Consider the following 123,922-nt stretch of genomic DNA (forward strand, 5'->3'; position numbering starts at 1 on the left):
TTCACCTCCCACAGGCAAGCGAAGGTGGGGTGCTGTGTAACGGGCACACGCAGGAAGGGAAACTGAGTCACAGTGAGGGGCTCAGGATCATCCCTCTGCTTTGCTGAAGAGAGGGCAATGACTGAGCCTGGCTCAACCAGGGCTACATGGTCCAAGGATCCCACTTGGAACCGGGATTCTGGTGGAGTGGGTGCCTCTGTGCAGCAGACCTTGTTGCCATGGTGGGGAATAAACCTGCCTGGAATGAAAGAGAGGAGAACTATGTAAACAGACATCGCATCCCTGGGAAGGCTCGTGCTGTGAGGTGGGAGCATCAGATGGAAAAATACACGGCTGGGAACTGGGGGGGAAGCATTTTGAGTCAAACAGAGGGACTAAAAAGCCTGGCTACAGGGTCAGAGAAGGAAATGATTAAAGCTCTTGCGGTTTGATGGTGAAATGAAAGCAGCAGTTACAATGGGAAAATGTATATATAGCCATGGAAAACTAGATAGCACTCGTTATGTTATGGAAGATGTGAAATGTTAAGAATGCAAAATAACCCAAGATGAATATACCAGGGGAAAACCATGCCTGGAAGGGCTATAGGCAATAAGAAAGGAGTTTTTAAAATTGTATTTGTATTATTACAGACAAATGCTTAATAGAGAGAGTAAAATTGCAAATGATGATACATAACAGGCAGAAACAAGCAGCAAATATTTGTTTGGTATTTGGAAAGGAGCAGGCAGCCAGATTTGTCTCACGTCAGGCTGCTGAGGCACTTTCTAGTTTATTAATTATTTGTCCTTATTAAATATCATCTGCCAGGAATAAACGCTGGAGAAGCAGTGGGCCAGGGTGCCTTGGCCCTGTGCCCTGCCTGAGCCAGGTCCTGAAGCAAAGCCTGGAGCTGGGAATGCTGCAGGAAGTGAAAGGAGTAGTAAAGGTGTGTCAGCTCCTGGAGAAGGGATGAGGGATGACCCAAATCAGTGCTGCCTGCTCAGCCTGGCTTTAATCCTAGGCAAAGTAAAAGATAAGCTCATGTAAGATTCAATTAATAAAGAATTAAGGGATAGAGATCTAATTAATGCCAGTCCATGTGGTTCATGGAAAACAATGTCATGTCAAACAAAGCTGGTTCATTCCGTGATGGGATGATGAGTTGGGTGTGCTTGCACCAGCATATGCATTGCAGGGCCCTGACTCTGAACTGGAGGGTGTCCTGGTCCCCCAGAACTGATGTGATGCCTGTTAGTATAGGGCATGTGGCTGGGATGAAAAGCGGGCTATGAGCAGCTCATGGCATGGCAGGGGCACTGAAGAGGAGCACTGCCTCTCTGCATGTGGAGCTGGGATGCAAATGGATGCTGTCTGCAGGGATGAGGGCTGTGATGCTGGCAGCAGAGGATGTCTGTCCACAAGCAGTGATTGGTTCCTCCTCTCCTCCTGTCCCACCAGCACACCAACAGCCAAACAGATGAGGCACGGGCAAGGGGACAGGCATCTGTGTCATGTCCATTAGTGTCATGCACATCTGATAATTGGCACAGAATATCAACCCTCTACTTGAGCTGCTCCCTCACCAGTGTGAAGGCACGTGGCATGCTCATGGATACTGGATGGGCATCACTCACACCTCTCCTTTGTAAGCAGGGGGTTTACTGCGTATTTCTGGCATGCTACACAACACATTGCTTTCACTCTGGAGGAGCAATTATCCTTAGAGGAAAATACAAAGGTGGTCCCAGGGCAGCTGGAGCATCATCCTGAGGGATGCAGAACCGCAGGGGGAGTGCAAGCGCTGTTTGCAGGACAGTGCAGGCTAGTGAAGCCCTATATCAATGGGAAGCGAAAAGGAAGCTTCTGTTCAAAGCTAGTGAGCAAGGGGAAGAGGGAGATACCACGGGGGTCCCAGTTCACATGTGAGCATCCTACTGCCATGAGCCCAGCCAGCACCATAAGGTCCCATCCCTGGTTCCTGTGCGGCTGTCCGCTCCCCGGGGACCGTGTCCCCAAGGTGAGGAGCACGGGGTACATCTGCATCTGTTTGATCTGCGCTCCGATGCTCAGCCTGTTCCAGCCTCATTGCGATTCTACATCATCGGGGCATCTCCTGACACTGGATCATTTACAAAGCCCAGGAGGCAAATACAATGAGTCATTATTATTAGTTAATGAAGCATCCAAGCACTAAACCCACAGTCTGCCGAACGGATAAAGAGCTCAGGCTGAATCCGATTTACCATGCATCTTGCTGGCTCCTCCAGCAGCGATAGAGCTGCTGCCCAGTGCAGCCCCCTTCCCTGCTGCTGCGGATGCAGGGAGCAGGTCCAGGAGCTTCCACCCCAGTGCTGGACCTGAGATCAGTGCTGTCTGATCCTGCTGTCACATCACAGGCCAGAGACCACCGGTAAGGCAACAGCATCTCCCCTCCTGCAGTGTCATGGGCTTGCAGGGGAAAAGCCAGGACAGCACTGGCTTCATCAGCCCCGGGGGACAAGGGACTCCAGGGAACAAGGAACGTTGCTCTGCATCTTAAGCCTGCACCAAGGGCACTGGGGAGACATAGGTACAGGGGGAGGCAAGAAGGACATGGCACATCCTTGGCTGGCAGCACAGATAACACAGGATCTCTGAAGCTGCAGCACCCTTCCCAGAAGGATAAATATTTGATAACGAATTACTCTGAAGATAATCCACATAATCCTTCACCATGTCTCCAGGTTTCACTGTAATTAAAGTGCGATTAATTTTCTAAAGAAAAGCTAAACCCCCCATGCCTATCCTCAACCTCTCTCCCCAGGGTGCAAGAGATGGGCTCGGCCCTATGACAGGGACGATGGGGTCCTGCCGAGCCCACTGCTGGTGGCTGAGCAAAACCCAAAATTGGACTCGCACACATCCTGTACGTTCAAGCCACCAAGCTTGGAGCAAGGGCATGAAAGTCAGATGTGTTTCTGGCACTGGGAAGGGCTGACACAGGCATTCATGGACTGGGAATGGGCTTTTGACCCCATGTTAGCTCCCTGCGACATCTTGCCCCAGCCCCTCATCTCTCTTAGCCCTTGTCCCCTTCCCAGAGCAGCTGATGTTTCACTGGTGTCCCAGTTTTAAGGTTGGGGTAGGATGCCCACCTTATGCTCTTCTGCATCTCCCAAAGGCTGGTGCAGCTCCATATCAGGGGTTTCAGATCTCAGCTCTTTAACCCTCACCTTCACAGAGGCAAAACTGTACTATAGTGGGTGTGCTCATGGCATGGAGCTGCTGGTTCAGAGGGAGTGGTGGGCCAGGGAGCAGTGGGATGGGTTGTGTCCCACTGATCACAAGGATGTGATCAAGAAGTGTGTCCCACTCCCGCAAGAAGCAGCATCACCTTTCCTCTCCTTGAGCACTAAGCCCAGGGCTGACTCAGATGATCAAAAATAGAGAGTGAAGGGAGGTGTGAAAGCAGCAAAACAAAAAGGAAAAAGTGAGAAAAAGAAAGAAAACCCAACCAACCTGACTAAGGCAATCTGCATCCTTCTCCCCAAGGTCCTGCAGCCTGGAGAGGGGGCCATGGCTCATGATGGGGCATTTCAGAGCTGAGCAATAGCTCCAGGGAGCTGTGCTGACACCTCCCTGGTGCTCCCATACGTGGCAGCTCTGGCCGCCGTAGAGCTGGTGGCAGCTCTGACTTGGTGTCACACCTCACAAGAGGGAGCCAAGGGGTGGGGATGGGGATGCTGTTAGGGGCAGTGATGCTGTTGGAAATGGAGGGCAAGAACTTCTCTCTGCTTCTCACTTCCAACCGTGTGCACTCAGACACCCAAAGACACCATTAGGTGCATCCTTTGTTCCCAGGTCTGTCCCTTGTCCTGGAGCTTGTTGCAGTAAAACCAGATTGGATGTTTTGGCTTTTTATTGGTTGCTGTTGACTGGAGTGATGCAGGAAATCCCAGCTTCCCTATGGACCATCTCTGTCTCACATTCAAGCATTGTCCCTGAGCCAGCACAGGCTGAGCTTCCCCAGCCCCACCCGTGCCCTGTGGTCCCACCAGGGTGGAGCAGAGGAGAGGATGGAAAGATGCCTTGCTCCATGTAACTTGGACTCTAGGTTCTGCATGACCAGTATCATTCATCATAGAGTAACGCTCTCAGGGATCTTGGGAGATCAGCGAAGAGCCATTCTTATCAGATAGTCCAGGCCAGCACAGGCTCTAAGGATGCAGATGAAGCTGCTTTATTCAAAATATCAGGTTTTGCTATTGAATCCCAATAGCTGGCCAGTGCTTTTGAAGCAGAAAACAGAGTGGGCACCTCACTGCAAGTTGGGATGCTGCCCTGGAGCTGCTCCCGCAGCAGGCACACATGCACGGACATGAAAACCTGATGAAGAGAAAGAGCCAGTTGGCAAAGGCTGCCAAATTGTCAATGGAAAAAGAGTTACGTTGCTGAAGGATCAGTAATTCAACAGAGATGGCAGCTTCATTGCTGGGATGAATCAAAGAGCTGTGCAGCCCATGGTGGGGACCCTGCCCACTCGGCTGGCAGAGGCAGCCATTGGGATACGTGAAGCTGGAAGCTGTTGATATGATGCTGTGCTCTAAGAGAGCGGAGTTTTTCCTAATAAAACACCACTGGCTTTTACATCATGAGGCCCTGGCTTTTCATTAAATTATAATGACAAGGAATAAAACTCAGCAGCAGTTTTTCCCTCGCAGGGATTCAGCACAGCACAGTCTGCGAGGTAAGTGAGCTGTGCTCTGCGCTCTTTGCTTTTGCTGCACCTCAGGGTAGCCCTGAGGAAGGGAAGAAACAGTTGCTTTCATAAGCGTTCCCCACTTCCTCTTTCCTCCTCCTCTCCCCCCCCCCCCATTGAATTCAGATTCCCAAACAAAGCCAGGCCAGGAAACTCCTGTAACAATCACTGACAGAGCCCTCTCTCTTCACCTGGCTGCAGCAGGCAGCTTCCTTTAGGAGCATCCCACTGGGCTTTCTGCATTTCTCTCCCCACTTACAGCACTTGGATGAGCCACGCAGGAAAAGACCGGGGGAGAAGGGGTTGAAATCACCATCTGCCTCCACCAGCACCTCCAGAAACCTCTTGGCAGTGCAAGACCCCCAAGCCCCTTTCCCTGTCCCTGTGCAGGCTGAGCATCTCCATTGTCCCCTGAGCCCCGAGATGCCCCAAGGGCTGTGCCCACATTGAAGCACATAGGCGTCCATGCAGCAGGCAAGTTTTGTATTTATTTCCCTTGAAAATATCTCCTTAATGTAAAGTCCTTAACGGGCACTTAACATCATGCTTAAGTGACAACGAATTACGCATTTTATTTAAGAGTAGGCACAAGGAACAGCGCAATTCCCCACAGACTAATGGTGCATTTCTCCTCACAGACAGCCAATTAAATATTTAATCAACACAATAGTCAGTTAAGTATTGTGTATGGGCATAAATACAACCCAATACATTTCCACGCCGCATTAAACTGGAGCCTGTAAACACTTGTCTCCCCAGCTCAGGCACAACAGCTCAGTCAATGAGTCCTTCGAAAGCAAATTCTGTTATTGTCTGTAGTATTAAGCAGGCATCGTTTCTATCCTGTCCCAGCCAGGTATACCAACAGTATGAATAATCTGCATCAAATGGTGGATTAAGGGAAGATTGCTGCCTTCCTGCTCAGCTGCTGTCTGTGAGCTGACTGCAATTTCTCTTTGGGTCGCATCCTGGAGCTGCAGCAGGGGCTGAAGGACCATTGTTCTCCATGTTCCTCAGATGCTTTAGAAGGGAGAGAAGATACAGCAATTAAAGGCACAAACTCAAGAAAAAGGGGAAAGAATCCTGCTTCTCCTCATATAATGGAGTGGGAAGAGGTTAAAAAGACACTAAAAAAGTATGTTTTCAAATAGGGAATTGCCACAGGGAAGGAGAGAAGAAAGGAATGAGGGAGGGATAGGGTTTATGGCACACTCCAGGGCACTCAGCATGGGCTCATGGTGAAGGCACAGCATGGGCTGGGGCTGTGGGCAACAGTGAGGTTTCCTATGGGCAAGAGGATCTGGCCCCAAAGGACAACAGTGCTGGGTTCACGTGTCCAGGGCTATGGCCAGTGCCATGTACAGAGAGAGACACATACATCCCATTTTCCCACCATCTAAGAGATCTGTTCATTCCATGAGAGTTTTCTTTTGGTCCTGATTTCTATTCAGTTTTCTTTCCACTTCCCAAGCTCTCATCGGCTCAATTATAACTGTAAGAATACATCTATTTACAGTGCATTGTTGTAAAAATGAATCAATAAACCTGAAGCAAACACAAGGGCAAACCCTTTGTGTCTGCTGCAGCAGATGCTGCTTCCCACTTCTCCTCTGCATTTCTCAGGTGCTTTCTGCAGACAGGAGGGTCATTCCTAGTACAGAAAGCCAAGCACAATGGATAATTGACAGCTAATTTACTTTTCTGGCTTCTAAGTAACTTCATGTAGGAGCCAAACCCCTCTTCTTAGTTCTACAAGCCATGACGATCAGTGCTGATAAAGTAACAAGAGGAGTAAGAGCCCCTGCTTGCAGATGAGGTACTCTTGGAAAAGAGGTCTTTGACTGACTTCAGGACAAGCATGTAACACTGGGCATGTTGTAATACAGCATCTAAACATGGCAGAGAATGAGCAAAACCAGGATGTAGCATTTTAATTACATTTAACTAGAGGGGCACCAGGGAAATCCAGCAAAATGTCACTGTAAAGAGGCTTTTTAAGGTTTGTGAGCAACCCTTTGGTGAACCAGCGTCTGTGATAGAGTGGTGTGAAGAGAAAGGTCAACCTATGGGAGGGGCAGTGGGTTTTGGTTATTTTTATCTATCTTAGAATAGTTTCTACGTGAATCTGTTACGTTACATGAAGGTTTTGGGAAAGCAAAGGCCGTGTAACTTGCTGGAGACCAATGAACAGACTGGGCTCCCCAGCACCATCACTGCCCCATGACCAGTGCTGATGGGCTTGGCTGGGCTGAGCAGGTTCACACCTTCCCATGTGAACCTTCACCTTCACACAGCTTCACACCTGAGCCGTGGTGTCCAGCCAGGGCCAGGATAACCGGCTTCCTGGCCTCATGGTGCTTTAATCTGACTCATTATTCCACCCTTGGCCAGGCTATGAGCATGCTTGTGCTGATTACATCACCTCAGCTTCAGCACAGTAAGGCTTTAAGCCACATGAATGCTCTTGGTTCTGTGCCTATTACCTTAATTACAGCCTGAACTTCATCAAAGGTTAATTTGATCCTAGACAATGGAGAGCAATGGAGCTGGGAATCTGCCCCAGCAACCCCCATTGGTTTCCTACTAATAAATCTCCTTCCATCAGGAAACAACAGACAAGTGCTAAGGGTGGTTTCCACTTTTCTATCTGTGTTGCTCTTAGTTCAACCTCTGCAACGGCTGCCAGGAGCCATAAATCACAGAGCACAATCCTGGAGCTGGGAATCACTGTCTTGTAAAACAAATATCTTCCAGATTTTGTAGTGCCTGATGCTGGTTACAAACTGTTGGCTGTCGGGTTCTTCCTTTTCCATTTATTTCCCAGCCCCGCATGTCTGCTACTCCTTGTCTGCTATATATCTCCTGTTTATTGTTATTTCCTTGCCCCCTTTGTTTTAATAACTCTTTTACTGTAGATTCTTGTAAAAACAGCTGCTCTAGACCGTAAAAAAAGAGAAAAGAATATCTGGAAACAGATGCCCTGGCATTGCTTCAGCTGTAATCTCCTAGATTTATAATTCCTCTTCAGTTCAATATTGATTCAGAATAAAGCAACTCAAAACACACTGGCAGCTCAAAGCTTTTTGTAGTCTTCTTCTATCTTTCTTCTTCTCTGCCATGACATTTATTTTCTCTTCATCCAAACAACTAAAACATACAGAGGAATGAACCAATGCAAGCTGATGAGAGACATCCAGGTGCCTGTAGAGCAGAGGGTTTATGTCTGCAGAAGCTCAAAGGAATGTTGTCAGCTCATTTTTTATTGTTGTAATTTCTTCCCTCTTGCCCAGCATTACCTATCTCCTCTCAGCATCCTCCCTTAAGTCACTCCCCTGTGTTTCAGGGGCTTACAGAGTCCCGGAGGTTCACTCTGAGGCGGTTGCAGCTCGGCATCCCCAAGCTAGGGCATGGTACCTGCCCTAGGACACAGTTGTGGCTGTCCCCTTGGTTCTGGATGCAGGAGCCCAGGGACCGGGCACTGGGGTTCCTTCTCAGCCTGTCTGATGCTGAATGGCTGCCCAGGCATTGGCGAGTCCCTTGACACCACAGTGAAATCAAAACACTAGCATTTCCTTCCCATAAAGTGCCTCGAGAGCCCTCAGAGGAGGGCAGGAGCAAGCTATTAGCAGACTTCGGTCAGGTCTATAACAAAAGGCCCATTTAGGATGAATGTATTAAATATACTGCTTATATCCCCACCAGCAAGCACAAGCACCAGGAGTCCCTGAAGCCTGCCTATAAGCAGCTTGAGGGCCACACCATCCATCCACCAGCATGCTGCTTTCTCCTGACTTACCCCACATCAATGAGACCTACCTAAGTACAGAGCAGAAGAGTTGTTCAGAGCGTAAGAGAGGAATCTGCTCCTTTGCACATTTCCCACACATCAGACAGTGCCATTTCTCTCTTACATCTCAGATTATGTCAGGGCTATTTGGTTTGAGTTGTTGGCACTATTTATGGCTGGTCTTCCCTTCCAAGCCCAGTCCCTCCTTGCTCCCTCCTGAGAAAGCTCTGCCAGCCCTGTGGCTATGTTTTCCCAGGAGAGCTCTCGTTTGGGTACCATAAATTAGCCTATTTATGTCTTCTTCAGCAGAAGAGGTAACCTGGGCTCTCTTTAGCTTGTACAATCCCAAGAGTTCTCCAGCTATCTCACCCAGATAAGCTACCACCTGCACTCTCTAAGCCCAGAGCACCCAGGTTCTTGCCTGGTTTCCGCAGCCCCTCCAGCTGCCTTTGCCTGTGAGTACAGCACTTGCAGCCACCCTTCTCTATGCTTACCTAAAGCTGGGCACTAGGAGGCATAAATTTAGGAAGTGGAAGTAAAGGATCAGTCCTATGATAAAGCAAGAAACATCACATCTAGCAGAACCACGCTGCTGCAGGGCATTTGACTTGGGGAAACAAACTCCAGCCCCTCCAGACAACAGCCAGGCTGGCTGGCTCCACTAGCTGGGCAAGAGGTCCATTGATTCCCCTGCCACATGTGAAAGTGGGGCTGGGAAACCCTCAGGAGATCATTGCCTGGATTTCAGACATGCTCCTAGAGATGCCCCCAGAGCCTCTACATCAGCACAAGAGCTGCTCTTCGTGCTGTCTGTCTGTGGACTGGGGTGTCCTTTCTCCAGCAGGCAGGAAGGACGGGGAGGTGCATGGTTTTATCAAGATCAAAAGCCATCTTCAGCACATTGGCCCAACCTGGAACATGTGTTAGCTGGGGAGAATGTCACAGGCAGGGGTGGATTTCTGTGCCGAGTGTCCCCGTGGTCCCCAGGCGACATCTGACACAGGCTGCTGTAACCAGTCAATGATTCCCACTCTGCCCCGTTTGCAGCACACGGGTGATCCTGGAAAGCCATCAGAGAAGGGTAAAGTGAAGTAACTCAGTGCTTCAGAAAAGCATCTCGGGGGCAGAGGTTGTTGTGGGTCTGGGGGTGCATGGGTGCATCTGCACATCTTGAAGATGTCAGCTGTGTGACTCCCTGGATCTGTGCTCAGCTCTCAACACAACAGTGTATTGCATATTCTATTCTGCTCCCTCTTTCCCACACGAACAGCTCCAGGATTGAGCCCTTACGTGAGGTCTACCAGGCTCTGAGCAAGACGTGCCCATGGGTTTGTGGCAAATTCATTAGGCTTATTGCATACCCCGTTAGACACAGTTACAAGAGCAAGTGGCCCTGACACAGCTTTCTAGCAAGATTTGCAGTCATGTTGCTCTTTCTCAGCCTGTCTTTATTTCTGGGATGGAAGGGGGAGCTGGACGTGATGGTGGCTGGAGAAACAGCCTGTTTAAGTCCGTAAGACCTGTGTAAGGAACAAGGAAATGTGATTTACCAGCTGAGAGCATCTCTTCTCCAGCACTGGACATTTACTGTGTGTTGTGAGGTCCTGCTTCATCAGCAGTAGGTAAAACACACTCCAGAGGAAGGAAGGGCAGCTCCCTCCAGCTCTGTGTCAATGGGAGTGAGCAGTGCTGAGGCTCTGCCAGGAGCTGGCAGGGGCCCAGGGTGGCTCTCAAACCCTAATAAATCACAGCAACTCTTCTGCCTCCTTGGACAGCCCAGCAGCAAAACAAGACGCTGCTCTCTGAACTCTGGTTCACTCTGCTCCTCCCTCTCCCTGGCAAACCCACGTGTCAGCCCCAGGCCGGAACCCAGGACTCCCAAAACTGACTTCTTATTTTTTCCCAGCTTCCAACAAATTAAGCAAGCAAACACCAGATTTGCAGCTGGACGTGCTGGGGCACAGCAGACCATGAACATCTCCTATATGCCTCTTCCTTGGTAATAGCAGGACACCAAAACCACCCCTTTGTCACTGGCCCACTGTGATGTTGACCACACATGTGGCTCAGCCAAGGGGCTGTTATTTCCCCTCTGCTGCTCCTCCCATGATATAGACAGGGCTCAGCCTCAGCTTCCCCTGGGAGGATTAATTTTCCTAACTCCTCTGAGGCTTTTAGGTGTGTTTTCCCAGGAGGGAAGGTCTGGATGATCCTCATGGGAAGTGCTTTGCCTTGCAGTGCTGTGTACTGCAAGATGATGGTTATTAGCACACTTGAAGAAGCTGCCAGTTATCCTCCATCCTGCTGTATCTACTGGGAATAAGGCAGACAGCTCTGAACAACACCTTGCTCAATAAGCTCAAGTGTTAACCATAGGACTGCTGAATTATGAATCCTCAGCAATAGTAATAGCAATTTCAGACTGCAGGGGAGGAGAACGAAGAATCTGGGATTTCAGGATGAAGGCAGCACTCTGTGTGCTGAACTTCAGCTCTCCAAGTCCAAGCAAGCATTTTATGTAGTAAAAGAGAGTAAAAACACCTCCAAAAGAGCTGTTAGAAACGTCTGTTGGAACAGGGCCTTCCAGAGAGACGAGTGCCTCTTCATTGACCTCCAGACTGTCTATGTGTACTTTCTTATACTAAAGAACGATGAGATTTTGGTCAAACTACAAGGTTCAGCTGATGGGAGAGGGGCTGTATAATTCCTTACACAATGTCTTTGTGCGTCTCAGAGGCCAGAAGCATCAGCAGACTCTGAAGCAATAGAAAGAATAAGAGCAACCCTGGGGACCCTGGGCAGTAGAAAGGAAAAAAGAGGGTATCCAAACCTCTGGCTTTGTGATCTGAGTTCATCTCAAAAGACAGAAAACAGAAAATACACCAAGCAGCTGAGCAGCTCCATCTTCGACTGATGATTACCTGGAGCCACAAGGCAGCCTCGAGATGAGAAGCTCCTTGAAGGAGGACAATGTCTTTGAGACACAGCAGAAGTGCTGACCTGACCCGGCATAACCCATGCTGCAATTATAACCAAGTACATAACTTGCAAGTGACCAAGTATAACCCAAGGCCCGAGTAACAAGTTCCCAGTGGCACAAAGCTCTCAGCATTCCTGGCCACAGGTCAGCATTGCAATGTTGGTAGGCACCCGCCCATCTCATCTCATCTCATCTCATCTCATCTCATCTCATCTCATCTCATCTCATCTCATCTCATCTCATCTCATCCTCTCCTCCCATCCCACACCACTTCTTCCTTGCTTTTCTACTTCTCAAACACTGTTATTCAGCCTTTCTTTTTAGCGATGGAAAACGAAGGACAAAGGACCTGGTTTCCTTCTGACTCTTGAATACAAAAGCCGTTAGAAAGGACCTATTTTAAGAAAGGAGAGCATTCCCCCCCTGCTGGAAAACCTGCTCAGTAAGGGCAGGCTCAGCGCCGTGCCCTCCAGTTGGGCACTTGAGACACCTTCTAGCAGCCACTTCAGCCACCAAATGCTCCTCCAGCAGTGGCAGAAATCAGTGTCTGCAAGGGATGCTCCAGCAGGATTCATGGGGAAGGTGAGGAGATGCGTGTCCTGGGGAGAGGTCCTCAGCACACACCGCTTGCACTGACTCCCATGCAATGCTACCTTCTCCCTGGTGATGGGTAAGGGCACTTGCTGTGTGGCTCAGACCTTTCCAAGTCTGAGCATCTCACGTTCTCAGTACACAGGGCAGAAGAAGCAGGATGCTCCCATGAGAAGGGCAGCCCAGGCTCCCATCACAGATGGCAGTCGCTGTTTTTCAGGATGAAAATTCCTCAAGCTGATTTTATGTCAGATGCAGAAGGCAGGACAGGATCCCACTGAGGCCATTTGGCACATCTCACTCTGTGCTTAGCCCCAGGCTAGTGCTCCAGGGACACATCTCACTTTGGAAAGCCGCAGTGAGCAGTGTGCCCAATCCAGCCTTACGTGGCAGGTCAGTCCCTGCCTTTTTGATTCTCCACTTGGGATGGTGCTTCTTGACATCTGTTCTGAATTTGATTCTCCTCTATTTATGTTTTATAGTCCTTGTTCCTCTCCCCTTCATGGGGCTGATCACAGTAACTCGAGAGGATATTATCCGTATCGCTCAAATTTTTATGCTCTTCACTTAAATTTTCTCATAACCAGCTTTATTTTTCCCTTTCTCCTGGCTACCTTCAGCACTAGAATTTTCAGTGCTGGATTAAGCATCTTTATTCTTCTTTCCTCTTTCCATAAGGTTATTTTTTAATGGTGTAAGCAGAGTTCATCACACTTAGCAAATAACCTTTAAATGAGATCTTGAGCACTTAAGTGCTCTTGATCCACCCTGAAGAACACCTCAGACCCAAGTGATGCTACTCTCATCTCAGGGCACACCCAGTGAATCGGAAGAAGAGCAGACCTCTCCTCCAGGCTCAGCACAGTGAGGCACAAACTACTCACGTTCATAGGAAAGCTGCAAGGCTCCCTTAAAATAAGCTCTATGTTGCCCTCATGTATGTATTAGAGAATCTCTTTAAGTTCCTCTTGCTAAAACCATGCAAGCCCATGGCAAGCACATTGTAAAAGCCAGTACGTGTGCCAAGCACTAACGGCTGCTACGGGGAACAGTCAGAAAAGTGCAGCTGAAGGCTAAGATGCTCAAAGCTGCCTTAATTATTAGAGCGTGAGCTTCCAAATCCCTCGAGAAGCACAGAAAACATTGGCCTTGGAATTTACGGTGTGCTCAGAGAAGCAGGAGCCAGGGAGTTCTGGGGACATCTTGACTGCAGTCTGCCTGGCTGGCTCTGCTGGACTTGGAATCAGTCCGATTCATTGCAGCAGCTCGGAATTCAGAGCAGAGGGAGCAGACAAGGCTCATTGCCTATTCCAGCCAGAAAGACTGCAACAACAGTTGTGGTTTTCTTTTTTCCCCTTTAAATAAGGTTACTTGAATGGACAGCCAGGAACAGACTCTCTGTCTGCTCATCCCCAGACTGAGCCCCACTGATAATTACGCACAAGCTAAGGCTTTGACTGAAGAAGCAGGGTCCCCATTAGCTACTAAAGCTCAGAGGGGAGAGCAGGGACCGTTCAGACCCTGCAAAGCACAGCTTTGGGATTTTTCTCCTCAATCACTAATGGTCCTGTTGGTTGGGCATCCGGGCCCAGAAGTGGGCAACAGATTCAGGTCCCTCCTGGGGAAAAGTACATTCCCATGCGAAGCAAATCCCTAGGTATATTGGTGCATCTGTTTGCAATGTGGAGTGCATCCCGCCTTGTTTCATGCTCTGCTCAAGGATTTATCCTCCCAGCAAGCCATCTCTGCCTTGTCCTCCAGGACTGTGTTTCAGCTTAAACATCAGCAATTTTCCCTGCCACAGGCGATCAGTGAAATTACCTGCCTGATTTCAGGCCAGGGGAGATAAGAGTGTGTTACGCTCTGTGAAACAACTCCAACAACTTGGTTGGTTTTGCACCTCTCAAGACTGAAGATGGACACTTCAGTGTGTCAGTGTGTGGAAGGAGACAGCCACTCCTTCCACTTTGCATCAGGCTGGAGGAGTGACTACTGGCAATGGCACTGACACTGAGTGTCCTCCATCAGCATCCAGCTCCAGTCACCTTCTCCTACCCCACGCTGCTGGGCTCTGTTTATTCGAAGTAATTGCAGGCAGATTTCCCTGTTGATCATAGGGATTTTGTTTGCTCAGGTGGATCCACTTGGAATATCAGTGTTTTTTACTGCTAAAAGCTGTGCATAGGTCTGTCCTGTGCAGATAAACCCCCAGGTCAGCCATGCCAGATAACTCTCTCTTGCTTCCCAGCTAAGGGACAAGGACTTACGGATGTCGGTGCTGTCTCTCCACCCCTGGGAGAGATGGGGACAGGGTTGGATGTTCTCCCACAGTGCCAGGGCTAGCAACTTTCTTCTAGAAGCCTGTAATCATCCTCATTTCTCTGAGCTATTGAAGCATTTGCACTGTTTCACAGCATCTTGAGTGGCAGCTGGAGGCAGCTCCAGGTTTGGGGAAGTCTGCAGGATCACTGCGGGATGTGATACCGGCAGGCACACCCCTGCCGAGCAGCAGAGGAGGGTTGTGCTCCTGCCTGCAGGTGGGCCAGTTCCTGGACATTGCCTTTCATTGGGAAAGAAACCCACAACAAATCAATTCTGTTCACATAAGACTTGAGCTGAACTTCAACCAACATCGAAGGATAAAGAAAAGCCAAGGGAAACAAAACCCTGTTGTGGCCCAGCCGTGGTTGAAGTTCATTCATTTTTTAAAGATTGTTTTTGCTTTTCTCTCTCTGGTTAAAAATGAGATTTGCAGAAAAGAGGAAGCATTATCAGCACACAAATATCTACCAGAAAAACTGCCCAAAGGAGAAGTGAAGGAGTTGACTTTCCCTATGGTGCACCCAACACAGGGCACAGTGTGGACATGGAGACCTGGACTGGAGTTTCATACTCCACCCCTGTAGTGGCAACATGTATCTGCAGCATCCATAAACTGAAGAAAAAACAGGCTCTTGGGTGGTATTTTGGTCCCTATGTCCCCCCTTGCAGATATGCCATCCCTCCAGCAGTATTTTCTCCCCCTAGCTTGTGATGGCACAGTAGCTGGAGCCATGGAAAACAAAGTCTGTCTCACTCACAATCACTTAGCAGGAGAGGGAATCCCATAATGGTTCAGCTCTCTTGCAGGGATGCAAAGGACCCACTGCTTTTCATTATCCACCCCTGCAGGAGTCCCAGGGTCAGAATACAGCCTTTCACATGAATCAGTCCTTGCCCGAAGGAGCTGCAGCCAGAGGAGACCAGAAGAGAGGAGAGTACTGATTCCCCGTCTCTGCCATCTCATTTCCATGCTGTCATGCCATCTGTGGGCTTTATTCCGGGAACTCCTCTCACATCCACGCCCATTATCAATTCTCTCTTGCCCATTCCCAGCACCCCAAGTCCTTCTGGTCACCCCTGGTCCTCGTCCTTCACCCGGCTTTATGATGCCTCTACCCACTTTTGCCGCACTCTGCCCGGCAGCATCTCAACACAAGAGCTGCAACCCAGGCAGCACAAGCCTGCTAGCAAAGAGAGCTTCCAAATGGGGATTGAGCTGCTATTAATTGATCCTATATTTGCTTTGAAAAGATGCCTGGGGATGGTACACCATTTCCCTTTCCAGTTAGACGCTTAAAAGCCACAGGCTTTCTTCTTTCTCAGAAACGTAAATCTGTGTTTATTTTGCATGTACCAAATTAATCCCCAAGGCATTGCATCCAACAGGATAAAATGAGAGCTCTGTCTTCACCAAAACACTTCAGGAGAAAGAGGACAGGGAGAAATACTGGACCTTTAGTTGAAGAAACACACCTATTTAGGAGCTTCATGGCTTATAAATGACTTGGTAACCTCAACAGTATTTACTTTGTCTTAAAGTGGGAAGGAAAGACCTAGAGCATCCATATTCATTTTAATTCCTATGAGTCTCTTTATAGGGTCTCATCATTCAGGTTGCTCTTATATACAAAATACTGATCTACCTGCAGCATGGGGCCACATTCTGTTCCCAGTTACAACTTGTGCAACTCTGCTGAAGTCAATTTACAAGGCAAACATTTAATTAGCAAGCAGGCTCACAATCCTAAATTTAAACATATGTCAAGCCAGCGAGTAGCTTTGTTTTAATTAACTCTCAAACTTTGTGGCTGTCATTTCTTTATATAAATGAGGATGCTCTGCCAAGGGCAGGCTGTAATCCTATGTGCATACCTACAAAACCGCCTGCTATTTCACAACCACTTTTCAAAGACCTCTTGCAGAGGCAAGGGGATGGGGATGTTATTATAAGGGTCCATATGGCAGCACACTGGCACTGCAGTATTAAATCAGAGCATTGTAGCTTTCCAGCCTTCATTCTCACAGTACCAGGTAACGTATATGTAGCCTCATTGTTGTACAATTTTAGGAGCTATGCATTATTCAACAGCAGCCAAAGTCTCTGCTCTGCCGGAGGTGATTCAGTGATGATAAAAGGAATACATTTTGCTCTAAAGGCAGAAGCAAAGGGATTTCATGGGTCAGTATCTTCTCCACCCACGAAGGAACAATGGAGGCATTAACATCTCTAGTAAAGAAATCAGCTGGCAGCAAAACCTCACTGATAATTAAAATAAAAGTACAAGCTGCCTCAACATGTAGTTAGTCTTGGGAACTGTAACCTGCTCTCAAATGCTTTCCTTGACAATTTGGCTCTAGCAGCAGGCACTGAAATCTGCTGGAAGATGCCATCTAGTGGGTTATGGAAGTTTATTTAAGTTTAAATCCACTTGGTGTGGGGCGAAGGTGGCAAGGGCTGCAGGTGTGGGGTGTGTAGAAATTTTTGTAAATTTCTATTGCTGTTATTCACATTTCCCTGCAGGAGTTTACACTGGAAGAGATAATATTTATTTCACTGGTCCCCCAGCAGGGCTCGGAGTTGTCACAGCTTTGCTGTTGACATTAGCCGAGCAGCACGGCCGTCCCCTGGCAGAGCATCTTCCCATCGCCAGAGCTGTTTGCTCTCCAGTTAAAGAATTCATCTGCTCCCTGGTTTTGAAAAAGCTGTACCAGTGTTGTTTCCTTCTTAAAACAGCCCCCACCATCCAGCGCATATACATTACCTAGTTTATGATACAGTAGAAACCACTTAATTGGGACTCCAGTGAACAGTGTTTCTTTATAATGGGAACCACTGCTGGGGAACTGATTGCAGCGATCCCGTCTGTCGGAAGGCCAGGCAATGAGATCTTCATCCATGGAGCACTGTGGACAGTAGCCTTGTTCCCCAGTGTGCCCATGGGGCGAGCTGCATCCCTTTGGGAAGCCCCTGCATCCCCTCCGCAGAACCAGGCTAGGTGCTGCTGCAATACATCGCTAATTGCTATGGGCATCGCTAATTGCTACGGGCATCGCTAATTGCATACCCTTTCAGGAGCAATTACCCACCTCGGTTACCCCCGCCCTCTCCCGCGGCGCCCACCCAGGCCCCCCGCGGGTGCCCCGGCATCATTCGAGAGCCGTAATTAATTAAAGACTCATTAAGGGAAACTCATTAGCGACGGGAATGCACGGGGTGAGAGAATGGGCGGAGCCTCCCTGCGGCGGTGGGCGGGGCTAAGGAGGCCACGCCTCCCCGCGAGCGCGGAGCGGAAGTGCCGGAGTTGCCGCCCGCTGCCGCCACCGTGCGCGGGGCAAAGTTGGGCTCCATCAGGGCGGCGGGGCCGGTCCGGGCCGCGCTCCCTCCTCCAGCTCCCGGCTCCAGCCTCCTCCGGCCGCTCCGATGCGGCGGAAGCAGAAGCGGTTGCTGCAGGCGGTGGGGCTGGCGCTGGCCGCCCTCGTCTTCTTACCCAACGTGGGGCTCTGGTCCCTCTACCGAGAGCGGCAGCTGGAGGGCGGCGGGGCAGCCGGCGGGGAAGGGGCTGCTGCTGCCGCCGCCGCCGCCTTCGCTGCGGGGCCGCCGGGGGTAGCGGCGGGCGAAGCGCCGGTGAGTGTCGGCGGTCGCGGGGTGTGGGTATGTGTGTATAGGGGGAGGTGGGTGCGGTGGGGGGCTGGGGGTGTCCCTCTGCCTTGTCACACGGAGGGAGGCTCAGCTTGTGCGTGGAGGAGAAGCAGCAGCCGCTCCCTAGAGAGGAGGGGATAAAGAAGAGGGGTGCGGGGGTGGGCTCCTGTGCCCCTGAGCAAGGAGCCCCTTTCCCGTAGCGATGTCTGGGTTGGAAGGGGAGCGCGAGCGCTTTCTCGGCAGTTCATAGGTGCGCGGACTGGAGGGTCTGCTCGCGTTTTAGGGCTGAGTTTGATACGCGAGTAACACGAGGGTTTTGGCTTCTTGCTCTAAGGGGTAAGGAAGAGGCGCCTGCTCCATCCTTGCATAGAAGAGCACGGTGATTCTGCCTCCCAAAGGTGTGCCTCGCTACGTGCCACGTCCCTTTGCCTTGGGAAGGGGCAGAGAGCAAACATTACCTGTTACCTCCGGGTCCCCGCAACGCTTAAGGCAAGGGCTAGCAGAAAGTGCCAGGTGGAGCTTGAAGATTACGTCTGTGTGCTGAGCCTCCTTTAGGGAGAGAGGAGTGGATAACTCTTCCTGAGAGGCAGAAGATGCCTGCTGGATACGCGGCCTGACGATATTGCAGCACATGACTGCATTCCTTTCTTGTCCCACTGGAGTAGTAGTAAATTTAACAGCCAAATCTTTCTGCTTAGTGTGTGAGACAGGGAGGCTGGATCACCCAAATTAGACATTTAGAAGCTCAGCTTAGCTGCGTTTACTCTTAGCTATGCAATTGCCTTGTCTTCTCGGTTTGGCTTACCATTAGGAATGATTGGGACTTGAAAGCTTGAAATGTCAGTGTGTAACTATTAGTTCGGCTGCTACTTTACAAAGCTCTGCTTGTTCATAACCATTTAAAACTCTTTAGTTGCCTAATTCTTTTCCTCCTTGGAGGCTTGCCACTATGACTGTAGCATAAAGGTTGAGAAACCTACTATGGGAATTTATGCTCCAAGGGAGAGAAGGCTCTTGGGAAGCTCTGTAGTCAAACTGAGTCTAAGCTCTTCCTTTCCAGAAGAAATGTGTTCTGAAAGTGAAGCAATTGGTGCATCTAGGTAAAACCATTATATCCCTGTAATGCCAGGAGGGAAAGGGATCAGCTGTTACCTGCCATAAAGCATCAATTTGTAGTGGATCCCAAAGCCCGCCCAGAAATCCTTTTAACCTACACAGTGATCATTACATACCTGGAGTTCTTGATGGTACTGCCTTATGCTTGTATTTCTGTTCAATGCAGGGAATCTATTTTGCATGACTAATAAAAATCAAGCCCTGCAGTCCACTGCTCCATAGCTTCCCATGGTGAAATGAAGACTATAAAATCATGTGTCTTCCAGAGGTTGTGAGGAGAAAAATGGTAATGGTTCCTAGGAGCCTTCAGAGTTCCTTATTGGAAATAGCAGCTAATTCTGGTCAAATCTATAAGGGTGAAAAAATAGTGAAACTGACTTTGTTGCTCTTCAAACATTGTCCTCGTACTGTGAGCTTTGGGTAGCTGTAAGCTAAGTAGTTCGTACAATGCAGTTCCTCATTGCTGATTTCTGTGTTGAGAGTTCTCAGTATTTTAGATAGCCCATATTGCCCATGTTGTACAGAATGTTGACTCTGGTTTTCTTTATGTCTGCTTAAAGTATGGCAGCTGCCAGTAAATTGAGATCTGCTTTTGTTTTGATGGCGTGTTGAGCTGGGCAGGAAATGGCTGTGCAGTTTATAGGAGAATTCGCAATAAAACCTCTCTGCGCTTGTGTAAATCAGAGTTACTGAGGTGCAGGCTGAAGTTTTCATCTTCCAGTCTAATTAAGGTGGAGTTAGAGGCTGCAGTGGGTCTGTGAGTGAAGAAATGCTCGTATCATATGCCTATTTTCTTGAGGGATTTGGCCCTGAAATGATGGTTCCTGTTACACTGAGGAAGGGAAATCACGTCCTAAAGGACAACTGCCTCTCTTGGTAAAAATAACTTCAGATGAAGAAGTATAAAGACAAGCCAGATGGGTTTGGTTTGTTGTGTTGTTTTTTTTTTTTTATTGTTGTCATAGAGGTATCTGCTAGCTGACTGCAGAGGGGTTTTTGGGCATCCTCAGGTTCAATAGTTCCAGCCTCTCTTCCTTGGTTCTGACAGGCGTTCATGGGTTTTGTACTTGCTAATCGACTTCCAGCTTGTAAATGAATATGCTGTTTGTCTGCTTGTTCGTGAAGCCATTCTGAAAAGCTGAGTTCTTAATCCTAAACCCCTAGATGATAGGAGGCTATCTTATAAAGAATGATACTTACAGCAGTCAGAAAGATTTTTCTTCTGTTTCTGGCTTTAATTTTCCTTTTTGTGCAGGCTAATTTTGAATTGAGGACATTTCGGATGTGGTACAGAATTGAGCGTTTCAATGAAATCTCTGTCCAGGCTCATTCTTCTTCTTTAAATGGTGTCTGCTGTTTCAGTCAGTGTTTTTTATCTTTCAGAGTAACAGTGAAAGGTGGGGGGTTGGAGGGGAAGGTTTTAAGAAGCAGCAGAATTAAAGCTAGAACATAGAATTGTGATGCTAAAATCTGAAGTTTAAAAGCTGCAAGGAGTTTTTGTACTGCTCGTTACCTTCAAAACGGTGATGTATCAGTGTAGGCGATTTTTGCCTTATTTAATCTTTAGAGTGCTTGAAACAAATGTGTCAGAAAATTAAGCAATCAGAAGGCATGTAAATATATTCTAGGAGAGATGCTAAAGGCTTTCTGCAGAAGTTCCTGGGTACCTAGTTGTTCCTGTATTTACATGTTCAGGGGAAACATTATGGTGGTGGAAAATAACGTATTGCTTTAATAAAGTGGATTAGGTCTGTGTTCTTTGGCCTTTGGGTTTGCTCTTCTGGAGCACTGTTGGGTGTTTCTGGCTCCGCAGCAAAGGGATGGCCATTAAGTCATCAAGGTCTTGTCCTCAAGGTCATGCTGTGAATCTCTTTAGAAAAGCTGATGTGTTGAGTTATTCTTCACTATGGCTGCACACTCGGAAGTGTCCTTTATCAGTGTATGTACCGCTCTGCAGATGATATGAATAGGAGGTCCTTTTTCCACAGGGTGTGTAACAGATTTGGCTAGCATCATGGCTTTAAATGGGGATGATAGTATCAAGGTACTGAAATGTTTCTGTTGGCAGCAAGAGTATTAGCTTAGGAGCTTTTTATCCTTCATGGTTGTATGTTTTTGCTCACTAGTATGTGTGTATCAGTGTGCTCATGTAATACAGATTCACTTTTGTGTAGTTTCATATTTTTTTTTCAACAAGTAAAAACATACATAGGAATAGCAAAAAGCTAGAGAAATACAGGTATTCTTTTTGTCTCTTGAATCTCTGCTGTCTGCTTCAGAGGCTGCTGTGCATCCTCAGCCAAAATGTTTAATGATGTATCCTGCAGCATGTAAACCACAGATGAGTTAGTTCGTGGGGTAGTGGTTTATGTCTGGGCTAATGTGAGTATTTATGTGATTCAACAGAGATACTACTTTGTATCTGTGTAGTGAGGCTGGAGATCCTCACTCTACATGACGCCTGCTGTTATGGGAATGTTGCATTTAAACTTGAAGAGATGCTAAGCTTGAGCATCTCTTTGGATTGCTGGCTAAAAGCATTGTAGCAAATCAGCTGCCTTTCATTGCATGTGTTTTCATGTAATATGATGCATGCTTTATGGAGTCACCCTGTAGCTTGTTGTAGTAGTAATTTGTGCTCTATAAATTAACCCGTGAGCATGATGGAAGTGTATAAATCACATAGGTGATTGTGTGGTGCCCTCTGCTGCCAGACGGCTGGAGTGAAGTAGGATGTACCTGATCGCTGGTATGTTCTGAATGAGAAACCAACTGCAAGCATGTGATGGAAAAATGGTTTGTCAGAATGCCTCTTTTGGAAAGTTTTGGGTTGTAAAATGACTTTAGTGTAATTAAGCTTAAAGTTTCCAGCTGGTCTTGCTGAAAACAACAGCCGAAATGATGAGCTGAGCGGGGAGCGATGCCGTGCTGCGGTCCAGGCTGCTGCTGCCGCGTCCTCCTCAGCAGAGGAGGATGATTGGCTTTGCCATTCTGACCTGGGGGCAGCTATGAAGCTGTCAAGGATTGTCAGCTTCATGTTGTGGTTGGCAAAAGCTAATAAGGAAGAGGGTGGTTTAGCAGACTCTGCGCTGCCAACGCTGGGGAGGGAAGAGAAAGGCTCGGGAAAGTGAGAGGAAAAGCTCGCAGCTCTCTGCCAGCCAGAAGTAAATAGAACAACAGCCAATTTGCCATACTTGATAGGCAGATTTCTTTAGTAGTGAGGCTGGTTGTGCCCTGAACCTTGCAGCTGCCATAGGACTCTGGGGCCTGCCTCCTTGCAGACCTATTGGAGCAGCTGTGTAGAAAAGCAAACTTTGAAAAGCTTGTTTTGGTAAGCATGGTGTAAAACAATGGGTACCTGAGGACTAGAAGTGCAAGTGCTAGAGCTGAATGAGCTTGTTCTGAATAAAGAGTGACTGATTTCCAGTATGGGCTACTCTGAAGTTGATCACTTCAGTGCTCTTGTGAAATGAGCAGGTTTTCCTTGGCAAGATAAGCATGGACTCACTTCTGATTAGCAAAGTGAGCTGAAGTGAATGTGAAGTGGCCAAAATCATCTCACAGCTGTGAAGTGCAAAGGAGAACTTGGAAAATATGTTTCTAATAAACTGGAGCTTTCAGTGGTCTTCACTCAGTGTCTTGTTATTCCTTCTGGTGATTTTCACTGTGATGGCAACACAGTGAACAAATGGTCTGTGTTCTGAGTCTCCAGTGCTGTGTGAAAGTAAAAGGTTTATTATACTTGTTGTTCTTTAGGGGAGGTTAACTCTATCATGAAGCAGGTGGCTCTGATGTTCAAACCTGCTCCATATGCAGCTCTTAATAGCTGCAATGGTTCCCTTTCTTTCTGGAATGAAGATTGGAGCAGCAAAACTTTTGGCTTCTGGTGACTGGACTACTTTTTAGGTCATCAATGAAAGCCATAATCATGCAATGATCTCCAGAGCTGTATCCTTTTCGTGTCTAAATACGGAACAAATCCAGAAAGAAAGTGAGATTTAAGAGCAACTATAGTTACAAACTTTGTGAGAGCCAACTGCCATGTATTTGACTAAATGGACTGATAAACTAATGAAAAGTTTCTTACCACCAGTGTTGGTGAAATTAGGCAGGAAAATGCTATGGAGCAAACTTTCAGTTATATCATATCACCTTCCACTCCCTGTTTAAATACAGTTACAGGCATCACTATAAAAAGATAAAGAATTGCAGTTTACCTTCCTGTCACTCTGTTTCCTTATGGAGCCAACTGTAATCTTACCTACATGGCATGAAAATAGATCCTGTCTACCTTAGTCATTGAGGAGATTGTTCTCCCTGTGTAACAGCAATCTGGCTCCTGTTCCTTTGCAGCCTTCTCCTATACCAGGCGATGCAGGGAGGTTGCCTTCAGCTTCTTTCTGGAAAGTAAAGAGTTGGTAGGGTACCATAAGGAGTTTGTAGGAGGTATTCTGCTGTGTGCTTGAAGTATCACTGAAATTCATTTAGATCCTCTCTGAAAGCAGGCATTTCAACCTGCTGCCTTGGTGTCCTGTTGACTTTAGCAGAGCTGTTGTTCCAGTGGAGTGCACCTTAACTGGGGTGAGGTTCATGGCACTTCAGGATTGTGTAAATGTTTATGTAGACAAAGCTGCTGTGGTATTTACCATCAGAGAACACACTTTCCCTAGTGTCCATCGAGCTTCATGTTTTCCCTCCTGTTAGCTCTGTAGTTAACAGGTACTCTGTAGAGTAACCTTTAATTTATGCTGCTTTAAGTTGTTTGATAGTAGCATGAATAATACATGATACTGCGTAGGCATAGGGAGAGAGGTGGCTTCAGTGACTTTGTGCATGTGAGATCTTTTAATAGTAACAGATACTTTCAGGTTAAGTGACCTGAGTGTATGTGTAGATTTTCTTCTGCATCACCTGTATTTGAAAACCGAAAAGGACTTTTTCCATGGCTGATTGGGTTAAAAATCAGGAATTCTGATGGGATATACTGCAATAGAACGCAGGCATTAATGATTATTTAAATAATCATTCATTTAAATCTTACTGAAATGTTAATTCCATCAGACTGAGGTAGATTGAGTTAAAGCTGAGTAGCTACTTTTTGTTAATTTTGTATCTGTTCCTGTTTGGAATCCCGTTGGGAATGGCCTTGCTGTGCTACACATGCACTTTGTCTTAACCTGAGCTGATGTCCCGGGACAGAACGGTTTTGGTCAGTCCTGCTGTGGTTTGGCCGCTCTTATTCTTTCTAGGTGCAGCTTGGCTGGGATTCCTCTGCTTCCAGAAGAATGTATTCTAATAACTTTAGGTCCCAGACTGTTGCAAAGCCAGTAGCTGTTGGTGGGGATTTTTAGCAGTTAACAGCAAGTGTGAATGTGTTCATCAGATTTCACAGGCTCCTGAAGAAATCCTGATGCTCTGTCACTTTCAGGAGTAAAACAGCGCAATGCTTTAATTCCAAATCCAGGGATAGTAGCCTCTCCATCCCCCTTCCTAATTTTAAATCTTTATGTTCTGCTTTTGGATTGCCTTTTGCCTTGTTTGTGATGAATAAACTTCTAATTCTCTATCTCTTTACAAGTTAACTTGTGGTTTTACCTTCAGATCTGGCATGCTGCTCATGACTTCTTATAACTTGGGGAGCTAGGAAGTGTTACTGGTCCTGCTTTATTCGACATGAAGCCTAATAATCTCTAAGTGGTAATGGTATCTCTTCTATCAGTGTAACCAACACTTGTGGTAGTATTTCCTGCATTGTGTGTTACCCTGGCTGGATGATGAAAAGGTAACAAGGAAGGGGGTGTTTATCTAAGCAGCTTTGTTAAGAATATAAGTAGTACTGGATATCAAATTATGGCTGGCTTGTCAGACTGTGCCTCTTTTGTTAGGTATAAAGGGTCTGGCAGACAACTGGGGAAGGCTACAGATAAGTAAATCAATATGTAGCGCAAGAAGTTGCCAGACAGATCTCCTTTTCAAATGCCTGCGTGGAAGAGTAACTTCTGCTGTGTATGAGATTTGCTGGCAGCTCTGCATCCAAAGTCCTGTGCGCTTCCTAAAAGACAAGAAATATGTCATTTGACATGTCTCTTTCTGTTCATAGACTTGATAAAGCTTTAAATCACGGCTTCAAAGAAGGAAGGTCTGCCATTTCCTGGTCCTTAAATTTGCTTTTCTTTCTAGATAATTAGGACTTTTTTCTCTGCCCTTCTGCGGTTCCTCCATTTTCTCTAATCTTAGCTCCAGGGTTAAAAGAGAGCTCTCTGGACCATATATCTATAATTAGGGCTTTCTAACCACAATTACAGTGGAGTACAAGCGCTGCTGTGGTATTGCTAATACCCAGGGAAGAAACTTGCTTCAGTAGGAAAGCTGTTGATTTTATTACAACTGAACTCTACTATCCCAGCCATGGAGATCCTTCTGCTGAGGATTCATGCCTTCCCACTTGGTAAGTTATCTTTCTATGGTTGATGACCACTAATGGCACATCTTCTGTAGCTGTTGAGAAGGGAAATATTTACTGCTTGTCATTTTCTTGGAAATGCAATCTGCCAGCTATTGCAATGAGTGTTTCTTATGAGAAAGCTTGAGGAAATGCCATCCAGCTCATTTCTAAGGTCTGGCTTCTTTGGGTCTTACTGCAGCTCTGGGCATCTGAACTAAAGCACAGCATTCATTAACTGTACCAACGGTCAGTAATGTTTAGTAGCCTTTCTTCTCTTGCAGGTCATGATATAGGCACATGAACCTGTTGCCACCAAGGTGAGGCAGGGGTGAAATTCCTCGCTTAATCTAGGTCCTCTTGAAGGTCTTGCTACTGCAGTGGATAGGAGCACACTTGAAGGCAATTGTTGAACAGCAGCTGACGGCTTAAAATTTGCACCCTACAAAACTTGGTTTATATTGCAATGTCCTTTGCTTTTCTGTACTCCTGAGTCAAACAGAAATAAGCAATTTGAATATATTCAAGGGTTTAAAGTGGAAACCCGATTTTAAGCGAGATGCTGTAACTCCTGTGGGTATTGTGATTCTTTCCTTAGCCAGAAGTAGAAAGCAAAGGAAGGGGAGGAGCATAAAGTCAGTGAGGGCTTGACTGCATAGCACTACCCAGTCTGGTGGAGAAGTTCACTCTTAATTTTGCAACTGTGTCTTCCAGTCTCTCCACTCCTTGGTCATTTGTCAGCTGTAATACTTTTTGTATTACAAGTAGCATAAGTAGCAGAAAGCAACTTCTAAAACCCATCCTTCAGAATGGTGAATGATGGCTGAGCATCGCCTCTGCAGTGAGGTAACCAATTTGTGTTCAAAGTATCTCCCCTCAACCCTAATGTATTTCTCACATGTATGTTCTGTGTAGATGATGTAGCAGTGACCTGACACGTTTCCCTGATGTAGCTTTCAAATAAGGAACTTGGCCCATTCTGTGTGGTTGTGTGACTGCTGAAGTCAGACTTCCAAAAGGCATTTCAGAGTATTAAGTGCACAGAAACTGCAGATATTTACTGAAATACTGACCAACCAAGGGGTTAAATTGCAAACAAGACACTGAAGGATGGTTTTCCAGGTACAAATATTTGAACTTGTGTGTTTAACTTGGATGTCTGTAATTGTCTTCCTGCTGTAGAGCTGTTTGGTCATAAAAATAAAGCATTTGCAGAATAACAGTAATTCAGTCTGTGTCCTGCAAGAACTTTCCTTCTTGTTTGACTACTACCCCTTTCCAAAAATCTGATTAGAATGGCACTTTGTTAGGCTTGTGATGTTTGGAGCTTTGTCAGATCTTATCTGGAAATGCTGTGAGCTGTCCCTCCTACATTCAGAGCTGCTTTGCTTCTACCCTCTTGAACAACTGTTTTTACAAGATTAAGTTGTTACAAGAAGTTCTGCTCTGTTTGATCTCTAAAGCCGGAAATCCTTTGCTTGCAGTTACATGTGCATGCTAAGGTGACTTTTCAAAGGGAAGTCATCCTCTTCTCCATCCTTGATTATTATTATTTGGAAGATCTAAGATTTAAAGCCTGTAGTAGCCAGTTTTGTTGGAAGATCATACAGGCTTGTCTTTGCATAAATTATCTTTGCTTGTGTTCAAATTCATTTGGGAAGTTACTTTTACCTAGTTCATGATGCTAGCAAGAAAACTTATTTTCTCCCTGATGGAAAAGAGGTTGTTTTTTTCTTTCTTGAGCCTGCCTAGCATTTCTGATCCTTCAGATGAACTCCAAAGAAGAAATGTTCACAGGGACTAGTAAGTATGAGCTGTTGCTTAATAAATAAAACAGGTGAAACAGAGTTTGAGTGTTCTTAATGTTTATACCAAAGTTTTCAAAGGTGCCTTGGAGTGTGATGTTCCTTTGAAAAGTAAGAGTCTTCGTGACTTTGATCTGGGGTATGATACAAAAATAACCATGTAACCAGGTCTGGCATCCCATAATGGTTTTTTTTCTTGGTTTTCTCTTTTTTATATTATTATTTTTAAAAGAGTGAGCCACTCTTTTACTTCTGCTCAGACTGACTTTAATCTTAACTCTGCTTCCTTGGAAGGGGTTCTCTTTAGGGACTACTTTCAGCTTAGACATGTAAAAGCAAGATATATTCCCTCATTAAAGAAAACCAGAACCCCCAAAACTAGAGAAATATAAACACAACTGTGTTGTAAAGGGCTTTAGTTAGGAAAATAAGTTATTTCTTATAACAGTATAGAAGGTTACTTAAATTTATCCCAGCTGTCAGTTCATGTTAGCCACTGTGTAACAGGCTTATTCTGGATCTTGGAAATAAGTGAACCCTGTGATTATCTTCTGTCTTCTCATTTATCTTCCAGGTGGCCTGTTCCCAGGGTTTAGTCTATGATAAACTATGTCTATGATAGCCAATAACCCTTTCTCTCCACTGCATATGTTAGTTTTGCTGATCCACCAAATAGACTATGGACTCCCCCTTCTCTTTGATTTTTCAGGCTGTAGCTGGTAGTGTTAGAAATATCTAAAGCTGCTATTGATGTTTCACTGTTGCCTGCTGCCTCATTTTTTGTGGCTGTTTTGGAATCTGATTCTAGGTACTAATTTAGCCTGGGGGGGGAAAAGAAGAGTCTCCCTTCAGAAACCGAGCATCTGTTCACAGGTCGTGTTCACAGCAGCCAGGATGTTAAGATTGGTCCAATTAAAGTGTTTGGAATGAGACTTCTCAATTATTTTGCTTGCCTGATTCTGAGGGCATGGAAGTAAGGATGCAGAAGGCTGGAAAAGTGTTACCTGCAGTGTGTGAAGGTCCTGCTTGTGTTGTCCTTGCTTCTGATTGCTGCAAACTACCTGTGTATAGAACATAATAGGTTTTCTTTCAGTATAGTTGCATACTTTCTGCAAATAGGAACCGGGGCCAGCTGATTACAGTAAGAGAGTCCTTGGGAAAGCAATTACAAAGTGTCTCAAACCTCAGTCTGTGCCAAAGCCCTTTTCTTTGCCTTTTGGCCAAAGCTGTTATCAGCCTAAACCAATAAGGGTTACCACGGGTGGAATGCCTAAGCTTTGGAAACAAGTGCTGTCTTGTGCCTTCCCAAGTGCTGATATCTTTACCATGAGAGGCTGCTTATAGTAGAAATACATCTGAGAAGCTGCAAATTGATGCACGTGAGCAGAGAACACTGGCATTGTTGATAAATTAGCTGTCAGTGGTGTAGAAGAACTCAAATATTGGTTTAACCGGAACATGTTAAATGAAATCTAAACCTACAGATTTTTCTCTCTGGATATTTGAAAACAATAACAAGGCATCTGAAAATGTGTATTTTAAAATTATTTCTAGAGGGTATGAGTTTTCAAGCCTAATGCAGTGAAGTCTATTTTTATAGTCCTAGAAAACAAAATCTGACAGACCATATTTGCCAGCACTGATATTGCTCTGGTGACAGTGCTTCTTTTTAAAGCATGCCAGAGGAAATGCTCTGTGCTGGAGCATATGTCAGTGATTAGTGGGACCAGTGCTGCAGGATGAAGCAGACGAAATATGGTTGTGTGTAAGAAAAAAGCTGAATGGACAGAACATGAGAAATGTAGTGGTTCATGGATTGGTTTTACAGTAGGAATGGAAAATGGTTATTTTTAGGGTTATCTGTATGTGGATGATGTGCTTTCTTCCAAATCAGCCGAGGTTTAACGAAGAGGACAATGGGTGCCTGTCTCTGTGTGTTTCCCGTAATTTCCTTTTCATTTAGAAAACTGTTTGCCCTTTAAATCTATCACTCTATATAATGCAGGTGTTTGCATGCCTTGTTTATGCCAGAGTGAACTGAAAGCCCTAGGAAGTGAGAGAATTTGGTACCCAGCTCTTTTTGTGGATGTAAGGGCTCAGGCAGAGACTGATCTGCATACGGGAATGAGTGATTCTTATGTGATGTAGAGGCCACCTTGTGTGTAAGAGCCACGTGTCTTAGACCTGGAGAAATTGGAAGTTAAAAGCCTGTCTTACTCAGTTGTTCTGAATTTGATCCTGTAGGTACCTGCAGATCTCACTCGAGCACATAGACCCCATTGTGGGAATCACAAAGCTGGAAGTTGAGCTGTGAGATGCACAGCTTTGCAGCATCAGTTTCTTGTCGATTTAGCCCTCAACATCATAGATACAGCCATCACTCAAGTGCAATAAAAGATGCTCTTATGCCTTACCCTGTTCTTCATATCTTGTTACGTTAGAGTACAGCAAAATCTTTCTGTTCAATATAAATGGGAGCAAAATGAAAGCGTCCTGTTCCCTTTGTCACAATTGATGGCTGTATTTGAACTTAGCCAGTATTTGTTTATAAAAACTGTTTTTCCCTTCTGAAATCTTTGTCAGAGCAGCTTAATGCAACTTGGATTAAGGGAAGCCACAAGAGGTTAGAGAATCCCTGGAAACTAGAAAAACAATGTATTAGACTGCTACATTTTGTGGAGTAGGCATTTGGCTATTAATGCCCAAAGAAATCTTGCAAGAAGCCAAATTATTTCCAATTAAATCCAAGTTATGAAATAATTGTCTTGAGCTTAATACAGCTGTGACTTTAGCCATCTTATGCTTTTTTGTGTAGAATTTCTCCTCTCGCTTAAGAGATTTTAAAGCTATTTTAGGTCTGGCTTTTTTGCTCGTCTGTAAAGTTCTTGCTTTTATGCACCTCTTGAGATAATTAACATAACAGAATGATATTCTTTGGGCCCTTTAGGGAGTGATGGCTTCGTAAGGATTGATTTGTATTTCTATAGCACACAGGAGGCCCAGTCGGAAACCTGCAAGGAGAAAATAAAACACGCAAAGGAAGACTGCTTCCCATAAAGCAGCATCCCCTGAAAGTATATTTATTTTCCTTCCCTAAAATTGCTCTATAGAAAATGCCTTAAAAATTAGATTGTTTCCTGGTACTTGCACCAAAAAAAAAAGCAGCTTCTCGGCAGTGCAATAACTTGATTTTATACTGTCACAAATACTGCACAGCTTTCTGAAAGGGACAGCTGGATTTTCACTGGTGACTGAATCCAGTATGTAAAGATCTTTGGTGTTTTCAGTCTTGTGATGTGTGGAGTCTCTAGGCTTTGTATTTGATTTATACTAGAACCTGCTGGGTCAGGCATGAGCTTTCTGAATGTAGATTCTTTTTTCTTAGCTTTGTCAGAGCTGTGAAAGGCTCTGACTTTGTAATCTTGATTTATTTTTAATCTCTTTAATTCCTCACAACTGTTAAAGGTCCAGACATTTAGGAAGCGCACCAGTTTACTTCACTTGTGAGTCTCGCCTTCACATTAACAGGACGTCTTTAGCAAAGAAAGCTTTCTCAAGCTTGTCAAAGTTAGATCCATTAGTAATAGAATCATAGAATGGTTAGGGTTGAAAAGGGCTTTAAGATCATCCAGTTCCAACCCTCCTGCCGTGGGCAGGGACACCTCACCCTAAACTATGTCACCCAAGACTCCATCCAACCTGGCCTTGAACACTTCCTTGGTCAGCCTATTCCAGCACCTCACCACCCTCACAGTAAAGAACTTCTTCCTTATCGCTAGCCTAAATTTCCCTTGATTAAGTTTGAACTCATTACCCCTTGTCCTGTCAGTACAGTCCCTGATAAAGAGTCCCTCTCCAGCATCCCTGTAGGCTCCCTTCCAATACTGGAAGGTTTGTGTGGGTTTTATCTGTAGATAAATCTGGGGGGGTTTAGCAGAAATATGTATACGAGTGGTGTTTAAAAGTTCCTGGGTAGCAAAGGAAAGGCAATGCCTTTGACTGGAAGATGAGTGGGGCACAATGTTCATCCCTCCCCTTCTGATGGAAAACCATCTTGCTCGTGAAGTGTTGCGATGTGCTGTTAGGGTAGACTTGTGCATTGACTCTGACAATCTGCTCTGTTCAGGAGGTGGAAGAGAATACCAGAGAAAATTCTCTTCCATCCTATTTATAAACTTTGTCAGCTTAACACAAATAAGTTTGGACACATGTTCAGTGCTGCTGGATTATGCAGTTAAGATCTGTTCTGGCTTCCTAAAGCAGAACAGTGTGCAACACATCACCGTTCCGTGTGTGTAACCTGTTCTTGCATCTGTGTTGTGTGCGGTGAGCAAGAAGGGTCAGGAATTAAAACAGAGAACATCAGTCCATGCACCTGGATCTTGTCAGAAATCACAGGGTGAAAAGCTTATAAAGCCGCTAAAAATTCTCAGTGGCTCCTCAAAAGGGGAACCTGGTTGGCAAAGACCCTGAAAGGACTCTTAAACTTTAATGAAATGTAATCCAACAATTTAATTGCATGTCTGGGCTTATGTGTTTTGTGTTGGCTTTAGCAGCTCTGCTTAGTAACTACCAGGGCTAAACTCTTTGAAACAATGACTCTCCTCTGAATGATCTTAATCTTAAAAAGCACTAATACTTGAACAAGTGGGGAGGGAGAGGTAGCAGTTGCAAAGATATCACCTGGTTTCTTGAAGCTCCTCAAGTTCTGTGTCTTTGTGGTTTAAAGCAATCTTGGCTTTAGCTTATGCTATGAAAAATCCTCCTTACTAGTGTGCAGAATGGCTTGGACAACCTATGGCGAGTATGTGAGAGATTACTGTGATCTGCAGCCAAAATGATGGGAGCATCAAACAATGCTCTTTAGCAAAAGAACTGCAGAACAGCTTTCCAGAGGGATTTATTGTAGCTCAGCCAGTAGCCACAAATGCTGGCTTGTGTCCCTGGAACGCTGCATGTTTGGGAAATGACAGCAGGAATTAGACAAGAATTAGTGTAGGTGCGTCCCTGCCCTGTAGTGTTGTAGCATCACTTCAGCCATATTACAGGGTTTTGTTTCTTTGCTGTTGACTTCTGCTTACCAACTCTGCTGGGAAGTGACAATAAGAGAACACAAGGAATGCTGCTGGACCTTTTGTCATCCGACTGCTGCACATGAGATCTTCATAATTCACTTGTTTGGGGCTGAAAGGGCAGGCAGGGAAGGCTGTGTTATTCCTTGGATAGTCAAACTATTAGAACTTTTCCTCTTATACCTTTGGTGTGTAGCTGTGTGCCCAGTATGAAACTGGATGCTGATTCATGGTAGTTTACATTCTTGCTCTTCATGGTGGTTTACATTTAAGCCCAACATAGGGCAGTCACTAACTGTGCTTCTTTCCAACTGCATAGACTGATGTGGGAGTGAGACTGTGTTTGCTTCTCTGGGGCAATGGACTTCAAGGAGAAGATGAAGTAAACATCCATTTCTTCATCTAGTTCTCAGACAGCATCCTATCCCAAACCCAGCTGGCAGAATGGGCTGCACTGGGCAAAACACTTGGCACCATCTTTACAAAGGCTGGCGGGTTTGTACTAGACAGCTGGCATCCCATGGATCTGACAGTGCTTGACAGAACTATTAATCTGTGTTAATGGCATTGCCTGAGTGGCCTTCATTTTTCATTGTGGATGATCAAGTCCATGGAACTGAATCTGTGCTCCCAAAGCATCCATGCAGCTCAAAGGTGGGAACTGCATTCTGGAGCAGCAGCTAATGTACAGCAGGCTCAGGAAGGGCTTGTGCTAAAGCAGCTGTCTCGGAGGTGATGGGTTGTGTCCTGTCTTGCTCTTGTGTGTCAGAATAGCTCTGGTTTCTCTGGTGGTCTATGGCTTGAGATTGAAAGAAAAATGTCTGTCATGGAAACCTTTTGCATATATAACAAACTGAATGTTTTGGTGTCTTGCAGTGTCCTGTACCATTTAGAAACTGAGTGGCATCAGTTGGATGGGCAGCTTCCAGAAAGAAAGTTATGTCTGCATTTGCAGTAGCTTTTGCTGCTCCATATTTGAGTTTGTATTGCTAGAAAGAGACCTGCTGTACTTTAGAAAAGTTTTTGCAGCACTCCGACAGGGTTTAATCTCCTCAAAGTAATCTCTTTGGGAACTGCATGTATTTGATAGGCCTTTTCAAGGCATAAGCCTTCTCTAAAGAGTAAAGAAAAGTTCATTGATATCCAGACAACGGCCCTTTGGCCATCTGAACCTGACTTAGATGTCTGCTCCTTGCTTGTGGATGAGGAAGTTGCTGTCTGAACTGTGGATATAGGGCCCTAAACAACATATTTTAGTAGTTCTTAAGGCCCCTTGACCTAATTCCCTTGCGTTTTTTTTATTGGCGTGTGGATTAGCAGTGGCTTGCTAGTGTGAAAGTAAGCAGCAGTAAGTCAAGTCCTGTGTGACTGTTATTTGGGTAGTGCCATAGTTTTGGGGGGAAAATGGACCAAACTCGTCAAATGAACATGATAAAGGACAGGCAGGGATGATCCTGGTGCCAAATACAGGCAAACAGGCAAATTGCATGTTAACGCTTGGGTGATGCTGGCTACTTCTGGCTGCTGCTTCCCTTCTCTGCATCATGCCTGATCTCAGTTCTTGGCCAGAGCAGGCTTTCCTGGAGGCCTTAACACATTCCACAGGATTCCAGATTGTTCTGAAAATACTTTCTAAATGCTGTCTTAATTAAAGATTTCTTTAAGTCAGAGTTAAGTTATTAAAATGTTCCAGGCATTTTCTAGAAGTCTTTGAAAGCTGCCCGTACATTCCTTTCAGAGTTAATCTGCTGTCTGCTATGGGTTACAAAGCAAGATTGTGCTGCTTGTGGGTTACAGATAAGTTCAAATAAATGTATGATTATCTCTTTTCCCTTGCAGGAGATTTTGTGTGAGCTGCCATTGAGTCATTCTTTAGGATTTTGCAATTGGGTACTTCTGGTCCTTTAGCAGCAATGGACAAAAATGTCTAGTGTTCCTGGGAGGGCATTTCCAGAATCCCTGAGTATGTCAGACTAGAGAGTGCTGCATAAGACAATCGACTTAACTGCTGTCTAAAATGCTTTTGTTTTGCTTTGCAGAACCTGTGGCTGCTTCTCTAACACTGGCTGATCATACATGATGGGGTTTGTACTTCACAGGAGAATTGCATGGTGTAGAGCTCTTGGCAGCTCACGCAGCTGTGGTGCTGCAAATATTTAATACGCTGCTAATGTGATTTGAAGATGACAAGTGCTTGAGATGTGCCTTTAATGACAAGTTGCACTGTTCTGGGTCTGCCCCTAACAAAATCTGAGAGAAGAGGTGGTTCTCTGCTGTTAAAACAGTGATTAGATCCTCAAACACAAACCCTGTCATGACTTTTAGATACGTGTACTGACATGGATTGAGTGCTGCTGTTTGGGGGTTTTAAGCAGGATTTGAGAATTTTAAAGGCACACTGCACACTGTATTCTGTGTCTCTGAGTAGGCTGTGTATTGGAGGGAAGTGAATTTCTGTGATTGTAAAGCAGAGTTCTTAGCTTAAAAGATGCGTTGGTAAGAGAGCGCTGGGTCTGCTCTCTCTCCAAATCCATGTTATGCATAGGTTATGTTATTCTTTGCATTGTGCAGGTGGTTTGGAGGAGCCAGTGGCTTCAATAGAGTTGTCATCTTTTCCTGGTTCATCCAGCTGCCTTCTGCAGGACATTATATTCAATCTCCCCTTTACTCAACCAGCGTTAGGAAAGCTTGGATGCTGGTTTGATGATGAAGTCAATGCAGAGGTGTCCTCCTGAGCTTGCAGGTGGCCTTCAACATTTTGCTTTGTTCTATAAAGTTGCAAAAGGTGTAAAAAAAGCCCTAAACTCTGAACCTTGGCAGTTTATATTGCTTTTGCTGGGGTCCATAAGCAGCCATGAAAGTGCTTATCAAGTTGATGTTAAGATGCTGACTGGAAATTGCTAGAGTATGTCATAGAATCACAGTTGGAAAGGACCATCATTCAGTTCCAACCCCCCTGGCATGGGCAGGGACACCTCGCACTAAACCATGTTACCCAAGGCTCTGTCCAACCTGGCCTTGAAAATGTCAGACTAGTACTCAGCCCCAAAACAAATGTGCGGTTATAGAGAGCACTGTTGTCATGTAAACCAGCCCAAAATTCTTTACAAGAAGTGAAATGTTAATGGCTTTGCATCACAACCTTCTGATGTATCAAAAGCCATGTAATTATCTATCCTTATTAAAGGTTCTTCAGTGGGAATGAGTGGTTGTCTCGGTATTTGCTGTGTAATTAGTGTTAAGTAACAGGAAAGCCTGCTAAATGGTCAGTCAGCAAAAGCATTACTGGGAAACTATGTAGCTGTTGAGCACTTAAAAGCTGAAGACAAATTCTGAAGTGTCTTTTGTGTTCTGAAAGAAGGATGGGAGGCAATTCTTACCAACTTTGCACTGAGATCAGAGATTAAGCAGTGAAGGCAATAAATGAGTACATTAATCTATGGGGTTAAGGAAAACATCTCTTTCTTAAGAGAACAAAGTATGACAGGGCCGTTTATCTTCCTTAAGTTTCCCAGGAGATATGAACCCAAAATACATTGCATTCAGCCTCTTCTATCACCGTACTAGATAACTTCTTTGTTAAAACCTCTTACCCGGAGAGGTCAGTTCCTGTGGCACAAGCTTTGCTCCTCTGTTCCTGCTCTGTGTTTGAAAGCATTCTGCAGATTTGTGTTGTCTGTGAGAGGCAATTTCTTCAGAGCAAAGGAGGTTTTAGTGCTGCTTGCATTTAAAAGACAAGGCAATAACACAGTAGTGTGACACTTGTTTCTCTCTGACCCACAAAACCACGTTTTGGGACAGAGCAGTTGGGGAAGGTTTGCACGGCTTTTGGACCACTTCAGTCTGAGCCCAAGTGATGCATTCATTCCACAGTGGAGGATTTCCACTTGCAGTGTATGTATCATTCTCATACTGTTCTCACCCTGGGTCTGTTCATTGGACCGTCCTTGTGTTGTGGGGCTCTTTACTCACAGACCACAAAGTTGTGCTGAGCATTTGCTGTTTGTTTGAGTTGGACATGATTGTCTGCTTGTTGGGCAAGTTGTTTTGCTTGGCTTCAGCCACTCCATACAGAAATGCCTGTGTGGGCCATAGCAACAGCTGAAATAGCTGGTTTTCCAGAGTGTGTTGCTTGAGTTGTCTCTAAAGCCAAAGCCATGGAAGACTTTTAAATACACTAATTTGGCATGAGCAAATGCAAAGTTGGGAAAAGCATGTTGAGCTGGTGGCATTTGGAGGCTTGTGTAGAAGTGCTCCCTGAAGGAAGGCAGAGGCTTTCCAGAGCATCCTGGTTCCATGCACAGTGGTGAAACTTTGTCCCTGTTGTGTTGCTGGGAGGGAGTCCACAGCCCTGTAAGTCTCAGCTATACCAGAGATGTACGTTGCTGTGCTTTTCCAGTATCAGTGTTTGTGTCCCTTAGATCTGTGCTGATTTATATAGCTCAAGAACCTTTGAAGCAGGAAAGCACTGTCACCTTCTTTGAATGGCTTTTGTTCAGGGAAAATAGAAGACCGGGCTCACGACAGTTTCTGAGTGGATTAAAATCCCTGTTCTTACTCATAATCCACTATTTATCTGAGATGGAGTTTAAACTTAAAAATCACAGTGTAAATTCCTAGGGAAAGGATGTCATTGTGTGCACTGGTGATGGGATAGCCTGGATAAAACAATCAGAGGAAACTTATTTCTGGGGAGAAGTGAAGGGAGCTATTCTGGGATTGGCACTTTTATGATAACTTCTGGAGTTTACGCCCCTTACCAGAAAGCTTTTGGATGTTTGGTACAATCAAAACCACCTGGATTATGGGAAATGCAAGATTTATTTTAAAAAGCATTTTTTAAAAAAGACCAAAATGTCCAATTAGTAGAATTCAGTTCATGGGAGTTTAAAAATTAATGGTAAGTTACCTTATAAAATATAGATCACTTGGGACTAAACTAAGAGCAGGCATATGGGTTTGATTTTTCTTTTCCCCTTCAAGCACTGGCATGGTGCTGAGGCCAGACAACTTTATTTTCCTGATGCATTATAACCAGCTGCAGATGTTTTAGGCATTATCGCTTCTAAATGGGCTTTGACAAATGTCTCCTGGAAGCCAGCAGCTCTAAATATTACATGCAGTATATTCTGAGGAAATGTTGGAAATAAAGTTTTAGGAATTAAATGTTCAGTGTCTGAACTGAGGAAAATTTACCTTCTTCCCTTGTCGGGGGATTTGCTCTCTGAAAGCATTCCTTCATGAGACATGCCCAGATGTTAGCTGGGACACATATAGAGACTGGAACAAATACTGCCACAGATGGGCTTTCACACTGTTATTTACTGGCCCTCTATTGCTAATACTGGATGGTGGACCCTTGTTTGAAAGGGTACTTCAGCTTATATCTAAACACTGAACTGAAATTTGGAACAGGCATACAACTTTTCAGCATTAAGGCAGAAAAAGTGGAAGCACGTATTCGAACATATGGAAACATTGTGGCTTGTGCATCGCTGACAATAGCATGGCCCTGTACTACAGAAATGTATGTGATATTTCAATTACTTTGTTCAGGATTAAAGTCAGGAACGTAAAGTAAAGAAGTTTCTGTGCTTTTTGTCCTTTCTCCATAGCTTTGAATTGGACACCTGGCCAGAGGAGCATTTCATATATATATAGATACATATCTGTGGAGTACAGAATGTTGCTTGCATGTTCAGATGTATGGTTTTGGGGTGGAAAAGGGACTATATGGTTATTGACATGGGAATTGCATCAGATGTCTTTTCACTTCCAAAATTAAGACAGCTTGATTCATGGCTACATAAACCATTCACTCATTTTTCCATACCGCGAGAGGCTGGGAAATACTTGTGCTTTGCTGACACCTCATTAAATTGTGACTCAGTACAGAGCACCCTGAGTCCTCCATCTGGTCAGTGCAGGAGTAGAAAGAGGATGTCCTGAGAGCACAGGCTGCTTCCAGGCTTGATGCTCAAAACTAGGTAATGGAAATGCCCCCTTATGCAGGGATGTGCCAAAGAGGCAATATATCTGATTCTTTAGATGTCAGCAGTTCATCAAGTAATGGTGGTCCTAAATGTCTGACATTGTCAGGGATTTTGCCAAAAATCTTTATAGAATTTTGAAGGGAAATGGGGATGGCTTCAGTGTTATCAGTAGCTTTTTGTGCAAGATTTCTTTTTTAATTATAACCAGGTATTTCAGAACAAGGTGTGTATCTTTACATATCTACAATATTAACGACGCATATCATTTGAACCACACAGAGTAACCAATGAGAATCTTTTTGCCAGTCTGTGTTACCCTTAAAGAGCCTTGGAGCAGTTTAGATACAAGCCAGCTTATGCTCATTGAAACCCCTAGAGACTGCCTGGCACTGGGGAACAATTCCAAGAGATTAGAGGTGGCAAGCATCAATGGGTAGCTACTTGAGCAGGGACCTGCATGCTTTCCTTGAAGGGGCATGGCACTCTGCCCTGCAGCAGGGAGCCAAATCAAGCAAACTCAAGTCTAATGATTTGGATTTTTTACTATTTCACATTAGTGCTTAGAACTGCTTAGTAGATACAATCCTCCTCGCAAATCCCTCCCTGCTTTGTGATGGTGAACATTCACTGCTGCCTGCTGTTTTCCTGCGTATGAACTGTTATACTGAATTCTTGTGCAGCTGAACAAAAGCTCTCACTGATGCCTGGCAAAGAGAAGAAGTTTTCATGTTCAGTTCTATTTGTACAGGAGCATTAAATGGTTGTGTTGATGTGTTATAAGAAATGAAACATCCAGACAAAGGTTTGGGTTTGATACTTGCCAATTGTATAGTGACTCTAGATAATGCACATATCAAATACCTGGGGAGAGGGAGTTCTGTCAAGTTGCTATAGAACTATTTATGTGTTTGGTTGAACATCTTTTCTTGTCTTACAAAGTATTAAGGCAGTTTACATTGAAGGTTGGCTGTTATCTTTTCTTAGTGGTTTCTTACCTGAGCAATGAAGCTGTTTTTTCCCCACTCATCCAGGCTGTCTTCTAGACACCTGCTGTCTCTAGACTTTGCTCTGGTTTCTTGCCATAACTTCTTCAGGAAAAAGAAATCTCAAAGATAGTATGTGCCCCTCAGCTGCAGCTATTTTAATGTACTTAGGCATAGAAGTCCCTTCTCTGAACTGGGTATGGAGCCTGAAGTCCTCACGTTTCTGATTAAGAGACAAGCCACAGTTCATTTTCTGAAGCATCAATCAAAAGTATGCAGTACTTTTCTGCAGCACTTGCAAGATTGATCTGAATACTTTAAAATCCATAGTAGCTATGAACTTTGACTTGTCTTCTTGTAAGGGAAAGAAAATGATCCTGCTTTTAGTGGGAACTAACAGAAAGTTGGCTTCTATTGAACTTGAAGGAATTTGGGGTGGTTTCTCATCCCTGTGGTCTAAGTGGAATATCTTGGCTTGTCTGTAACTGCTGCTTTTTGAAAATGCATTTAAAGGAATGTTGGAGGTTAAAGTATTGAATTTTCCCAAATCACCACCATGTGCTTTAGTTTCCTCATACTTTCCCTTCTTGGAAATGAAATGTTTAGCTTATTGTAGTGAGAGCTGCTATGTGAATTGTTCCAGAGTAGTTCTTATTGAAGATGGAGGATTAAGTGGTGAAGGCTTTTAACTGCGTGAGCATTGGCAGGTTTCTTTTGCACGCAATGATCCTTCTGAAGCTTGCAAAGAAGATTACTTAAATAGAGCGGTGTTGCTGTGATGGTGTTGTTTAATTGGGATCTTCTTTGGCTGTCACTGAGATTAAAACGTTAGCGTGGGCTTGATGCCGTTCTGAAAATTAAAGGAAGTGCCTGCTTAAAGTTTTTTATAGGGAAGGTGGTTTAATGTGCAGGAACCAATTGGATTCGGCTGTTTGGAGGTGTTAAACATAGGTGTACTCAAGCAGCCAAAAATGTGTTGAATTTCCCACTGACTAGTAAGCATTGATTCTTTTAAGGCTGGCACTGAGATTTCCCTTCTGTTTTTACAGAAGCAGCTTTTGGCTTTAGAAAGTTTTTATCCTCTTAGTTTCCATAAGCCTGAAAGTTTGGGGAAAGTGGAGATTGATACGTGTTCCTGTATGAGGGAGTATGAAGGTGTGAATTTGAGTTTGAGTGGTAGAGATAGCAGGAAGAATAGTAAATTGCCTGGATATGCTTCCCTGCCTGACAAATAATGATCCAGTAACCAAATGGTGTGTGTTAAGGAGGACTTTGACACAAGTTGTCTCGGTGATGGAGGCAATTTGATGTTGCTCTCACTTTGAAGCTTGCTTTCTCCTCCATTGGGCTTGTATGGCTCTGGATGGGGACCTCCTGTAAAGTAGATAGAGGAGAGAAGCTGGATTTGAAACAAGAAAAAAGCCTTTCAACTGAGCTTTGCTACTAAAAATGGTGAGTGTAGAACAGTAGTCTAACTTGGCAAACTGGTTTTGCTGTGGTGTGTAGAGGAAAAAGACTGGTCTCACCTGCTCAAAGAATTTGCAAGGATTTACTTCAGGCCATGGACAGCAGTGTCAGGATTTATCAATCTAAGGTTAGTATTACTGGAAAGTACGTAATAGCCTTGATTTTTTTTTTTTTTTGCTTGATTTTATTATACAAATTGGAAAGTAATTTCACCAAATTGCATTTATTAAGGTTCTTATTTTTCACTTTTGACAAGATTGCCATCTCCTCATTCCAGTAAGTGTTAAGGTCCTTCTTCTTCCTCATGTAATTTGTGAAGATCCAGTCCTGTGGAGGCTGCCTTTGAGCAGCTGTCCTGAATGGGGTTACTGAAATTTTGACATTTATCTGAGCTTTTTGCTTGTATAATTCATAATAGCCAGCTGCTCTGGCTTATGCTTTTGGGCATGGTGAACTTGTCTTGCCTCTTTGCACGGTGTTAAGTTTATGGAAATACATAAATATTTCCTAATCTGGGAGCAATCTTATGGAGACTTAAATGTTGAAGTCTCTTTGCCTGTTACTGCAAGTTTCAGGAGATGTTCTTAGAAGTAAAAAAGACAAGGTCATTTAATGTGTGGCCCTAGGGTATTTTATAACATGGAGCATGGGAAAATAGGTCTAGCTGAAGGCATCTGTGAAGCTATAGTGAGAGAGAAGTAGAAACTTGAGGAGGGGTGAAAGTATTTCATTGCGCTGTACGCATGCCAAAGTGAATTTAGATGCATCTGAAAGACCACTGTGGATGGCAACTTGCTATGCAGTCTGAGGCTGACTTTTAGTATGTGTTAGATATGAATTATGAAGTGATCTGAGTCCATATTCAGTGTGCATCTCTTAATAGCATAAAATTATTCAAAGCTGAGTTGTTTCCTAGCATCAAATGCCTGGCATATTTATGATTCTCTTGCCTTTCTAGCAAAGGTGGTAACTTTCACATGTAGCACTTTACTTGCATTTTCAGAAGGCAGTTGCTTTTTTATATTGCCTTAAAATACGTACCTTGTCTCCCAGCGGTCTTGCATGTGCTGACATCCAAAACTAGAACTGTATGTATTTAATGGATTAAGTTTGGGATTCAGGCTGACATTCTTGGGCAGAAAAAAAGCTTGTCTTGTAGCATCATGTCCATGATCTCATGGAGAGAGATTGCTCACAGGTTTAGGTGTGGCTAACTTCGGTTTGGGCTAAATAATCTGCCTATTTGTTAGTACTAGTTCTGGTAAAGAGTGTGATGCTTTTCTTCCTGGAGCTTGACAACCATCTTTTGTCTTAAAAAGCTGTCTTTCTTACCATACCCTTTATCTTCCATGCATCCTTTCCCTAAGAGTAGCACTGCAGAAATGATGTTTTCCACAACATGGAATGCCATGACAAATTATTACAGCCACTTGAAAGCAATTGCTGTTGTCTTTAATTTTACAGTGCTAAGTGACTCTGGTTTAAGTAAGTGGCAAAACTCTCCAGCTCCCTTTGTATGGCTCACCCACAGACATGTCATCCCCTTACGTCCTCTCCTTTACTGAGGGGAGACCAGATGTTTCTACCTACCAAAACACACTGCAGGAGATGGTCACCAGGCTGTCAAAGTAATCTTTATGGGCCAGCTGGTCTTTCACAAGGAGGTGTGTTTACAGAGCATGAAATTAAGATTTTTGCACAGAGGCAAATAATTGCTTACAACAGAGACTTTAGCAGCAGACTTGAAGCTTGAATGATTATTGGTAAGGTCAGATGGAGCACACAGTGGTGTCCACCTCCTGAGCAAAGTCATTCAGAACTTTTTAGGCATTCATTTTATGCTGAAAGGTTTTAAGATGTTGTAGTGTTCACACCTTGAGCATGTCTATCAAACTTGTAATAGACTGTGTTTCTATATCTGTGTTTGTGGCTTGGTTCCTTCAAATCATTCTGAAATGGAAAACTCTTTCCTCACTTGCAGAGAGAGGAGAGAACCACCTTCCTATTATCTTTGTCTTGAATTGTTATCTGTCACAGAGGTTTTAAGAGACTTTGCAGCAAGTGTCTATGAAACAGGCTGTTGTCATGAGCAAAAGGGATCTCTCTGAAAGCTTCCCATGGTCAGGAGATGGGTCTAAAGGGCTGACAGGTCTTGGGTAGTGTTGGCTGCTCTAAGCTGCTCTTTTCTCATCAGGTCAGGGCTTTTTCTTTGAGCAGTGTTGAAAAACTCTGTCCGAAGAATGGATATTGGCAAAATTAATCAGATTGATTCTTCACTTACGACACAGATCAAGTCTTGAACTTCAGTCCTGTATGATAATAAGGCCAGTTCATCATCATTAATTGCATCTTTTCCTTCCTGGTTTCCTGGGCCTTCTTACTCCTTCAAGGTGACTTCCACACTCAGCAGATGTGTGTGTCTGACAGAACGTTTAAAAAACAGAGCTTGAAGTGGATGAACTCTTTGTAAAAGAAATTCTATTCAATTGCAATTAAAGAAGTCCCAGAATTTAGTCAATGTTAAATGTCAGCGTCCGGTCAAACTTCAAAGTGGAGGTGGATTTTCCTCTCTGCATACCATGGTTGTCAATTGTGATTAAGGCTTGGTGAACTCCATTTCAAAATATCTGTGCTTCTTCCAAGAGGAGGGGAAGAAGTGACCAACATCAGCATCAGAGGCTAATGAAAACCTTTATTGAATGCTGCATGTTACACCCGTGATCTTTCATTACTTTTCTGTAAGACATCATTTCAGAGGCTGTGGGACTTCATACTTTGTTCACATTGTGCTGGACAGCCTTAACCGTAACCCCTTTCAGCAGAGTTATTCTTCTCTGTAATGAAAGCCAGTGAACATGGCTCTTAAAAGGGACATCCATATGTCATCTGAATACTCCCCAGAACAACTGTGCTTCTTTTCTGGAAACACCCAAAACGTAGGGTACAGATTATGGCTTATTCTGCTCCCATTAAAAGAAGGCTTGAAGATAGTTCAAGCTACTTCTATACCAGACTGAACAGAGACTCACCTTCAGAATTCCTCCAACTAGGTGAACTGGAGCTCAGTGTTTCTGCACAGTTTGTGTAGGCACTGTTTTCCCAACACTGTTTCTGCCATGAGGTGTTACACCATAAATTGTCAGAGGACATGAGAGAGATTATGCATACAGTGAATTACTCAGATGCTCTGCAACAGGACCTTTAATAACCCACCCTCTTTGAAATAGTCCTAGCAGCTGTTGTTTTTTTTTTTCCTGTTTAATAAAATTTGGCAGAAAACCCACCTAAGCGAATCTGAGGAGTTTGTGTTGGTCATTCTCTGCTTTATCTCATGGACAACCATTATTTCTTTGAGTTTTCTTTTTGTTTAATGCTTAGGCAATATTCTTTCCATATGAAATGAGACTCATAAAAACACTAGATATAACATGTTCAAATCGGATTGGGTACTTTATTCTGGTATCACAAGCTACCACATCTCTGTTTCAGAGAATGTCGTGCTATATAGCAATTTTTACTCAGTCCCATGGAGCCTCATTATACCAAGGTCAGGCTATGTGCCATAGATAAGAGTATTTGTATTTTATCATAGGGCTAACTGCTATGCTCTTGTAATGACCCCGAAGGACAGTAAATGCTCCAAATAATTCACTTTCTTTGGACTATCGTTCTACTGTGCTATAGGAACTAGAGTCAATCTAGGAAAATAGAAAGCAGCGTGTATATCTTATGTGATTCCAACTGGGTGCTTATGAGACTGTTCGGCTGCTGTAGCCATGTACAGGAAGCAGACTGTGAATGTTTCTGCAATGTGACGTTGTCAGTGTGCTCTCAAGGGAGAGACCCTTGTGGTAAAATGAGACTCCTCAAAGTCTACCTCTTGGCCCAAGATGAAATATATGAATTTCTCATGTAGTTGTAAATTGTCTTCCATAATTTCATGTGTTGTGCTTTTAACTTTGTCTTTCAACTTTCTTCTTGACAGCAGTGTGGAAAAGTGTGAGGACTATGGTAATACTTGCCCTTCCTTTCTGCCCTAGTCAGCATCCATTACTTTCCACTTTTTTCTATGATATTCCTGTAAATATCTCAGGATGAAACTTGCTTCTTTCCCAACAGTGGGACGCAGATTCCCACAGTCTGTGATCTGTCATCACACAGAAATGCTGGTAAAACAGCTGCTGAACACCTGCATGAGAAGTCATTCCAGTCTTGTGTTTGTGCAGTTAATGCCGCCTTTACTCACCCTTTAAGTTGTATCCCAAGTTCTTTGATGCGTTGTTCTGTTGCCAAGACCACTTTTGATTTTTAATCCTGTTCTCCACACAACTGGCAACATCAGCAGATTTAACAAGTGTGCTTTTTGTTCCGGTATTGAAATCGATAGCTCATTTTCTAGGGTCTACAAAGATTGTTCTGACACATGACCTGAATATTTGCATCAAAACATGTAAGTTTTTATTAGATTTGAGTGAAATCCGATCTGGATGTTAACACTAACAAGACTGTTTGCTCAGTTTTGCGTTACTGAGTGATGTATCCCTCTTCTTGCCTGTCAGCCCAGTTGCTACGTGTCCCAGAAAGAAGCTACTTGATTCTTAGTTTTTAATCCTGACACTGCTGCAGTTAGGAGCTCTTTGTCACTTTCACGGTGACACCCAAAAGTGATGTTACCTTTTAGGCATGTGCAGGTTTTCAGTATCTGCGTCCCCAGCCCTGCTCTTCCTTATTCCCCAGATGTTTATCTTTCAGCTATTGAAAACTTCATCTGTCTTCTGCAGATGCCCTGAGACTTTCAACCAGTTTATTCCCAGGCCCAACCACTCTACTTCATCAGTTTCTACTGTGCCTAACCAGGCATATCATGCCGTCTTGCTACATTGGCACTGTGAGCAATAGGGTAGCTTCTTGCCAACTGCAAGTGGTGATCATTACTAGAAAGCAGAGCATCTCTAGGAGTAACCAATGTACCCACATAGGATCTAGATTAAACACTTCAGTGTGGATTACTTGATCCTTTCCTGGCCTTGGGTCAGCCCAGGGTGGAGACATGGACAATTAAAAGCCCTGGGATGGCATAAAGATGCCTGATATTCCCAGTTTCATGCTGTGTTTCAAAGGGGTGGAGCCAGACTTCTTGAGCAGCTTGCTTAGGAGAGAGGTATTAAACTTGGGAAGTGTGATCAGATGGCACATATACACACACGTACTGCAGGGAGTCTGCCAATGCTTTTCTTGTGGAGGGAGGAGTGCAGAAAGGGTGGCAGACGCGCTCTTGCTGGGTACATGTACTTGGCACTTCAGCTTTTAACTGATGAGAAGCCTCCATCTCTTATCATAGACACCATTTGTTTTTAAGGTGCCCAGAACTTTGTATCATAGAACCTTCCCCATATGGTTCATGGTGGGATTTTATTACTTAATAGTGTGATGTGCACGTTCTGCAAGTCACCTTTGTAAACCATCACTGGTGGCTTGTTTTCTTAGCAGAGATTGAAGACTGAAGTTGGGATTTTTGTGCTTGGCTTTTTATTCCCATTGGAATAATGCAGCTGTGCCTGATTTCAAAGAGCAGCTCATGGTTCCTGATGAGAAGGACTGCTTATGGGAACACTGTAATGGTAAAAGAGTCTCCAACAGCCCAACTGCTCTGCACTGCTGTGTACAGCAGGACTTCTTACCATCAAGGGCAGTAATTCTGTGTGCTGCCTGCTGTATAAGGAGAATATGGAGATGCAAACAAAGCATGAGGACATCAAATGAACTGACAACATTAATGAGGGGAAACCACTGGTAACATGGCTTAGAGTAACTGGGCTGATAGCATAAGTCTGACTCTGAGTATGATAAATCCTGGTGCAGATCTGTGCATTTGTTATTGCTGGGTGCAATGTACTGCTTGTCTGAGCAGCCGTTAAATAACTGCTTGGGAAGAAGAGGCGTGTTAAATGTTGCTTTTTAGTGCTGATGTTTTCAGTTTAACATAACACTGTCAAGAAGCATCAAGTCTGCCAGGTGGCTGGTAGAGAATTTACTTTAAAATCCTTAAAATAGCTAAAAGGAAAATAGTGGTATTCCATTGCTTGAAAACCAGGAAAATGCTGTTTTGCTGATCAAAAAAGCTGTGCTGAGACCAATGCTAAACAGTGTGAAGCAGGAAACAAACTGGGTTTGGAGCACCACCTGAAGGAATAGTAAATATTTAATTGAAAACAGTGGGTTTAATTATTTTCCCTAAACTAAAGCCGTTGCAGTGATTGTTCCAGGTACTGTTGGTTCCACAGTGCCTGTAAGGCAATTGAGCAATGTTGGCACTGAAGGTACTGCATGTAGAGTGCGGAAAATAAAGTGTTCGTGATTCTCTTTGCTTTACTGGAGTTAGCAGGAACTATCTTGTTCAAGTCATATTGTCCTGTCCTCGCTTCAAAGAGTGGTGGAACATTAGCACCCATCTCTTTAATACCAGTTTATACCAGGAGTTACACCAGTTTTTCTCAAGGCCCTGATGCTCATGCAGGTAGATTCCATTTTATGGACGGCACAAATTGGCGTAGCTCTTCCATCATTCAAATAGTTGCAAATGCTGTAATTTTGTAATAAACTGAATGAAGTCCAGTTTGCAGTCCCACTTGCCAGGTCCACGTATGTGCAGTGCCAAGCCTGGTTGTAATCCTGTATTAGTCTCAGAGCTGTGAATTTCACTTCTGTGTAGTATTTCTATGTTGAGGATGCTCATTGGGGTGTATCTTTAGTGAGATTTCTGCTAGTATGATACATGGTTTGATCCTGTGCTAGTATTCAAATTGTTTGCAAGTTGTGTTGATACAAGCTGTCCTTGATTGAATTGGTTTAACATTCCTATAATCTGATCAGGAGTTTATAACTCCAGTACAGGGAATTCATGGAGGTGATGGAATTAATAGGTTTTGTATCCTGCATTTTTGTTAAATCTTAATGTAGGTTATTCACCATTTGCAGCATAATCTGAAAATCTAATTGGTAAATCAGATTTCAGAAATGCTACTCCAAAGTGTGTCCCTATAGGAAACCACTACAGCCTGTGTGCCATTTCCTCGTGTTCAATGGAGCATGGATATATGCAGACATCTGAGAGGTTCTGCCTCAAACGTCCATTTCTCAAATTGATCTCCCAAACCAGCTTGTTCAGTCTTCTTCCTATGAATATAAGGCTTGTTGCATTTAAGACAGCTTCAGATAGCACTAAATGCTGTGGAAAACAAATTGCATCGCCGGGTTTTATACTCATAGATTCTGCCAGGAGTTGTGGTTAAAACCCAACTCTATTGGACACGCGATAATCTACGTTGGTTCCTTGGGAGAGCTCGCTTGGTTTCCAGTTTCTGGGAATCATGTGAAGCAGAAAGGGAAGGTGGGAGGGGTGGGAAGTCTTTAATCCCATTTAGAATGGCAGTTCAGAAAGTACTTTTGTCTACATCTTCATACTTCATGCATTTGCTGTTGGAGCCCCTCCTGGCTCTTTATGCCTCAGGCAGGGTCAGTAACAGGTTGCCTCCCATCTTGACTGGAGGCAAACCCAGGGAGTAATGTCTTGTTTGGGAATTTCACAATGTGTTGCTGTATCTTAAAGCAAGGTCAAAGAAATGTGCTTATTGCTTGAGGGGGGAAGTGAGGAGGTTTCTGATACAACTAAATGCCTGCAGGAGCGTATTCCACAGTTTTGAGTGGATTCCTGAGGCATGCTACTACATGGGAAATGGAGCACTTCTGTAGATGGGAAGGGCTGTAAATGTTTTACTGAACAGAAAAGATAAGGCTGCTGTGGAGCAAATGAAAGCAACAAATCCTGTTCTGAAGCCCAAAACTAGGCCAGCTGGGGTTTAACTGCTGAAATGAAAGTCTAAGACTGAAATTGCTGTGCTGTCACAAGGTGGGCTGAAACCCGGGGAAGAAGTCACCAACTTGGTGCTCTGCACTCAGTGGAAAGGCACGTTGAAGGCCAGGATTGAATTAGTCCAACATCAAGTTTACAGCAGCACACATTGCAAAACTGTAATATTATTTCTAAAGGCAGGTGAAGAACAGAGTGTAAGGTGTTTGATAGAGATGATGCTGGATGTCAAATTGCTGTCCTTAGCTGGTGTCTTTAGGCTTGCATCAGCTGATGTACCAGGGCCTTCTGCTAAAGTCTCGTTTGTGCTAAGGGATTCATAGCAGTTATGGTTAAATTCTTTCAGTTAATAAGTTTTAATCAAAAGGGGGGGGGGGAGTTTCAGTTCAATTAAGTACTGTTGTAGCACTTGATACAAAAAACTTTCTGTATTAAATGTACCATCTTAGCTAAAATTGGCTGATTCTTAAGTAGTGGGCTGTCCTGTCCACCAAGGAGCTGTATGCCTGGTGTTCTGCAAGGAACATACTACTTTAACAGCTCTGCAAGCAGCTACCAAGTGTCTGTCTCTAAGCATTCTGCTTCGTGCCTCTGTGCACTGATCAGTTCGACTGGTTGTGGTCCAGCTTTATGTAACTGACACAGGGTAAGGGCTGACACAGGGTAAGGACTGACCCAGGAGTGCTCACAGTGCTTGTGGCTCTGTGTTCTGAAGGAAGCAGGCAGGTTATTTCCATCCTCCAAAGTACAGCTTTCTCAAGGAAAAGCACAAATCCATCCATGGGGGTTTCAATGTCATTGGTGCTTCAGGCAGGAGAGGGGAGCATCACAGCCAAATGGTAGCATCGTACAGGAAACATTCAGGTTTGGTTTGAACCTGTTGCTTCAATCCGAGTCACAACACGGCTATAAGATACACTGGGCTTTTTGTCTTTGAAAGCATTTAATTATTCCACATGATGTGATCCCATTTAGTCCTGCGTTACCTTTTAGTAGGTCTTGAAATATTGAAGGTATGGATTATGTTAATGTAGCTTTTAAATTTTTGATGGACTGAAATAGCTTCGAAAGTTAACCTTTAGAAAACATTTGGGTAGATTGCACAACAGGCTTTTAGCACTTGCTTTTTCTAGTGGTGTGCTGTCTCCTGTTCTAGTAAATGAAGAGCTTTGACCAGGGCTATGAGCAGCTTCCTGACCCAGGACAAATGCCTCCAGCTGATGCTAGGGATATTTTTGGTTTGCGTTAGATCATTTGAAAGTCTCAGCTGTTTCCATGCCAGTACAGGGGATGGATGGAAGTTGGTTGTGCTGCGCGGGTGTTGCACCAGTTTGTTGTTCAACACATGCTAATAGATCTGACAGACCAAAAAGGAATTTCATTTCTTAATGGTGCAATAAGACTTGAGATCCCTTTATTTATGAAAGGGTTACCTACATTTAGCGTGGATGCTCCAGTGATCAAAAAACCCTGGGTTTCTTGCTGATGAGAGAGGGAGGATTCTTCCATGTTTCCTACCTTCTGAAACCCCTTGAGTACTTTAGAAGATGCTTCTTCTTTCTGTTTTGCCATGACACAGATCGCAACAACTCGGTTGTACCCAAGGTTCACACTCTTGAGTCTTTACTGAGTCTCCCTCAGGTTACAACTTCCTTTAATAGAGGAATGGTTTGTATTTGCTCTCCCTTTAACTGTTGTTTTTCTGGACTGTTTTATCATCTTCATCATTTTGTAGGACATAAAAGCAAGATACACTTGCTGAGGTGCTGGGGTAAATGAGGAGACCTGGGATGGAATGGATGCCCCTTTAACACTGTCTCCAAAGATCATAGCTCCTTGGCTTTAAAGAATCGGCAAAACGTTTGAATGGGGTTTGAGATCTGTGCAGTGTTATGATAAGTGAATACACTTGAAGTGGTTTTCCCCTTGTGTGTAGAAAACTTGTGGCTCATGTCTCCATCCTCCCTGCTTTTACTCTGGCAGGAGCCAGGCACACTGAATAGTGATTAAACAGAAAAATTAAAACTCCATTTTTGTGCATTTGGCATTTGAACGCTGATCCATTGCTTTGGCGGCGTGTTAACAGCGTGGTAGACAACAGAAGGGGCTTGTTTACAGCAATCTGTCTAAATCCAGTCTCAATGTATTGCTTAATGTGCCTTTCTGCTTTAAGTCATTTCCAGTTTTTAAAAAATGAAGGATGGAAGCAGGCAGATTAGCTTAAGATATTGCTGGAGAAGTAATCGCTCCTTAGAGGTAAACAACTTCCTATTCTCAAGGAAAAGAAAATGTGCTTGAGCTGAAATAGAAATTACGAGCCTGCTGTAGGAGTTGATGGATAAAATTCAATGGCTTGTGCACTTACATAGCTTGACTACATGATCATAATGAACCCTTCATGCTTTGAAATCCGCTTTTAGCGTTGCTGTTTACTCCTGACCTTTTCAACAACCTTTTTCAACCTTTTCTTGCAAAATGTGAAGCTGAGGTAGAGCAGAACAGGTAATTGCCAAGGCGGTAGCCTTGCTGAACTGTTTTATAGGGACAGAAATCCAAATCCATAATGCCAATTTACCCTAATCAAGCAGCATTGATAACTTCAATGTTCAAACAATGGTCACTGTGTTCCACTGTTAAAAATCAAATGGGGAGGGATGTGCTGGTGGCTTTGGACAAAAATGTTATGCTTCCTCCTATGCAATTGGAATTAATGAGAGACAAAGATAAAACTGAAAACTGATAAGAGATAAAGCACTACAGAGGATGCAGCTCCCTGCAAATGAGATGCTTGTTTAATAGTTAGAGCAAAAGTCAGTCCTAGGAAACTTGCTGTGTTTTGCAGATTGCTTAGATATCACAGTCTAGAGCGTCTGTTGAAGGGTATCATCAAATTTTGTAATTTGCATAATTGAGTCAAATCCCATGCAGCATCCCTGAAGGAAACCACTAAAAAAAGCAACGTTCTAGTCCCTGTTTGCTGTGTCTGGATTTCTGGAGCTCAGACATCTTCTACAAAGAGGAAAAAAAGGAAAAAGGAGGGGGCAATAGAGCTTCCAAAATAACATCAATGTCAATAACCTGCCCATTTTCACAACGAGCAAGACTTCTGAGCCCATAGATGAGCCCATGGTGGTGCGTTGCCCACAACTTTGCACGCTGCTCCTCTTATGGTGATACCATGAGCATAAAGATTGCAGTCAGGAGTGGGGAAGACAATGTTTTATCATTCATGCTGGCTGGTTTTGGTAACCTGCTGAAACTAAGTTGGTCTTGAAAGTGTGATTTTTAACAAGAAATAGGATGCTAATCAGGCTGCAGCAGCTGTGCCTTCCCTTTGGGGCTATGTGAATAGTAGGTTCTGGCAAGGTCACTGAAGCAGAGACACTGATACTCTTTTCTGGCCCTGAAAGTCAATCTAATGTTGAGGCATTGTTGACAGAACTTGTCAGTGACTCACAGCAGACGTTTCAGATACCGTGTTTTAATAGCGACCTGCAAAGCCAATGTAAGTGTTATGTGTTTGCTTGCAAGGGATACAGTCAGAAATCCTCCAACCCCTTAACATTTGCTTAAGTTGAATTAAATGTAACGAAGCATTTCTGAATTGGATTGACAAATATAACTTGTCTGCCCGAGACTAAAAAAGCTCCACAATGCAGCACGTCTGTTGTGACCATCTGTAGCTATGTCTACCTTCAAGATTTTAAAAGCCACTTGGAGAGGTATCTTGATCCAATAGAGATTAACATGTTTATCTTGTGTGGATCTTGTTTGGCTTTAGTTGTACAGGGCAGTAGCATCATCATGGGCACTGCAGGCAGAGGAACCCTACCCAGTGAGTCACCCTATACAGTCCTTACATTGCTGGTGCCCACATAAAGAAAACTTGGTCCTTGTAAGTCTCCAAGACCTTGGGATTTAAGGATTAATAACTCTTATTCCATATGTCTCCAAACACTACAGTTGGGAATGATTTGGATAACTGATGCGTGCACTCCATAGTTTCCACTCTTGCTTAAAGCTTGCTGAAGTTTTTCTCTTGACATGTATAACCTTTACAGGGTTTAGCTTAGCTCAGCCCAAAGATGGTTTTGTGTGTAAATTCATTTGGGACTGAGAGAAGTAATATGACTATCTACTAGACTTTCTGCTCTCTGCCTGTGTCATTTGGGCTCAGTACATAATACAGTGGCAGTCTGTGATTTCTTCTTTTCGAGCAGCAGTGGAGGATGGTGTGCTATTCTTTCAGTATTGCGGTGGTTAGATTGCTTGTGTGTGGTTGTTGCTTGCTCTGGAGGTATTTAAATACATGTTGCTGACATGTGCAGCAAAAGCCTCGCCTGTTTCTATCATGCAGGAGGTTACAAGTCACCTGTGATTCGATTTAACCCCTGGCTTCATGGGGCTTGGCACAGGATGCTGGGTTACCATGTGCACAGTAGGTATTGCAAGGCTCAGTCACACTGTGTGTTTCTCCTTTTAGATCTGTTCTTAGACACTCTTACAACGTTTTCCTCTTCAGTGGTGGGTGGGATTTCTGGAGTAACTGCCAGTAATGGGTTTGCATATGTTGAATCGCAGCAAGCGGCAGAAGGGATAACAACACTGTAAACTCTTCCTGGTGTGCTCTTTCACTTGGGAGTGCTGTAAATAGGAGACACACTTAAAATACTGAGGATTCGGATCTGCCAGCTGTTCCCATGCCCAGTATGACACTTGTGCACAAGCCTAGTGCTCAAAGTTGGCAAACCTCTCCTGGCAAGGAGGTGCTCTGGTCTGCAGGAGTTTTCCAGGACTTTTCCTGGCACGGGAGTATCCTGGAGAGGAAGCTGGATGGTGAAACAGGCCTGAAAAGCAGGGATGTTGCAAAAGAGAGGCAAAAATCTCATGGAAAGGTTTTGTGCTCTGTGGGTTATTCAGTGGGGATGATGGGGAGGTTGGAATGTTGTCAGGAAAACTAGAAACCGCTGTGGTGGCCAGACCAGTTGATGTGTGGACTGTTGTAGCACAGGCGCCTGCTTCCTGGTGCTGAAAGTTTGATCTATTTTACACAAAAAATAACCAAGCTGCTGCAGCTTCTGCTGCCTGTGACGCAGCTCTCTTCCAGACCTGCTCACATCAGCTAGCAGAAGTCACATGTATTTCGCATGAATTCACTCGTCTGAGCATTAGGTCAGACAGAGCCATGGGTGGATGCTGGAGTTGGGTTTCCTGCCCTTTGCCCTCGCTGTGCCCTGTCACCACACCCCAAGGAAGCATCTCAAACACTTCTGCTTGCACCCGCTATGTCAAAGCAGCAGCAGCCTCCTGCAGTGAGCAAACACCAGGTTTCTGGCTGGTTTTGGCATATAACCATGGCTGGTTTTCAAGGTGCTCTGCGAGCGTGTTGCTGACATCAGCCTCAGATTGACCCAAGGACTAAGCAAAATGCTTAGTTTTTCTCCTAAGTGCTGTTGTCTGTGGTATTCAGTTTGCCCTCCCATTTGGTTCCTGTCCTCGCACATTCATGACGATGCTTAGCAGTACTCTTACATTATGAGCAGGTAGAAATTCACATAAGACCACTGGTGTTTAATGAGATGGTTACAAAACCACAAGGCAGGCTAAGCATTTTAGTTTGATGTTTATATATGGTCAATTCAAGTGAACCCTTCCAGAAAGAGATGGTTTTCATCACAGCACTGCTGCTCTGGAGCTGCACTTATCTTCTCCTGCATAATGGGAATCAGTGAGGCTTTTGTAGTGCCTCTCATGAAGCCTCTTTATCTTGCCAAATGCAAGTCCTTCAGCACATGCAGTCAGAGGTGAACTGAAGACACTGGGTTGCCGGTGGTGATCTTCATTTTATGTCCTGACAGAGGTGCAGAATGACATTCGGGAAGGTATACTGCCATTCTGTGCTGTAACAGAAATACAGATTTAGAAGAATAGAGTTCATGTACTAAAAGGGCAGTAATTAACAGCATAGAAATGAGCTATTGCTTTTGATTCATCTAATCTCATCAGAGGAAAATAAAAGAAAAGCTAATGAAGAAAATTAAGGAGTCATGGGGTAAATAATTAGAAATTGAGAACACAATCTAAATCTACCTCTACTGGGATTTCTCTTAAAGTGGTCGCTTTTCTTCTGGCCTTTCCTGTTAACCACCCTTTGTGGCAGTTGTCTGGTTTTTGCCACTGTTAACCACATCCCATAGTATAGTCCTGCTCTTCCTGTGCTGCCCCAAGAGTTCCTTTACTCCTGTCTCCCTGCATCATAATATCCTTGTTAGCTCCACATGGCACAAGTGGAAGCTCCTAAATACTTGTTCACATCATGTGCTAGCCATAACCATTCTGTGATTCTATGTAACTGACTTCTTGTCCATCCTGAGTGCCTGTCAGCTCTCCTTCAGTGAAAATAAAATGGAATAGCAGGGAGCAGGAAGGGGAATGCTCTGAGTATTGGTGTTACTTAACTGATGTGTGTAACTGGGTGTCTGGTTTCATGGATGAAACTTGATTTCTGCCAGGTATGTCACCATCTGCAAAATGTCAAGAAGCCAAGTGTAAATCATAGTGTGAGCTGTGATTGAAAGCATCTAATTGGGTTTTTTCCCCATGTAAGAGATTATAAATCGAATATAAATTCTAATAGTTCACAAGCCAGATTGAGCTCTCTTACTGTTAGACCACTGCCTTATTACCCTTAGGCATGGTAATACAACCAGCACAGCTCAAGGGTTTCATGCAGCTCTTTTGCTAAGGAGCTAGACGGAGCAGAACGTGTACCTGTGTTCTGCCGCTGTAGTTCACTTTGACATTTTAGCTGAAACCTGTCTGCGGTGATAATTTCATAAGATCAAACACAGGGCTTCCTTCCCACTGGTTGTTGTAGAACAGGGGTGATGCGCTGGGGATAATCTGCAAAGCCTTTGCAGCAAGGTTCACCAGAGCTTGTCTGTCAGAGTGCGGTGAGGTAAGCTGGTGCCTTGGAATAACAAGTGAAATGTCCAAATCTCCTATTTTTCCAAGTCAAATCTAGGCATGAAAATGAAGAGTTTGTAATTTAACTAGTCAGGCAAATAACGGCTGTGTCCCAGATGCTGAGATGCCTGATAGCCCCGCAAAGGTTACTATGCCAACCGTTGCTTTTTGGTGGTGGTTTGGTTTGATTGAGCCATTAATGAGACTCTAAACCTCTTGCCCTCCAAGGAAGAAAGCTGCTTTTTCTTTCTAGGAAGTTCTAGCCTATGGAGTTCTCTCTGCAGGTCACAAGGAATTAAAAGGGGAGAACCTCAACGTTCTTTGTGTAGCTACATCTGCAGTAATGATACTACAAATGACTTCTGTTTGTACTCTGCCAGCATATTACAACATAATTGAAAACTCCTTTTTGGAGGTGTTCTTTTCTTGACTCTAAAACCTACTTAGACACACTATATGTGTGTATATATATATATATATGCCCTTGGATTTTGGGGATGTCTGTATTTGAAATGTATCATGGGTTTTGTTCCACACTAGTCTCTTTGATCCTGAATTTACTCCCCCTTTCATTTGCTAACATGTTTCCAAAGCACACCCATTGCCTTTGAATTCCAGGAACAACATCACAAAAAGAAGAGCTTTAATGGTGTTCAGTGGAGGCTGAGGCCTTCTGTAGAATTTGCTTTCAAGTTGAGCAGCCAGAGTCTTAATAAATGACCTTCTAAATCTTATTTTGATTTTATTCAGGTATAGGAGTGTGCTCATTAATAATGATTTCAGCAGTAGGTCTCCCATTACAGCTTTTTTGTTAATTAAATAGGATGTAAGATGTATTGGATGTTTCCAAAATGAAAATGGGAGGTTTTAATAGATTCACTGATTAAGAATACTGGTCTGCATACATGATGGTGCTGTGAAAAAAAAAGCATCACTTGACAGCTATAGATAAAGTACTGTTCTATGGCAAGAAAACTTGCTTCCTTCCTCACGCCTTTCAGGTTAAAAACTACTTCTTTGTGATGGTTTTACCCTAAGGAAGATGTTTAATATCCTCTTACAGGAAGGGGAGGCTGTTAAGGAAAGGTTTCACATGTTGTGTATTTAAGACATCCAATCTTTTGTTTAAAAGGTATCATACGTGAGGCAAAAGAAAGACCCTTACTTTGGTGATGGGCAAAGGAAAAAGGACTGGCATAACAAAGAAGCCATAAGGAGGGACTCTGAGCGTGTAGGTAAGACTCCTATAATAATGTTTTAATACATGCTGTTAATTAGTTTGGTTTTATTTGGTAGGTTGAGTGCAGAAGAGCATGTTCAACCTCAGGGTCAAGATGTTCTTGACCCGATGCAACAATTATTGTGTGTTAATCCCAGTTAAAGCCTGTTCCCCTAACTCCACAATAACCATTTTGAGTGAAAATATCTTGGTAATGTTTTGGTATTTTTAGCATAGGTGCAACATGATTTTTTAAAAACCTTTCAAAAAATGTGAGTCCGCACCTCTCCCAAGTATGGGAGATGCAGAAAGGAAGAAGAGGGGTAAGAAAAATGTTCGAAATTATAACTTCTGCAAGTTTTAGTCTGTATTTTTGGGTTTTGTCTCACATTGCGTAAAAGACCTATTTTGAATGTCACAGCATTACACTGGTGCGTCTGCAAGGGCTTTACCTCCCCTGTGCAGGAGCTCAGGTTGTTAAATATACATACCCATCTGTGCTGAAGAAAGCAATAGTGATGAGGTATTTAAACCATATGCATTCTTTCTGCAGTGAAGCAAAAAGCGTTCTATAGATCCTCCACAGTGTTGCCATAGCCCCTTCATCTGTTTCTGATGTTAGAGGGAAGACTTTAGCTTCCATGATTTGCACAGCTGAGTGGTTTGTAGGAAAACTGCTTATCAAACAAAATGGTTAGGTTGGCACGGTTGCCCCAGTGCTAAGTATGACACAGAGCTCAAAACTAATTGAGGAATTCTCAAAGGGCTATGACTGCTTTTCTTCTGATATATGGATTAATTTCTGGCCAGTTAAGCACCAATTAGTAGTAATGATGCCTGTTTCTTTTCTGTCTATAGGAAATGGAGAACAGGGAAAACCTTATCCAATGACTGATGCAGAGCAAGTGGACCAGGCATACAGGGAAAATGGCTTTAATATCTTTGTGAGTGATAAAATTTCTCTAAATCGTTCCCTTCCAGACATCAGACATCCAAAGTGAGTATATAGTTCACATGTCTATGGATGAAAGTTTACAAGCTCTAAACTGCCATATCTGCAGAAGTGCTCTTTTTTTATGATGGACTCTTGTACCTTTGTTCATCAAATACAGTCCTTTCACAGCTGGGTCCTGCTGTCTCCTTAATAAAGGGCAGTGTAGAGTAGTTGCAATGGGAAATAAAGGAGACTCAAGATTTGAGTACTCGGTTATATATGAAGAGTTTTATCAGAAATCCTTCTGAGTTGTGGGTCAGTTTCTTAGACATCTTCCTCATAAAAACCTCATCAGGGTTTACAAGTAGAAACTGGTTCCAGTTGAGTGCTACCTTTTGAGTTCATCTATTTTGGGATGTTATCTATTTGGATGGTGTCAAACTGGATTTTGTGCAAGCCAGAGGGAGTTTTTCATTATCAAAAGTGCTTCAGATGGGATTTAACCCTTGTTCATACAAAGCTGAGAGACTTTTAAATACTCTTTGTGCAGTTGTTAATCTCAAAGCATTGTTAGACATTTGAATGGGGGCTTGTTTTGTGTGAAGCCCCTTTTGTCGCAGCTTAGTGAATCTGAATTCAACATCTCCTTTATTCGTGAGATATGATTTCCAGAAGTCAGGTTTTATAATTTATTAACTGCACATTTGAGATATTACCTCTTCAGCTGTCACAGCAAACTAATCAAATACACTGGCTTGACACCCTTTCTCAATATATACTCATAAACCAGAGTAGTGAGTATAGCTCCATAAATATTTTAGGCATGCAGCTGAAATATTCAAACATAGAGATAAATCAGGTAACTGAAGATGCTTGTTGATCAGCCCATGCTCAAGCTCTAGGAAATACGGTTTGAGTTTGCTAACCTAACTTATACCTGGCCTCCATTTATAGGAGCTGAGAATTTAAGCATCAGACGGTGCCAGTATTTCCTCATCTGAGGATGTAATATATTGCCTCACACATATTCCCCATTGTTTCCCAAAGTTGCTGACTCCTCTTTGCTAATTCTGCTATTTAAACTCTTTTAAAACATGAAACTTCTGTCTCCAGTCCCCAGTTAAAATTAATAAGTAAAGTGTCTGGGGCACCAAAGACTTAAACTGTGATTAATGATGCTGCTGCAGCTGGTTTGCTTGCTGCTTGACACATTCTTTCCCCCAGCGTAGCGAGTTATAATTGTGGAAGTCTCAAGGAGAGGATAAACAGCGTGTGTACAACGGACGCTGGGATTAGCTGGGCAGGGAGTAGAGCTATGTGTAATGGAGATTTGCAGTAAAGGAATTCATGACTGAAAAGGTCTGCTGTGCATTCCCCGGGCCCATTAAATAAGATATACTTAAAATGGTGTGGTTTGTGTTATTTGGGAGGTTGATGAGAGCAATTTATAATGAAGTTAGGCTGAGACAAAGTCCATAAGGAGCATTCTAGAAGGAAGAGAGCTGTGTTTTAGAGCACTTGCTTTACCTAGACTTTTATATATGGTAAGAGATAATACACTTTCTCTTTTGGGGATGTGCCTGCAGACAGCAGGGTGTATAAGGAGAAGGTGATGTCAGGGAAACTGCAGCATCTGTCCTGTCCTATGCTTTGGGACCACAGTTGGGATTCTCCCCGGCAGCTGACATGGATGGCGGAGAACAAAAAGGAAGTTAGTGTGTTTGCTCTCATCATAGATGGTTAGTGTGGACCCTTTATATGCCAAATAGTGCCACCTCTGCTTTCTGCTAATCATGGGAATCGAGCATGGGGAAGGGCATGTACTGGATCTACCTGGTACACACATACGATGTTTGTTTCAACAGACATGTCTGCTAACATTTTCTTTAAGTGCTTCTGGGTTTTTTAATATTAAATACTAATTTTGCAGGTCTTGTAAAGCAATTGTAGATGTAGCTGGAGGGAAACAATTTCTCTTCATGCTTAATGAATAAACTTCATAGCTGAACTTTCCCAGTTGTTAAAGTTGGTCAGAAAATGAGAATTCCAGTTCAAGAAGAGTTAGAAGATATTTGAGGGCTCTTGTTTCATATTGGAACAGAATTAGAGGTAGCAGCTCTCTTGGAAAAAGGGCTAAGATTGCCATGCCAAGGGCTGGATGAAAGCACTCCATGCAGCTTTATTTTGCGTCTTGCATCTGTGCATTGCAGCCATAGTCTGCAAGCGCTTGGCAGCACCCCAAAGCAATTCATTAGACACAGAATAAGCTACTGTCCTTTCACACAGACACCAGAGTAACTTCCTGTAAGCACAGATTTATTTGTCTAACATAGGTGCATCCTTCCCCATTCCCTGGGAAAAGTACCTGGGAAAAGCTGCACTGCCAGAGCTGCTTTCCTTCCCATCTGCCCTTCAAGGAAGCAGGGAGGGAATCACTGTGTGCATGCTGTGCTATGCTGTGCTTTCGCTACTGCTGTGCACGTAGTGAAAGCCTCACTGAGTGCCTGGCATGGGAAAGCCTGCAAATCAGTGCTGCTACCGTGCTAATGCAAGAGGTCCAGTGTTGGGCAGGGCAGGGAGAGCAGTATGTTTGCTCTATGGCTTTAGATGTTACCTGTTTAACAAGGTTCAAACTCCACTTAGGGCCGTACGTGTAGGGAAAATAAACACTGCACTTCCTGTGCAGTTTGAGCTTTCTTCACGAAGCTGCCTCGAAAACACCCCATAAAGCAAGGGAACATTATTTCAAAATTAAGATTAATGCTGTGGGGAAATACCCCCAAATTCAAGGGTTTCATATGGGCTCTCTGCAGACAACTCTCCAGCTTTATCGAAGTTCTACTTTGCTATGTGTCCAAAGTCCGCCTTCTCCACTTCTATCTGTAGACCTGATCCCGTGTGTCAGACAAGACATGCTGAAAAATGGGAAGGCAAGATTGATTGCTTAGGAAAATTGAACTGAATAATTGTCCCTCATGACAAAGGAAGCCTTTGGTAGAGGTTGGAGGTAGATCTATTATTACTGAGTGAGGTGGTTTCCTGTATTGAGCAGTTCTTAGAGTCTTTACTTCCTGCAGATTTTGTTTAAAAAAGACTATTAAAATTGGATGGCAGTTACATATGTGATAAGAGGATTTTGCTTCCCAAAAAGATGGGAATAAACAAGCTTAACCAATGTACTGATAATGCCTTCATGGGATGCATTCAACTTCTGAAACAACTTTGTAGAAATTCCTCTTCCTAGTGATCTTTGAGGCATACGGGCAGTGAAACATATATTTTAGAGACTCCTGTATCCTAAGCTATAACTGGAGCTTCTTTTAAAAGCAGCTTCAGCACCTAATAGATCACTGTAACTTTCTGTGTTGCTAAGCATCACTGGCTGTTAACAGTCCCTGCTCCTTATGGAAGTCTCTATTTTCTTTCCTGGTAGACGAGATCACGGCACTACTGGCTTGAAAGTTGGTGGTTTGTTTTTTTTTCCAAGCACTTTGCTTCAATTTGGGGAGTAAAGAATGCGCTAAGTTACTTGATGGTAATTCATATGCAAGTGTTGGTGGTTATTGGCACTGCCTTTTGACTTCCTCTCTTTATGTCCAGCTGCAAGAATAAGCTGTACCTGGAGAAGCTCCCGAACACCAGTGTGATAATACCATTCCACAATGAAGGATGGTCTTCCCTCCTCCGGACAGTGCACAGTGTCCTAAACCGCTCCCCGCCTGAGCTGATAGCAGAGATAGTGCTGGTGGATGACTTCAGCGACAGAGGTATGACCATTTGTACGTAACTTCACCATGCTTACCTAGCTATGCTTACCTAGCTGAGAAATCAATTCCCCTGGAAATATGTGTATAATAATTTAAGCTTTTTACTTGCCAACAGCACAGCTCAGGTAGAACTCAAGGTCCATATTCAGCTTATGCCAATTTAGCTGCTGATGGCATAGGCTATCCTGCATTTTGGACAATGTGAATGAACAGGGAAGCTGGTTTTAATATTCTGCTAAGGACCTGTATAGCCCTTAACCTCAGGATTAAGCACTTGAAGCTTGGAGTAAAATACAAAGTGGGGAACAGCTCACTCCTCACATTCTGCATTATTTTTCTAGACACAGAAAATGGTAAAAGAAGCCTCGATAATAAAAGGTTTCTGCCTTGACTGCCTATGATTTGGCTTTTCACCTGAATTTTGTGCTCCTGAAAAGTAAATCTGCAACATCCAAAGCTTTGACTGCTCTCACTTGCTGACTTGCTTGCAACTACACTCTTTATTTTGTACTGCATTGCCAGGAGTAGTCACTTTGGATTGGGTTTAAGTGCTATGTGCAAAGACGTGTAGTCAGTGTCATAACACATCACCACAAATGAAACAACCACTTATAATTGCAGCAGCAGTGTGTAGATGTAGTTGCTGAATTTACTTGTTCTGTAGCAGAAAGGCAAGGGATTTTTTTTCTCAGACATTTAAATGCTATGTGATATAATTAAGCTAGACATTGTCTTGTAGTTTGTGCCCTTGCTATGGTGAAAAAGGCAATCGAGTGAAGGAGGAATGAATGCCTCAATCATGTAGACACTGCATAGCTAGAAAGATCACATGGGAAGTCCTCTGAAGTTAGCTGGTGATCTCCTGTGCTGAGGAGGGTGCAGTGACTTCAAGGGCTTATGACTGAATCCAGCAACTCTAGTTTCTCCTTTAAAATTAGTAAGACTATTTAGCTTCATGAGCTTCAGAGTTCAAGAGTTGTGCCACTGACATTACTCAACTGGGGGAAAGAGCTCTCTACACAAATGCTGAAGGATACACCTCCAAAAATCTGGCATGTAGGAAGCTCCTAAAATGAGCTTGAAAACATTGTGCTTGAATACTTGTGAGTATTCAGTGTTCTGACCTTCCAAATAAGCACCACACAACGGCTATAGTATTTGTTCTAAAGTACATCTCTAACTAGTTTCAAGCAAGGCATGCTGGTTTGCACAAATCAGTGTTACATGAAATAAGTATGTTTTTCGAGGATTTTCAGACTAAGCTGGGGGGGAAATCCAACCCAAACACCCTGCTAGCAAGGTATCTTTAGTGCTATTCAGTCTAGAAGCAAACTAGACAAGCTCATGCTGTAATCCCATCTGAATTGTACAAGCAGGTTTCTTTTGAGAGAAGTGGGAGTAATGAAATCTGGTTTCCTGTGGATCTGTTTTCCTTGTTCTCTAAATGTGCTCTTCTGACCAGGCAAAAGAGAGCACTCCTGGCTCCCCACCCCTGTTCCTCATCAGTCTGTACACGTGCTGTTCATCCAGCTTGCTTTTGCTGTGTTCCACCTGCCTCTGATAAGATGCAAGCTCTTTTCCGTCAGTCATCCATCTTTCATCAGGAAGTAGCTGAGATTAATTTGTGTGCAGCATCTATTTATAGATGGTTATAAAAGACTACCGGTGTTGGACAGTGAGCTAAATTGTCAAGGGAAGAGAATGACACACAGGCAAAGAGAGTGCTCATAGAACTTCTTGGTTTAAACAAGTGTTTTTCCTGCTTGCTCAGTTGATCTCTGCTTGTTGGGACAATTACTGGTTAGGATGAACACTTTTCCTTTGCTGTCAGTTCTGTATTTGCACTGTAGCGTTTCCTGCTGGCTGCTGCTCCTTTACCAGTAGTCAGTGTTCTTCCTTAACCACCCTGGGGTTGGCTTCCATATCCCTCTTTAGGTTTAAATAGATCCATAGTCTTTTAGCGGTGGTCTTGGCAGTCCTGGGGTAATGATTGGACTGGGTGATCTTAAAGGTCTTTTCCAACCTGGTTGATTCTATGATTCAGGAGGCTGTTAGGTTCTAAACACATGGTCTTGACTTGAAAGGCTGCTGGTTATGAATCTCTGGGTTTAATTTACCCATTGTATTAATTAAAAAATAAAACCCCCAAACCTAACGCTTCAGTCCAATAGCTGAGAATTGATAATTCATCAAACTGAGCTGCATAAAGGAGCAGAGACTCCAGGAAAACTTTTGAAAAGGGCACATTCTTGGATTTGGACTGCTGTGGTTGTTTCTCATGAATAATTTGGGTAAGGGATAAAAACGCTGTGTCCAAGCTGATGATCATCACTGCTGTGCCACAGAACTGGTGAGCAGCAACAAGAATGAGGACACACTGCAAGGTGCAATGCTGTGCTTCTGTTTCGAATGCTAGACCCACAGATCTGTTAACAGCATCTGTCTTCTAAAATTATAGAATCACTGTTGGTCCTAGACATAGTAGAGGCCACATTTGAGATCAGAGAGGCATAGTATGAACAGTAAATGTCAGCTTCTTCCCCAAAGGCATCAGTAAATAGTCATCATAAAATCCAGTGAAGAGCAAAAGATGAAAAGGATAATCGCTCAATAAAAATCTGTTATTAATTCTTCTATCGAGAGGTTACCCTGACAAGATAAAGTAGCAGATACACTCTGCTGTATCTCATGATGGCCTTTCACTTGAGGGTTGTCTAAACCTCTGTCTTAAAGGCCAGACCTCCAGCACTTTAATAACTCTTCAGGAACCTGGCTTTCCCTGGCAAGAAGACTGCATTCTTCCTGCTAGCATTTCTTGTGTACTGACCTGCACTGGGGTTAAATGTACTGGGCTTTGCTGAGCTGCCCTTGAGGTTCTGTTAGGGTTGTGCTCTTGTTCTGCACTGGTCTCTGTAGGTGGAGATGTTAGTGCCAATCCATCAGCCTCTTTCATCTGTGCATCTCATACGTGGAAAATCTTTGCTTCACATAAAGGAGACTGCTAATGATAGAGTAAGTATGGAAACCTGGCTGCTGCATGCACTGGTGTGTTTTTGACAGATGTTACTTTCGTATGGTTTTCATCTGTTTTTAAGCTTGAGAGTAAGGAATTTTGGGTGTGATGACAAAGAAGGTAGAGGAGTTGGCTAACAAAGTGATAGGAGAGTGAAGATAGATGTATGTGGTCTGCAGCATACCTGAGAGGCAGCTGGGTTGCTTCGCATTATTGCAGCTCTTGGACAGATGAATCATCATCTGGAAGTGTCAACAGCCATTTATTTCTTAATTTGTTTGAGAGAAACAATAGTGTGACCTTTAGCGATAAACATTTTTCAACCAGAAAAGGCTGTCCTGATGACAGCAAATCTTAACAGCTGGCAGCAAAAGCTTTGCGAGCTGTGTTTTGGAATTGCTTTGTATTTGAAAAATCACATTGTGCTGGAACAGCTTGCCCTCTGGAATTCTTTTTTGCATGCCTGTAGTATAATACAAATGATCAAAATCCAGCCTTCAGACAAATTTAGGGTTGGATTCCACAGAGGCCACAGTGGTCTGGGAATGGCTGCCTGTCGGTGGGGTGGGTGATACAGTACCGCGGAGGCATCCAGTTTGCTTTGAGGTGCTGACCATGTCACCTCCAGCAATTGTATTTGCTGACACTTGGTTCTTTCTTATGGTGATTCCCTTCTTAGGTTGGATTAAAAGTTCCTTAAAAGAAGCTGCTTTCCAGCATGTGCCATTGGTCACAACAGAGTACATATTGTGGGGCTGTTTTCTACTTTCTCTGATGGTCGATATTACCAACATAGCATTCCTATGAAGACTGCTATAATAGTGTATGCTTTTTTCCTCACTAACTTAGTTGGAATGTCTGTGATAGAAGAACTTTATTCTCCTGGCCACAAGCATTTGAAAACAACTGCAGGGATTTAATGTGCAGAAGAATATAGGTTGTATTGAAGAAGGAGGCACCAATTCAGCAGACTGTTGTTGGACAGTAAGAATGAACCTGCCTGGCATTGCCTGCCTCTTCCTGTATGCTGCTGGGAACTGCTGAAAGACCCACAGACTGACCTCCAGGGATTAACTTGAGCTGTTTGAGAGTGGTCCAGAAGAGTACCTACCCGTCTGGATAGGAAGAAATCAGAATGCAATACGTGTGAAGTACCATGTTAGAATTCTTGATCATAAAAGATGCTTAGCTGTGGCAGTCCTGTGTGGATTTGTGGCTTCACTTTTCATTTCTATAGCTATTCTTTAGTTCCTATCTCAGTTAAATTAAGCTTTTTCATAATGCTGGCTTGCAGAGTACTAATTATATCCCTCTGAGCTTGCTGTTACCAGAATGGCTTTAAGTAAACTGAAATGTGTTTTTCATGTGTATCGGTTTTCTCCTGGGGACTGTCAGATGTGAAATTTGTTTGCTTTTTGATTATTTAATTACCATGCAGCAGAGTGGTTAAGTGGGTTCTATTATATCATAGAAATAGGGGGAGGGGAAGAGAAGTTGAAATGCAGGTCAGTTTGTAAAACTGCAGGTTTCTGTACTGGCTCTAAAGGCATTTTATTACTGATAGCAGGCAACAGACAAAGCAGTTCCTGATTCTTCAGGGTCTGCATCAGTCCATAGACCTACAGTCTGAATCCAGCTGTGAGAAACTGAGCTGTCCTCCTCTAATCTCTGTCTTGTATGAAATAGCTTGTTGGTCTCCATGTAGTTCTTGTGGTCTATGGACACCTCTGTTGTATAAGCTCTCTTTGTGTTTGCATGAATAAACATGCTGTCCTCTGTCTCTTGCTAGATAAATGAATAGCCTTAAGCTAAAGGAACTGAGGGCAGGGGATGGCATGCTTTCTCTTTGCAGGGTGCTTGTCTAAATGTTCTTTGCTTTTCACCTGATATACATAACTGGTAGCTCTGTACAGCAGTGGAACATCTGTATATACTGCTGCTGGGTGAGAGGCAGAAGTCAAACCCTCCTCTCTTGTCTGTTTTGGAGAAGAGATCTCTTTCAGGTGGAGGCTGGACTGGTACACATACAGAATCACAAATACCTGAGGTTGGAAAGGGTGTCCAGGGATCATCCACCCCAACCTCTCTGCTCAGCTACAGCAGATTTCTCCATTTTATTCACTCAAGTCTTGAAAATCCCTAAGGATGGAGACCCCATAATGAATCTGGGTAACCTGTTCTGTTCAGTCACTGTTAGTGACTTAGCTTAAACAAAAGGAAATGTTTAAACAGCATTTCCTCTACTTCCAATTGTGCCCAAGGACACCTGGGTCCTATTCTGCAAAGCTCCATGCACCAGTCAATACGGGTGCATGGGGTTGCTCATCCCCAGGCACAGGAATATGTATTTCCCTTTGTAGAATTTAATGAGCTCCTTCTGGCCCATTTCTCTTGCCTGTCCAAGTCCCTGTGAGTGGCACATCAGCCGTGCCTCCAGGCTTGTATCATCTGCAGACCTGCTGAGAGACCTAAGCTCAGTCCTGTCATCCAGGTCTTGAATGAAGATGTGCAGTGATATTAGCCCTGATATTGGCCCCTGGGGTGCACAGTGATGGTCCAGACTTCCATCTCAGCTTGGTGCTGCTGATTGCAACCCTTAGAGCTCACTTTTCCATCTACCTCACTGTTTATCTAGCTCAGATTTCATCACTTTGTCTGTAAGGATGTTATGGGAGGCAGTGATTAAAGTCAGGATGCTTTTTATAGGTAAGAAAACAAGAGTGAAGGAATCCAAACATATTGGAATAGTAGACCTAGTAAGATTGGCTGCATGAGCATCCTGCATGCCCCAATGCCATAATTCCTTTGTCAAGTGACCAAAAGGCATAACTGCCTAGGGAGCACTGATACCTATAAAACTTACACTAATTGTTTGGATTTGTATTTATCTGGAGCAAACACATGTATTTTTCAGCCCTCTCTTTAATGTAAAGCATGGCAGGGTTTTTACTTTTCATCCTTGCAGCGATCGAATGTACTAAATTATTCAAGATGTTGTAAACTTCTTGTGTGCTGGGAGGCTGTGACTTAATTGCTGAATGTTATTTAAAAGAATCATCCTGCCACATACCTGGGTTAGCTGTGTGCAGAGAGGAGAATGTACACACCACACAAGTGGTTCAGAACTGCTTTGGGATTATCCTATGGCTTAGTTTGGCAGAAGGCAGTGGCTGTGCTTGTATTTCATATAGAAGTCAAGTTTCAGCATTCAGTTATTTGCATATTGACTGACAGCCTGTTCTTATTCATCTATAAGACTACTTCTGTTTAAATGACTGTATTTTAGAACAACTGTTCTAAAGTGTACTGCAGCATCGGTAGTCACCTCTAAAGCACAATGTTACATGCAAAGCACTATGTTGATGTAGCAATGAACTTGAATGTGGCAGCACTGAAAATGCTTCAGTCTCCAACCATAAGGATCATTCTGGAAGTGTGAACCCAGCTGGGCCATCTGCCTTACAGCACTGTGTGGCCGTACAGTGCAGTATGTGGGGATTTGCCATCCTTCTTATGGTAACCAGTCAAAATCTGTGACTGGGAGGCAGGAACAGTTTCAGCTGAATGACTTGAATATGTTTAACCCAATATAACAGTGACATTTGCAAAGCCAACCTTCTGGCTTTTAGGTTAAACACGGTATATTTTAGGGTGTTAGAAGCATTGCAAACTTGGGTATAGTTGGCTTTGAGGAGAAAATTCTGTCATAAGCGAGGTTATGGGATCTCATTTTCCCTTGGTGGGGCTGTTAGGGAGGTTCTGGTTTTCAGCTTCATCTTTCTTCCAGGATGGCCATTTCTTTGGGCCTTATTTTAATTCTTGAAAATTATGCTTATTTAGGAGTCCTGAAGATATTTGTTCAGCCATTTAAAAATCTTTCCTATTCTTTCCTTATTTTTACTCACTTTTTTCCTTAGCTGTGTGTTTTCAGCAGGACTTTGTGCAATAAAATTAAAGCAGCTCTTTGACGTTTGGGAGACAGCAGAGCATTATGAGCTCACACTCTGGCACATGGCCACTGCTCATCTTTGAAAGGCAGCAAGAGGCTTTTAGGCCTTTTAATAAAGGAGTCCGGGGGTGTTTTCCCTAAGCAGTGTCATCTCAGCCCTTGGTTTTGACCAGCGTTTCCCTCTGCCCTCACATAGAGCTGGTCCTTTGCTTTGCACCATTGTGCTGTCTTACAGCATCCTGTAGCTTGTTTGGACAGTTACTGGCAGGGGAGTCTCAGAGCCCAGCTGTTCACTGAGCATCAGAGGGAGCCACAGCCAAATCCCCCTTTTCCCCTTGTAAGATAAATCCCCAATGACTTTTAAAATCTCTTTATATTACAGCAGAAGTAATTCTGGGATAATCTGAATGGAAAAACTAATGTGGGTAAGGCTACTTGGCTGAACCACATGCAGCATAATTCGGCCTGAAGGGCAGAAGTCACTAAGTAGCATACTGAAGGGGGAAGGCGAAGGGTGAATAATGTGTCATTTGGTGCAGCATCAGGTACATAGCAAATACAACGTGGTTCCATTAACCACATCTGCCAGACCTTAATTGAAAGAAATCATGCTCTTAGTATCTGAAATAGAGAAAGGTTTAATACTTGAGTTCTTTTTGATCTTTAAATGGAACAGAAAAGGATTTCTGCAGCTAAAGAGATTATCTTTTCATCTTTAGGCACATGCATTGTAGAAGTAGGGTTTTTTTCTCTCAAATGTGCTGAAGTACATCTGATTATTAGTACATCTCTGAATATGTGGAGTGACTGTGCTTAGAACCAAGTGGTGACAGTCTTTCTTACAGAAGTTTGAATATGGTTCTTTGAAAGCTTTTTACCCTAACATAATAAAAAAAGAAAAAGCTTTTTTGGCAACTCTGCTTTTCCACAGCCTTTCCTTTAATGTAGCTTTCAAGGTCTGTTGTAGAAGTTGTGGTCACTGTTGTCTCAAACAACTGTTGAAAAGATTATTTTTGTAAACTAAGTGACACAATATCTTTTTCCCTTGCTGTTGGAACACACTGCAGGCTATCTCTGATTAGACTCTCATAACAGCTTTGGATTAACTGTCAACAAGATCCCCCCTTGGGTAAGTGGGAAAAGGTTTGCTCTAGGGGAGAGAGACTTGGAAGGAAATAAACATACTCTTTACTTTCATTAGAATGAAATTCTGTCATGAAACATACTCATTTTGATATCGGCATCTCATTAAATCTCAGGCTTTTGATAATGCTCAGTTTGTGGACCTGGTTGTTTGTCTGGTGCTTTAACATCATGACATTCCTGTAAGCAATTCTTAGGCTGCAGTCAGGTTCTAAGAATCTCACTATCAAAATGCTTCTGATGGAAGGCAATACCAGTGTCTCTTTTCCATGTAGCACGGGACTTGGCTTTGGTGAATATCACTGGTTCTGGTAGTGGCACAAACATTACAAAGTGAAACAGGCTTCAGAGTAGCTTAAGGGGTTGTGACCCATAGCCTGGATGTGATGTTTGTTACCCACACTCCAGTGTGACTGCAGGTAGCACAGCAGAGCTGTACCTTCTGGTGTGGGAGGGAATTTGTGAGCTTACCAATACTCTGTTCTCTAGTGAGCACCAAATAGAGCACTAAATAAAACCTGATGCAGATGTCCAATTTTTGTTTATGAAATGAGAATCTTGTGTTATTCTCCATTTCTGGCAGTGTCTTGTGGGCATGGGATACTTCAGACAATTGTTAGAGCTTGCTTTGGATCCATAGTGAAATGTGGACAGGATTCACTTTTAAGTTTTCCTTTTCAGAGTCTTCATTTCTAATGTTTCCAAACACCATTTCTGTACTTGTGTATACCCTTCATAACAGAATATCTAAACCCTGCATTGTTCATTAGGCACTGGCTGGAGAGTATTAAATACATTCTCTAGTGTTTTAAGGGACCTGAGGGCTCATTGTAGTTGTTTACTTCAGCTTTTTGGTGGCTGCCTTAAATTAACTAACCGGTTTACTTTTCATCATCTTGTATTTATTACTATAAGATGAGTTGCTGTGGCTAAAGATCCTTCTAGAAAGGAGATGAGGTGGCTTTAAAAGGTCTGCTTTACTATGACCTCTTAGCTAATTATTGTGTAGTGAAGGATGTCCAGCAAACTAAGGTTTAAATAAAGAATTGAGGAGCAGAGTTTCCATTACAGCTCATTAAATAAATCTGGCTGCATTGCTTGCTGCTAACAAACCCTGTGTTTTTTAGTGGAATTTCTTGGGAAAACAGCTTTAATTTTATTCTCCTCACCTTGAAGTATATGTCCTCATCTGCTAGGAGTCAAAAATGGAGATATCTGCCAGCTGCAGTGCAAATCAGCATTTTAATGCTTTACAGCTGCTTCTCTATAGATGTTAATTAGAAATGTGATTCAGATACCCTCTGTTAGTGCTCGTATGTGATGTCTATTATTGGTAATCATAGTTTCTGCTGTTTGAGCATGCATTTTGGGTGGTATTGACAAAGCAGCTGTTTCTACATAGGGACATTGATAAAGGTGAAAACTTCCTCACTATGAGAAAATTGGAAGGTGATGCTGCTGCAATTTAACAATAAAAGTGGATAATCTAAAACACATTCCTTTTCCATGTAGTTTTAATAGCGGTGGTATCTATTCATAAATGTCATAAGGACTGCTGTTGCCTACTTCCCACAGGCAAAGTATGCATTAATGTCTCCAGTGGAACACAGTTTACCTTGCTGAAAGGTGCAAGCCAAGGCTCAAGATCTAAAAGCAGGGTGCCTTCAGCTATAGGGTACTACCCTCTCCCATCCAGCTAAAGTGAGTGTGTCAGCTGAGAACAATATTGTCCATGAGATGGTTTAGTTTCAGTATCAGTACAGCAGGGAATAGTCCTGGGTTTGTGCTTCAGGATTTAATAGATTTATTGACCTTTCTGGCAGATGTCACTAACTTATTGTGATAGTTGTGTTTCTTGCCAATGAAGTAAACAAGAGCTTTGGGAACTGATGACAAAGAGGTCTAGGAGAGAAAAATGTGAGTTTGTAAAATGTATTTCTCACATGCCAGAGTTTGTTTCTACAGATCAAGTGTTGTATTTTTCCTTCTCTATTGGTAATCTTTTAATTTGCCAAATGTGTTGTTCTCTGACACACAGACTACAAGACAAATGTGCTTTTGCTTTATCATTCATGGTTATTAATGTATGAGCATTATTGTAGGAATGAGGGATTATCAGTTAGTTTTCCAGTATTCCGTGCGGCTGCAGTGCCAAAGCAGAGATTTTGTAGGGCTGTGCTATTAATTTTAGGCTTCGTAGTTGTTCTTCCTCACTTAGCCATTTGAGATAAAAGTCTTTGGACTCCAAAGGGATGCATTCCTACCAAATCAAAGCAACTTTCAAGTGGGTTACATCATGGACCTAATGGAGTAGTCCCTAAGAAGACAAAATTCTGGAGTAGTTAATTCTTGTGCTCCTTCTGGAATATTTCTTCTCCTGTTGGTTTGCACAGAGCAAATACTTTCAGGCCAAGAAATTCTTTGTACATGAATGCTGCTGCTAAAGGCAAAGCTGAATCTCCGAGGACTGCTTTGGGTTGGTTTTTCATGTATTTTTTTGCTTTTTTCCCCAGAAAAACTCAGTGACTTTTAAGGCTTTAATCTTGCAGCTTTGATATGTTCCATGATGTTCCAGTATGAAATGTCTTAACGCTTCATCTGCCTGCATCTCCCTAAATGATGGCAAGCTTTGTCTTGCTGTCAGCTGTAGGCTTTGGGTTCATGTCATGATATACAGCCCAGTAAATAGCTATCAACAGTGAATGTATACTCACATGCTGGAAAGAAGCAAACACCCCTCAATCACAGCAGCTTACTCTGACTCTGTTATGAAGCCCATGGGTAGCAGAGGAGTAGTTTTCAATTGGGTTTATTCTGTCCTGTGAGCGAACTTCTGAAACACTTTTGCACCCCTGCTTGTCTCTCCAGTGCTCAGAAAGCACTTAGTGATGTAGATTAAAGGCAATTAAAGACTGATGTGATCTCTCATGATTTGTAACTCTACTATGGAAAGGAGAATATAAATTCACAGGATCCTGAACCAGTGTGTGGTGTGTTAGCCTCACACTGCTGAAGTGGTGATGCTATTGATATGGTGGGTTGTCTTAATGTTTTTCGTCTGCCCATACAGTGTTCATCAATTTAGTAGAAGTGTGGTAGCATTAAGCAGGAGCACAGGCGTTCCGTTGGTTAAACAACTGCATAATCAAAACCACTTACTTGGTCTTAAGATGAGGGCACAGATACTGCGGGTTGAAGGCGCAGTATTTGGGACAGCAATGCCCTTCTTGCTAGTCACCATGGCTACATTAAGCTTGAGTTGAATATTAAGTGTGCTGCAAGGAGCTCACTCCTGTTTCAGCAGCTGCAGAGGCTACATAGGCCAAAACCTGCAGAGTTTGGATGTCAGCAGAGCAGTCTCTGTGATGTTAAAAGCAATCAACAAGGAAAATCACTGAGAGTCACAAAATCACCTCTTTAGATCACATGTAGTCGACAGAAGAGGAAAAACCTAAGTGGATGCTTTAATCTTGATACATATTTAATGAAATGGGAAGGGAGAAGAGTAAACCGATGAGAATGATTCCCCTGGGAAATATGGCTTATAGCACAGGAGGAAAAACTGGTGCTGTGGGTTGGCTGGGGAGTCAGTGTGCAGGATTTAAGAACTGTGATGCATAACACCACAGGTTGGCTTCACTGCTCCTAATGAGCAAAAGGTGTTTAAACCTTACAGCCTGAAGGAAGGATGAGTAAATGGATTTTTCTGTATTCCCTCAGGAAGAAACAATTGGAATAGACTTCCTTTACAAGGAGAACTTTCCTGAGAGTTTAAGAGGTGATGCCATAGCTGAGATTATTATTCCCCATGTATTTTCCTGCTTGGAAATGCAGCCTACTAAACTTTCCCTAAGGTCTGGGAGTACGTTTATGCAAATGCTAGCAAATGTATATTTTTCTTGTTTAAGATTACACCTTTGACACTGCATTCAGTACTTAGTATCTCCTGAAGCCATAACTGAGCAGGGTTCAGATATGTGCTGCAGGGTGCAGGAAGTGGTGAGGAAGTTCTGTTTGCAAATCCAGGATGTGATTGATGACACAGACAAGACAGCGGGAGTTAAGGCACTTGAGTTTATCGAAGCACACAGCACAGCCTCACACCAGTGGTCTCTGCCTCAGTAACTTGTAATCTGGCTTATTTCTTATGCCCCATGCTTCCACTTTTGTGCATTCATTGTTCCTAAAGTGGAAGCTTGTCTTTAAAACATTCAGAAAGAGAACAAAGGAAGATTTCGAGGAACCCAACTCTTGGTCTTTGTTACAATCTAAAGACTGCTGTATGGGTTGTACTCTTTCAGCTATTGTCCCATGCACAGAAACCCTTTTTCCTCCACCCAGTTTTTGTTTGTGAGGCTGTGCTGGGCCCCAAGACTGATACAGAATGGGCAGTGAGAACATGGACCTCCTTCCCTTTAAGAGCTTACTACAGAGCTGTAATCAGTGAAGCAACAGATATTAATTCTCTCATTTCCAACTTCTTTTCTTCTTTCTTTGCAAGAAGATTCAGCTTGGAAAGCTGTCACTTGCTTAATCAGTTTGCTATTATTGGGACTGGTGTTCATAGTAGGATTTATTAAATCAGTTTATTATCCCCCAACCAACTTCAGTGATCAGCTCATGAAAGCATTGGAAGAAATTTAAAACTGGTGTAAGTGCTGCCTGTTTGGATAACAGCACATTCTGCTATTTAAAGGATTGCTCATCTGCACCAAAACAGGGAGAGAAGTTAATTTCAGTGATGCAGAGCTTTCTATTTCAGGGAGGCTTGGCTTGCACATTGTGATGGATTCGGGAAGAAGTCTAATTCATTCTTAAATTGTTAAACAGCACATTAGGGCTGAGTATCTAAGTAAAGATGAATGGATTCATTTGTAATCTTAAACAAGCATGTCTGCATGTGGGAGGGTAAGGATGGGGAGCTGGGATAACCTGTGAACAGGTGAACAATTGCACTTCAGGTTTTGGTGGATGGAAAACAGTAAAATAACCTGCAGGGAAGGGAAACCATCCCTGTCTGCTTGAAAGGGAATTCTGCAGGTGCTCCTGTCTTTCTGCCTGTGCCATGTGCCCTTCAGCAGGAGGGGGAAGGTTCCCTGTATTTCCAGAGTGCAATGGCTCTCCTGTCTTCATATCCTCAGCCTTTTGAGTGTGTACACTGAAGCAAAGCATGTCAGGAGAAGGCAGGATACTGCAGGGCAGAGGAAACTGATTTCGTTGGTTGCATCCAATCTGCTGGCAGGTGGCCATGGATGATGCCGCCAGAAGGATGAAATACAGTAAAACCACCATAGGAATTTCATATAGGGGGGAAAAAGTCTTATTTTGACAGCTTTGGGACCACTTATGTTAGGCTGTTGAAGCTTCTCTGCTATCTTCACACAGTTTTATTTACAGCTCAAAATAAAGCAGTAGTTCTTGACTGGTACTGTTAATATAGATGCTGTATATCAAGTTTATTGCGAAGTCTGTTAGCAAGCTACCAGCCTAGCTTTTAATCTGCAGATAATCTTACTCTCATTTATATGCTTGGGCTCTCTTACTTTGCCCAGGGTAGGCACAGCCATTGGAATCCATCCAGTTCACCTAACAACTTTCGTTAGAGAAAATTGCCCTTGTAATAAAAATTACTCAGTGTGACAAGATTCCATAATATATTTTTTAAAGCCTCATAAAATTTTGTAGCAGTTAATGCCATTTGTTTGTTTTCCTGAGATATTCTTTTAAAAGCAGAAATTGACTTAATTGTGACAGTATTTGTAATAGAATGAAGTAACTGTTTTCTAAGTGTTTGGAGGCCAGGTTGGATGCAGGAATAGCACAGGGATAAGGAGATAAGAAAGCCTTGTCTTTGAAAAGTATGTTTTATTGTGTTTTATGTGTTGGTGAGGTTGCTTCACAGTCTGTGACTCTTTAGTAAGGGGAAGTAGATACAATAAATTCCGCTCACTTGCGGTTCATGGTACATCAGTCTTAACCTTATAAAATGCAACGATCAAGCATGGATTTTTCTGCAGTGATTGGGAGCAGCTCATCTGAGCATCATCGCTTTTGGCTTCAAGGACTTGGTACATGTGTCCCCTGCATCACACATGGATGCTGATGGAGTAAGTACTTAAGCTTTTCCTCGCTTCTTCCAGCCATCGGAGGCATAAGAAGATTCTTAGTGTGTGAGATATTTCTTAACAGTGCAACACAGAGCAGGCTGTGTGCTGCAAGTGTGAAATGCTTTGGTATTTTTTTTTTACTATGGAAACATAGTAAATAAGTGCTAAAGAAGCAAAACGAGCATTTGGGAATGGAATGGGAAGTCAGTGGGTTAGACTTCTTGGTGCCTCTTTGCAGAGTACTCACCTGAGAACTCTATGGTTCCTATGCCTTCTTTTCTCTTATCATGCTATGAAGATGGGGAATTCTCTCAGTTCTTAACTGCTTGTTCATTAATAGATACAAATCAGCGTGTCTTCAGTTGGTGTGTAGCAGAGCAGCCATCATCATCACTACAAATACGGCCAAGTCCAGTGACTTTTGTCCACTTGCTGGTGTGCCTTCCTGTGTGAGACCAGAACCGAAGCTGTGCTTGTGTTTCCTGGCAGCAGGCTCAGGTGGGCTATGCTCATACCCTTGGAGGAATTGGTTAGGCTGCCTTCAGGTGTCACCCCACGTGAAAAAGCACACCAAACCAGGATAGTTTAGAAAGGTGCATGATGCCAAAACCTAAAACAACCACTGTACAGGTAGAAGACAGACTTCTGGAATCTTTCACAGTCTCATTTTCTTGTTTCTAGCAAAATAAGAGTTGCAGAAAATACACACAGATTTTCCGTTCCTTTGGAGCTTTGGATATTACAGGACTTGCTAAGACTCTTTTTTAAGATTTTGTAGGTCTGGTTTAGATAATTTAAATATTGTGGGGTCTGATCTTGCAAGTGCTACAATAGCTATATACATATGTGTGTGTATATGTGTATATATACATACATATATAATACAAGTGGCTATGTGTGTATATGCTACAATAGCTATATACATATGTGTGTATATATATGTATATATATACATATATAATACAAGTGGCTATTGTTAGGGGAATCAGACCCAGCGTCTGCGTGATGGTTACCTCCTTCCTATACCTACCTATGAGCACTAGCAGCCACTCTCATGTTTCTCTTGGGTAGATTCACTAAGGTGTACCTTCTGTCTTGGGCTTAGCTGATTTGTGCTTGAAGTGAGGGTTGTTTTTGTTCTCTTTTCTGTTGAACTAACCCTTTGTGATAAACTAACAATGCTGAGGGATGAGCTGTGATGTTTAACAATGGTGGTGGCTTTTCTGTTTGTTCTTGTTGAGTCTACCCGCTGTTTCAGGATGAAGGCAGCTGCAGTAATAACATATCTAGTTTCTATGGAAGGCCCTTATTTAAAAAACCTATAATTGAGTGGACAAAATTTCTAGTTGCTTGAGAGGATCTATTCAAAAGAGACTTGAAAAGGATGATGGAAAAGCGTGCTAGACAGCGAGAAGCACTAAGGGCTCTATTGAGCAGGGAAGCCTACATAGATACTGTGGGACAATTAGACTTGTCAGGCAAAACACTGAAATGCATTTGTGAGCAAAAAAATCCTGGGGGATGTTAAATAAAGCTTTGAAAAGGGCAAAGAGCTTGCTAGGAATACCTCAAAAGCAAAGTTGATTTGGGTGATCTTTGAAGGAAGGTAGGTGATGGCTGCTTCAAAGGGGAGGTACAGGCTGTGTGTTAGTCATAGGGATTCTGCCCATTTTTTTCCTCCGGTAGCTAAAACTCTGAAGCACAATTGCTGGGTCAGCGCCATCAGGGAGAATTTAGAACTCAGTGAAGTTTATTTGCCCCTTTGCTCTTTTTAGAGACTTACTCCAATACCTGGCTTCCCTGGTGCCCTGTTCAGGGTGTTCTCACACTGGCTGCCTTTTCAGCCCCTGCCTTTCATAGCTGCTTTGGAAGCCAAGGAAGACTCTGCTATACAGAATGGAGTGGATGTGTTCCCTGTAGTCAAGGCAAATAAGCCTGTGAGGTTATTTGTATTTGAATGATTGCCTCCATTCAAGTTCTGTTGTGTGAGATTTTAAGATTAGTTAATTGCTTAGATTTGACAAAGTAGCTTTTGCCTAGCAAGGCTCATTTCCTTGATTGGTTGCTGATGGCTGTGGATAGGATGGTGCATTAATGAACAGTCCCTGGCACGCTGTGAATGGGGTTTGCTGTCAAGTCAGTCAAAACTTCAGATGCCTACAGATCAACCCATTAGCCATTAGGCCAGTATCAGCTTTTAGCCTATTTTTAGGTTTTTCTTTGGTGCTTCAGTCTTTGATGTAAAGACAGCTGTGTGCCCCTCACTCTTTATGTAGACCAAGCTTTTTCTTTCCCCTTCTAAACAAGCTGTCTATTGTTTTGATCGCTCAGTAATCTTCTGCAGCTCCCCTGTTTGAATTCTTGTTAATTGTGGTGACTACAAATGTCTGTGCTAATTCAGATGTGGCTCCAGTCCATATTCAGTAGTGTAAATATTTCCGTATTTAAATGCAAATATCTCCTCTGATAAGCATTTAATGAAGCCATCCAGACACATGCAGTGGCTATGCCTGCCGTGCTGGCTTGGGGGGACGGCTGAGTAGGCTTTTTGCTGTTTGCTTATGCATGAGTAAATGGTCATGTTGTATGATTTGAGGAAACCCAAAGCAACTTAAATCTGCTGAGTGTTTACTTCTGAAAGTAAATTGTCCTGCGTCTCTTCTAAGCTACCTTGGTTTTCCACAGAAGTGTCATAGACTCTGTGCTCTGATAAAGTTCTCCCAGAGTTTTGCTGTGTGGTTTCTTATTCCTCTTTCTCTGCTGCTTTCTTTCTCATCCTTCACTCTTCAGTCTTCTCCTAGTTCTTCTTTTTGTTGTTTACTGCTTCTAAGGTTTTGGGACATCTTCAGGAGTCTTGGGTAAGCAGTTATGTTTAAAGCCTGGATTTAAAGGAAATCATTCTTTCTTCCTTTTTCCTGTTATTGCATCGGTTAACTGCTCAGGCCATACTTCCAAAGACATCTCTTTCTGGTAAAGAGGGAACAGCATTTTTAAGAAATTGATTGTTACAGTGTTTGAATTTCTCATTTCCATGCAGAACACCTGAAGAAACGCCTGGAGGATTACATGGCCCAGTTCCCAAATGTAAGAATCCTCCGAACCAAAAAGAGAGAAGGGCTGATAAGGACTCGGATGCTGGGGGCCTCTGTGGCCATAGGGGATGTCATCACCTTCTTGGATTCCCATTGCGAGGCCAATGTGAACTGGCTGCCGCCTCTGCTAGGTAAGCCTGTGGTGCTGTACATGGCTGAAGACTGAGCTGTTAAAGAGCTGGCACCTTCTGCTTTTCCCTCATGCTGTAAGTGGACAAAAGGAAGATGAAATGTCTTAAAAGCAAAACCAAACCAACCACAACGCTTGGGTGAATTGCTGGAAACTTGTAGCCTTTAATTTTTTCCATACTAGAGTCCTGCACTGTACAACAACCCTATCAAATGCTTTGCTTAATTAAAAAGCAGAGATTATATTCTTCTATTTCCTTGCTAAATGAAATCTTAAGTAATTTATATCTTGCTAGAAGGCTAAGCTCTTGCATGGTCATTCAGCAGCTTGCAGAGAGGAATGGCTTTATGAAACGGAAAAGATCTTTACATACAGTTTTTAAGTAGATTTTAGGTATTATTTTTTCTCCTACATAACTATATTTAACTTCATAGTCTGCAAGCCTGTGGAAAATACTTCTTGTGAATGACAGCTGCTGGTATGTCTTTGTAGAACATATGCTGTCCTTTCCAAGGCAGTGCTTCATCTTTAAGGAGGCATCAGTTTTACAATGTCTGTTGTTTTCAGGGATGACTAATTGAGAGGACAGTGCCTTCTGTTTCTGATACCTGCATGCCTCTGGCCACTGCCAAGCTCCTTCACAACCTTATTGCAAGTGATCTGTCAAAGCTCTCCGAGGTCTGACTTTGTCAAATAAACTGTGGCACCCATAGTCAAGGGGAGGTTCAAGAGAAACTAGTTACACTTGTCAGCAGGATTGCTGGATGGTAATATATGGTTGCTTTCACTATAGTTTGTATCTGACAATGGTATAAAACATTTGCTGCTTCATGAGCCCCGGGGAAGGAGGACAGAATTAGCTCAAATGCCATTTAAATGAGAACACGTAGAGTATGCATTAATTTTAAAGCATAGAAAGGATTTGTTAGACGTGCATTGGAAGCCAAAACATCATTTGTCGCCTCTGCTCTGAAAGTTAACTTCCAACTAGAGACCATCTCAGTAATAAAGTATTTAAGAAGTTCCAGATGTTTACACAGGAATTAATCCTGTGTTGTATTATTTGGTTGGAAGAAAAGGTTGAGGGGAGGAGGTACACTTGCATTTCTTGAGCCTGCTGAGAGTAGTTATGCCATTAGTCTGGATTGTTTCCTGCCAGATTCTGGCACAGCAGTTTAAAGGTAGGTGCTATGATGGGTTATTGCCCTGGCTTTGAATCAGTGCAGAAGGGGTTCACATCCCAGTTCCTCATTAAAATGAGGACTGTTCACTAAGTACAGGATGTCTGTTTTCAGCCTGGCAGTTTAGGTATCTGTGGTAGTGTGCCTGTATCTTTCTATTCTGCTCCTGGATGGTAATAGAATCACAAAATGGTTTGGGCTGGAAGGGACCTTAAGCTCATCCACAGGCAGGGACACCTTCCACTAGAGCAGGTTGCTCCAAGCCCTGTCCAGCCTGGCCTTTTACACTGCCAGGGATGGAGCATTCACTGCTTCCCTGGGCAGCCTGTTCCACTGCCTCACCACTCTCACAGTAATGGCCACTGTAGCATGGGTACCTAGTGTTTTTATCTCAATAGTTCAAGCTTGAATGCTTCAGTGCAGAAATACCAGATGAATTGATATAAATTGGAGCATCTTCCTAAAAGAATGAATGGCAAGAACAGGAGCGATGTCATTCTTGGACAACTTTGTGTTTTGATGCTCTCTTCTGTAATTTCATGGTCAAAGGAACCAGCTGGTGCAGGTTTTCTAACATGTTTCTCCAATCTTCAGATCGCATTGCCCGAAACCGCAAGACTATCGTTTGCCCAATGATTGATGTTATTGATCATGACCACTTTGGATATGAGACTCAGGCTGGAGACGCAATGCGAGGTGCATTTGACTGGGAGATGTATTACAAGAGGATCCCTATTCCTCCTGAGTTACAGAAACTTGATCCCAGTGATCCCTTTGAGTAAGTTACTGAAATGAAGTGTGCTAAGAGCTGGCTAACAAAAGAACACCCTGTTACAGGGTTGGGTTACACTTCAGTGTAGTAAAAGTCAGAAGCTGGTGTTAAGCTACTTGCTTTTTGGCAGCTGTTTCTTTAGTTGGTCCAAAAGAAATGCATTGTGTAGTAGCTGTGAACACTGTCCTTTTCACTGCTGTTTTTTGCCACCTTAATTCCCACAGAAGTTAACATTTCATTTAAAACTGTAATGTGTAGCGTTTAATGTGGTCATTTATTACTGAAATCTTTCAAACATAACTTAGCATCCCTAATGCTCTGCCAAAAACAACAAACCAATGGCAGCTTATATGTCATTCCCAGGTGGGGGAAGAAGAAAAACTAGCAGTATAATTACAGCAATTTTGATGATTGCAGTGCATTGCAGAAGTAAATCTGTGCTCAAGTTATGTTCTGCTGTTGCTGTGCTTGCCAACATTGAGACAGTTCTGCTGTCCCTTATAGTTATGCAGTGCTCAAAAAAAACCCCAGCAACACTTTTTGAGGTCAAGCTCAATGACTTGCTCGTGCTGCTGAGACAGAGTATCCCATGTACACCATATGGGCCCCAATGGGAGAGCTTATATCCTGTCACTTAATGGTGAACTCTTGACTGTTGGAGGAGAGGCATTGACTGGTTCTGGAGGGAGCCTGGTCCGGTCCTCCTCACCTGCAAGTGGGAAGTGGTAGATAATGCAAAACCAACTGTTTGATGCTCTGATAGGGCTGCAAAGGCACCGGAACACTGGGTGGTGAAAAGAATATTTGTCAAATCTTGCTTTGTTTTTTAAATGTTTAGCCAGAGATCTGTATCTTTGAATGTGTTGTAATATGGAGTCTGGTTTTTCCTTAAGGTCTCCTGTAATGGCTGGAGGACTGTTTGCAGTCGATAGAAAGTGGTTCTGGGAGCTGGGAGGGTATGATGCAGGTCTGGAGATATGGGGAGGAGAGCAATATGAAATATCCTTTAAGGTGAGCTATGTTCTCTGGAAATTACATCTGTTTTGAAAAGTAAAAATTGTTCTGAGGCGCAGAATGTGAATGATCTATTTTGTCCTTGCTTTTGCGTGGTGAAAGAGCTGGGAGTAGTAAGATAGTACACAGAAGAAACGGCAATGATGTGAGCAGTCATTTGTGAGGGTCAATTTTGGAGCATGATTAGCGGGGTGTCCCCTGTTCTGTGGTCAGAGCTTCAGATGCACGCACTCCTCACAGCAAGGGTAAATCAGCTTGTGTGAAGCTCTCTGGCTTTAGGCTTCTTACTACTCACCCAGGCAAGATGATAAATACCCTCCTTCTTGAGGGGAGGAGGATTCTGGCAGCTCAGTGTTTGTCCAACCGTGTACCTCAGTCCTAAGCCTGAGTTCCCAGAGATGAGAATAATGTACTGTCTATAGTCAGTCCATCTGACTCCTGGCTGCAAAGAACTGAGACTATTAATTACCCTGTAAGAAATACTCAACAATTGGAATAACAACACTGTTGCTGGCAATGACTTCAGATCATTAACTGCCTGGCTTAGGGACAGTTCTGTCACTTACTGATTGACCAAGCTGTTCAGTTGAGGGCTTTAAAAAAAGAGTTAGACAGCCAAAACTGCATACCAATAGTAATGAGTCACTGTGACCCATGAAGACCTCTGGTACCTGTGTTACCTTGGAATGTGGCACTCTGAAATCCATTCTAGGAAACTCACTGGGATGTCCCAGACCACTGAAGGCAGATGGCTAGTTTTCTCTTTACTGATGAGAATCCTTTCCATAGTCTAGAGGAAGCTGAGTAAAGACTTCTGCATTAAACTGTTTGGTCTGCTATGTGGTTTCTCTTTCACAGGTTAAATATATAACCTTACAGGTGTCTGGATGCTACTGACCTAAGCTAGTTGACCTCTGCATGGGGCCAGAAGATGGTAGCAGATAGGGCACAGTTTAGCTTCAGCAGCTAAAATTCCTCATATCTCCCCTGACAAACAAGTCATGGCTGATCTCTTACAAAACAGATTGCTAAATCCCAATGCCTCCGTGCAATTCAGAGGCATATCCAGCTATATTCAGCCAGCCATGTTACCATGTATACCCACTGTGTGCTGCTTACTGTACAGCAAATGATAGGGGAAAAGAGACACTCTTTTGAAGACAAAATCTTCTCTGCCATTGTTTGCTCACAAGCAAACCCAAAGTAATAAAGTCACATCAGAGGTCCCTTCTCTGTAGTGGCAGCAGGAAGAGAGGACTGAGGGCACCCTATTTGGAGGTGTCGTTGCAGTTAGAGCCAGTTCTTTGTATTGCATGTGATGAAATTGTGTAACACTGTCATTCTCTGCAGGGGAGGCAATGGCAATATTCAGCCTCTTTCCCTTGGCCCTTTTAGGAAATGCTGGTTTCTAAGGGTGATGACAGTGGCTGGGGAAGCCCTTTGTCTCTAATGCCATAGCAGGCAGTCACACTGTTCGATCTGCAGGAAATAAGACTACTTCATTCATCTGTTTGCTTATCCTCTCTGAAACACAGTGGTTTATTTCAGTCCAGAGATGGTAATTTATGGAGGGATAAATTGGCTTTAATTAATCTCTGCAAAGACCCCCTTTTTCTTTCATTGTGCAATAAGGAAAAAATGAAGTTTTAACTGAAAGAAGCTCAGTGTATTTTCGGAAATTAAGATAAATTGATACATTCATCTGTGGCTGATAGATGTAATAATTCTGCTGGAACTGCAAGAATAGAAGGTTTGTTCGCAGAATTTATGAAGCTATGACATTTCCTGGTGAGCTCAGAGCCACGTTTTTACCTTTAGAAGCAGACTGAGATTTTGTACTTGGAGGCACTGTCAAATAATGTAGAGCTCTGGCTTTAGATGTGGGGTACCTGCTTTCACATTATTTATTATCTAATGGGAATTCAGATTCTAAGGGTGCCAGACTGACAGCAGACCTTTAACAAAGAACCCATTCCTGGCTTGGGAGTTGTGGGTGCAGGTATTCTTTTGTACTGCTGGTTTTTGATCCATTGCATCAGATGCAGCCATCTCAAGCCTCACCACGAGTAGGGATTGTTTTCCTTAAGCATATTCTTTTTGGCCATGTACGGAGAAACCTGTTCTTTACAGGTTTTCTGCCTTTATTTTAAAACCTGGGGCTCTGTTGCTGAGAGACTGGAAATAAAGAAGTTTATTTAGGAGCCTCTTGCCTTTCTGTTTTGAGATCATACGTATTCCTGTCATCGCCTGGCTCTGCTTCCTTCTCAGAAGAAACTTTCCATCTGAAGGCAAGCTGACAAAGAAACCATCAGTGTTTAGCACCTCAGCTAATATATTTAGCTGGAGGATGCATCAAACTATTGATAGAAGCCTTGTTCCTTGTATGAAATGCATACCCCAGACATCACTAGAAAACGTAGCATGCTGGAGGGACCAAAAAATGTAGGCTAACTTTAAATTAGAAACAAGCCTTCCAACCATAACTGCTGGTTTGTAGTTTTCTGGGTCTTCTCAATCCCTTAAAACAGCAATTTCTAAATTAGAAATTGAATCAATGCATCCATTCCATATTTAAGAAGAAAGCATGTGCTGCTTCCTCCTCTTGACTTGTGTATATCCAAAATAGCTCAGTGCCCATAACCAACTACTTCTACAAGTCAGGGGGTTTCCTGCCTCAGGTCATCACCAGATGCAACAGGAAGATTTCAGTCTTGCATTTTAGTTGCAGGCATTGCCCTTGTTCAAAGGAGCCTCATTTTTCCCTGAACCCTGCTTGTGGGATGCTCCAGGCAAACGGGTCTGCAGAGCTGCCTGCTGTAAGCACCATTCATATCAGTGCTGTAAGCACCATCCATCTCAGTGGATTGCCAGATGCTGACCTTTGAATACATGCTTGTATTTTGGAGAAAGGGTAAACAAGTGTGTACAGCTATTTCTGTGTGGCACTTGGTACCTTTCCTCTCCACTGCTCCTCGCCCTACAGCTGTAGTTTCTCTGTTCGGTGGACTCTGTTGAGGGGTATTTTTGCTTTTGGGAGTCACTCCCATACCTCTGCTCTCTTACAGTTTTTCCTGGTCTTTTTGTATCTTTCTGCAATGATGTGAGCAAAACTGAATGCCCCAAGTGACAATGTGTCTTTCCTCTTCTAAACACAGCTTAATAGCTCTGATTTTTCTCGATGTTCCTGCATAATCCTACATTCTGCTGCCTTCATAACCACTTCATTTTCTTTGAGATTATTGCTTTTGATTTGGAGCGGTATCTATGAAGCAGTTAAACTCTTCCTTACTGCAAATGCTACCCTGTACAGCACTTATCTACGCTGTTTTACTTGTGATCATGTTGCCTCTCTTCCAGTATTTTTGTAGCTTCTATTCTGTTTGGCTTACTCAATCTTCACTAAACTGCTTTATGCCTCTCTTCCTTAAATATGGATTTTTTGGGGTATGGGGAAACAGAAGAGGAAAAAGTGATGTTTCTGACTTGTACAGGCATAAATATAGATACTTTGTACCTCAGATCATGAGTGGTTCTGAGTCCTTTATTTGTACATTGTACTTCAGGAACAGAGAATGAGAGTCTGGACATCCCTCGCTGGGCGATCGATCATTTCAGTTTGAGAAATGTTTGTCTTGTAATCTAGAGATTGTAAAGCCTTCATAAAATGCGGAGGGCTTGGTGCAAACAAGCTGTATTGACAGTTGGCCTGAGAAGAGCAGATAAGGGGAAGGCATAAGAGATGGACAATATTCCTGGGCATCACTCTGTGCTTCAGCAATAGTAAATATCCACTGCACTTACTCTGGTGATTGTAGATCATTGCATTTTTTCCAGATCCTTTTCCCAAAGCACCAGCATGGTTTGTATAAAACATGTCACTTGTTTTCCAAAAGATCCAAGTGCTCTGTAGCTTCTGTTCGCATATGCATCTTCTTTGCCCCATGCCAGCAGCACATTTCTGATGCATGTTTTGCCGCTGGTAGGTATGTGGTCAGGGTGCGGGTGCCAAGGGATCACTTCTGACAGCGTTTCTAGTTGTATATTAAGTTAGTGCTGATTGTGAGCTTCCAATGCTTATTCCAGGCACATCCTTACACCACTTTCCAGCAGCTCACGTTTGTCCAAACTGAAACAGGCCGGGCATCCTGCTGCTTTTTTTGTGGTTGTTTTAAGCCAGCACATGCTGCTCATTTCTAAGGCTCTCGGCTGTAGTACGGGGTGTCTTCCTTCTCCCTCCCTAACTGGTGATGCAGCTATCAGTTTCAGACTGTTGACTTGAGTTTTTGGCCTCTGTTCACACCGTGTGCTTGGTTCAGGCTCCAGAGTAGCCTTCTGCCAAGCAGCAGCAGGAAAGCGGACCCCTCCACTCCCTGGAAGGTGATTACTGGAAACTGCTATCATTACTCTCAGATACTCCAGACGGTGAGGAGGGGCCATGCTGGTGTACATTGTGTGAGAGCAGGCATTGTGCAAACACATAGATCCCAGTGCCTTTGGAGCTGCCTTAATCTCTTATAGAGCAGAAAGTCCCAGCTGCAAGAATAGCTGATGCTTACAGTGCTGAGGATTATGATCTTCCTGCATTATTGGTTGCCCTTGCTTTCATCCTGTCATCTACCTTGTTATGCAGAGAACCCCCTTGACTTATCCGCTGTGCCCTTTTCTTCCCACCTTCCAGTATGTGTTCCGACAAGCCAGTTTCTCTCCATTGCTCCATCCCGTGGTCTTTATTTCTGTTGTGGCTTGCAGAAGCAGCTTTCTTTTCAAGGCTTGACTTGTATGACTTTGTATGTTTTCCCTCTCTTGGGAAGCATTACCTCATCACGGAAACCATAAACCTTGTATACCCAGATAATTGCGTTCACACACCAACTGCAGTATTGTATTGGGTGCTTGAGAGGAGAGGTTCAGCTGTCTTACATGATATTGTTTTCTGACATAGCAGGAAGGGAACTGGATCAGCGTAACATTCCCATGTAGAGAATAGGTGGCATATTATCTTGTGCTTTCATAGCATGCTAGTTGAGCCAAAGGCTCTTGAGTTGTTTTATGAATATGGAGTTGCTCTCCAGGACACTAAGAAGATGGGAGTAATATCACTGCTATTGTTATTTTACTTCCCTTATATGTTTATTTTATTAGGCTGAGATTGTGCCCTAAGAAAAACCTGTTGCAGTGTGCACATTGACGTCAGTGTAGGCAGGCTTTCCCTTAATTCTAGCAGATCTGTCAGCTCTGAGATTCCTAGCTCGACATGTAGATTGGTAGAATTGGTGCTTGAGGAGGAAGGGAAGTTTCCTGTTCTCTCTTAATGAGATCTGATTAGATCATTGTATAAAGCACTGTCTGCCTGACCAGCTTTAATTCCTGTTCTTACGGCCTTCTAGTAAAGGGCTGATTGAAATTAACGGTGTGAAGTTCAGGCTCTGATGTTTGCAGTGTGTCAGCTGGGGAGATGAGGCACCATCTCACCCTGCTGTAAAGCAACACAAAACTGGCTCCCTTGGCCTAAGGAGAGCACAGTACGTGTCAGTCAGTGTTACCACGAAGGCACAAGGTGCTGCCCCACAGGCCAGTGTTGTTTCAGCTGTTTGACAAAGCTGTGTTTTTAGCAGTGTAAGTTCTGGTGTGAGCTGCACCCTTGTTTGAAATCAACCAAATATCACTGAGTGGAAGCATCCACTCAGCTATTTTGGGTTTGCTTCACCAGCAGTTACTCTTTGACAGACCTCTGGATGTGATTCACCTGACCTTTAACTTTCTAATGCTCTTGTTAGCTCTGTTTTACCAATGCATGTCACGCTCTTTCCCTCTCCCCCCTTCTTCCAGTTTTATAGATAAGGACTGGTAATTGTCTTTATGGAGGTTGTAATGAGTTCTGTCACCACACAAAGAAGCTCACTAATAAAATAAATCAAAGCAGCAATGAATGAATGGAAAGCATGCATTTAAAATTAGATTTGTACTGCAAGTGCTAGACTGTCACTTGCAGCATGAGACAATGGTAAAAAGGCACTGAGTTGGCAAAATACCTTGAAAGGGTCACTGAGCTCCGCTAGGGGGAATTAGGAAGCTTCCTGTTGCCTCCATGCAGCACTGGTAATCACAGCATCATTTGGGAGTAAATATTTTAAAGCAAGATTAGAAAAGGAGTGTGTAAAACTGGTCTTGGATTGTACTTGTTCAGTAACTCGGTTAAGAAGTTTTTCTTATCATATCTTTGCATTTGTTCATGTAATGTTGTCTTCTGTGCCTGGACTCTTGTACCTGCTTGGAGCTCCTGGCCCAGCATAAGGTCAGTTGTATCTAGCTTCCCATAGCCAGTGCCTCTCCAGTGTACTGCTCAGCTGGTAAGTGCTGCCTGTAGTGTTGCTTCACAAGATCTGCAGTGCAAGGACAGTGTTCTCTCTAGCTGCACACTGACTGCAGGGGCCTGTTTCTCACAGGAGGGAAGTCGTGTTTTCAGAAATGTGTATTCAATGTGGCCCGCTGAAAGCCTTTCCTTAGAGATCAGGGGCAGGTGAGGCAGCAAGGATCACACGCTGCTGTTTGCATACCCTTCTGTTGCACTAAAATGCAGCTGCATGTGCACAGATAGGGCTTTCTTGATGCAGGGTGCAGTGCACAGGCTCAGAATACAGGTTGTTGGGTGTGTGTGTCTGTGCAGCTGAGCTCTAGGGTCCTTCAGCTATTCCTGCAGTCTTTTATAGCTCCCAGATCTGCTGCAGCTCTTGTGCCAACCATTTCTGTCACAGGAAACATCCCCAAACTCTTCTTTTCTCGGTCTATCTGTTAATTCCCTAGCAGAGAAATCACACTGTGGCCCTCTGCAGCAAAAAGCACAGCATAAGCAGCATTTCTAATTCCACTGGAAACTTCAGAACCGCCGGGTGCTAGTTTCTTTTTTTGTCTTCATCTCTTCTGTACCAGCTTTTCGAGACACAGCAGGGACAAAAGGAATGAAATTCTGTAGAAGGAGTGTTTGTCAACTTCCTTCTTGTCTCTCTCACTATAACTGTTTGTAATTAAGTACCTTGAACTTTAGAAGTTGCCTGTGAAAAATATCCCCCTAACTGAGAGCAACCAACCTCCATTAAGTTATACGCAGTCAGCAAATGACTATAATTATTAGGGCCAGTAGACAGAGCTGAAACTCCAGAGGACTTTAGTGTCAGAGCAAATAATTATGCAGCAGCCTTGGCCAAATATTTCTCTTCTGAGCTAAGTATTTAATATTGTCACTGTCGAATATTAATGGAATTGCCTGCTATGTGTGAAGCTGTTGACTAAGCTCATTGTACAATGAACTGCGGTGGCTCAAATTAGCCACAGTGAATGGAGGGATCGGGAACGCTGCATCAAGCCTGCAGCACCAGCAGACCTCCTTAAATAGTCCTGCTTTCGGGGCATTAACATAAGATCTGGGGACAAATTGAAGGGCAAGACAGTGTCATGCTTCAAGAATTCAGTAAGTCAGTTGTTTTGCATACTGAAGGATACCTTCTAAGTATTCATTAGATATCTCTGGGAAGTGTGTATGAATGTAATTCTTAGATCTAATGAAGTAGATTGGCTGATTCATGAAACATCTCCTTTGGTTTCATTTGGACAAAACTATTACATCCATGACATAAATAAGGAATAAAAGAAGGTTGTTGCAGTGTGATGGCAAAGAATTAAATTTTCCCAGACGGGAAAAGAAATTTCTGGGCCCAAATCTAGACATTAACCAAGTATCAGGGTAGTCTTTCTTAACTAGCAGTGTGCTGCAGTGACTTTCTGAGGGCTTTCTTAAAGCTAATTGCGTTTTCACCAGGCAGTGATTTCCACTTAATTGTAAGGCTGCAAAGCAGTGAGTGCATGTCAGCATTGAAACCACCTGAAAGCAGTGATAACCACAGGAAAATGTTTCTTCTGCTTTCTGGCACTTGAACAGGCTTCTGAATTCCCTGGAGTGTCTTGCATAACATAGGACCAGTACTATAGAGATGGCCACCCTTTTACACAGCCTGCACCCAGGTCTTGTATGGCAGTCCAGTTTAACTACAGTGGTTACTATTGCTGTAATAACATATATCAATTTAAAGTGTGCTGTGTGCTATTTTCTGGGTGGTTTTTTGTTTTTGTTCCTTTCACTAAAGAATGCAAAATTGGACTGTTTGACTATTGGGCTTGATAGCACTTGTGCTAAATCAAGGCTTGCTGCATGGCTCTAAGCAGATAGTTATAGGATTTGAGACTAAAGCAAGAAGGGGAGGTTCTTTGGGAGAGGGTGTACTTTAAAGTAAAAAGTCTGGGTTAAGCTTTTTCGTGACTTGAAAGTCTCTTTTTGTTCTTCATTTTTCTCCATATAATCAAGACTGAAACTGTATCTCTGCTGTTCCACAGGTATGGATGTGTGGAGGTCGCATGGAGGACATCCCTTGCTCTAGAGTTGGTCATATCTACAGAAAATATGTTCCATACAAGGTTCCAACAGGAGTCAGCCTGGCCAGAGTAAGTGGCAATGGCATTACCCGTGACAGATGTCTGACTGCAATCGACCGTGCTGTTGTCTGCTCTCACCCCACAATGGGAGGCAAATGTAGACTTTATAGTCTATAAATTGTGTTTGTATGGTGGTCAAATTGAGCAGTATTGCAGTGGAGGATGTGTATCACAAAAGGAAGAGTGCCAAGGAGCTGCAGACTCATGTGCAGGCAGCTCTATGCTCTAGACATCAGCCATTGCTGGGTGTTGGGAATGGACTTTTGCAATCAGGCACTGGCTATGGAATTACCAATACAAACGAGATACGGCTTTATCTGCATAATACTTCAGTCATTTTATAGCTGTGCTCCCCCAGAGCAGCAGGCTTCAGTGTGGTGATTGTGTTTTGGAGCTTGAAAGACCTCTCAGCTTCAAGCATCACAGACCACTGAATGGGCAAGCTGTAATTTTCCACAATAGAATGTTTTGTGCTGTCCTATTTCTTACTCTAGTGTAGTCCAAAGAGGACAGAGCTGTTGCCTACCTGCGTTAGATCTCTCCCGTTAATTTCCAAATTAGGAAGGGATTGCATTGCCCTCTGGTGGGAGCAAAAAATCATAGGAGCAGAAAGGCTGCATGAGTAAAAACCGCAAGATGTGCCCTGCTGTTCCGCAGGCTTGTGGCTTGCACAGTGTTAAAATGCTTCCCTGTTTAATGGTATCACCCTAGTTATGGATATATTACTCAGCCCAGCAATGACCTGTCAGAGCGATAGAGTGCTCTCCTCTCTGTGCCATCCCTTCAGGAAGGAGCTATATTTCTTTTGATTCAGTATTCGGCTCTTGCATACTCACAGTGCTGGAAGGGGATGGCAGATGGGTGTAGGAGAGGCTGTCTCTTGGCATCTAAGATCATAGAGTCACCTTAAGTTGTATGTAGGCTGCGTTTGGGGCAGGGTCAGCACCTGCTCATTCTCAATGTCCTCAGTTTTTGGTAGTAAATGGCCATTGCTGGACTGACTGTATTCATGCAAGGTGGGCAGTGCTGCTGGGTCACCAACAGTGGTGACCAACTATGTGCCTGTTGTTGCCAGAGAACAGACCAAGGTCCAACAATCTCTTGAGTGTGTTGTGACGAGCAGTAGGGTGGGTATCTCCACAGGGTGGTGTTTGCCGCTGGGTTGGAATTGCACAGTGGGTTAAGTTTTACAGCGATACGTGAAATACACTGCTGCTACGAGGTAAAGCCCTTTGCTTCTGTTCTGAAGGGTCATCACCTGAAAGCTCTGTACTGCTGTGGTATCTCAGGGTTTCTCTTAAACAGCTTTTTACTCAAGAAAACTGAAAAATAGTGGTAAGAAAGAGTATTGAGAACTGAAGCTTTCCAGAAGGGAGTACAGCAAATCCCATTCCTAGATGGGTTAGAAGATGCAATAAAAAGGATTTAAGAAAGCAGCTTTCTGTCAGGGACCTTTGAATGTCCAGCGGTATTTAACCAGCGTCATTTTGTGAGTAGCTTCTTCACAGAAAGAAAAAAAGGGAAGAAAAAGAAAAGCCTTTGATTAATGTTGTTTTTCTTAGCCACAAGGCACTAGGTATAATGGCCAAGTGCCAGGATTCTGGTTTCACCTCAACTCCAAATGTTTCAAAAAGTCCCTTGGAACTAGAGAATAATAAAAATAATCTTCATCCTGAAGCTGGGCAGAAAGAGTGGATGTGCATGAAAATCCTTTCCGAGCGCAAGCAGCAGAGCTGTTCTGAATGCTAATGTCAGTAGCTTGTGCAGAGCATTCTCAGGTGCTTTTCCCTCTGGTTTTTCACACGTGGCTCTTACCCACACAGAACTTGAAGCGGGTGGCAGAGGTGTGGATGGACGAGTACGCAGAGTACATCTACCAGCGCAGACCGGAGTACCGGCACCTCTCTGCAGGGGACGTGGCGGCTCAGAAGGAGCTCCGCAACAACCTCAACTGCAAAAGCTTCAAGTGGTTCATGAACGAGGTCGCGTGGGACTTGCCAAAGTTCTACCCGCCAGTGGAGCCTCCAGCAGCCGCCTGGGGAGAGGCAAGTCTGTGCTGTGCAGCCTGCAGTGGGCAAGCAGGCTGCAGGTTGGTTTAAGGTTGTTGTACCCCTGGGCTCCAGTAAGCAGTTTGCTGTGAGGTGGCAAGTGAGTGTTCAAAGATCCTGCTTGATGTGTTTCAAAGACCAGAACTCCCCTACCGTTACGCTGGTCTTGATCAAAGAAGGCAGTTAGGCAGCCGTTTCTATCAGTGCACAGCTACAGAGAGAATAGAGATTTGGCTTGTTCTGCATGTTGTGTGCTTTGTAGAAGGCAGAACATGCCAACAGGGAGGGCTAGAGAGAGGCAGCAGCTGAGCAGTACTATTTCCAAAGGCTACACAACTGTGTTAAGCTGCTCTGCTCCTTAGCTTTCCCATCTGAAAGCCAGGAAAAACATCCCTGTTCTTGGAAGTCTGCTGTGTTCTGGGAAAAGAATTGCCCCAGGAGTGAAGTCGTAGATTATTACACACAACACCACAGTGGGCTCTGCAGTCCTGTAGTTAATGGGTTTTGCTGTGTCCTGGAGGTTTCTGTACCTCCATTTTTTGAATTGCTGTGCTTTCTTCTAGCTGTCATCTGCCAGCTCAGATACATGGTGAAGTGAGGAATCTTAAAGCTGTCTTCATACAAATACTGCCACTATTTAAAGCAATTTAAGCCTTCTTTCCTATCACTTGGTAAGGGAAGGAGATTCAATGCCCAACTTACCATTTCAGATACGCAATGTAGGAACTGGACTGTGTGTGGATACTAAGCATGGAGCCCTGGGATCCCCACTGAGGCTAGAAAACTGTGTGAAGGACAGAGGAGAGGCAGCATGGAACAACGTGCAGGTAATGGTCCCTTTGATAAATCATCAGCCCCTAAATAAATTTGGGGAGGGAGAAGTTATAAGAACAAATGATGAATGTTTGAGAAGAAACGTCATTGCAGAACACTGTCAGGTGAAGGGAGGGTGTTGTACACCCCAAGGCTCATGTGCTAATTATACTTGGTGGGCTTGTAGCAGGATGTGGTTTGTGCTTGTGGCAGGGTCTGGAGCCTGGTAGGCTTTGTGCAGCGCTTTCACCTCCACTTTGAGGTTCTGGGAGCGAACAAAAGGGAGCACAAGAAAACAATATGCCAAAATAATAAACCAGTAACAAGGCAGCTGTAATATGTAACAAAGTGAATATTAACTTCAAAGGTTGTGCTGGGAGAAGTGATGGAGGAGCATCATGCATATTAATGAACCTGCAGGAGCATTCAGTAACTGCTTACTATCATCCTTCTGACAGGAGGCAAATGCATTATAAACGCCCAACCATTGCTGGAGAGATATGAAACCGGCCAGGCTATAGATTCACCCTCTCAACATATAAGGTGCCAGAAACGACAGCTTTATTGTAAGAAAAGGGAGGGAAATATTAGTTTGTCTAAACTGTGGTATCTGAGCTGAGAAAAGCTCAAGAAAACAATGCCTCTATTACAGAGCCGTGCATAACTCTTCAGGGGAATGGCCTCAGTGGTAGGAGACAAAGGGTTGTTGCATATCAGTTCTGATGCATGAACTCTTGAAACGAAAACAATTTACTCAGGCAGTCCAAAACTAAGCCTCTGTTCCGTGAGGAGGATCTTGAACAATTAGTGTTTAGGAGCATAATGTGATTGAACTTCTGCGTAGCATGGAGCCTAAACGGTTGTGGTAATTTCTTTTGCAAGAGGTTTAAAAGAGAAATGGGAACAAGAACTGTGGCAAAAGTTCTTGCCCTTGCTGCTTCAAGTAGGAGCACCCTATTCATTAGAGGTCTGTCCTACTGCCCTATGAGATATCTCTGAAGAGAGGACCATTCTTCCACATTGCTCCAAAAGGAGCCCACAGAATAGCCCTTCCCCTCAGGCACTGATAGGGAGGCGTGCTGGCTAGAACCACGTTGGCTGGTGCTGGTCACAAGAGGGCACTTGCACCCTTGCCAGAGATGCTGTTCTTGTCAAGGCATGAAGCAAAAGGTTGACACCAGTGCCTGCCTTTAAACAAGTTGTGGAATTTAGTCCTGTGATGCTTAAAACATGTCTTCAGCCAAGCCACGCTTGTCAGACTGAGGGTTCAGTTAAACCACTCTGCTGTGTCAAACCATGGCCAAAAGCTAATGTCACAGGGGGAGGGCAAGGAGCAGAGCCATGTTGTGTGGTAGTGCTTCACCACCTCTTTGCCTGTGGTTCAACCCCATGGTTCAGGGATTTCCAAGCCACGTGTGCTGACATCTGGCAGTTTTCATCAAGGCCATAGCACTGCCAAGCATGGGTTATGCCTTATTACTAGAGCTAAAAACCTTTCTCTTCTGTAGTATCCCTGCTTTAATTTCACCTGAAAAAGATCATTGCAGGGCCAGTGGAAGAGAGCACCAGGAAGCACTGCCCTAATGTTTGCCCTTCTGGGGTGGGCTGGGGAGCTGTGGGCTCCTGGTTTCTTGTCCCAGAAGACGTCGGACAGACTCTTCTCAAGGTGACTGCAGGCTGTCTGTGCAGACGTAGGTGTTTACTGCCACTGTTAACTCTGAGCTCTTGTAGCTCTCTGCCTTTTTTGCTCACTGTGAAAGGCTGTAATTGGTCAGCTGCTCACTTAATCCATGATGTATGTCTGCATTGCAGAGACATTCAGGGCTGCTATTAGTACCCAAGCTAACTAGCATGGCTGTTTGCAGCAGCACAGTCTCATTTAGCATGCTGTGTGGCAGTCCACGAGGTAGCTCTTAGCCTCTCCTAGTCAGCACTCCCTGTCCCCAGAGGTGGAAGTGTTTTTTCTCTCTCAGATACTGTCATTCTGCAGGTGAAAGCACTATGCCCAGCACCAGCCACCCTGAGGGTCCTGTTTGTCCCAGCAGGTATTCACCTTCAGCTGGAGGGAAGACATCCGTCCTGGGGATCCTCAGCACACCAAGAAGTTCTGCTTTGATGCCATTTCCCACAGCAGCCCTGTGACCCTCTATGATTGTCATGGAATGAAGGGGAACCAGCTCTGGAGATACCGAAAAGTGAGTGTGTTCTCATTTAAAGTGTCATCTTCAGTGCCTACAGGCAATTTTCCTTAAAATATCACCATTCCTGTTCTATTCCTTCCCTTCATGCAGCTGCAGTAAGAGACAACCTGTTGTCTTTGTGCCCTTAATTATCCTTGCTTAGAAAGAGGTGACTCCCCTGTTCCACTGGTTAGAAATGGTGAGGACTGCTTCTCCAGGGCTTGCTAAGCAGAAGGATACTCTCCTTGCAGTCCTGCCCACAGCTGGCAATGAGGTGATGCAATACCCTTGCAAAACCTGTTTGCCAAGAGGTGTGCTGTGTTTATTGGGTTATTCTCAACATTAAAGGTCATACCAAAAGTAGATAATTCATCCCCCTATTAAGAAGCGCTTTTGTGGGCAACAGGTAAAGAAGTCCTTGACTACATGCTTTGTCCTAGTAATTTATATGCATAGTGTCAGGAGCAACTGCAGCAGCCACTGCACTGTAGGCTGGAGAACCTAGTTTCAGACAGCTTTAGACCATCCCAGTGGAGGTGTGAGATGGGCTGGATGCTGTTGCAAGGGGTGGGACTGCACTTTGACAGTTGCTAACTAATTCAGTGTGGAACAACTTGTTCAGGTACATCTAAGTGACAAAATACCTTGGTTTTCTTGTGTTGATTTTAAGTCAGCTTTGCTTCTCTGCTCAGCAACCTCACATCACATTTCTCTTTCCCAGGACAAGACCCTCTACCATCCAGTAAGCAGCAGCTGTATGGACTGCAGTGAGAGTGACCGAAAGATCTTTATGAATAGCTGCAATCCCTCATCTCCAACGCAGCAGTGGATATTTGAACATACAAACTCAACCATCTTGGAAAAATTTAACAGAAATCTTGATCTTTAAGAGACTGAGGAAATACATCCATATATATATATTTTACAATTCTAGTTTTTACTGGGGAGGGTTACAAAAACTTTTTTTAAGAGTACTTTTTTTTAAACAGTGAATGAAGGTAAAAGGGAGACTCTCAGGAGAAGGTTAACTAGCAGGCCAGGCTTTATTGTGAAGATGCTGCATCCTTCTTTTCTGGGGATGGTGGAATGTTAAAGGCTTTGCGAGAGCCACTTCTGTGCTGAGACTGAACTGAAACTCTGATTTTAGAGGAGTCTGAATGCGATTCAGGCTGCTTTTTGTTTGCTTTATTTCCTGCCTGGGTCTGGCGTTAAAGGATTTTGTTATCCAGGGCTTTCTATAACTGCTAAAAAGGTGGCCGTGAGGGAAGATTGTGAGGGGAAGGAAGGGGTGGCCATAAGGAGGGATTGTGAGGAGAGAGCAAGGGCAGCCATGGGGTGTGAGGGGTGGCTATTAGGGGTTAGGGGCAGTCATGAGGGGAGAGCAGGGACAGCCATGGGGTGTGAGGGGCATCCATGGGGGTAGGGGCAGCAGCTATACAGTGTGGGCCACTATGGGGGGTATATGAGGGGTGGCTGCTTGTGGAGATCATGAGGGGCAGCCATCAGGGGAGATCTTGAGGGGAGATCAGTTTGCCCTAAGTGACATGGTTTAGTGGTGGCCTTGGCAGTCCTGAGTTAATGGTTGTAGTTGATGATCTTAAAGGTCTTTTTCAACCTGGTTGGTTCTATGATTCTATACCACCTGCTGAAGCATTCCCACAGAGGTGCTTTATCTTCCAAAAGTAAAATCTTGAAGATTTAATCCTCCCATCAAAAAAAAAGCCATCAAAATATTAAATGATTTTTTTTTCTTGCCCTAAACCAAAATATATTTCAATCAGTTGAGTATTATCACTTTCCAAATCACAGCTCTGATAAAGGAATGAGCTCTAGTGTTTTGGGAACAGCGCTGTAGTTATTAGTGATGAGAAATCTGCCTTTCTGGTCCATTTGCTTTGCAGTCAGTTTGTCACTCACTGTTGGATCTTCAAGGTGAAAGATGAGCAGGGGGGTATGAAGTAAGCACAGTTCTTACAGGTGAAGATTCTTGCTAAGAGCCTTTGAGTATCGGGTTCCAAATTTGCCTCTTACTCAGAATCTTTCTGGCATGGGCACCTCTGGAGTTTTTCAGAGTTTAATTGATTACATGAAGGCAACTTCCATTTTTCCTTTAGAGGTTTGAAAGCTAACTTAATTCACAGTTGGTGTGAGCAGATTAGTTCAGGATAATTAAGTCAGGGCTGAAATCAGCTGTTGGTCTTTATCCATTTGTTCATCAGTGTGCTTGTCACAGTGGTGAGTCCTGTGGTCACTAGTGTTCTAGGCTTGTGCTATTTATCCCTCCTCTTTTCCCAGCATCTGCAGCACCGTAGAGTTTCCTGTGACTGGAAATCTGTTTGTTTAAGCAGAGATGTGGGATTGATGGGCCTGTTTCACTGGTACCCTAACCTCCAGTTAGCTGTGCAAGGTGTTACCCTTCTGGTTTGGCTGCAGGATGTGCCAGATACTGAACCAGAATAACCTCATCCCAGAAGAGGTGTCTTTCTCATGTGAAGGCAAAGAGATTCCTGCCTAGTGTCAAGAAACAAGCAGGCTGTCTCCCTCTGCAGAGCTCCAGAAGAAGGGAGCCCTTTCTGATGTTGCCAGTTGTAGGACCATTGCCCACGTTTCAGATGTCTTTGAGGCCATGTAGTGCTGTGTCTGTCAACTGGGAGCAAACTAGGACACAACTATCTGCCTCTCAAGCCTGATATGTTGACTGTAAGGCTCAAATTCATTCCCACCTCTCTCATCCTCACAGCTGAGGCCACACGCTGACTTACCCAGTACATGCATTCATGAAGCAAGGGGAACATGGGTACTGCATTACAGCTGGGACCAGGCTTGCCAAATGCATTGGTATTTAACATTTTGGGAGTGAAAAAAGGCTCTAGGCTTCCCTTGTGACAGTTGTACAGCAGTATTGCTATGGAAGTGAGGCCAGCATCAGAGTTGACGTCTTATGTTCTCAGTAACTACAGTGTTTGTCATTAGGATCCCTTTTCATTTCTGTGGGAGACAGAACCACCTCCCAGTGCTTTGTGTCTGTTGCTTTCCTTAAGTTGTTAATGCTCTCATTAGTCTAGTAGTGCTGACTATGGATCACTAGATGGTCTGACTAGATGTCTTTAGGAATGTTTTTATACCTGTGGAACAAGAAGCTGTCCATGCACAGGGCTAGTTTAAAAGTGGGACACAATCAGCAGATTATAGGAATGGACTGTCGGTCATTCTGCTTGCAGCTTGCAGTTGTGTGTGTCTTAGTTTCCTAATGAGAGGATTAGCTTCTGTTTGGGAAATGCATGGCTTGCTTTGTACTTGGGCTCACCTGGTGAAGAGTCCTTGGCTTGCTGGGCGTTTGCTTCTGAGGGAGCTGCGGTAAGGAGCAGGTCTTTTACCACTTAGTGATCTTAATTTGGAGGGAAAGGAAAGCTCTTAGCAGTCTGCACTGAAAGATTAGATAATTGTTGAACCAATTCCTGTTGTCAAAACCAACCACCAGTACAGGGAAACAGGAGCTTCAGTGAGAGTGGTCCTCCTGGGTCCTTCTCAGTACGGTTCATCTGATCTGTTCTCTGATGGTTTGGGATCTGAGTGTGATCAGTGCCTCACCAATTCAGACTGGCTCACTGAGCTTTGAGCTATTAATTTATTTACATTAATTATACTTTTCAGTACCCTAGAGGCTTTGCTGACTAATAAGAAGACTTAATATAACCAGACATCCACTGATTGAGAAACAGAGGCTGTATTTCATCATCTACATCTTTAATTGAGCCTTTACTGGTTAATTATTCCAATTACTTTTGGTTATTTGTAAGCCAGATTGCTAAAGCATGAACACATAAGTGAATCTTCACATCTGCATGCAAGTCAAGACTGGAGATTGAATATGCAAAATAAATGTTTTCATATCTTTCCCCCCAAAAGCATTCAAATGCCCCTCTCTCCATGGCTGCATAAATTCTGCTGCTTTTAAGTATCAGGATCCCAGACAACAGGGGATCCCTGGATGTGTGTTATGTTGCATGATAATACTTCGATTTGTTCTTGAAGCTGTTGTTGATTTATACTGGTGCTAATCTCTCGGGCCTACAGACAGAGTAATAGGTTTGAGGCTCTGGTGTGTGCAAGGTGGCTTTTTACATGCCTGGGAAATTAACTTTCTTTTCCACATCGTAACAGAAGAATGCGTGAGCCTTACTGAAAGGGGAATTCAGCATCATTAAAATAAAGATGTGCCTTTTAAAATGTAAATGTACAGCAAATGCTTAAACTTGAACCATTTCCTAGTGCCTTGCTGGACAAGAGAAGAGAGGGAAAGGGGTTGGGAGGTAAGGATGTCAGAGAAAGCTTGACTCTTGCTGTGTTTGTGTTTGTGTGTGTTTTCTAATATGTCCAACTTGTAAGTGCAAAATCTGTGTGAACGACAGTAATTCTGAAGCTCTGGGGTTTCCTTTGTTAAATCAATACCAGTAATGACTCGGGGAAGGGGGATGTCACTCCTAGTAGGAAGACTTGGAAAGGATGGCAGCTTCTTCTCGGTACGCTGTAACAACCAAAGCTAGATCAGGGAGTGTCCCGGTTAGCTGTTGGATGTTCCACCTCATGGTGAAGGCTCATGCATTTCACCAGCATGCAAGATCCTGCATTTTACTTTCTGAGTATCCAAATCAGAAATCACAAACAGTCCCAAAGGCCATTATAAAGCCACTGGATCTATGTGGTCTCAAATCTACTAGTCCAACTCTAAAGTCCTAATCCCGATTACTAAGCAAGCAAATGTGAACTTCGACCACAAAACAAGATAAAACTGATAGAACTAATAGACTAAAACATTTGATAACAATAACAAATAGCTGTAGCCTCTAGGGTGGAGAAAGGAATTGGTTTCAAAATGCATTCTCCAGGATCTCGGTGATAGGTTTGTCTATTCCTTGTACTGCATGCGTTTTATCTGTAAAACTGGATGGTGCCTCTTGAATCAGTGTATATTTATTTTGTGCATATTAGGACAAACAGCCTAATATCTGGGGGTGGTAAAGGACTTGTAGCACTTTAATGTAGTAGCTTTCATAAACTGGGAATCATGGATAGAATGCCTAGTGTTTTTAAAGCTGAATGGACTTCCTTTTATAATATATTTAAAATAAATTTTTAATGTGTTTTCTGAAAACTGTGTATGCCAAAATGACTGTCCCTGCCTGGTTTGCTCCCTTCTCTCTGCTTCTTAGGACAGTAAGCTCAGTTACCCTGGTCTGGTGTTTCCCCAGCACAGGCTTCCTGCCACATAAAAGACTGCTCTCCTTTGTCCCCCTGGGAAGCATCCTTCCTGGCTGCCCTTTGCATGAGGCATAACTGCAGGGTTTACTGTGGTCATGCCCAAGGCAGACACAGGCAGCTGGGGCTGCAGAGATGCCTGTGGGCACCTCTGTGTCTGTCCTTCACAGGTGCTTCCTGGGCCACTGGGATCAATGTGTTGTGCCCCAAAGCTCCAGCCCATCGCAGGACCCTGCAGAACTTCAACTCAGACAAGTTTAAAGAACCACAGCCATGTGTGGAGGAGACACGTGAGGAGAAATTTAAGATGTGGATAAGGCTGGAGGAGATTTGGAGAGAGATAGGTTGTGGAAGGAAGTGTTCCATGCCCAACGGTGCAGTCCCAAAGGGACTATGGCCATGGTGGGTGACTTGTGTTGAGGTAGGACCCCCCTGAGAGATAGTGGCCATGGACAGTCCTTGCTGATAGGATGCAGAGGAGCAGAGTAAACTTAGCCAAAAGAAGAAGGAAAGGTGTTTACTTCAGTATACATGTTCTTTTTTTCTCAGTAATTAAACTATTGATTATCAGTTTGTGTTAATTAGCAACTAAGTAAGTAAAAATCCCCGAGGTTGAAGCAGTCCCAGAAGACACAGTGCTGGAGCATCATCTGCTACGGTGTGTGCCTCATGGTCAAAGCTACAGCTGGTTTTCCATAGGGAGCAGCTTTGAGTGTAGTTGGCGGCTGCTCCCTGTGTGTGAGTACTCCAGGCAAGGGACCCAGGCAGCCTTGTCCTCCAACCAAGCACTGCCATGCCTGGCTGGTGACCTTTGCTGTCCTCAGAGCAATGGCCCTGCTGTCCTCTCCAGAGCCTCACCTTGCCAGGGACATTCCCTCCCAAGCCTGCCATCAGCCATGTATGCCAAGCAGCACAGGAAGCTTTTCTCAAAGGCAGTTTGTGTGTTTACTGCTGAGATACACAGCCAGGAGCACAAGATGTTAAAATGACCTCAGCTTATACGTGTGTTTTGTCTGACCTACCCATTCCTGTGGTCTAGGGGTGAAGCTGTCGTCCTTCTTTCTGATGGTATCTGCCTCAGAGCAACTGCTGAAGATCCATCCTACCCCTCGGTTTGTAGGCAAGGGGTTTTAACCATTCACTGTCCTCTTTGTGTTCTGATCTTCCATGCAGAGAGAGCTGTTGTTCAAGGAAGTTTATGGGCTGCTCATGGCCCTACCGTGCTCCCATTGGGACCCTCAGCACTTTCTGCTGTCACCATTTCTGCTGTGGCCTTCCTGGTGCTCCCCACTTAACTCCATGGGGTGAAAAACTGTGGAATACAAGAACAAACATGGAAAAATGTGCATGTGGGAAAGTCAACAGTTGGAAAGGAAGGGAAGGAAAAGCTCACTCTGGGGGGAGCAGCAGTCAGCTGCAAGGTTGGAATTTATGGTCTTAAAGGTCTTTTCCAACCTGGTTGATTCTATGATAGAAGTGTGATCCCAAGGGAAGATACTGCTGTGATTCTTGGCCACAGCACCATTTCCCAAGGGGAGGATGTGCCAAAAGCTGGAACAGTGCAAGTGTTTTAGCAAGTTCAGTACGTGCCACCCTAGAAAGACACTGCAGAGTGTGTGAGGTTGGGGGATGGTGCTGGGGCAGTGTTTGGCATTGGTCCTCAAGGGACAGACACTGAAAATGGTCTGATTACAGACTGGAGGTATAAAAACAATACAAAAGGCTTCTTCCCAGGACATCTTTGGCAGCAAAGACCTTCTGGGAGGTGGCATTTCTGTCCCAGGAACCCAAACAGCTCCATTAAACCAGTAAGTTCCAGGTGACAGCTACATTGCAGGCCTGTCTTTAGAGGGTAGTGCTGTTCCAGCTAAGGTTTAAAGACCTGTGCAAGTTCCCCTCATTTGCTTAGGGGGCTGCCTCAGCTGAGCAGGACATAACTGCTTTCAGGGCACTAAAGCTGCCTGGGTGATGATGGGTTTATGAAACACTGTTTCTCACTTCATTGCAGCTCCCACCAGGAATTATTGGATTGGGTTAGTGATAGATACCTAATAAAGATTGCCTCTATGAGGCCGTTTATTTCACAGCAAGCTAGTTCTGGACTAGCAGACTGTGAAATCTTGAGGTTCCCATGAGGATAAATGTGCTGAAATAAAGTGCAATTACACAAACACCTCCATGCACCTTTCTTTCCCTTTTTGAAAGGCTGAACGAGGTGTCATTGTGTTTGCCAGAGCTGGGGGTTCTCAGCACTGAATTAGCAAACACTGACAAAACCAGGGACTTGCCTTTGAGTGGGCATTGCAAAGCAACTTAAAGTCCTCCTGTTTGCATAGGCTCAGAGGTTGTAGCCCAAGATGAAATAGTGATACTGCCAGTGTCTCCAGCCAGCTTCCAGATGAATAGTCCAGGGAGCACCTCCAGAATCTCCTCTCAGGGACAGGAGCAACTCCTGCATGTTTTGAGCATGTTCCTTTTATCTACTGGCTGCTGTTAGCATTTGTCCCTGCAGTCTGTGCTTTCAGCTTCCCGAATGGCAGGAGACTCCTTCTGTAAAATGTCCTGAGCCTCCTGGTTGATTAGAGATAAGACTGTGGTGGGTTAACCCTGGCTGGACACCAGGTGCCCACTAAAGCTGCTCCATCTCATCACCTGGACAGGGGAGAGAAAATATAACAAAAGGCTCATGGGTTGAGATAAAAACGGGGAGAGTTCACTCACCCGCTTCCATCACAGACTTGACTTGGGGAAATCAGCTTAATTTATTATCAAACCAGTGGGAAAACAAGAAACAAACCCAAATCTTAAAACACCTTCCTCCTACCCCTCCCTTCTTCCTAGGTTTAACTTTGCTCCTGATTTTCTCCACCACCTTCCCCCAATGGTGCAGGGAGATGTGGAATGTGGGTTGTGGTCAGTTCATCACACGTTGTTTCTACCCAATCCAAAGCTAAGCCTCGAAAGCTTGTGAGTGGGAGCCCTGAGATCACTGTCAGACTTTTCCCAAAGCCAAGGGACTGTGTGAGTATTGCCAGGAGTGTGTGGAGGCATGCACATCCCAGGTAACATGGCCAGGGGCTGGTACAAGCATTGTCATCTTGATTTTTTCAGGGTCTTTGCTGGTTGCTGTTTCTTGGTCTGTGGGTAACTTGTTTCCACCTTCCCACTGAAGCAGCTGGCTCCTGGCACTGGTGTTCCCAGGACAGTGCACTGTGGTTCTTTGCATGTCCCAAGGTAAAAAAGAAAGTAATTGCCTGAGGGCACCAGCAGTAACTGTGAGACATGAGGCAGAACTGCCCTTGGGCCCCCAGGTTTGTTCTGTGTTTGGTATTGCAAGGACTGCCTTGACATCAGGGATTTTAATGTTTCAATCTGTTTCAGCAGAGCACGTTATGAGATGTCTCCTATGTGGAGCAGGATCATCCAATGGCCGAGAGCTGGCGGAGTCTCTTCCAAAGCTATTTTGTGTGTGTGATTTAGCACAGTTCATTCCATGCAGAACACGCTGTTCTGCATCCAGGCTTCCACGCTTTGAAGTGATTTTAGTCTATAGAACCTTTTTTCCTGTTTGTACATAAATTCCTCTATTCGGGAAGATGAAATCCTTCTCCACTTACAGCTGCTCATGCAGCTCTGACAGCAGCATCTGCTGTCTGCATTACAGAGGTCACAGTGCTTCCAGAACCAACATCTTACCCCACAGATCAGTAAGAATTTCTTTCCCCCGCACTTCTTGCCCCTTTTATAGGGTTGGTTTGGGTTGGTTTTTCTTTTCTCTGACAATGACAGAAAAGTTCACCTCTGGGACTGCTTTTCCAGCTCCAACTTTTCCCTTTCCCTACCTTATACCTCGGAAACACAGATTTGGTTTGTCAGCCAGGGGCTCTCCTACCTACGTGCCACCGGGGAGGTTTATGTGGAGACTGCAGTCGAGAACCGGCGCTTACGGAACACGCCGGTACGAGGCGGCGGGGCCGAGCCGCTGCTCGGGCGGGGCGCTCCGGCTGTGCGGCGGGAGGAGGCCGGCGGAGCCCAGGGAGCCGGTGCCGCTGCCCGGGCCGCGCCGAGGTGAACCGGGGCCAGGGAGGTGTCACTGCGGTGCCTGGCAACGCCGCTTCCCCCCGCTCTCCCGCCGACCTTCCGGCTGCCGGGCTACAGGGGAGGCGGGCCGGCGCCGCTCTGTGGCTGTGAGACAGGCGCTGCCTGCCACCAATAGGAGCGCGGAGCGGCGGTGTACGCCCCGCCCCTCGAGCAGCATCGCCCAACCAGCACCCCGCCTGCAGGAGCGGGGGGCGGGACTTCCGCTGCCGGGGAGGCGGTTTTGTGTGTGTGTGTGTGTGAGTGAGTGCGAGCTGTGCGTGCGGGGTCCCCGCGGGCCGCGGCGCTTGGGGGGCCCGGCGCGGCCTGTCCTGCCCTGCCCTGCCGGCGCTCAGGGGGGGTCCCCCTTGAGGGGGCCCCGGCAAGAGTGGGGGGCCCCCTGCGGGGGTGCCGGGGTCCCCCCCGGAGGGTGCGGGGTGACGGTGGCAGCGAGTGTTTCCCCGGTTGTCGGCTCCCCGGGCGGGGTGAGGGGCGGGCAGGTGGGCGATGAATGGTTTCAGCACCGAGGAGGACAGCCGGGATGGGCCTCCCGCCGCCCCCTTTTACGGCCAGAGCTGCTGCCTCATCGACGACGGGGACCGCTGTGTGCGCCCCGCCGGCAACGCGTCCTTCAGCAAGAGGATCCAGAAGAGCATCTCGCAGAAGAAGCTGAAGCTGGACATCGACAAAAGTGTGAGTTGTGGGCACCGATGGGACCCCAAGGACACCCCCTCTACGGCCCGGCCCCGCATTGCGGGGAGGCCGCCGGCGGGAAGTTGCTGCCCTGCCAGGCGCGCTGAGCCCTCCCGTGGCCTCAAGGGGGGTCACTGTACCCCAGGAGCCGTGGGGACACGGGTGCGATGCTCTGCGGGGTGAAGGCGGTTCGTCTGTACCGCGTTTTCCCATCGGCAGCGTTACCACGCTGGGGCTCGGGAAGAACGTGCCGGGGCGAAGTCACGGCTGTTCTCCTTGGTTGTCTCCTGAGGGTTAATGAAGCAGCGCTGAAAACGGTGTTTGAGGGGAAGCTTTCATGCGGTGGGGAGCACATAATGATCGGGGGAGCGAAGGGACCTTTGCTTCGGAGGTAATAGCTCGGGTTTAATTTCGGTTTCATATCGAAAGCCGCTGCTGCAGCTAGGTGGAATCAGCGGAATGGGTTGCTGTTGGAGTTCGGGCTCACTGGCGGTTTTCTTTTAGTTGCTAAGAATTCCTGTTCCCCTAAGGCAGGTTATTACTGCGTCTGATGGCAAAGTGAGGTGTGCTGCCTCCTCACCAGGGCACCTGCACGCTTGTTGGCTGGTCGGCACTGAGCAGCTCGATTTGCTGCTGACCCCTTAGTGACATTAAGTGACAGCTGTCAGCTCAAGATAGAAACAGGTCGCTTGCCAAGTAGAGAAATAGGTAGAGCAAAGCAGCCTGTCAAAGAGTACAGAAGGAATTTCTCCGAAGCAGCTCAGTTAATGGAGTTCTGCTTTTCTTATCTGATCTTTGAAGATTAAAACCATTAAAATAAGAAACAAAAAGGTGAAGTTTTGTCTTGGACTGTTTGGCAGGTTCCCTGCTTGGCTGGTTCTGTTTCTGACAGCCTGAATGCATCACATCATGGGAAGAGAGTGACTCAATTTGAAATAAAATCTTATTAAAACCCAGATTATTTCTCCTGGTTGTAGTCCTCAGCAGATTTGTCTAGTGGAATAGTAATTTCTTTCACTCTAGGAATGATTCGTTATTGACAGATGTAGGCTTTAGAAATAAAGAGGAAATCAGACTAGTAACTCAAAATGAGGGGAACATGTGAAGCTGTCTGCATAAAGTGATTTTAAATATCAGGTGTCTGTGGCTTTTGCCTGACAGGTACCAAGTAATACTGGTCATTTGTGGTTCTTGTTTTTCTATATGCTAAGTTTAGTGAGATGTTTGTTAAACAGGGGGTTCTGTGGCAGGCAGGATAAGCTGTAGGAGACGTTTTCTTTTGGTTTGTTTGTTTGAATTGAGGTAATTACCTAACTTCTATGTGGTCTAGATTTTAAAACACTTGCATTAATAATCTTCTGTACTGTTCAAACCAGAATGTTCAGAAGTGTAGCTCAGAATAATGTTTTTCTTGGTAGTTACCTGCTAGTAAGTTCTGAAGCAAATGCTCTTCCTCCACACAATTACCTGGGGTTTTTTTTCCTGACATACAGTTGCAACCATAAAAAAAAGAAATATATTATCTGCAGAGATTGAGCTGAAGCTCTCCAGTCCTTCATTTTCCTTGCTTTTCATGTTTGTAATGTAAATTATCTCTAACTCAAGAGGGCAATATCAGGCCTGGGCTTTAAGATGAGAAATTCCTTACCGTCATGAGGCAGGCAGTCATACCAGTCACCTGTAATGCTGCTATGGAAGTGGCTGCTGTTGAATGCTGTTCTGCAGTACCTGGTTTGATTGCTTTTTCACCGCTTCTGGTCCTTAGGTGAGGCATCTGTATATTTGTGATTTTCACAAGAACTTCATCCAAAGTGTCCGAAACAAAAGAAAAAGGAAGACAAGTGATGATGGGGGTGACTCTCCTGAGCATGAAACGGATGTCCCGGAGGTTAGTAGGTGTCAAGTGGGTGTAAGCTGCTTTTGAGCATGTTGAAGTTTCTCTTGGATGTTTTCATATATCAGAAAGCACTGACAAATTGCAGCTCCACTGAAACTGCTGTGGAGTTGCTCTCACTTTTAAGGGATACTTTTGTTCTGATGTGTGAAAATGTCCCAGTTTTCTTCATTTCTGTGTGAGTTCTTTCCTCATGTAAAGTTCTCTATAAAAAGAGGTGTAATAAGGTAACTGCACAGCTTCATTTATGTACTGCTTCCAAACAGAGCTGTTAAAACAATATTGGGTACTAATTCTTACTTAAAAGTAAAGTATTTTCAGTGGTGACTGAGGCCCCAGTACGGTTCTTTGTTACCTTCCTATGCATTGTTTTGCAGGTACACTAGGGGATTCAGTAGGTCACTCTCTCCATGTTTGGGTAATTGTTATCCAGGGATATTTAGCTTTTCCAGACCTTTGCATAGATGGGATTTTTGGCACTAATCAAAACAACCCTCAGATAATCTGTAACCTCTTTATTTGCAGGAAATAGGCCTGGGGGAGGTTGTCTGTGTTGCAGAACTCTAGAATAACCTCTTCCTTTGTGCCACTGTGTGTGATATTTGCTTTGGTGATGTTTCTGGTACGGCTAACATGGCAGAAAGTTGCCCAGAGGTGATGTTCAGAGTTCTGGCCACCTCAGCAGAGCCCTCTGCTGGAAATGCCACCTCTACTGACAAAAAGCAGTTTAATTGGGGGGGTGGGAAGCCACCAAAAATCGCCTTGCAGCAGAGCCTTGCCTTGGCTGCAGAGCTCTGTCCACACTCCTCCGGTGTGGAAGCGTTGAAGGAATAGCAAGTTTTTGGTTTGTGTATTTTTTAAGGATACCTGATTTTTGTTGTAGCTGTTTGTGTTTCCATTCTAAAAGGTTCTCCATCAAACCTTTCCTATACAGGCTTTATGTTAATTGCCAGGATGATTGGTGAAGACCTAAAAATGTTAGTGCTGTAGAGCATGCGGGGTATTTGGTGGTTAAAAACTGAGGGATGCACGTCACCTAACTGATCAGGGAGCTCTGCACTGTGTCAGCTTTAATGTCAGTTTCTTCTTAGTTTTCAGCAGAAATTCCTTTTGTCTTTGAAACACGGCATTTTCCACATGATTTTCATCTTCCTTCCTGCAACCTCCCCCAGCTTTGCTTTTAAACTGTGCACTTCCCATTTAAGTATTTGAATTTCATTTCTTCCCTGTCTCTGCACTCTGTTTTATGTCAGAAGCCATTTGTTCAGTGCCTGCTAAATTGATATTTCATGTGTGAGCTTTTTCAACCTTGTGGGAACAAAAAGTTCCTCTCTGCTTGGAGGTTGCAGAGGTGTAATTGAGAACAGAAATTGGCCAGCAATTCTGTTGACAGCATGTGAACCAGAACAAAATTTTCTATTTCCCTGAGGCTGTTTTGGTCCTTCAACATTAACAGATACAAAATATACTTAGATTTGTCAGTAAGGCAAGCTGATGTGGTGCTGAATGCAGGCAGGGAGGAGTCCTGTTGGGGAAGAAAGCATTATTTTTATATACCACAACATTTCTGCCTGATAACAAGCAAAAGGTGGTGCTCATCCCCTCTTCTCTGCATCACTTCCAGGTTGACTTATTCCAGCTCCAGGTGAACACCCTGCGACGTTACAAGAGACATTATAAGTTGCAGACTAGGCCTGGACTCAACAAGGCTCAGCTGGCAGAAGTAAGTGATGACAGAGAGAGTGTTACCTTTATTATTAAAACACTTTTTATCTCCTCTGCTCACGCGCTTATTTTGTGGGTGCTAATGCCTGTAGTGACTCGCTAGTACGTACCATGTGCACTGCAGAACGTTTCAGGAGATTACACCAACAGAAAGCTGTGTGCTTGTTTTCACCTGAGACAGTCATGGAAGACATGGAAGCTGGCTCTTGAAAGTATGTTTTAGTAACTTGCTGTTATCTGCTTCCTTTCACTCCTTGTTCATAGGCACAGTCTGTTACCTTTAGGGTGCAGAAACAACCTAGTTTGCAGTTGCCAGTGTGTTAGCTGAAGATGGCTGTTCGACTGAAACTGAGACTTAGACACTACTAGTCACACCCTGTTAGTTTTTCTTTCCTCACAGGCACTTGAGCTGGTTGGAATTGCTTATTATTAAAGGCAGAATCCCTGACCATGACTTCAGATTCCTTATTTCCTCCCTTGTCCTGATGTCTTATGATTCTGTATTAAGTCAATAAAAGGCTCTTTCCTTAAGGGCCTCTACTGCTGCTTTCTCACCATATGGGGTACTACTTAAGAAAGGACTCTCTGTATCTCTCTGTTATTTGAGCTAGTTGTGCTTATGTGCATCTGCTCTGCTCTCTTTCCTGACTTGATCTGAAGGCATTCAGTGGGAAAAGTCTTCTCTAAACTGTAAAAGTGAAAAATCTGTAGTGGTTACTGAATGGTAACAAGGTTGATTTTGTAAGCTGAGGCTGTCACAACAGCCCAAAACTGTTTTGCTTTAAAGACAAAAGCCAGCAGACCAAAAAAGACAGCAAGATGCTGTCTTGCTCTCTTTCAAAGTCAGCTAGGGCATGAATATACAGAATACAGCAAATGTGTAGTGCATGTAGGAGTAAGTTAAGTGAAGCAGGGTGGGTGTATGTCCTCAGTAGTAGCTCTGATTTGTCATGTTCTACCTAACCAGTTCATTGTCTCTCAGCTACCTCCTGCCATGAAGGACTACTTACTTAGGCAATTTACCATGAATGTGCCCAGGAGTTAAACAAATAAAGCTACTGTGCAAGCAGAAAATAAAGGGAGCCTAACTTCAAGTTGTCACACACTTCCCAGATTTCCTGTGAAGTCTGAGCAGCTTTGACCCTACGCTGGATCCTCGTCCAGCTCCCATGCTTGAATCACTGCTGCCTGAGGCTCTTAGACTCCTGCTGCTACCCCACCGTAAGGAAAACTCAAACTTCCATAAATCTTCTTGGAGTGCCTTATTGCTCAGCCTGCATCAAAATCCAGTTTTGGAGCTGTGTTGGGTATCAAAAAAGAGCTTCTTCCATATGAGAAGCAGATCTCATCCAGCTCCATATTTTCGACATTCATTTTTTGAGGAAAAAGCAGCTAATTGTTCAGGGTTTATGCCAGTGCCAGAGAGGGGTAGCCCTAACCAAGTCCTAACCCTCCCCTTGCAAATCCCCTGGTGTTCCTCTCAGTGAAAACTTATCCGATGCATTTTCCTTTGGATTCTAAAACTTTGCTACATCTTGTTCACACATCAAAGTGTTTGAGTATTTCTGACACTCTCCTTTAGAATACTGAGCTGCAGGGAGAACTTGCTCTCTAGATAATCTTGGCATGAAATGTCACTTAGGAGAGGCCACACTGCTTTGGCAGGAGGACGTTCTGGCTTCCAAATTTCACTTGTAGGTTGGCTACAAATACTGCTGACATAGCAAAACTGTGTTGTGTTCATAGGCACATTCCAGCTGTAAAGAGAGAGAGGTAAATGAGGACTGACAGTTTGAATTGGTGCATGTTTGACTAGAAGTATATTACGCTCAGTGGCCATAAAATCGTTTTTGGAAAGTGAAGAGAAACCCTGTTCTGATTATTTCTACTTTTTAATGTCAGACTTTCTGTCTCTTTCCATGTTGTCCTTCCAGACTGTCAGTCGTCACTTCAGGAATATTCCTGTGAATGAGAAAGAGACGCTTGCATATTTCATCTATATGGTGAAGAACAACAAGAGCAGGCTGGACCAGAAATCGGAAGGTAGCAAGCAACTAGAATGAAGATGAACAAGACTTGGGATAACAGAGACCTTGAAGGAACAGATGGTATTGTGCGTTTTAGGTATATAAAAACTGCTGAAGTATATTGTAAATTTTTTTTTAAATGCAGTAAGTCTGGATGACAGAAAAAGCTATAGACATTGTTATCAGGAGTGTTGGGAAACACGTGCCCAGCATGTTTCTGAAGACTTCTTCCCCTCATTTCAAAGTCACATTGGAACAGAGAAATGAGGATAATGCAGAAACCAAGTAAACCCACAGGACTGTGGAGTTTGTCAGCTCAGTGTTCTAAACCATTTCTGGAAATCTGCATCTCAGTGCAATTCAGATCACAGATGGAATTTTCCCGCTGAATTCAGACTGCATCACAAGCCACCACTGCAGTTTGTCTTGGCCGAGGACTGGAACAGCGACAGAGATTAAATCCATTATTGAGTTGCATGGGCCAGAAGTTTGCCTGAAGTTTGCTCCCCACCTGCACATGGTCTGTCCTGCCTTGAGTCAGTGCTTCAAGTCCCAATCTTATACAGCTGCTCCAGCTCACCAAATCTGCTCCCGTGAGCTCCACTAGTGTGAAATTGATTTATTTTTCTTTAACCATGCTTCCTCCCACCCCCTTCTGACATGGATGCCAAACAATTCTCTGCAATCTCTTTTTCTAATTTCTTTTATTTCAGAGCTCGCTAATTAATTGTCTGTAAGCATTTAAAAACTTCTGCTTTTCCTCAGAATGTGGTATTAAGGCAAATACAGCTTATCTGCTGGGTTTGGTCCTGTTGGTAGAAATGCTCATTTAATTCACTTATGCTCATTTCCTTTGTATTCAAGGCTCAGTGATGGTAGGTGAAACAGGGACATCTGTCTCTTAATCTCTGTGTCAGATCAGGTATCAGTCACAAATGAATTTTATACTGAAGATGCTCTTCAGCAGGTGTCACAAAACTGCTGTCGATCAGTGGGCTCAGCAGTCTCCTTTGGTAAAAGCAGACTTATGCTGATGGGTGTAGTACCATAACTGGGAGAGTGACCTGAGTGGAGCATGATGCATTTCATCTTTCTTTGCAATGGGCAAGAAGTATCAAAGCATTTGCCTTTTATGAGCATCACATGTGCTTTCGTAAGAGCTGTGTGAGTGGAGGATGCTGGTGCTCTGTAACTGGGCACTGTAAGAGGAGATCGCTCTGATATTGTTATTTAAAGCCAAGGTGTCCTTACAAACAATGCAGTGTTTTTTTTGGCAAAAGGAGCTTATGAAAGTGTTGGTTGTGACTGACTGTTCTCCAGTGACCTCAAGTCTCTTCAAGGGGATGTCATAATTTAAAGCACCACTCTTTCTTGCTGTTTTGATGTCTCCATTCTGTTATGAGATGCCAAGACTACACATAGAGAGTATATTCTCAACAAGCCTTAAGCAACGAACTGAACAGTAGAGAACTTTGGCTAACATTTTCTCAATGGCAGGTTTTACTATTCTGAAACTGGATGAAGCTTTGTTGAAGAGCTAGATACACACCATGATTGCAGCTCAGTGCTGCTTCAGAAGGTATGAAGGGTTCACATGGTGAAGCTCTTGTTGAAGCTTTCCCAGGGTCTCTTTAAAATTCAAGTCATAATTTAAAGCAAGCTGTTCACATCAGCTCTGAAGCATTTGCTAATACTCCAAAAATGTGTTCAACAAACTTTGACATGTCTCAGTCCTGTGTCGTAGGCAGAAATACTCTTGTTATGGTACACATCCCATTTGTGAAGTTTTGGAGAGTGTGATTGTTTCAGCATTTCCTTGTTCAATCCAGTATGGATTTTTAAGAACATCAGACGAGAGAGGTTCAAGGAATGAGGAGAGAATGTCTTTTGTCGGTATTACGTGAATGTTTAAGAAGTTCCTAATTACTGGTCCTTTCCTTATAGAAAGGGTGGAGTAATTCTCACATCAGTCACCATGATCTGGCTTCTCTCATTCAGGACAGATAGCTAAGAGGGTTCTCTGACTGCATGGGTGATCATCAAAGTGCTCGTGTAATCAGAGGGTATTACTAAGGGAAAATGAGTTTCTGAGGTGAGAGGGTTATGCCTCGTTGTAACTTCTAGACCAAAACTGTAAAAAAATGTAGTTTGTTTGGGATTTACCTTCTTTTTTTGTTGTATTTTGTTTTCTTTTATTCCTAAGAGTAAATAAATCTGTTGGGGTGTTTTAGCAGCCAGCAGCAAAATGGTTCGTTTCAAGGAAATACGGTGGCAGGTTCCATCTGTTCAGGTGTATTCACTGGAATGCTTTTGTGCAGAGATGGTATCCAGGAAACTTATTTTTATTTTCCTTAAAATAGTCAATTGATGTGAAATGTGATCCTGTTGGGTCACTCTTAAAGCAATTATACCTTTTTTGGGAAGAAAAATGAAATTCTTAGTGAAGTGTGATGATGAAGAGATGTTTACCAGCCATTAGCAGTTGTTTATAAGGTGGAAAGCTTGGAGGCAAGACACCAAAGAAACAGAAGAATCTTTGGCTGTCGGACCCCACAGCCTTATAAACCCTTGCAAATGCCTTATTACCTTGTTCTCAACTGAGCTGAACGCCTTGAGCAAAAAGAAGCCGATGTCTTGTTGGAAGGGTTAGCCACTCTATGGCTCCCATGCTATAAACTGAAATCACACATCAATTCAGTAGCAATATCCATGTTCAGGGTGCCTGTGATTCTTGAAAAGCATTTAGTGTCTAATAACCAGAAAACGTAACAATGCAATTGTCGTTCTGTATGAAACCATGCTGTGTATTTGATTCCTTATGCTGCATGCCAATTAAACAACAAACGACTTTCCAACTTCTTTTTGGTTTAAACTTCAAAGTAAATGTGTTTGAACCTCACACTTGTGAAGCCATGAGGTGGGACATTTGCTCAGCACTTTTAGACCTGACTTGTTGGAAAGGTGGAAGACCCAAATCGCTTTGGCTGGTATGATGAGTTTGTTTTTCCTTTTACATTTTTGCTTTTCACAGATGGGCCTTAAATTCTGTCTAGCTTTGAACCATGGAGCACAAGCCTTGGGGGCATGGAGGATGACCAGATGTCATCTTCCATTTCTAATAGTGGAAGCTTATTTCTTACAAGCCTGCATAGGTGATATTCACCCTGGGGCAGAGGAATCGTCTTTGAAGCTCTCCAGCCATTACAGAGCCTAATTCAATTACATTGCCTAATTCAATTCGCATTGAAGAGTTGTATTAACTTCATTAGACTTCTGAATAGATCCAAAGCCATTAGTATGAGATCCAAATAATGCAGAAACATCTCTTCTGGGGTTAATTCCATCCTGTATGCTGACCCTCTGCTCACTTTAAAGGAAGAAGAAGAAATCATTGCTGGTAGTTATCGGCTTGAGCTCAACTCGAGGGAGTTGGAAGCATGTGAAGACTCGAGTCGGTGGCAGTCTGATGGCTGAAAAGTGCAAATCTATCTGAGGAGGCTGTATTAGAATGCAGGGTCTGAGTTTCTGCATTGCAAAGAATATTGTATAACATGAAGTAAACAATGGCATTAAAAGTTAATGTTTCTTTTGCCAGGCACTTTAGATGCTCAAGCCTGAGAAAACCAGAGTGGGCAGGTTTGTACCTTTTGTCCCCAGTACTCTGTTGTCTTGGTTTTCCTTAGTAATGTGGCTGTAGACCACTAGATGCCCTGGTGTGCAAGACTTGACCACAACACAGCAAGTCTGGCATTTCAAGTTAGTTTGAAGTGCAAGCTGGATTCAGAGAGGCTTTGAAAACAAGAGCCACAATAACCCACAGTGAGTGTGTATTTTCAAGGGGGTCATGTTGGCACAGAGATGAAACAGGACATGGCCCACAGAGAGACTGAACAACAGTTAGCAGCGTGGAGGAGGATTTGTTCAGTGTTAGCTCTTGTAATGGATGTTTTATGAGAGGGGAAGAAGGGGGGAGCTGTGCACTTTACATCTTTTGGTTGAGCCAAATGTAAATACCAATGGGAGAGCTTCAGCAGTAACTGCAGTTGGAGGGGAGAGAAATGGTCTGCTGAGGGACTGTTTATTTAAATGTGCAGATCATACACTTCCCTAGAGCACTAGAGTCACTTTGCCTGTACAGTTTAAACAAGTGGGCAATACAAGGCGGCCTCCTGTACAAAAGGAGTCCTTGTACTGCCCCAAGTATTGACTGAAGAGTCCTAAAGGTGAAGGAATGTTATTGATGCCTCACTCCTCTTGTCACTGCTGCCCTTTAACCATCTCTAGCTTATCAAGTCAGGGAGTTCTCATGTTCCACTTTCAAAGTGCAGATGAACTGTTAGGATGTAAGATACTCCTTGCACTTTTCACAGCTATCCCTGGTCTTGCGGGTTGGACTTCCTGGTGAACACATCTGTTTGGAATGAATTGAAGTGTGGGGAAAGGGGGAGGCTCCTGCCTTAAACCTGAACTTCCCTTGCAAGCGACTCTGCAGCCACCCTGTGCATTAGGAGGCTCAAGGAGCCCTTTAGCTGAGCCCAAACAGGGCTGGGTTTACTCCATAGCTAGTGTGCAAGGGAGGTGAATAGCAGGTAACTTTCAGTGTGGCTTGAAGTCTTTCAGCAGGCTTACCAGGAGACAAAAACTGTTCCCTCTTCTGTTTCTGGCCTCCATGTGTTGTGCTGATCTTATGCCAAATGTTTTGGACACCTTGTATTTTTAACTGTGTAATATAGCTATGTATTGTTAAAGCAACTTAGTAACTTATAGCAAAAACTGTAGAACTCATTTCTCTGAGGTGTAGGAGATGTCCTGCTTCCACTGTGTATGAAACTTTAACTCTGTACTGTCTGACAAAGATACAATGCTGAATTTCACTTTAATAAATGATCTATCTAGCAACGAGGCCTACATTCCCTTCTCTTTGCCTTTCTGCCCTTACCGCTTTCAGCTCCGGAGCTGATGGAGTTCTGCTTTGCATGACCCTTTTGTGCCAGGCTTTTCTGATTCACCGTCATTTCCCACCTCCCCAGGGCTGGAGGATTGCAGACACAGAGGGGAGCAGCACTGCTGAGTAGGGGATGTCAGGCCTGAAGCAGAAAATTCAGGTGATGGGGTATTTTGTGACAAACCTGTGTGGGTTGTGCAGATATAAATCATGGGGACATTGAATGCCACTGTAAGAGCTCGCAAGAAAGAAGGAGGTTGTTAGAGAGCCACATGAGCTTGCATTTTGGGGTGTTGGGCTTTTGTGTGCTGGGGATTTTGCCCCCTGTACTATGAACAGTCAAGTGCAGCATCTTATTTGATTGATGTTTCCTAATGAATACTCTTTAGTTCAGCCCTGTGCTTCTGCTTACTTCAAGTGCACCCTTGCCTATGTCTCCTGCATGACTGCTCACTCCTGTTGCCCAGAATTGAAGCTGCATCCCAGCTAATGAGGTGGGTGCTACTCCAGAGCAATGCTGTCGTGGCATCCCAATGTTCAACCCGTTATCTGCAAGATCCTGGTCTGTGTAGTGCTGTTTCATTTCTTTTCCCCATATTGGTCTCCTCCTGACTCTCAGCCCTACAGGTAAAGATGCAGCGAGGAAGTGCAAAAACTGGGGCTTGAATACTTGTTCTCCTGAGCCCTGGCATGGCATTTCCTAAGGCTCTGCTGGCACTGCCTGAGGCATCCTTTAGCCTTGTTTTTTTTAGCCAGGAAAGGGGTTGTGTTGTAGCTTTTCAGACTCTTGGGTCTTGCAAAGGAGGATGTGGAGAGCTTTACACTGAAAATACATGACCTGAATTTGTTCCTGTCGAATTACACTGCTGATGTGCAGTAAAGATTTGCACTGATAATTATGCAACAACATCTGTATCCTCATTCCTTGGTGCTGTCCTACAAGCAACTGACCTGTCTCCTCATCATTGTTCAATTCACAGCAAGGGATAAATTGTCCTCTGGGAGGAGGCTGCCAGCTTGCACTGTGGCTGTGTGATGACTTCCAGCCATGCAGAACGCACGTATTGATCCTGCCAGTGCTGCAGGCAGGAGGCACTTGGTCCCCTGTCCTCCATCCCAGGGCATTTGGTAGTGAGGGAGTGGGGACTGCAGGGAAGAGAGCTGAATTGAATTGTGTTGGTGCTTTACTCTGCTGTGAGAAACAACGAGTGATCAGCAGTTACATTTGAGTCTGGTACTCTCTAAGCTAAAGGCTGACCTTGATGTATTGGAGACCTGGGGGAGACTGAGCTGGCACATCAGAAGCAATCACAGTGCCCTCAGTGCCTGTGTTTATGGTCTTGTCTGGAGGCCTTTGCAATGAACTAGGATCTTTCTGTATGAGGCAATGTGCTGCTGCCCTGCTACCAGTGTTGTGCCTGTCTCGGGGAGCTCTCAGCTGAAACAGGTCAGACCGGAGAGGCCACAGAAGCATGGAGCAAGCATGGATCACTTCACAGGGCATCCCCTCTGTGTTGTCAGGCTTTCTGAGGAGGTATCAGGGAAAAGCCTCCAGGTAAGGGCAGCGTAACCTAGTGGAAGGGGAAAAGCCCTGTCATTTGCATTCCCAAACTGGTGAGTATGGGCTCTTCTGCCAGCACAGCGAGGAGGTGTCCTCTCTAGGGAGAAAGGGCAGAAGGGCAGCAGGAGGGGAGCTTTAAGCAGCAACCTATTACCCAGGCACCTCTTTAGCAGTGAGAACTCTGATGGTACAAATACACCCTGCCAGCTAATCAGTTCTCTCTGTAGAATAATGAATAATGCTGCTTAACCTCATGTTTGCTCCCTGCCAAGAAACCCGCAGATTTCAAGCCCAAAACCAAGGAGGAGCCTGCTCAGTCTTTTAACAAATTCACACCGGGAAACCAAGCAACCAGATCGATCGGACGGGCCCGCAGTGCACATCTCTGCGCTCCGTGCTGCCGTGCGGGGGCAGTGTTAGCTCAGGAACCCAGCGCTGGGTGCTCTGCAGCAGCACCTCGGAGCCTAGCGCAGCAGCGGGGGGACCAGAGGCCACTGTCCCATCCCGAAGCTGCCTCCTCGGTAGGAGCTGGCTGTACCTGTGGGATACCAGCGGCGGGGCTGGGCTGCGGTGGGATGTGGAGATCATAAAACGGGTTGGTTTGGGGCTGGCTGTGGGGTTTTGTTTCCCCTGGTTGGACATTGAAATTGAACACGTCCGATTCTCTGCGTGAGCACTCCCGTGGCCTCCCTGCAGCACTGATGGAAACCAGGCTTCGGCTCCGCGCTCCCCAGCAGAAAGGGCAGCGCAGAGGACTTGGGAATAATGTGAATGTGGGTTTAATGGTTTTATGGTGTAGAGACGTGGCTGAAGCAAGCTGAGCGCGAAGGGGAGAGCCCTGGGGCGGTTTTCTTCCTTATTTGATTTCCCCTGTATCCAATAAGGGATGACTGCATTGCTTTGCCAGCACTCAGTCTCACTTTGCCAGGAGCTGGAGCCCATTTCACATCTCTTATCCTTGTATGCTTGTTCCTTAAGTACCTCAAAGCCCCCTGAAGTGCTTTTACCTAGTTGTTTTTGGAACGTTCTCCAAGACCTGTTCCCTTTCTGTGTTGCAGGAAGTACTCAGTGAACCCTTCAGCATCCTCATCAAGGAGCACCGTGGTGCCGTGGGGAAGACCAGAGGCTGTGAGACAGGGGAAAAGGGAAGTGTTGAGTAGGTGAGCTGGCTCTGCTGCTTCTCCAATCTCCGTATGGACTGCCAGGGACCAGAGAGCACCATGATGGGCACCATTAGCAAGCTCACTCACCCAGGTTGTGGTCTTAAAGCAGAGAGGAGGTTCTGAGTCCAAGAGGTGTGCGAGCATTGCCTGCATCTCTTTCTGGTCTCAAGGTGAGCAGAGGAGGGAGTTTCAAGCCTGACGCCAGCTCTGTGCACTAGCTCAGACTCGTACCTCCCTCCAGCTCCTCAGTTCAGGAAGAGCTGCTGGCCGAGCAGTTACACCAGCCTGCTCTGATCCCGCATCCCCCCCGGCTGCTCCTGCGGGTCACTTACAGGCCATGAGAATTTTGTCAAGGTAGCTGCAGTCTAAGGGGGGAAAAAAAACCTTTTCCTCTCCTTTCCTCACTTTCAGCCGCTGGTGACGCCATAAATTCCCTGCTTCTCTGGTTACTGTAAAGCCTTTCAGGGTGGTCAGGACCTGAATTTCTCACCCAAAAGAGCAAGCAGGGAAAAAGGAAGCTTTGCAAGCAAAGACCTTCCCTCCTGCAGGGATTCGTTGTGAGGAATCAGTGGGCTCGCAGTGTGAGCTCTTGATTTGCAGCCCCTCAGCTGCAGGCCTCTTGGGTAACTCTCCTCTCATCAGTAAATGTCCTCCGCTCAGCCCTGCCTGGCTCCTTGGCCCCTCTGACCTGCAGGCTCTCTGGTTTGCTATTGCATTTCAGCTTTGTGGTAACCAGGAGAGGCAGAGCTCATCCAGCATCACACAGCATGGAGATGGCACAGGGTTCTGCTAAGCAAAGGGCCCAGCTGGTTTTACCCACTGCCCTGAGCTGTGGAGCATTGATCCTCCACCTGATAGCCCCAACTCCATCCTGGACCTGAACTCCATCCTCAGCATAGCACACCAGTGGGCTGCTGTGCCACCCCACACCAACCAGCTTCACATAAGGGCTCTGCTGAGATGTCAGGGAGAAGATCAACAGGGAAATGGCAGCAAAGTGTCATTGCAACCAGAGAAGATGCTTGCTAATGGGATTGCTCCACCACAGAGCAGGACACAGATGTGTCACTCTGCAGAAAGCCATGGTGAGCACCTCTGCTAACCCCACACCAAGCACTTGTGAGAGGAGTAAATACTTCTCCAGCACCCTGCACTGAGGAGAAGGGCTTCCAGTGCTAGCAGCCCCAAGCAGGGACAACCACAGTGTGAAAACCCAGAGAGTTTGGATATGGTTTAAAAAGTAATGTAAAAGAAAGGGACAAAACAATGTGGAGGCTTCATCTCCCTGGTGTTTCCAGTCTTCCCATGCTTGGACATCTTTCTACAGCTACAGATTGAAAATTCATCTTCTCTTTCGATAGATCTCCTGATTCCATGACTCCAGAAGCATGGAGATTCAAGGAAGAGCTATTGCATGTCATGAACCAGAAAATCCTCCCACCAGAGCGGGGCTCCCAGGAGCCAGCCTGGCTTGGGAGCCAGCGCCTGGGCTGAGAGGCTCCGGGTGTTGGGAGAGGATCAAAAAGCTCCCCTGGCAGTAAATCTTTCCCCTGCTGTGGTACTCAGTGGGGCTTGTGGCCGTTCCTCCGAGGTCGGCCCCGGGTCAGGATTTCTCCTGTCTCCTTAACCCCCAAACCTGGAGATTTTTGTCTTATCTTTGACGCCATCTTGACACCGAAAACAAATTATAGCCCAATTACCCTTGCTGAGCGGCGCTGGGGCTACCTTAAATGGCCAGAACCATCAGGCGCTTCCTTAAGCAGGGGTAATTAGAGTTGAGGGGAGCCCTAGCATGGGGTTGCCCTTCTCCCCCCCTGCTTGCCATGGCTGGAGGGGGCATCCCATCCATCCCCATCCCACCCCATCCAACCTACTCATTCTGGCCCAGCCATGCTGCATGCCTGGGCTCCGGAAGGGCCACAGTAGAGTCCAGGCAGTGTCCAGGGGTTCCCCCCACCCGAATGCCTCCACCAGCCCCATGTCAGTGGCCAGAGAGGCCGGTGATGGGAGGCAGCAGTCCTGGCCCTGGCCATGACCTTCACATCTGGGGACCTCTCATCCAGAGCAGGGACATTTCCCTGCTCAGCCCAAGGAAGTAGCAAGCAGCAGCATCACGGCCGTCCTGCTGTAACAACTAATATGAAACATTAAACATGTCTTTTTCTTCCCTTATTCCAGGGACATTAAAGCTGTGTGAAGGTGTTTCTTGCCTGGGTTCTTCTCTGGTGGCAGCCGTTTTGGGAGCCAACAAGCACTGAGCTGGGCCCCAGTCTGTGCTCATCTGGGATCTGCTGCTCCAGTCCCTCTGCTCATGGGAAGTGTGTGCAGAGCCGGGTCTCTTCCAGGATCCATCCCATGGAGCAGGGAAGTGGAGCTGTGCAGCGATATGGGACACCCTCCTAGCCCTGCAGGTTTGCTGTGGGTGCCCTCTGAGCGGGTGGCTGGGTTGGGTGTTTCTTTCCCTTTTTTCTCTTTTTTTTTCCTCTTTTTTCTTCTTTTTTGGCAGATTGGTATTTTATTTGGCTCCATTCTGTCTACCGAGCTGTCCAGTGTAACCCTTCCCTTGCTGCTCCCGAGATAAGAATAGGCTCCCCCGAGATCAGATAAACAGGCCCATAAATACCTACAACAACAAGAAGCAGGGACTGGGCTTGGCAGGAAGGGAGGGGAAAAAAAAAAGGGGGGGGGGGGGAACATTTATTTGCACGTAAACCCCAGGGGTGGGAAGAGCCCGATGACCAAGCAGGGCAGCAGGGTCCCCTCCATGGACCCTCGCAGCTGGATTCCAGTGGCAGGGGACAAGGCACGTATGATGCTGCCCAGGGGCCAAGCGATCTCTGTGTGCGTGTGCTTCTATCCAGGCAACTGCAGATTGAATCCTGCATGCCGGGAGTGCGCTGCTTCCCAACAGCATCAAGTTCACGGCAGGGTCGAGCTGTAGCTGTGTGCTGAGCCACCTCCCCTGGTGATGAGTGAGGCTTTCAGACGGCCAAAACCTCAAAGCTGGTGATCAAACTGTTCTTCTTCCACTAAGGATCGATGCAGCAAGTCCCGGGAGCCCTACTTCTGCCTGCCGGGATGCTGCTGGGATGCAGCTCCCAGCTGCACGGGTTTGCTGCCTGAGGAAGTGAAGCTGTCCCTGTGCACAGCTCCCACCCCCCTGCAGCTCCTTTCCCTTTGGGGTGAAGGGGTGACCCCATCCTAAGCTGCTGAGCTCAGCATCAACACCCTTCCCAGACTCAGAGATGAGGCAGGGATGGAGCTCACTGCTTGCAGATAAACCACTTCTAAAGCATGGGGTCTGGGGAGCGGCAAAGCCCAGGGAACAGGAATTGCTCAGTGCTCTTTTTCACCCATCCTACCCCAAAATGCTAAGCTGGTGTCTTGCAGGAAAATGCCCTTGCTGGGCAAGAAATCCCTCTGCAGATGGAAACAGAGAGAGTGTTTTCCCTTCCAGAATCACAACGAAGTGAGGGAGGCTGGTGTGGACTTTCCCAGAAGTTTACCAGCAGGTACCACCACCAGAATATCGTGGTAAGAAAAACAGCAGCCAGTGGATGCAGGCAGAGCATCGCCAGGCTCTGCAGGGTGCCCCTTTTCCAGAAGGAAAGCTGGAAACTCATAGGGAAAAAACACCAGAGGTTCTCAGTGAGGTAGAGGAGGGTCCGCAGGCTGCAAACCATGTTTGTGGTGTGCCAGGACTGAGGGCACTGACTTCTGTGCAGAACTCCCAGCCCCATGCAGCAGAGCAAATCCTAGGTCCCCCCATTAACCCTTTCTCTTATCTGAAGAGAGCAGCCCCAACCAATGCCATACGGATGCAGGCACATGTAACCAGGATTGGTGCTGGACACATTTACAGTGTGCTGGGTTAGTGTTAGCGATGGCTTGGGAGCCTTCCTGTAAAAGCCCAGTACTTTTAGGGACCATGAAACCCAGCCACAAAATAGGATATTTGGGGTTTATTTACTGCATTTTATTTTTCCCTTCTTTTTTTCCCCTTTAAATGTATTTGGGTTTAGGAATGTCCTGTTCTAAATCCACTCATGGCTTCGGTGCCATGCTGAACTTCTTATAGCCCAAACAAAACTGAAACTCCATCAGTGCAGCACTGCTGCACTCAAGCAGTCAGTCCATCCTCATCTCCACCTCATTCAAAGGGATCAAAAAACACATCGGGAAAGCAGCGGTGCAGCAGCTGCCAAACGCGAGGAGGCTGATTCCCGCAGCCTGATTGTTCAAGGAACTCTAATTGCATCCCAAAGCATTTATGTGTCCATCGGTCTGTATTTGTACACACACACAAAGTGGCTACAAAACCCAAGCTGCTTCCCCACTGGTGAGCTGCTGTGGTTTTGGTGTGTGTGGCTCCACACGCACAGATTGATGGATCTATCGGTGATTTACTGATGTTGCATCACTATTTCTATACCTTTAGACGCAAACAAAAGCTGGGACTCAAATAGAAAATGTAAATGCTCCCTGCTGAGCCCTCGGATTAACCTTCCAACCCCGTGCTGGTTCTCTTTGCCCTGAGCAGCTGGATGAGTGTCCGGGTCTATCCTGGTGTTCCTGGGACCAGCGGTGTGGCAAGGCAGGATCAGGCCCTGACGGCGTTTGGGAAATGCTGGGTAACAGAGCTGAGTGTGTACAGAATAAAGGAATGAAGTTTCATCTTTAACCATTAAGGATTATTAAGGATTTAATCCTAAGAGGTGACAGAGAGGACTTTGGGCTGTTTGAGCATTGGTGTGTCTGAGGCTGGTGGTATCCATGTGTTTGATGGTGAGGGGGGAATGTTGCTCCTTCAAAATGCAGCTGAGGCAGCAGCTAAGAGGGGATCCCTGTGAGAATGGAGTCGGGAGCTGCCGGGGCAGGGAAGGGAGCTGAGCCCTGGTTCTTTACACTCAGCAGCATTAAAACAGGGGCTCCACAGCTCTGCGGTGCTCGCGCCGTCCAGACGCTGTAAAGGCCT

At 44.4% G+C, this 123,922-nt stretch overlaps 2 protein-coding genes across 4 annotated transcripts; both read left to right on the plus strand.

The window, feature by feature from the left end:
* Positions 1-17,679: 17,679 nt before the first annotated feature.
* Positions 17,680-96,520, plus strand: GALNT10 (polypeptide N-acetylgalactosaminyltransferase 10). The gene is made up of 12 exons (XM_062609971.1): positions 17,680-18,025; positions 56,887-56,989; positions 57,832-57,970; positions 61,508-61,674; positions 78,924-79,109; positions 80,884-81,067; positions 81,955-82,072; positions 90,464-90,571; positions 92,386-92,607; positions 93,321-93,437; positions 95,469-95,618; positions 96,325-96,520. The coding sequence occupies exons 1-12, from the start codon at positions 17,822-17,824 to the stop codon at positions 96,490-96,492; spliced, it is 1,866 nt and encodes a 621-aa protein (XP_062465955.1). The 5' UTR covers positions 17,680-17,821; the 3' UTR covers positions 96,493-96,520.
* An 8,638-nt stretch (positions 96,521-105,158) lies between these two features.
* On the plus strand, positions 105,159-116,177 carry SAP30L (SAP30 like). 3 transcript variants are annotated; one of them, XM_062609964.1, is made up of 4 exons: positions 105,160-105,632; positions 107,398-107,520; positions 109,151-109,249; positions 110,234-110,365. In XM_062609964.1, the coding sequence occupies exons 1-4, from the start codon at positions 105,447-105,449 to the stop codon at positions 110,294-110,296; spliced, it is 471 nt and encodes a 156-aa protein (XP_062465948.1). In that variant the 5' UTR covers positions 105,160-105,446; the 3' UTR covers positions 110,297-110,365. The 3 variants fall into 3 exon arrangements, with proteins under 3 accessions (XP_062465949.1, XP_062465948.1, XP_062465947.1); XM_062609963.1 differs by lacking the exon at positions 110,234-110,365 and adding an exon at positions 111,186-116,177 and having other exon boundaries at positions 105,162-105,632; XM_062609965.1 differs by lacking the exons at positions 107,398-107,520; positions 110,234-110,365 and adding an exon at positions 111,186-116,177 and having other exon boundaries at positions 105,159-105,632.
* Positions 116,178-123,922: the final 7,745 nt, after the last annotated feature.

Source organism: Pezoporus occidentalis, unplaced genomic scaffold (assembly GCF_034315485.1).
Source record: "Pezoporus occidentalis ecotype Australia unplaced genomic scaffold, CSIRO_AGI_Poc_V1 ctg142, whole genome shotgun sequence".
NCBI lineage: Eukaryota > Metazoa > Chordata > Aves > Psittaciformes > Psittacidae > Pezoporus > Pezoporus occidentalis.

What these genes read in the sequence shown, in the direction of transcription:
- GALNT10 (XM_062609971.1), top strand. Translation starts at nt 17,822, where the DNA reads ATGCGGCGGAAGCAGAAGCGGTTGCTGCAGGCGGTGGGGCTGGCGCTG. An exon ending in TAGCGGCGGGCGAAGCGCCG is followed by an intron (nt 18,026 to 56,886) that starts GTGAGTGTCGGC and finishes TTTGTTTAAAAG; the next exon opens with GTATCATACGTGAGGCAAAA. An exon ending in GAGGGACTCTGAGCGTGTAG is followed by an intron (nt 56,990 to 57,831) that starts GTAAGACTCCTA and finishes TTCTGTCTATAG; the next exon opens with GAAATGGAGAACAGGGAAAA.
- SAP30L (XM_062609963.1), top strand. Translation starts at nt 105,447, where the DNA reads ATGAATGGTTTCAGCACCGAGGAGGACAGCCGGGATGGGCCTCCCGCC. An exon ending in ATGAAACGGATGTCCCGGAG is followed by an intron (nt 107,521 to 109,150) that starts GTTAGTAGGTGT and finishes CATCACTTCCAG; the next exon opens with GTTGACTTATTCCAGCTCCA. An exon ending in ACAAGGCTCAGCTGGCAGAA is followed by an intron (nt 109,250 to 111,185) that starts GTAAGTGATGAC and finishes TTGTCCTTCCAG; the next exon opens with ACTGTCAGTCGTCACTTCAG.